Source organism: Poeciliopsis prolifica, unplaced genomic scaffold, assembly GCF_027474105.1.
Source record: "Poeciliopsis prolifica strain line A6 unplaced genomic scaffold, Auburn_PproV2 SCAFFOLD049, whole genome shotgun sequence".
Lineage (NCBI taxonomy): Eukaryota > Metazoa > Chordata > Actinopteri > Cyprinodontiformes > Poeciliidae > Poeciliopsis > Poeciliopsis prolifica.
Window position 1 is genome coordinate 1282501 of NW_026562424.1, and position 127500 is coordinate 1410000.

At 41.8% G+C, this 127500-nt stretch overlaps 8 protein-coding genes and 1 long non-coding RNA gene across 17 annotated transcripts in view; 5 read left to right on the forward strand and 4 right to left on the reverse strand.

Annotated features, from left to right (window-relative positions):
* LOC129377693 (katanin-interacting protein) overlaps nucleotides 1–13505 on the forward strand; it is a 21281-nt gene extending 7776 nt beyond the window's left edge. Inside the window, 21 exon segments of the mRNA XM_055057803.1 lie at nucleotides 518–624; nucleotides 692–770; nucleotides 847–1059; nucleotides 1765–1902; nucleotides 2835–3522; nucleotides 3843–4646; nucleotides 4757–4768; nucleotides 4771–4809; nucleotides 4812–4963; nucleotides 5043–5121; nucleotides 5443–5620; nucleotides 5686–5851; nucleotides 5968–6134; nucleotides 6212–6273; nucleotides 7739–7849; nucleotides 8180–8319; nucleotides 8527–8628; nucleotides 8801–8961; nucleotides 9914–9940; nucleotides 10085–10170; nucleotides 11103–13505. Coding sequence (XP_054913778.1) covers nucleotides 518–624; nucleotides 692–770; nucleotides 847–1059; nucleotides 1765–1902; nucleotides 2835–3522; nucleotides 3843–4646; nucleotides 4757–4768; nucleotides 4771–4809; nucleotides 4812–4963; nucleotides 5043–5121; nucleotides 5443–5620; nucleotides 5686–5851; nucleotides 5968–6134; nucleotides 6212–6273; nucleotides 7739–7849; nucleotides 8180–8319; nucleotides 8527–8628; nucleotides 8801–8961; nucleotides 9914–9940; nucleotides 10085–10170; nucleotides 11103–11161 — 3570 coding nt within the window. The 3' untranslated portion in view covers nucleotides 11162–13505.
* A 724-nt stretch (nucleotides 13506–14229) lies between these two features.
* LOC129377694 (cytochrome c oxidase subunit 6B1) lies at nucleotides 14230–15611 on the reverse strand. Its single transcript, XM_055057804.1, has 4 exons — nucleotides 15443–15611; nucleotides 14823–14928; nucleotides 14593–14693; nucleotides 14230–14414 (listed from the first exon to the last, which is right to left on the reverse strand). Exons 2-4 carry the CDS (start codon nucleotides 14926–14928, stop codon nucleotides 14361–14363), a joined length of 261 nt encoding a protein of 86 aa, XP_054913779.1. The 5' UTR covers nucleotides 15443–15611; the 3' UTR covers nucleotides 14230–14360.
* A 1466-nt stretch (nucleotides 15612–17077) lies between these two features.
* fam234a (family with sequence similarity 234 member A) lies at nucleotides 17078–24493 on the reverse strand. Its single transcript, XM_055057713.1, has 12 exons — nucleotides 24407–24493; nucleotides 23072–23364; nucleotides 22328–22438; nucleotides 22076–22258; nucleotides 21079–21203; nucleotides 20872–21004; nucleotides 19854–19986; nucleotides 19648–19788; nucleotides 19482–19569; nucleotides 19253–19405; nucleotides 19027–19129; nucleotides 17078–18556 (listed from the first exon to the last, which is right to left on the reverse strand). The coding sequence occupies exons 2-12, from the start codon at nucleotides 23328–23330 to the stop codon at nucleotides 18342–18344; spliced, it is 1644 nt and encodes a 547-aa protein (XP_054913688.1). The 5' UTR covers nucleotides 23331–23364; nucleotides 24407–24493; the 3' UTR covers nucleotides 17078–18341.
* Nucleotides 24494–24787: 294 nt separating this feature from the next.
* Nucleotides 24788–35027, forward strand: luc7l (LUC7-like (S. cerevisiae)). 5 transcript variants are annotated; one of them, XM_055057731.1, is made up of 11 exons: nucleotides 24896–24985; nucleotides 27354–27424; nucleotides 28602–28696; nucleotides 31283–31381; nucleotides 31466–31576; nucleotides 31951–32094; nucleotides 32184–32360; nucleotides 32985–33073; nucleotides 33605–33634; nucleotides 33729–33890; nucleotides 34211–35027. In XM_055057731.1, the coding sequence occupies exons 4-11, from the start codon at nucleotides 31286–31288 to the stop codon at nucleotides 34332–34334; spliced, it is 933 nt and encodes a 310-aa protein (XP_054913706.1). In that variant the 5' UTR covers nucleotides 24896–24985; nucleotides 27354–27424; nucleotides 28602–28696; nucleotides 31283–31285; the 3' UTR covers nucleotides 34335–35027. The 5 variants fall into 5 exon arrangements, with proteins under 5 accessions (XP_054913701.1, XP_054913703.1, XP_054913706.1 ...); XM_055057726.1 differs by lacking the exon at nucleotides 27354–27424 and having other exon boundaries at nucleotides 24788–24985; XM_055057730.1 differs by lacking the exons at nucleotides 24896–24985; nucleotides 27354–27424 and adding an exon at nucleotides 27432–28417.
* Nucleotides 35028–35088: 61 nt separating this feature from the next.
* Nucleotides 35089–56321, reverse strand: LOC129377631 (epidermal growth factor receptor kinase substrate 8-like protein 1). The gene is given in 20 exon segments (XM_055057717.1): nucleotides 35089–35315; nucleotides 36344–36476; nucleotides 36592–36757; nucleotides 37685–37835; nucleotides 39815–39940; nucleotides 40721–40823; nucleotides 40895–40947; nucleotides 41907–42051; nucleotides 42687–42835; nucleotides 48712–48786; nucleotides 48866–48954; nucleotides 49033–49162; nucleotides 49894–49946; nucleotides 50015–50127; nucleotides 53055–53134; nucleotides 53303–53452; nucleotides 54960–55118; nucleotides 55714–55751; nucleotides 56218–56239; nucleotides 56241–56321. Coding segments are annotated over 20 exon segments (2088 nt in total). The 5' UTR covers nucleotides 56307–56321; the 3' UTR covers nucleotides 35089–35228.
* Nucleotides 56322–57822: 1501 nt separating this feature from the next.
* LOC129377632 (sodium-dependent neutral amino acid transporter B(0)AT2-like) lies at nucleotides 57823–68672 on the forward strand. Of its 5 annotated transcripts, none has more exons than XM_055057720.1 (12): nucleotides 57823–57881; nucleotides 61020–61230; nucleotides 62826–62983; nucleotides 63888–64008; nucleotides 64146–64321; nucleotides 64994–65104; nucleotides 65175–65416; nucleotides 65777–65948; nucleotides 66017–66218; nucleotides 67435–67594; nucleotides 67674–67836; nucleotides 68173–68672. In XM_055057720.1, the coding sequence occupies exons 2-12, from the start codon at nucleotides 61020–61022 to the stop codon at nucleotides 68401–68403; spliced, it is 1947 nt and encodes a 648-aa protein (XP_054913695.1). In that variant the 5' UTR covers nucleotides 57823–57881; the 3' UTR covers nucleotides 68404–68672. The 5 variants fall into 5 exon arrangements, with proteins under 5 accessions (XP_054913695.1, XP_054913694.1, XP_054913698.1 ...); XM_055057719.1 differs by lacking the exon at nucleotides 57823–57881 and adding an exon at nucleotides 58559–58706; XM_055057721.1 differs by lacking the exon at nucleotides 57823–57881 and adding an exon at nucleotides 60896–60918.
* A 12718-nt stretch (nucleotides 68673–81390) lies between these two features.
* LOC129377639 (vesicular glutamate transporter 1-like) lies at nucleotides 81391–100160 on the forward strand. The gene is made up of 13 exons (XM_055057734.1): nucleotides 81391–81791; nucleotides 89275–89527; nucleotides 90048–90166; nucleotides 90241–90355; nucleotides 90848–90935; nucleotides 91474–91560; nucleotides 92615–92751; nucleotides 93575–93724; nucleotides 93983–94115; nucleotides 94792–94902; nucleotides 95717–95844; nucleotides 96936–97008; nucleotides 97543–100160. The coding sequence occupies exons 1-13, from the start codon at nucleotides 81730–81732 to the stop codon at nucleotides 97812–97814; spliced, it is 1728 nt and encodes a 575-aa protein (XP_054913709.1). The 5' UTR covers nucleotides 81391–81729; the 3' UTR covers nucleotides 97815–100160.
* A 14225-nt stretch (nucleotides 100161–114385) lies between these two features.
* On the reverse strand, nucleotides 114386–115326 carry LOC129377640 (uncharacterized). The gene is made up of 2 exons (XR_008607947.1): nucleotides 115135–115326; nucleotides 114386–114973 (listed from the first exon to the last, which is right to left on the reverse strand). It is a non-coding gene; the product is annotated as an uncharacterized LOC129377640 (long non-coding RNA).
* Nucleotides 115327–125305: 9979 nt separating this feature from the next.
* Nucleotides 125306–127500, forward strand: part of LOC129377637 (SH3 and multiple ankyrin repeat domains protein 1-like) — a 51111-nt gene continuing 48916 nt past the window's right edge. The window contains exon 1 of the mRNA XM_055057733.1: nucleotides 125306–125502. The gene's annotated coding sequence lies outside the window, so the exon portion shown is untranslated. The remainder of the gene's footprint in view (nucleotides 125503–127500) is intronic.

Genomic DNA, 127500 nt, shown 5'->3' on the forward strand with positions numbered 1-127500 from the left:
CTATGCTGTCGGCCATCTTTGTTTCTGTCTCTGGCTCGCGCAGGACGACCAGCAGCGCCCTCTGCTGGAGGCGGCAAGCAGACGTTTTTACCTAGTTTGTCGTTTGGAGCTAAATTTAGTTTTTTCATAAAATACAAAAAATATATAACATTCACAATTACAGCAGGGAAAAATAAAAAAATAAAATAAAACCTAACCAACAAGCAAGTATTTACTGTCAGCTAACAGTCTGAGATATGCAGCCAAAAAGTAGAAACACCAACGTTACACCAGAGTTATGGAAAAGGGATTTACCCCAAATTACTCAGGTAATTAATTGAGTAAATGTAACTGGTTAGTGTCCAGCTGTGAGGTGGAGCAGCTTCCTCCCATGCAGGAAGAGCCAGACGCCCTGCTAGCGCCTGGAGCTAGTTTAAGCTAATAAACTGTTAATCCATAATCAATCGTCCACCACGCAGTGATTTATCATCATGTTGCATAAGAAGTGGCGTCCTGCTGACCGTCTCCTCTCCTTCAGGTTGAGGGTCACCAGGAGGTCAACGGCGTGAAGCACCCAGGTAGTCATGGGAAGGATGAGAGCGGCGTCTCCGTGGCGATGCAGAGGATCACCCTGCTGGGCCCCAGGTCCGTCTCACGCCGCCGGCGTCCTGCGGGGCGCCGAGCCCAGCCTGACCTCTGTGATTCTGTGCAGGCAGCAGCAGAGGCTCCTAAAGGCCCTGGAGCAGCTGGAAGCAGAACCCGGCCAGAACCCAGCCCTGTCCAAGCAGCCGGTGAGTCGGCGGCACGCGCTGCCGGGCCGGAACCGATCCGCTCTGCCCGACGTGACCGGCTCTGTCGCCGTTTCAGAGAGAGCCGCCGCCGCCGGCAGACGTCACCCCGGCGCTGTACGTCACCATGGAGATCCTGTCCAACTGGGGCAACGCGCTGCAGGTCGGCCTGACGGAGCTGCAGTTCTTCTGCCACAGAAACAGGAAGCTGTTCGTGTCGCCGCACGACATCGACATCAGGAACGCCGACCACCCGGGTAACCTGGCGGCGCTGGTCAACGGGAAGGTCAAGGTGGGTTAGTTCTGGTTGCTAAAGTCTATAGAGCTGCGAGTCAAACCTTCACTTTTACTGCCAGGAAACACTCAGATGTTTGGGTTTGGACTGAAACAAAGAGGCAAAAAAATATCATTTCATGTTGTTTTTACCGCAGTTATTTATTATTATTGTGTAAAAAACCAAACAGAGAAAAGAGCAACTTCAGTTTCCTGTTTTATTAGACAAAACTATATTACATAATAATAACAATAATTGCTCCTCATAAATATAACCAATATTTAGATTACATTTAATATTAAACGTAATATCAATAGTAGTAATATTAAAATAAAATGATTATTGCATTTAACAATTATTTACATTAAACTTAAAAATAATTTGTGACATAATAAATATGATGCCATTAATAATTATTAAATGTGAAAATTATTTTTGATGACATTTAATAATAGCAATAATAAATACATCAATGATAATAAACTGTGTTATTATTTATTCTTATTATTAAAAATTAGAATTATTTTTATTGCATTTTTAAAAATTATGATAATTATTAATATCATAGGGTTAGGGTGCTATCCTATAGAGTAGGGTCAACTTATAGCGTGCTATCAGTTGTAACAATGTTACAATGGTCATATTTGAATGGATTGTTTTGTAAAAATCAGCAGATTTTTTTTTTCTTTTTCATGGTTTTTGTCTCCTGTTGCTGGTTGCCAGACCACCAGGGGGCGCCACATGTGGACGTGTCCCTTCCACCCACCCGTCCAGCTCTACTTCATCGTCAGGAACACCGAGCGCGCTCTGGACTTCGGCATCTCCTCCATTAAAATCTGGAACTACAACAGAAGCCTAACCGTACGAAAACATAAGTACTCCTCCGACCCATCAGAACTCCGACCCGGTTCACGGGTTTGCTGTCGAACTGCTGGCGGCCGAGCCGGTTTAGCTGCGTTGCGTCAGTTGAGCCCCACAGTGGCTGGCGGAGCTGCCGGTCAGTCTGGATGTGGGGCAGAGTGGGATTACCTCAGAGGATTAGCCTAGCGTTCGGTTCTGCTCCTCTGCTGTTCTTAGAACCGTTAAAATTCTGTTCATGGACCTTCTCAGATGCAGCCAGAACCGCCATGTGAGGTAAGACTGTTCAGACTGCATGGAGTTTCTGGAGCTGCAGTGCAGTTTGGGTTCAGCGGTTCTGGAGTCGCTCTGCCTGCTGCAGTTAGCAACAGTTAGCTGGGAAATACTGCAAATGTTCCTGCAGCCGCAAACCTGAAAGGATTTTATCAGCAAGAAGAAGCAGAGAATCATCAAGTCATTTCTAAACAAATCTGAAAAGTGTGGCGTGCATTTCTATTTAACCACAGGCTACCTGCTTTCCCAAAATTTTGGGACTTTTGGTCCCAAAATTTTAACTTCACTTTGATCCTCAGCTGCAGCTGCAGCTTCGCCCAACCGATCAATTGATTGTCAGAATAAATCAGAAAAGAAAAAAAGATCTTTTTGTTAGCGTTATTTATGTTACTTTATACAAATAATTAAGTTCCCTTTAAATAAGAAAATAAATATTTTATTGCATGAAATGCAACAAGTTTTCCTGAACTGAACATTTGATCTTTTAAGAATCGTCACTATTCCAAAAATCAAGTATCACGATTAATCGATGACCAAACCAGTTGCCCACTGTTTGATCAATCGATTAATTGTGAATAATGGATTAATCGTGAATAATGGATTAATCGTGAATAATGGATTAATCGTGGGCTGTTTCTCAGTAAGCGCTGTTTGTCTTGCAGGAGCTGGACGTCGGCGCGCGCCACATCCGGCTCTACCTGAACAGCTCCCTGGCGTTTGATGGCGAGCTGGAGAAAGGCTGCGGGAACCAAGCCTTCGACTACGGCTCCACCATCGACCTGAAGGCCTTCCTGTTGTCCGGCGGCGGCCCTGCGGGGCGCCCCCTGCAGGCCGGGGAGGGCGGCGGCACCGCACGGCGGCACCGCGAGGTTCTGCCTGACCCGACGGACGGGGCTACGTTAGACGCGCCGTTTCCGCCCGTCGCCGCTCGCCGTCCGTCTGCCCAGAGGAGCGTCTTGGACCGGTCCGCCTCCGCGGATCAGGCGGCGCCCATGCAGCTGACGGTCACCAAACAGCCGGCCGCCTGCCGGGTCGCGCCCCAGTGGCTGCAGCCGCCGAACCGGGCCGCTCCGGAGGGCTGCGAGGGCGGCAGGGAGCGGCCCCGCTGGTTGGTACCGCAGCTCTCCACGGAAAACAATCCCTCCTCCTCCTCCATGCTGCCGGAGCTGCCCTGTAACCCCGGCCGCGTGTGCAGAGGGGCAGACGGGCCGATGAACGGCGGGCAGCGCTCCCTGGACCAGACCTGCGACCTGCTGGAGGAGCTGCAGGCGGAGCGGCAGGCGGAGCGGCCCGTCAGCGGGCGGCGCAGCTCCTTCAGGCAGACGGAGGAGCAGCGCCACCTAGCGGCCGGTAGGAGGTCCTGCTTTCAGACTAACAGACATAAAAACACATTTACTAAACAGGAGCATTTAAAGGGACAGTGTGTGTAAAATCAACTTGTTTTTATTTTTCCATCACGTTTTCATGTTTTTCCTCATCAGAATCAAACTGCAGTTTCAACCATTCAGCTGTAAAAACAGAGACAGGTCCAGTTCCAAGCAGTTAAATTACAAACTTTTAGGCTCAGTTGATATTTTTAGCGTTTTATAACAACTGAAGGTAACGGTTACTGGGCTGAGCTTCAAAATGGCCGTCATGTGGCGGTCTGTGATGTTTTATCTGCTCCTCAGATGAACCCGTGTCTCTGGACGGCGCCGCCTGGCGGTCTGGTGCCGGTCCCGGCCGGTCTGGTGCCGGTACCGGCCGGTCCCGTTGCCACAGCCAGCAGGACGACTCCCTGATGGAGTCCTGGGATTCCCTCACCAAGTTCAACCAGTGCCAGCGCGGCCGCATCTCCAACATGGCCTTCGAAGGCGACGTCTTCGACGAGTTCCTCCAGCGCCGGGGTCGCGGCCCCCCCACGCTCCCCGTGACCCCCACCGCGACCCCCAGACCCTCCCTGTCCTCCGTCAGCGCGCCGCCGCAGAGCGACGGCCCTGACGACGGCCCTGACGACGACCCGGCCGCGGAGCGAGAGGACGACTTCGAGATCCCGGTTCTGCCTCAGGGCCGGCGGCTGGTTCTCAACATCCGGTCCACCTGGGGCGACCGCCATTACGTGGGCCTCAACGGCCTGGAGGTGTTCAGCGCCAGCGGCGAGCCGCTGCGCCCCGCCGCCATCAGCGCCGACCCGCCGGACATCAACGTGCTTCCGGCGTACGGCAAAGACCCGCGCGTGGCGGCCAACCTGGTGGACGGCGTGAACCGCACGCAGGACGACATGCACCTGTGGCTGGCGCCGTTCACGCCGGGCCGCCGCCACTCTGTCTTCCTGGACTTCGGCGCTCCGCACCAGATCGCCATGATCCGGGTCTGGAACTACAACAAGTCGCGCATCCACTCGTTCCGCGGCGCCAGGGAGGTGGAGATGCTTCTGGATGGCCGCTGCATCTTCAGGGGCGAGATCGCCAAGGCGTCGGGAACGCTGTCCGGAGGTACGACGGCGACACGCCGACAGCAAGAATCACCGACCATCAGGACTAACATGCTGTCAGGCTAACCGGGTCGGGACCGTCCCGTTTCCTCCCCTCTGCTGCCGTTTCAGACCTAGACCAGTTCGGGACACCATCCTCTTCACCACGGACGACGCCATCTTGGAGCCATGTCTCGGTACGACGAGACGTTTCTGGGCGAAGACGAGCGACCCGACGGGTCGGCGAGCGAGGAAGAGCTGCAGCGGCCGCGCACCGCCGACGGAGAGGGGGACGAGCGACCTTTCACCCAGGCCGGGTTCAGAGAGGAAGACCTTGCAGTGCGTATGACCTTCATCACCAAACAGAGCCGTTTCCTCTCCGTTCTGTTGTCATTGATGAGTTTGAATGTTTTATTAGCAGAAGCTGAAGCTCAGCGCTGCAGTGAACCAGCCGGAGGAAAACATGCAGAACGTTCCTGGGATCTTCTCTGGGAAATGTGAGTCTGATCGTTTCCTCATCTGGAGCCTTTCATCCTGGTCACACTGGTGATTCTTGGCACTTTTGGGTTTCTGTAGCCTAGCATGAATGTTTCAGCTTTTGCTAGAACAAGTAATGCATGAGCCCAGTGCTGAACTTTGACCTGCATGTCGAAGCTAACCCTCAGATGTGTTTCTGCTTCCTGCTGTGACGTTTCTGCTTCCTGCTGTGACGTTTCTGCTTCCTGTTGTGACATTTCTGCTTCCTGTTGTGACATTTCTGCTTCCTGTTGTGACATTTCTGCTTCCTGTTGTGACATTTCTACTTCCTGCTGCTCCAGGCCTCAGACTGGAGATGACGGCGACTTGGGGCGATTCCCACTACCTGGGCCTGACGGGGCTGGAGGTGGTGGGGAAGGACGGGGAGAGTTTACCTCTGGACCTCACCATGATGGCGGCGTCGCCGCGAGACCTCAACGACCTGCCGGAGTACCAACACGACTTGCGGACGCTTGATAAGTACGTCGACCATATTTGGGTCGGGTCCGTCGTGTCCAGGCGTCATCGTGTCCTCTCCCTGTCAGGCTCATCGATGGCCATAACATCACCACTGATGACCTCCACATGTGGCTGGTTCCTTTCTCCGCTGGAGAATCTCACACCCTGAGCGTCGCCTTCAGCAGGCAGCAAGCCGTCGCCGGGCTGCGCATCTGGAACTACAACAAGTCGTCTGAGGACTCCTACAGAGGGGTGAGAGGCGCTTTCTGCTGCACTGATGGACACCAGCGGTTCTGTTCGGACCGTCTGGACCAATCGGATCTCTGATGGATCTGCTAACCTGACGCGTCCGATTGTTTCTGATTCAGGCAAAAGTCCTTCATCTGTTCTTGGACGAGGTGGCCATCTCCCCGCCGGACGGGTTCCTGGTCCGGAAAGGACCGGGTAACTGCCACTTCGACTTCGCCCAGGAGATTCTGTTTGTGGATTACCTGCAGCCTCCGGCCGACACCTGCAGCCGCGACGACGCCCAGAGGCAGGCGGCGCGGCGCGGCGCTCGCAGAGCCAGGCAAACTCAACATTCACTCATTTCTGGTTTTTGTTCATTTTCAGAGGAAGTTCGAAGAGGCCGGAGCCCAGCATGGACTACGAAGCTCCCATCATGCCTTGTGGCTGTATCCTTCCTGAAAAACAGGATTTCACTCAGTTTGAAACACAAACTTCACTTTTTAACTTTAGCATCTGATGCTAACAGTTTGTGTTGTTAGCATCACAAAAGCAGCTAGCTCTGGGTTTATGTTCACTCTGAGTTTAAATGAAATAAAATCTCCCTAAAGAGGAAAACATAACGTGTAAGACAAAAAATTTGTCTTTAACAGCCACGTTGTTGCTTTTAATTTTATTAAAACTCATGAAAACAACAACAAAAACAAGATCGACCCGACAACCATTTTTAACTGGTCCCTTCTGGTTTCTACTGGAATCTGGCTATTTTTGCTCATTTCAATAAAAAATCGTGTTTTAGTTTAATGTTGAGCAGCTAAAAATGAAAAAATAAAATAGTCTGTGATATTAATGTGTTTAAAAATGCTTGTTGTTTCCTGTTTCCGGAGGATTGAAAATCTGCTGGGAAGGAAAACTGGTTTCTGGAGGGAAACCAGGCAGCGAGGCTCTCTGGACCGGGTTGATCGGACCCGCTGGGCTTTCACTGATCAATACTCAGTAAGTGGAATGAAACCACTGAGTGAATCCCAGCTGATCCAGAACCAGCAGAGCTTCAACCGGCCAGAAACATTCAACGATTTCTTTATTTATCGCTGATGTTTGGCTTTAAACGTCAGCGGAGCTGCAGCTGTTCGGACCGTCTGGACCAAATTTACAACATAAGAAAAACAACATTATGCAGGTATTAAAAATAGTTTACTCAGACTAAAACAAAACAGCTGAGTAGGAGAACTTAAAGAAACGGCAGTACAGTGGCTTGCAGGTGCAAAATGTGCTGCAGAGACAAATGCATAAAAAACCAAAAGATGCTGCAACCACAAAAAACTGAAGCGAAGACAAACAACAAAACAAACATGAAGAAAACATTCTGCAGACCCAGACTAATTGCATGTTGATTTAAAATAATGAGCTATGATTAATGTATATTAAAGGGCCGATTTATTAACATCGACTTTATAACAATTACATTTTTTTTACTTGTTTGTTTTTCTTTTCTTTTTACAAAGTTAAAATTTGTCTCTTTGAGAGGATGAACCTGCAAGTTATGCAGCATCAATAGATTCCTTGAAACAGACTCGAAACAGCATTATTGTTGAGATTAATTACTTTATTGTTCTGCTAAATTCAATGGGACAGAAAAACTGCTGCCAGAACCGCTGGATAAACCAGTTTGGGCTGAAACACTCGCCTCCTCTTAGCGCCAAGTATTTTAGAAATTGTCGTTTTTCCATGAAGGGAATTTATTTTAGAAATGTCAAATTGCACAATTATGTGGTGAACGCAGCCAGTGATGTTATTTTATCTTTAGTTTGGGAATTCCCGAAATATCTGAGCCGAACCACAGGAATCGACTGCGGTTCGGCCCGGTTCTGTGGTACCGCCACATGGTATTTTCTTTGACTCTCCGTCATCCAGTCATCTTCCAGCTGCAGCTGCTGACCACCTGGGGAGACCCGTACTACATCGGCCTGAACGGACTGGAGTTTTACAACCAGAACCACCAGAAGATCCACCTCACGGACAACAGTATCCTTTCCTGTGACGTCACGTCTGCAAACGTCTGTCTCCACCCACCATGAACGCGACCACTCGCGTTGGTTCTGGCTGTCAAGTTGCCAGCATCACGCCGTGCTCTTTAACGGCGTTATTTTCTCTTTGCTGTGGCGCCGCCCTCGTTCAGCTCGGTTCCTCTGCGGCTCTGGATGGAAACCAGTAACTCTCCAGCGTTGTGCGAAGGTCCGGATGTAAACGGGACGTTTTCCAGCCACAAATATGAATGGATTTGACCCTGATGTTTCTTCTGACAGACCAACTCATAGCGGTGTTGTTATGGTCCCTGACGTTGCGTTGCGCCAGACATCGCAGCTTTTCCCGACAGCGTCAACATCCTGGACAACGTGAGCGGCGACGTCCGCACTCCCGATAAACTGATCGACGGCGTTAACGACACGCAGGACGGCAGGCACATGTGGTTGGCCCCTGTTCTCCCAGGAACGGTGAGAACGGCAGGGGAAGCCACAAGTTTACATACACCTGTTATCCTCGCCGTCTGACCTTCAGTCAGACTCGTGGCTCGGTGGATATAAAGGCACATTCTGTTTTTATGACGGAAATCACTTTGAGCTGCCCTGTTATTGAAATGTGCTATAAAAACGGACCAGACTGCTTGTATGTAAACTTCTGGTCTGGTGTTTTCCCTGCAGGTGAACCGTGTTTACGTGATCTTTGACCAGCCGGTGACCGTGTCCATGATCAAGCTGTGGAACTACTCCAAGACGCCTCAGAGGGGCGTCAAGGAGTTTGGGGTCAGTAGCTCTACATTTGCTGCAGGGTGTTTAGTTTCCTGCTCACAGCTGTGTGTGTGTGTGTGTGTGTGTGTGTGTGTGTGTGTGTGTGTGTGTGTGTGTGTGTGTGTGTGTGTGTGTGTGTGTGTGTGTGTGTGTGTGTGTGTGTGTGTGTGTGTGTGTGTGTGTGTAGCTGCTGGTGGACGACCTCCTGGTGTATAACGGCGTCCTGGACTGTGTGAGCCAGGCCGCCAGAGGCATCCTGCCGACCTGTGACCCCGTGGTGCCGTACCACACCGTCCTGTTCAGCGACGACGCCGGCGTGGCGCAGCGCGAGAGGAGCACCGTCATCAGGTGGCTGATCCACAAGCTCAAATGTATACATACACCCCGCTAACACCAAGACCGGCAGCCGGTACCACCCAAAACTGCAGACCGGATAAATCGGGACTCTTTGAGACTAAATGGATTCTTTTTATAATTTGTACAACAGGAATTTTAGATTCTGAAATAAAGGAACTGGAGCTGCAACTAGGGATTATTTTATTAATGGACTATCCAGAGTTTTTTCTGACAGTCAGTTTTTCCAATGATGAAGCGATTGATTGGATCTTTTTTCATTAAACCATTTTTCACAATATTCTAAATGCACTCAAAGCCACAAATAAAAATGAAATTACTTTCGGAATAAGAAAATAATGAACAATAGTGAATGCTAGAACATTTGTAGCTAATTATCTACTAATTATTCATCAGTAAATAAATGGACAGGAAAAGTGTCTTAATAGGATAAATTTTACAGAATTTGAACCAGGTGCAGCTAAAACTGCCAAAGGTTTTTATTTTAATTGTTAGATCTTTATATTTTTTGTACAGTTTTGACTAATTGCTGCTCTGTGTGTCACAATCACATTATTCACAGACTGCTACAATAGATCAAATCTGCTTTCAACTGCTTTGTTAAACTTAACCAAAATTAAGTAATTCAGCTGGGATCTAAATCCTGTTGCTGAGAATAAATGTTTTTTGTTTTCTAATTGCAGAAAATAAAAATTGTCGGCCCTTTTCAAGATAAATTAACTGGATGCATTTCTTTGAAAAAGCCAGACTTAGAAATAACAATGGTTGATTAAAAAAGGCTATTTTATGCGTTATCAAAATAATTCATGTTTAGTTTAAGATTAGGAGAGCACAAGTCTTCCGCTTCACACCAGATAAGATGCTTTTCACAAATTGATAGGTGATGAAAAGCATTTGGTTAAACTCCAATAATTCGGTTATTTTTAATAACTCTTCTCTCCTTCAGCCCCCAAAGCAGCAGACAAGACCAACGGTAAGTATTAAAGCCCTGAAGGCTTTGTGTGAGCGCCCCCAGTGGTGACTCCCTGTACTGCAACTCCCCCAGTGGTGACTCCCAGTGTCTGCTGCTCCTCTCCACTGGTCCAGCTGAATAAATGTGTTCACTTGTGTGTTGCAGCAACCATGTGGAGGACCAGGATGTGAAGCTGACCAATGAGAACCAGATCGTTCATTACAACAAGAAGAAGCAGACAGCCGATCCTGGTGATTCACAAAAACTGATCAATTACTTGAACTTATGCTGGGCTATTTATTGAATTTTTGGTTTTGAAGATAGAATTTTTGGAAAATCAAGATTGTTTTCCACCATTGAACTCCTTTGGTTTTTATAACTCAGAACCAGGGCGGCCATCTTTTTGTAATTTGGATTTTGGTCAAATTAAAAAAAGGCTTAGGCTAAGATTTTATTATTTTATAATTATAAGAAAAAAGTCAGAATATTTGAAGTAATTATGTAGTAAGAAGAGAATAAAGTTCCACAATAATGAAGTCGTTAATGCAAAAATAAAGTGTATTATGTTACCAAAAAAAAATTGTAATATTATTAGAAAAAAGCAGTATCACAATAAAGTTGAAATAATACAAAAATAGTTAAATTAACACAAATAATAATCACACAGTAAAGTCATATTCAGAGGAAAAAGTTGTAAAAATATGAGAAACAAGTTAAAGGAGAATTAAGTTATAATACTATTATGTAATAGTCATAATATTAGTAGAATGAGAGAAATTTAATGAGAATTCCTCCCTGAAAACTAATTAAAAACTAAAAGAGGAACACTGAAGTTTTAGTAGCAGAATTTTAAATGATAAAAGTTTATTTAGCAGAATCACCAACTGATCTAGATCCTAATAACTCTGGAAGCTTTTTCTAATTAAAACAATGTTTTTTCTCATAAAGATGGAAAAACTGTCTTTATTCTGCTAATATTATGTCTATATCTTCATTTCTAAATAACAATTATTGTAGCCGGGCCCCAATACTCCATCATACAGTTAAAATAATCCACCTTTTGATCATATTATCTGTCATTAATAATTTCTTTTAAAATGACATGAAAAAAATCTGATTTTATTTCTGACATTTAGAAAACTCTACATTTTATCCTGATCTTCTTTGTTCTGCTTCCTTTTAGCTCTTCGGCCCAAAACCTGCATGACTGACGGCGTTAAACACGGGAAGCGGCGATTCTGACGACAGACGTGGAGTTTTGAGCCGAGGCGCCGTGGAGACCAGCCTCTCCTCCTCAGTCTGGTGAGCAACTGAACAATCTGCCACAGACTCAACAACCTGGACTCAGATTTCTGCTTTCTGGTTGGATTTCTCCTCCATGTTTGGCTGTGAAAACATGACCCTCCAGCAGGGGGCGCCTCACTCCGTTTACAGTGCCTATTGCTGAACCACCAGTCTGCTGCTGCTGCATATTTTAATGCAACTTTCGGCGTGTAAATAACTCCCAATGAGCCAAACCATTAGCTTACAGCATTATTAGCATGAAAATACCAGTTATGATGCTCGTTTAGAAAAACATTTTGATTTATAACCGTGGCTTGAATAATTAAAACCTACTAAATTTGCCACTAATTCATAGAAAAGCTGAAATTATGCAAAGTGTGTGTGTAAAGCGACTGATACATGAAATAAAATCTATATTTATTTCTCCGCTTAGCATCAGATCTTTGTTATAAGTGACCTTCCTAACAGTAGCTCTGTGTGGATTCAGTGCAGCTTCAGCGTTTTTCTGTTGGATTTTTCTTTAAATACGTAACTTGATATGCAAATACTATCGACTTACCTCAAATCAAAACATACAGCGTTCAAAACGTTACAAATATGGATTCATCACAGCTAAAAGCTGCACTTCTTCATGAAACCCACTGCAAAAACACAAAATGTTACCAAGTATTGTTCAGTTTCTAGGGCAAATATTTTAGTTCATTTGAATAAGATAAAACTAATTTACAAGTCATAAACTCAATTATTTTTATTGCATTCACTCATAACTACAAATATTTTACGTAACAACTTACAAAAATTATGAAGGAGCAAAGAGAAGCATAAACTGATCATTTCTGGCCCAATTCACATAAAATGAACTACAAAATAAACAAAAACTATACAACGAACATCCACTTATTCACACAAAACAGCTTCATCACAATCATTTCAGCTTTATTTTAAATGTAGATGTCATTGTTTTACCTGTCAAGCTTATTCTATGAATATTTAAAATAAATATTATTGAAAGTTACTTCTCAGTTATTTTTGGACTTATTTTACTGAGGCATTTGCACCAGACACTAGATGAATATACTTGGTAAGATGTTGTGTTTTTGCAGTGTATTCACCGGCCAGAATCTGCTGAAAACGGCTTCAATTTCCCTACTGGGCCAGAAGTTTACATACGGCATGCTCATCCTGGGCTGGCGTTTGGTTTCCAGACAAACAAGATTTACATTCACAGTTTGGAGTTTTAATTTTCTTTAAAACGCACATTTTCTCTGAAATGTTTTGTTGGCATCGGCAACCTTCTGGTTCAGTTATTGGTTGGATGTTTGAGCAGAGTCCTTAAATGTTGAGATAATTCAGGAACCAGAAACGGCCAAGGCTCAACTCTTCTGATTAAATCAGGGATGTCCAAAGTGTGGCCCGAGGGCCGTTCTTGGCCCTTCAAATGATTTTGTTCGGCCTGATGTCAAGTCAAAAACAGCCAATAAAATAAAAAACAATTGGAAATCTTTTTTTTTTTTTTATAAAAAAGTCCAAAGCATTTTTTATGTTTCGGAGCTTCAGTGCACTGTAAAAATACAAAACCTTGCCACATATTGTCTAGTTGTAAGTGAAATAATATTCAGTGGAGCTAGAACCTTTTTTTTAATCAGTACTAATGAATTATTTACTTAAAACAAGCTGATATATCTTTCTGAAAATTTACTTCTAAGTAAATACACTTGAAATAAGGAAACTAAGATGTTTTTGCAGTGCAATAAACAGATTTCATAAATATTTTGTTTTTTGAGGAGGAAAAATAAAACCAAAAGTCACACTGAACTTCTTTTTGCTTTTCTTGTTTTATTAATTTTGTGGCTATTTTAAATTTGCCAGTTTTGCCCCTGGGGCAAAAGGTTTGGACACCGTTGGGTTAACTGGAAGAATCAGAGGGAAATCAGTAAACTTTTCAGCCGTTCTGCGTTAAAGAGAAGTGTGTGTGTATTTGTGACTCTGTGGATTAAATTGAAATGTTTGCATCAGACTCTTGTGTTTAAAAATGGCCGCCAGTGCGAGCCGAACACATCAGCATGAAAACTGTTGATATTCATAAACATCCTGCTTCCTTCTGCGACTCGCTGTGCAGGAAATGCAGTTTGATGGTTTTAAATGTGCAGCATCAACATTAATCTTTCTCTGTATATTGATTGTGGGTTATGGTTGTATATTTGACTTTTAGTGTTTTAAAATATTTATTTTTCTAATCTTTATTATGTGTATTCAGTGTAGGTTTATTTAAATGAATAAAATGTTCAAATTGTTTTTTTGATGAGTTATGATTTATTTCTACATTACAGACATAAGTTTTACATACAAAGAACAGTTTTTCTCCTAACCAGGCTAAATGAACTAATTTTACTAAGTTTGTTAATTTTGAAAATGTATATAAAAATAAAAAAGCACATCCCAAAAATTATACCTAAAATCAATTCCTGGTACTTTTTAGTTTCATGCTGTAGTGGAAACTAAATCTATTTATTCCCTGAAAATGACTGAAACCTGAATTTATTCATTATATTTAGAAACATTTTGGTTCTAATTTTCAGCCAGTTAAGAACTATTTTCCTCATCAGTCCAGCTAAATAAAACTAATTTAGATCATTAATGTCATCTGACCTGAAATGTATGTCATCCTTTTTAAATAATACATTTTTAGCAAAAACATCCATGAAATGTCAATTAGTGAAAATAACACAAAGAGAAAAAAACAGATTCCAACCAGGTGACAAGCAACTTTTATCTAAAAACTATTTCTGGTATTTTAATTTACATTCAAAAGTATTTTATTGATCTCAAAAGGAAATTAAATCCCATTCTAGTATTTTGTTGTTAAAAAATCAATGGATTTATTCCCTGAAAAATGACTAAAATATGCATTTATTCAGATGCATGTGCAAAAAGATCATTTATTTTTCTTATTTTTAGTATTTTACTAAGAGCCGTTGTGCGTTGTTGCTGTGATCAGAGGGAAAGCACTCAGTAGACTCCATAAATATATCCTGAGACATTTTAATGCAGAATCTGCTGTACATTTAATGGTTTTGTAAGGAATGACCATTCAGTTTCAGTTTGCTGCTGAGCAGAGTGGTCGCAGTGGAAACATTCAGCTAACAGCGTTACATCCTCAGATCTTCCCTGGAAACGTCCCGTCTTCTCTCTGCCCGTCCCATTTCTCGACCTGAAGGGTCAAAGATCACAGGAAAACAATTAGAAGGATTTTCATCCACTCTGATGTTTACTGACATTTCCAGGTGAAATTCAGCAGATCTGACCAAATTCATGAAAATGCTCAAACAGTCTGTGTTCAGGAATGAAGTACTGTCTTTATTTTAAGTGAAAGTATTGAGTGTATTTACCCAGCCCATGGGGCACAGGGACTTGTAGACCCTCCTGTACCACTCACAGGGGGTGGTGTCTACTCCTTTAGCATTCAGAGCTTTCTGGCAGCGGTGATAGTCTGGAATCAGAGAAAATGAGGACAAATCCACATTTACACATTAAAAGTCACCCAGACAGAACCGGCCGACTTTAAAGCTGGACTTATTGCTTCATCAGGTTGTGCTGTGACCTTGAGGAGAATCCTTACCCAGGTAGTTGGACCAGCAGTTCCTCGTCTGGTTCTGGTTCGGGAATCGGGCATCAAAGGGAGCGGTTCGGTACTGCTCCAGTTTGGCCTTAATGTCCTCAGCCATCTTTAATAATAAAACAATCAATATCAATGAAAACTGCCTTATTGTTGTACCTTCATGTGGCCACCAGTAGTGACGTAGATACTTTACGTCGTCCTTTATGTGAACTGCATAAAGGAAAAAAGGCCCGGTTCTGTTCCTGAATGTTCGCACTGAAAGCCGGTTCTGTTCCTGAATGCTCGCACTGAAAGCCCGGTTCTGGTACCGCAGCGGATTATTTCCTCCTTCACGGAAAAAACACTAACAAACCGAAAGCTGCTGGTTCTTCGCCTCCGTGTATTGCGACTCGCTGCCGGAGGAATTTCCTCTCTGCTTCTTTTCCGCAGAAACAGGTTCGGCTTGTCGGTGTATTTTTTATTTTTATACAGTTGGCCTTCATTAAACCTCGTTTTAAACAGCCTGGAGAACAAACAATGTTCAACGCCGGCAGCTAAGGTGGTTCCCCGCCTGCAATCACCTCGGGCCGGTGTAAAAAGCCCGTTTAAACGCTGAGAGACGCCATGAAGGTGAAGATTACCTTTTTCGATGCGGCGAGAGCTCAGAGTCTTTACAGCGGGCGGCTCGGGGCGCGTGCTTCCTCACTGACGGGCAAAGAGCGCGAAGCGCGTGCGCTCCGGTTCGGAGAAACGTCTCCGTGCAGTCCTGTTCTGATGATATGGCGGACCGCTCAGGTCACATTGAAATGACAAACTGAGCGAGTCTGAAGTTCAGACTTCCTGTTCGCAGGTCTAGCTAAATGAACTAATTTTACTAAGTTTGTAAAAGGAAACCCGGAGAGCCTGAAGCCCTTATCAGGAGCAGGAGGAAGATTTTATTGTGTTTAAAGTAGTGTCTAATACAAAAACATTAAGTTGAAGAAAGCGAAAGAACGTTGTAATTACTGTTAATAATTAACAGAAATTGAGTTTTTAGGTAAAATCGTGTTTCGTTTTGGCATTCAGCCCACATATACTCATTATAATCAAAGGGGGAACAAACGGAGCTTCGCCTGATGACACGTCGTGCAGAAACTCCCGTGTTTTACTGGATGTTTTTGCGCGTAGGCAGGGCGCGGGCTGAGTCTAATTACTGGAGTCGTGTACACGCGCTCGCTGGGATGAGCAGATTGCCGGGATATTTTCCACACCGATGTCAGAATAAAGCAGAAAGTAAAAGTGGAGCAACGCCGCTGATACTGAACGCGTCACATCTGTTGGTTGTGTATTATTCTCACTATAGCGACGGAGCGCTTCCAAACAGCGCGCCGAGAGAGAGCGTCTACGTATGCACGTCAGTCTGTACGTGGTGACGCACTGTAAGCCGCGCAGGCGCTCTGTGTTCGGATCGAGAACCGGAGTTTTCTGTAGGACCTTCTATGGCTGCTGAGTCCTGTCTGGAAAGTTTCCATATTAAGATGTGAACCACAGAGCTGCTTCTATTTTTGATAATCGTTGAACTGACATTTTTAAATATTTCACATTACCCAAATATTTTTAGTTTAACAACTTTTGATGAAGTTAAGATGTTTCAACTGGCATGTCTCATTTCATAAAAATAAATCACAAAAACCAGATGCTCTGGGAGCAATTCAGAAATGTTCTGAAGTTTCATGTCTGAAGCTTATTGTACATACATAGGGGCATTATAGATAGAAAAATTGAAGACAATTCGAAATTTATCTCTTTTTTCTAATTTGAAAAATTTTGAAAAAAAAAATTGCTGGAAAATTTTTTTTTTACAAGAATCTTGGAAAGACTGAGATTAAAAATATATACATTTATATAATCATTATTGCAGACGGGTCAATAAAGAAAATATCTGAAACTGTTAAAAACTCAACAAAGGAAACATCCAATCATTTCTGAGCTGTCATGGAACCAATTATAATAAAAAAACAGCCACTTCCTGTCTTCTCTAGTTTCTGTTTCCTGTCAACGTTTTATCCCCTTAATTACAACCTGCTTGATATAAACACAGTGACAAAGCAATTCCACCAACAAGCAAATAGATATGTAATACATAAATATAAGGCATTTCTGTTAATTAATACATTAGTTTTTTATTTTTTGCTCTTTCAAACGTTTTTTTCCCCACAGAAAGTCCAGATTGCTCCTTTAGCTGATCTGGTTCTGGTGGTTCTGGTGTCTCTTCTCGTTAAAGAAACAAAAACACATTTCCACGTTCCAAACTAAAGTCTTTATTTTAAAAAGTAATTTATTTAATCCAAACATTTCATCAAATAAAATGTCAACTCCAAACGTTTTAATATATTAAAGCAAGAAAATCTACAACCAAGAGAGAGTTTCTGTTTTTGCTCGTTATGAGGAGGAAACAAGAAGCAGATCCAAAGAACCACAGAGTTATGTTCCATAAATGATTCATGCAGTTTCAGCTCCAGTCCTGCACATTTGAAAACTTCCAGCATCTTGGATTCAACACAAAACATTTATATCTAAACTGACAGCAAATCCACAACAGTAAGTATTTGTTAGTGTTGGTTTGGTTCTGTTCTGAACCAGAACCAGTCGCTCCATTTCCTGCTGTGTCGCAAAAATGTTTCCTTTAAGGCTTCAGCGGTTAAAACCAAAACACGACACAAAGATGCTTAAACGTGAAAACCGTCCAGCTTCGATCAGATCTGGTGCAGTAAATGCACCGTCCAGTTTCAGCAGGTTCCTGAACGCAGCAGCAGTTTTCAAGAGTTCTGATTGGACGCTGACAAACGGCCGCATCTGATTGGATGCTGATAAACGGCCACATCACCACAGAATGGACGGGAAAAAAAGGAACATCGAGAAAAACCCCTCAAACTTCTGGATTAATCTCAGAAATTTTCTAGAAAAAAAACTTGAAGATTTTAGCTGAAAAAGTGACATTTTCTAAAAAGCTAAAAAGTTTAATTTCAGACATTTATAAGTTTAAAAAGTGAAAAATGTTTCACTTTTGAAACTTAGAAATGTTCAGATTTGAGTTTTCTGCAGAAACATTTTGATTATTCAAATTCAGACATTTCCAACTTTCTTTCTAGAACATTTCTAAAGTTAATCTCAGAAATTTGTTCCTTTTTTCTGTCAAATGGAGACTTAAAGATGTAATGTAATGTTTTCCAGCATATTTTTAACGTTTCAAACTCAGAAATTTCCAAGTACTTTCTTCAAAATTTCTGGTCTAATAATTTTTTTTCAATCTCTAGTGGCTGTCATGCGTTGTCATAGTAACCTCATCTTCACCTGTCCAGGTGTCAGGAAGAATCTTTCCAGTTAAAGTAAAGCAGGAAGGACTTTCTTTGGCTTGTGAAAAAGTAAGAGCTTTGGTTTTGTAATGAGGAACAGTCGCAGCATGGCGGCCATGTTTGACCAGTTGGCGGCCATGTTTGACCAGTCGGCGGCCATGTTTGACCAGTTGGCGGCCATGTTTGACCAGTCGGCGGCCATGTTTCACCAGTCGCTGCTGAAGCGCAGTCGGTTGAATGCTTCCCGGACTTCGCCGTCGCTGGGCGTCTGCTGGCTGGTCCCGATGTGGCGGACGCTGCTTATTGGGACGTCCTGCTTCAGCTTCCTCTTGGTGAGAACCACGGCGCCGCCCGCCTCGCCCTCCTCCGGCCCTGTCAGCAGGAAGTAGGCGGCGTGGCGACCGCGCTCCATCAGAGTGGCTGGAAAAGACGGGAGAACGGTTCCAGAAAACGCTGCTCAACTTTCTCACTTTTTAACCCTCAGAGTATTTCAGTTGGATTTCAGGACCAACAGGAAGTTTGAAAGGACATGAGTCTCAGATTTCAAAATATTTTACAGCTACAATCTGAAAAGTGTTTGTATTTCTAGAAATTTTTCATCAGATATTTTTAGAGAATTATTGACTTTTAAAACTAAAAAAACATAAATCTCAAATTTCTGAGTTTCAAGTGAAACATTTTTGACTTGAAACTCAGAAATTTTCTGTATTTTTGTTAGAATTTTGTTCATTTTTTCTGTTAAATTCAGATTTAAAGACGTAACTTTAAGTAAAAAGAAATACAATTGATGTGATTTTCATGACCTCCATGTTGAATCCATCCCATAATGTGGTTGGGTTTCCTGGGCTTAGCCCCGCCCCCAGCATGATGCTGCCTCCGCCTGGTTTTACCTCTGAAGGCGACGATGCGCTCCACGCCGTGGCTGAGCTCCAGCAGGACGTTGGGGTAGAGCGGGTGCAGCATGTAGGAGCGCGGGGAACCGCCAGACGACTCCTGCACAGAGCAGAACCGGGCTGAGAGGAGGCTCCGGGCCGAGCGGCGGCTCCGGGCCGAGCGGCGGCTCCGGGCCGAGCAGTGGCTCCGGGCCGAGCAGTGGCCGACATCAGCAGAACCTACCGATGAGTTGGACCCGGACCGAATCAGGCCCCAGAACATAAAGACTGACACCGAGTTGGTGGTGTGGACGGCGTCGAGTCGGGCCGGGCCGGCGCCGGGCTGCAGCTGCTCCGCCCACAGCAGACTGCCGGTCCCTCCGTCCAAGATGCAGACCTGCAGGACAGACGGGCCTGGGGGTCCAAACGGGTCGACATGGGGGAGGAAGTTCTGATGATGAAGATGAACTCACCTTGGTGGAGTTTCTAACATCATCATCTTCAACTTCAACCACAAGATCAAGAACTTCGTCTCTGTTGAAGTGACCGAAGGACGGAAAGCTGGCGGAGGAAACAGAGAGAAGCATCAAGAGAGAGCAAGACAGACATAGATATATAGACATAGACGGGCCGTCGGACCCCCCGGTGGAGCTGGCGTTGAATCTCCATCGTCTCTTCAAGGAAAGTCCGTCCACTAGCGCCACCTCTCTTTGAGAAACAACCAGCAGGTCAGAGGAATCGTCCCAGTCTTTGGTCCTCAACAAACGTCTAGCCTCCGATCTGCAAATGGAGACATGAGACCCGAAAACCCTGATGCATGCTGGGTAACGCAGGCTGGCTCTTACAGGTAGATGGGCACGAGGCCCGTTGCGTCGCTGGCCGTTTTCTCCAAGTGTTTGTCCCGCTTCAGATCCTGACCCAGACCCGGTTTGGCTCTGGCTGCGATGTCCCAGAGAGGCATCCCGAACACGCCGGAGGCTGCGGGAACAAGCTCAGGTTAGCTTCACACCGCTAACTCTGCTGCTTCCAGCGACCAACAGCTGTACTACGATACGCTGCAGCAATGTCCAGCGAAAACGTCCAGGGGAAATGCAGCTCTTTGCTGCTTCTGGTTGAGAATTTGGGCCGACATCATCATCATCTGCATAGATACCAACTTTCCACCATTTTGTTCTGTTTCTGGATCCTGAACAGTCGGAAGTTTTGCTCTCTCCTTTTTCCTTTTGGAGAGCCACGAAGCGCAACCATGGCAACAAGATATTGTTTTTATAGCCGGAAGCAGCTGATTAGCATCTCAACTATGACCCTACACTCAGATATTTTCAGATTAATGTCAGAAATTTGAGTTAAAAAAAATTTAATAAAATTTCAAATGCCAAATTTTAGATTTTTAAAAATTTTTGGCATATCAAAGTAAATGAGGAGGATTAGCAAATGTAGCTAAAACGATTTGGTTCCATCCAGAACGTGTTAGCAGTTAGCATGTCGTCCTCAGACTAGAGAACAGGTCATACAGCAACAGTCTTCAGTCAGAGGCTTCTTAAGTTCACTGCATGACTGACTGCTGCTGGAGATAATCAACCACAATGACTCTGAATGATATGAAATATGACGACATTTAATTGATGTTTTTGATGAATAAAGTTTCTGAGTTTGAATTTCAAACTTTTAGAAAACTAGAGAATGAAACCCGCCTGTTGAGTCGATTTTAAAATAACTGATCACTTTTAAAATAGCCAAAAGGCAACACAGTAGTTTTTCAGAAATTTCCTCTAATGAAAATGTTTTCTTAGTTTCAGTCTTCGTTAGTTTTAGTCGCCACATTAACTCTGATCCGGGTCGGACGGGATTTGAGCTACCAACCTCTCTGCAGCAGCATGTAGTACGATCCTCCCATGGTGCGGTGCAGCAGGTGGCTCTGCGTGGCGCCGCCGTCGATGGTGACCTCCGACCCGATCCGATCCCCCTTCTGCCCAGAGAGCAGCACCAGCTGCGTCTGCGGGTTTGGACAGGAAGCGGTTAAATCCGACGGGTCGGATCAGAACCGCCGTGACGCAGCAGCTGGTCTACCTGTGTGCCGTTCAGCAGCAGCAGAACCACGTCGCCAACCTGGTCCCCGTCCAGATCCGGGACACTGAGGACGGGCAGGGAGACGGACAGAACCGAGGGCCGAGGCTGCTGCCAGGACACCACACCTGGAACCAGAACCGGGTCGTAACTAGTTACATTCACCAGAGTAACTTTCTAGGAAAACAAAAAAAACATTTTTTACTCCTTTTCACTTTTACTTGAATAATTTCATTATGAATTATTTCTTGTCTTACTTCAGTAAAATGAAAGACAAACATGTTTTAACCAGCAGAAACAGTTTCTGTTAAAACTTAATTCATTTTTAATAACAAAAAAAAAATCTGGAAACATTTTCTTTTGCCTGATTTTGTTATTTTTGATGTTTATATCCAGTATTGTCCTTTTCATTCTTAAGATAACAAAATTTCCACTTAACTTCATATTTTTCCATCTGATGATGAAATTTTTAAATGTTAAATAATGATAATTTGATCAGTTACTCAGTATGTTTTATTTCATATGTAATGGTTTTGTCTGAAGACAGTCAGGCTTCACTGTGTCGGTTAATATTAATATTTACAGAATAAAATCGTAATGTTACAAAAAGAAGGTAATAATTTTATGACAACTCAAATATAGAATAACAAAAATGAAAATGAGGATTGTTGTACTTTTACAGATCAGATAATATTTCATCTTTTAACTCATCAGCATCAAATTTTTATCAGGATTTTGAAATGAGATCAACAGATTCTGATTCCTCAGAGCTTCTCATTAAAACAGCTTAAAAATGGAAAACTATGTAGATTTTTCTTCAGTTTTAGCTTCATCACTGCTCTGACTGTGATGTTCTGATTTTCAGTCTGAATACTCCAGATAATGATTAATCGATTAATTTATGGTTATTGTCATAGTAATTTAAGCCTCACTCCTAATTTCAGAACATGATCTACAGATCAAGGACGGTAAAGTTTTCTTCTCTGGTAGCTTGGCTCACCGTTGTGTTTGTTGACGGCGGTCAGGTTGTCAGAATGGGACAGCAGGCAGTGCCAGGATGAACTGGTCCCAGTCTGCAGGCCGCACTGGGCCCAGTGCAGCTCGCCCCCCAGCGGCCGCTCCCACAGCGTCTCTCCTTTGGTCCCGTCCAGCGCCAGCAGGAACAGACACGGCGAAGTCAGGCCTGGAGACAGACTGAGAATCAAACTACCAACCTCAGCCGCAGGGAAACGGCGACCGAACGCGACTCCACCTGCGTCAGAACACGACTTGTTTGGAGAACTTTCTGGGCTTCTGATGACGATCAGGACGTCCATCACCTTGTCGCTGTTGGCGTGTTCAACAGCCAGGAAGTTGTAGGTCACTGTGAGAGGAGAGACGGCGCTTAGAGTCCAGAGCTCCAGCGATCAATCAGTTATTGAATCCTTCACTAATTTAGTAATCGATGAAAGGCTGTCTGCTGAAAGAACACATTCAGATCAGTAAAGGAGCCAAAGCTGCACAAAATACAAACATTTTGCTTTTAAGATAAAACAAAAATCAAACCAGAAAATAATGTCTGAACTTCTCAGTTTTAGCTAAAAAAATGATATTTTCTCCATTTATCATTCAGTTAATCCATGAAATAATCCCCATGTCAGCCATACGCTGTGCTGATGCGCAGCAGGCCTGAACTTCTGCTGCCAAACCTTCACTGCTGCGTTTCAGGAAGTAAAATGTTCATTTCCTGATGTAAGAAGGGAAATATATTTCTATATTCTAATGCATTTCTAATATTGTATGAAAAACATATAATATAAAGTAGAAAAAATAGAATGTGGCAATTTATAAATCTAATTAATTGTCTGTGTGATGAATTGTCATTATAATCAATTAATTGTTACATCAATTAACCATCAGAATAATCAATTAATGACTAATTAATCGTCTGACTAATCGATCATCAGATGAATTAATCATAACAGTCTAGAATAGCTGATTAGAATAATCTGCCTGCCTGCGTCGGAGAAGTCTCGGCTCCAGTTCAGGTGGTACTGCGGCCGCTCTGGGCAGGGGATGACGAAGGAGAAGGCGAAGACGACGGTGAGGCAGAGGAAGAGCGAGAGGAAGAACACCGCCGTCCTCCAGTGGCTCATCCTGGACAATCCCACCTTGCAGCTCTTCTGCTGCAGCTGCGCCGCGGCCGCGGCCGCCTCCGGCCCGTCTCCTGCCGATTTCAGAGGGGAGTCCTCGGTGTCCTGCTCTGCTGTCTCCATGGCAACGCCTTCACAGCATCGCCGGCCTGTTGAGCTGAAACAGGAAGTGGCGTGAGAACCAGGAGGAAACGCTCAAACTGAGCTTTTTGAAAACATGGTGGTGGCAGCATCATGTCAGGGGAAGATGGATGGATGTCAAGAAAACCTGTTTGAGATCGTTATGGGATGGGATAGGTCAAAGGTCAACAACCTTTAAAACCCTAACTTTCAGTTTAACTAAACTGTTATTTCTGAACAGCAACATGGCTGAGATTATTATGTTTTATACAAAAATAATGTACCCAGAAATAAGGAATATTCTTTTGTGAAAATATTATAAATATATTACATTAAAAACATTAAAAAGCTGAAGAAGAACTGCTAACGCTAGAATGATTTACTTGTTATAGATTTCTTAAACGAGCTGATGAAGAAGCTGGTTCTGGGGAATAATCAAGAAAATTATGATAATCATCTTCACAGGACTGTCTTCATGGAGTATCTTCAGTCAGAGGCTTCTAATGGGTCTCTGTAATACAGACCGCTACAGGAGTTACTTTCCAGCCCACAGCTATAAGCTAGAATGGCCTAGTTGAAGTCCAGACATAAATCCAAGTGAGAAGCTGTGTGGTGAGGATCACAGATGATTTTCCTCGTGTTTATCAGTTTGTTGTTTTAAAGAGACAGACTCCGGTTCTCTTTGCTGCATCATCCTCTGCGGTTCGGAGCCCATTCAGACGTGCCAGAACTGGTTCCAGAACCAGATGCGCCCAAAAACAAAACGCCCAGCAGAACCTGGCGTTCAGAACCAGAACAACCCGCCCAGTCGGTCCCGGTGCCTCGGCTCATTTCTGCCAGTTAAACCCGGGCAGCTTCAAACCCTCACAACAACAAAATCTAATCAGTTTCAATAAAATGATTTGGTTTTACTGGGCAGATAAGTTCATGAAATTAGATCAAAAACTGGTGAAGCTACTTTTCCAAAACAAGTTGTTCAGTAAATGCTAACAGCAGCAAGATCGATATCTTTGCTACAAACACGTATTATTTCAGTTAAAACAATAAAAAGCGGAATTAAAAGAAGAAGTTTTTCTTACGTTAACTTTCAACCGATCTTCGTCGGTCACTGATTCTGGTTCCGGTTCTGCTGCTGCCCAGATCTGCGCGAACTAATCAGAGATCAGCAGAACGTCAATGTTTTTTTCACCTTCACTTTGTCTGACAGGTGTTATTGATGGAAATATTTATACGTTTTACCAACAAAATTTGTATAAAACAATGATAACACCGATTTTCTACGACAATCTCATCTAAAATTAAATGTATCCTTTAAAAAAAAACCTGTCGGAGTGTGACGGTCTGCAACCTGACAGTCTAAATTCAGGGATTAAATTTACCGAGGAACTCGCGTTAGGGCGTTGTGATTGGTTGATCTAGATCTGTAGCGCCATTGAAGTTACTGCGTCATTTCCGTAATTTTAAACGGAAACTGGTCAGTTCGCGACGTAAAGAAAATCAGTTAGCGGTGATGGTTGGGGAAAAAAACGGTTCATCCTGGTAAACAAATAGAAGAGCTAGTTCAGTTGTTCGGTTGTCGACGGAGTCGCCGTAGACCATGTCCGCCCAGGCTCAGATGAGAGCGCTGCTCGACCAGCTGATGGGAACAGCGAGGGATGGTGAGTAGCTGTGGGAGCTAACGGAGCTAGCCAAGATGGAGGCTCTGCTGAGGCTGGCTTGTGTTGGCGAGTGGTGGACAGACCTGCTTGAATGGATGTACCACAGAGCGCTGCTTCTAAACACAAGAAAACTGCTTCCAGGCCTTCAAATGAGTTCTAAATGTAGCGCTTACTGTATCCATCCGCCGTATGTAGTTTAAATTGACATAAATACGTGCATTTTATCCTGCCTCGAATGTGGGCTAAGTTAGCTCCAGAGTTAGCTCCAGCTCGTCTGGTGTTTATTGTGGAGTTAGGAAAGCTGCCGGCGCCATACTGCCACGCGCTGGACCGAGTCCAACCAACACACCGGATTACGCTTATAACGGAATAACTAACTCCTAATTACGGCTCTTAATTTTTAATACTTAGTTCCATTTCTGCCCCACGTTGGCTTTAAGTGCTAATTTGATTTAGCTTCTGTGGACTTAAATTCGCTTTCAAAGTATCAGGCAAACATACGCATTTTAATCGATGCAGTAGTTCATTAAATTAATATTTATTATATATGATTAATAACAATGACTTCGCTAACATCAGATGATTACGTGTTTAAGGTGCCTTGCATCAGTATTGAAGTCATAAAATTTAAATATCTGGAAAGTGTGGCATGCATCTTTAATATGGTGCCTTTTAGATTATGTTTATTGGAACCTAATTCCCATAATTCAAATAATCATTCAATGGAAGTATAAACTACTGGGTCAAGTAGTTTTTTATGTAATGACTTGAATTTTCACAATATAGTGATTGATACTAAAAAATACCATTGACAGATATATTAGATATATAGTTTTTCAAGTTGGAAATTGCATATTTTAATTTTCAACAAATTCTAGCATCACAAAATGTTTCAGTTCTATATTTAAGCACTTTCTAGACCTCTTTTAGTGGTAATGTATTTATTATATTTCGTGTACCTTTTAAGGATTATTTTAATGTTGTGTGGATATGAATTAATGTGAGCTACAGACAGACTATCTCAATTTCCCTATGGGATTAATAAAGTTTTTCTATTCTATTTATATTGAAACCTTAAAACAGAAATAAGTTGGAATTCTTTAGAAATGACAAATTTGCATACAAATTCTTATTAGGTTATTATTATTTAATAATTATTTTAAACTAAAAGTCATGTAACATTCGTCTCATTTATCTGGCCTGGGAGCAAATATGGCTGCTGGGTTTGTAAAGACTGCAGAAAACTGTAGTGGCGCCATCATGCTGCGGGTCCAAACTCCGTACAAAACTGTGGAGCTTCAAAGTTCAGGAGAGCCACAAAGAAGTTTTTGTTTTTTTTTTTTTTGTTTTTTTTTTTACTTTTTAATTGTTTTTGTTCTATGTTGAATAAACTAAACATCCAATATTTAAATGAATTAAATAAAAGTTTCTGTTGAAGGAACTGAATGTTTAAATCACATGGATCATAGATGACGCATACATGGAGATGGTTGATCTGTACATGTGTCTGTTTCTTCAGCCCAGTTTAATAAATGTATCTGATTTTGCTGTGAATCGCTGAATGTTTGATCTTCATCTAAACTAAAGTCAAAGGAAATTTTGTGCTTAATTAATAGAGAAACTCTCTGGTTTGCACCTAAAAATGTTTTTTTTTTTTCCATGAAAAATTGAATTTGATGTTCAGATGGCCGACCTTGACCTGACTTGAACCTTGACTCTGGAGCTGCAGTCAGGGGCCGCACAAAGTCAACTTCAGGGCCACAGATGGCCCCGGGCCGCACTTTGTACATCCCTGCCTTAGATCAAATCAAAACTTGTCAATTACAAATGTGAAAAGACTCAATACTTTTGGAGGCACTGAAAGCATTTAATCATTTATCAGCCCTGTCACCATAACTAATGTTAAATGATCAATCGTCCAGAATTTATTGCGATAAACGATAATATTGTTGTTGTGAGATCTTTTTCCAGTAATGTAATAATACAAGATCACATTCTCAAACTTTAAATTGTGATGAACATTTAACTGGAAGACATTTTGAATATCTAAAAAAAACAAAACGATAAATGAAATGAATTCAGAAAAATTATCCTTCAAAATAAGAGACCAAATCACCAGACTAAAGACTTTTATTATCCAGTTTTTGGTAGAAAAATGATGCAAATAGAAATGATTGGGTTTGTCTGGCGGTTTTCAGGTTTATTTTGTCGCGTTGTTTTGTGGCCTCTGAAGCGCTGGCGGTTCCATCTGTTCAGTCAGAGCGGGTCTGTGTGGTGTGCGTGTGTGATCATATTCATTTCTGATTCTTCCCATACATGTGTTGCATACAAACTGAACAATTGTGGCCCCTTTATTTTATTCATTAAGGTTCAGTGTATCATTGCCAGCCTACATCAATCTGCAAGGGAGTTGCAGAAAAGCCTCATGTTCATCGAGCCGTGAGTCACACATGATTTTTAAAGCTGTTATGATCAATATCCAAACAATTTCTCTGCCTTCCGGAGTTTATTGTAGCTTTTTATTTAAATATTCGTATAATTCCTCAGTGGCACATCAGTTACCTTCAGCTAACACGTCTAGTTGCGTTGTTTCCATACGAGCCGACTGGCTGCAACGCCTTTCCACGGCAGATTAGAGATTAGCAATCCACTCGTTTACAATCTGACTTGTGTATGACTCCCAACTTCTTACTGCAGGTTTGGGCCAGAAATCTGTTCCCATTTAAACTTTTCAGCAGCGGGTTTAAAATTCTGCAGCTGAGGTGTTGAAGATGCAGAAGGGTACAGTATGTGGTGCAGATCGCAGTGTGTATAACCGCATTTCTTTCCCTTGGATTCTTTTTTTAAGTGTTTTATTGTTATGAAAGGCTTGGCTGGAGATTTTTATCAGTGATTTTTTTTTTTGTCTATTCATGTTTTTTTCTGTCCAGGAAAGTATTAAAACATAATTTATACTTTCAGTTAGAAGTAAATCTCATTTGACTGCTACCAGCTGGAGACGCACCGATCCACGTTTTCACTATCAGTGTCAATGTCTGAGGTTTAGCACCGATCCGATACAGAAAAACAGCTGGATGTACTTACACACACACACGCTGAATTACAAATGTATTTACGAACTCTGCTCTTAAACATGTAGAAACAAAACAACTTCAATTTGTTCTCTCAGTACAGTTTGAATTCAAACAGCCAAATCAGACAAAAACAAAATATTAAATATAAACCATCAACAAACTGTCAGAAAAGTTCATAAAGTTTATCAGATATTAATATCATGTAAAGTTGGTAGAAATAGCCTGAATAGATTGAGCCCATTGCCACTGATATTTTTTCGGATATTGGCACCGATACAGATATTGATACTGGGTCGGTGTGTCTCTGCGTCCAGCAGCATTGTGGGCCTTTAACAGGATTTATTGATTCTTTGGGAAGGTAAGAATCAGACATACAGCAGTAAGATCTACATGTTTAACGTCTATGTTTACTGTGATTAACATAGAGACAGATGTGAGTCCAGTTCTCTTAAAGGGAAGGTTTGTACCTGACAGCTGCAGAAAACGTTAGCGTACCCTGACTCTTCCTCCTCCTCTTCCTCACTCTTCCTCTCTTGTTTCAGGCGACGAGACGCGGCAGAGGGTCAAGTTCACCGACGAGCGAGTCTGCAAGAGTCACCTGCTCAACTGCTGCCCGCACGACATCCTGTCTGGAACGGTGGGTCCAAACACGCCCGTCACCGTGGTGGGTCCAAACACGCCCGTCACCGTGGTGGGTCCAAACACGCCCGTCACCTTGGTGGGTCCAAACACGCCCGTCACCGTGGTGGGTCCAAACACGCCCGTCACCATGGTGGGTCCAAACACGCCCGTCACCATGGTGGGTCCAAACACGCCCGTCACCATGGTGGGTCCAAACACGCCCGTCACCATGGTGGGTCCAAACACGCCCGTCACCATGGTGGGTCCAAACACGCCCGTCACCATGGTGGGTCCAAACACGCCCGTCACCATGGTGGGTCCAAACACGCCCGTCACCATGGTGGGTCCAAACACGCCCGTCACCTTGGTGGGTCCAAACACGCCCGTCACCATGGTGGGTCCAAACACGCCCGTCACCTTGGTGGGTCCAAACACGCCCTTCACCATGGTGGGTCCAAACACGCCCGTCACCATGGTGGGTCCAAACACGCCCGTCACAGTGGTGGGTCCAAACACGCCCGTCACCTTGGTGGGTCCAAACACGCCCGTCACCATGGTGGGTCCAAACACGCCCTTCACCTTGGTGGGTCCAAAACACGCCCGTCACCTTGGTGGGTCCAAACACGCCCTTCACCTTGGTGGGTCCAAACACGCCCGTCACCATGGTGGGTCCAAACACGCCCGTCACAGTGGTGGGTCCAAACACGCCCGTCACCATGGTGGGTCCAAACACGCCCGTCACAGTGGTGGGTCCAAACACGCCCGTCACCTTGGTGGGTCCAAACACGCCCTTCACCTTGGTGGGTCCAAACACGCCCGTCACCTTGGTGGGTCCAAACACGCCCGTCACCTTGGTGGGTCCAAACACGCCCGTCACCTTGGTGGGTCCAAACACGCCCGTCACCATGGTGGGTCCAAACACGCCCGTCACAGTGGTGGGTCCAAACACGCCCGTCACCTTGGTGGGTCCAAACACGCCCTTCACCATGGTGGGTCCAAACACGCCCTTCACCATGGTGGGTCCAAACACGCCCTTCACCTTGGTGGGTCCAAACACGCCCTTCACCATGGTGGGTCCAAACACGCCCGTCACCATGGTGGGTCCAAACACGCCCGTCACCTTGGTGGGTCCAAACACCCGTCACCTTGGTGGGTCCAAACACGCCCTTCACCATGGTGGGTCCAAACACGCCCGTCACCTTGGTGGGTCCAAACACGCCCGTCACCTTGGTGGGTCCAAACACGCCCGTCACAGTGGCAACCGTGACTGGGCGACAAACCGGCCCAGAAGTTATCGGCGTAAACGATAATGTTGTTGTTTTAAAGGCAGAATCATGATGTTCATCAGACTTTCAATTCTGATGAACATTTAACTCTGGAACTTCAAAATAAACAACAAATTAAATGAATTATGAAATCTCTGGACAAGTAGGAGGAGGTTGTTGCTACGCAACCAAAGAGTTGGTGAGTTAGTGAATCCGCTAACCTAGCTTAGCTAGCAGTGAGAGGTTGAGCAGCTAGCTACGATAAACACTTTTAAAGTTCAAGTGGTTAATCTGTTGCTGAGCTGGAAGAGTCGTCTGCCTTTCACACACTGTTAGCTAAGCGCTGTTAGCTAAACGCTGCTAGCTAAACGCTGCTAGCTAAACGCTGCTGGTCAGTCAGTGTATTTAACATTAGCCAAAATGCTCCTCCTTGTAAATCTGTGACATCAGCTCAGATTTGGGTAAACGTATTCTCCAAAGCAAACATAAACGATGCAAAAAGACAAAATAAAAAAACAATCCGGAGCATTCATGCTGTTGTGGAAAGTTAGTTCTGTTTGACGTGTTAATTTCAGTTTCAAGTGTTTGCACACTTTTAATTTGTTAATTTTGGCCCACATCTTCAGCTAAAAGTACCACTTAGCTTAGCATAAACACATGGATGGTGCATGAGCGTGTTGGTGCAACGTAAATAAATGATTCGGTACGCTGTACTTTGGTGGGAGCAATAAAAGGCTTTACAGAATATTTTGCAAAGTTTCAAAGGAGATGATTTGGCTTGAGGATATTTAGTCACCAGCTGTTTCCATTAATCATTTATCTCGTAATTAGACTTTTTGAAAATTAATTAGCTTAATGGAAACATGAGACTTTTGAGTTGGGTTTGTTTTGTCTGTATCAAAATTAGTCTATTTTACAAAACTGCAATGGAAATGCTTTTTGTTTTGCATCACACAAGTCATGTGACCATCAAAAAGATGTTACTACTGCCAGAAACCGTGAAGAAGACGACAGGAAGTAGTTTGAGGAGAGTGACACAGCATGTTTTTTAATGAACAAATGTATTCCCGTGACTTCAACTGCGTTTCTTATTTACTAGAAACACTGTAATTGCGAAATTGTTTTTTCGACATTAGTGGAAAATCAACGTTTGTAATGGAAACACAGAGACTGAGGAATCATTTCAGCCCTAATTTATGACATAAACTAGGGCTGAAATGGACAGAGAGGAAAATTACACTGAATATTTATTGAAATCTGCATCTTAAACCATTTTGTACATATTCAGATGCGTAACATGTTTGAGTTTGATTGTGTTGAATAATTTCTGTTTGCAGCGTATGGATCTGGGCGAATGCACAAAGATCCACGACCTGGCACTGAGAGCCGACTACGAAATCGCCTCCAAGGAGAGAGATCTGTTCTTCGAGCTTGATGTTAGTCACAACCTTCAGAAAATGATTATTGGTTATTGCTAATCAGCCTTAATGATCAGATCAATGTTTGTTTTCCCCCTGAAGGCTGTGGATCACCTGGAGACGTTCATCGCCGACTGCGACCGGCGGACAGAGTTAGCCAAGAAACGGCTGGCTGAGACGCAGGAGGAGATCAGTGCAGAAGTGGCTGCAAAGGTGGAGCTTCCCTCACCTGTGTCTGTGTGTGTGTGTGTGTGTGTGTGTGTGTGTGTGTGTGTGTGTGTGTGTGTGTGTGTGTGTGTGTGTGTGTGTGTGTGTGTTTGTGTGTGTGTGTGTGTGAAGATGTGTGTGTGTGTGTGTGTGTGTGTGTGTGTGTGTGTGTGTGAAGATGTGTGTGTGTGTGTGTGTGTGTGTGTGTGTGTGTGTGTGGTGTGAAGATGTGTGTGTGTGTGTGTGTGTGTGTGTGAAGATGTGTGTGTGTGTGTGTGTGTGTGTGTGTGTGTGTGTGTGTGTGTGTGTGTGTGTGTGAAGATGTGTGTGTGTGTGTGTTGGCTGTGCAGTTAAACCCATCATGCATTGCTGCGTTTCAGGCTGAGAAGGTCCATGAGCTGAACGAGGAGATCGGGAAGCTGCTGGCGAAGGCGGAGCAGCTCGGCGCCGAGGGCAACGTGGACGAAGCCCAGAAGGTTCTGCAGGAGGTGGAGAAGGTCCGCACCAGGAAAAAGGATGCCGAGGTGAGTCAGGCGAGCCGCCAGGAACAGGAAGCACTTCCTCTTGTTGAAGGTAACACCTTCAAGCAGGTTTTGTACTGCTGGTCTGGCAGGAGGAATACAGAAACTCCATGCCAGCCTCCAGCTTCCAGCAACAGAAGCTCCGCGTCTGTGAGGTTTGCTCCGCCTACCTGGGTCTCCATGACAACGACCGCCGCCTGGCTGACCATTTTGGTGGGAAGCTTCACCTGGGCTTCATCCAGATCAGAGAGAAACTGGACCAACTAAAGGTACATGCTGAGTATGCATAATTCACATTTTACATGTTTTCTAATTCGGTTTCTGCTGCTTCTAAACAAACAAACAAAAAAAGACCGTAAACAATTAAAATAACACCCAGATGGTTTTTGCAATAAATACATTTTCTTTTAGTGTCGGGAAAATTAACTTTCAAAAACTTTTGGATCGTATTGTCACAAATCAGCAGCCACTCCCGTTACCTAGCAACCCCAGCAAAGTTCCAGCATGTTTGGTCAGCTGGTTTCTCTGCCATATGCACTTCTGCTTTTCAATGACATATGTTGCATCATTGCTCATCTATTTTACAGCCATTTTCATGTGAGTGTAGTTGTTGAATTGGGTTCATGGCCAGTTGCAGCTTGTTTGGATTTAAAGCAACAAGACGCCCTAAAACGAGTCATTCTGAAAGAAAATCAAATTGTATCAGAATAGTTTTGTTCATAATTTGTACCGTAGACGATCCTGACCTGATAGTGGAAACATGATGGGACGCTTTTAATGTGTTTTAAGAAATTTTGACTAAACCTGGAGTGAATATGAAGAACTAAAGAACCAGATTGGAAATGTTGCTTCAAATAGATTTTCTTTCTCTTGAAATATTTTGTTTTTTACAGAAAACGGTGGTTGAGAAGCAGGAGAAAAGGAACCAGGAGCGTTTAAAGAGAAGAGAGGAGAGAGAAAAAGAGGAACGGATGCGGAGGAGGTAAGAATGGAAACGTTCAGCCTTCGATTGTCATGGTGCCGTGTCTTCAAGTTGCCATGTTTGTGTCTTCAAGTTGCCACTTTTTTGTCTTCAAGTTGCCATGTTTGTGTCTTCAAGTTGCCACGTTTGTGTCTTCAAGTTGCCACGTTTGTGTCTTCAAGTTGCCACGTTTGTGTCTTCAAGTTGCCATGTTTGTGTCTTCAAGTTGCCATGTTTGTGTCTTCAAGTTGCCATGTTTGTGTCTTCAAGTTGCCATGTTTGTGTCTTCAAGTTGCCATGTTTGTGTCTTCAAGTTGCCATGTTTGTGTCTTCAAGTTGCCATGTTTGTGTCTTCAAGTTGCCATGTTTGTGTCTTCAAGTTGCCTCGTTTGTGTCTTCAAGTTGCCATGTTTGTGTCTTCAAGTTGCCATGTTGTGTCTTCAAGTTGCCACGTTTGTGTCTTCAAGTTGCCATGTTTGTGTCTTCAAGTTGCCATGTTTGTGTCTTCAAGTTGCCTCGTTTGTGTCTTCAAGTTGCCATGTTTGTTTCCAGGACTCGGTCCCGCAGCAGAGAACATAGACGGTGAGCTTCACTGGATGTTGCTGAGTTTTCATGAAAAGCTTGAGGGTAAGTTCTGGGTTCCAGGCGCTTCGTTGTGTTAATCGTTTGTCTTCAGGTCTCGTTCGCGGGACCGCAGACGGAGACGCTCGCGCTCTACGTCCCGGGACCGGCGCCGCTCTCGCTCGCGCTCCAGGGACAGGAAGCGGCGGCACCGCAGCAGATCCCGCTCCCGCAGCCGAGGGCATCGGCACAGCCACGAGCAGAGCTCCAGACACAAGTAGGGCTGAGAGCGGCCATCTTTCTGTCCATCTTTCTGTCCGTCTGTCCATCTTTCTGTCCATCTGTCTGTCCATCTTTCTGTCTGTCTGTCCATCTTTCTGTCCGTCTTTCCATCTTTGTCTTCGTATTCTTTCCCCGTTTCTATATTTGTTTTGTCTTTGTTTTGTTTAGTTTCTGTCCTTTCTCTTCGTCTCTTTGTCCTTTTCTTTCTTTCTGTCTTTCTCAGAGGTGAATAACGACTGCAGATGTAAATGTTTGTTTCTGCTGTTGTGATTTACCTGCCGGCTTATCGACCATCTGATCGGCCGTCTCTCTCAGGTCGTCCAGGGACCGCGAGCGTTCGTCTCGAGACCGCTCCCGGGACCGAGACAAGCGGGACAGCATGAACGGCCGGTCGGACTCCCGCCGGGGGGAGGAGCGGGACGTCGGCGGGGATTTCTGAAGACCACACGGCGGCGCCTCGTTGCCTCCCGTCTCTCCACTCTGTCCGTTTTTATTAAACGTAGTCGTTGCCTTCCTGCGTCTCATCGTCTCCATATTTGGTCATGCTGTCACCTCCAGCTAAACCATGACTTGGGTTTCATCAGACCAGATGGCTGCAAACGTATTGAAATAGTCAAAAAATCAGAAAATGCAACTTATTTTACTTTTTTTTTTTTCTCGATGTCTTTTGATAAAGGTCTGTAAATATGTTAGTCTGGAAGACCCGCCCTGTTTTGTCCCTCGGAGGCTTCCTTCCTCCCTTCCTCCCTTCCTTCCTTCCTGCTGTCGTGGTCACATGCTTTTGCTTTTCTTGAATGTTTAAAACGTTTCTAATTCAGACCCAAACAGATTTTAAACTTGTCGTCTTGATGCATCTCCACTTTTAAAAAAACATAAAAAAAACTTTTTATTTTCCGATTCTGGAACTAAACAATTTAAAAGTAGTGAGTTCGACCCGGTTCTGTTCAGTTCTGGTGACGAGTTTCCTGTTAGTTTCACCTTTTCTCTTTAATTTAACAGCAACGATCCGACACTCATCGATCACTACGATCAATCTGTAGGGAACAGATTGATTGGATGCTTTGCTCCCCTGATTTGTTCAGTTTGGCTGAAAACTTTTCTTTAAAGTCACAATAAAATAAAAAAACATTTATTCTCGTCTCGTTTTTGTTTAATTTGAATTTTCAGCTAGAGAAGTGAAACCAAGACAAGAAGGAGCTTAAATATTTATTTTGCACAGCAGAGAAAACGTCTTCATCCTCAGAACCCACTGGATGCCTTCAATGAGCAGAATAAGCGTCACTTTAACCGCCAGAGTCGGATCAGAACCAGCCGAGCGTCTTCACGTTGCAGCTCACAGCGTGCTGCTCTCCAGCTTCAGATCCACTTTCTGCTTCTGCTTCTCCATGACGGCCTCCAGCTCCGTGGCCCGCTTGGCGTCCTGCACACAAAGCAACCAAGTTAAAGGCAGTTTGGACCCGGTTAGCAGAACCGGCATGACAGAAAACCTCCAGAACTAAAGGTTTAGATTTTCTTTAAAAACAGATTTTTCTTTTTCAAAACCAAAAATCTGTAAACTTGAAAATGGCGAAAAAAGTTTGAATTTGGAAACTTTCTTGATCCAGACAAGCAATAAGGCGCCTTTTGTAAAATTAGTCAAAAATTAACAGCAAAGTATTTGGTTAATTAACCTGAGAAAAAACATTTTTTAAAATGTGACTTTTTCAAAATATAAATGAAGATTAAAACTAAATGTTCATCTTTAAAGTAAATATTTTAATTAGCTTGCTAAACATTTGGCTTGAAATAACTTAAATTGTGGTCTAACATACAGATTGCTAACTAAGCTTTCAGTTAGCTACACGTTAGTTTGGAGCTAAAGGTTTAGCTTGCTAACTATTTAGCTTCAAGCAAACTGGAACTTGGGAATTTCTGAATTTCAAAAGTTTTAATTTTTATTATTTTGCAAGAAGTCTGTTTTTCTTGAAAATGTTTGACTTTCCAAGGTTTTCTAGAAAATTTCTAAGATTAATCTCAAAACATAATAATTATTTTTTTTATTTAATTTTTTTTTTTTTTTGAAGGAAATTACGTATTAAGCATGTGGGACCATCTAGTGCTGCTCTTTCCAAGATTTTTCTAAAATGGTCATATTTACAAGAACGTTGGTTTCATAAGAACCGAGGTTTTTATTAAAGTCCGACATGTTTGATGCTTTAATGCAGGGGTCCCCAAAGTGGGTCCTGGAGGGCCGGCATGCTGCATGTTGGTGGGACCAACAACCTTTTCAGAATGTTCATGTTCTTCTAAAGCCGTCACTTGATCCAGGTGCGTTAAACCTGGTCGAGAATAAAACCTGCAGCATGCCGGCCCTCCAGGACCCACTTTGGGGACCCTTCCTATAATGTTTTCTGAACAGTAAACCTTGTTTAATGAAGGGTAGGTGAGTTAATGATGAAGTGGTTTTACCTCCAGCAGGGCTTTCTGTACGGTGAGCTGGCTGTAGACTCGGACTCCTTCATCTGGCAGCACGGCGCGCAGCTCCTCCTTATTCAGCGAGAAAAGCTGCGCTCCAGTCAGGACGCTGAGGCAGTGGACCGTCCTGAGACACACACACACACACACACACACACACACACACACACACACACACACACACACACAGGTGAGACCTGCAGGTTGCCTCCGCAGCCTGGGAACCAGGAGGCGTCACTCACGGGTCGCTGAAGCCCTTCCCCCGCAGCCACTCGGCCACCTCCTCCGGGGGAGAGTGGTAGTCCAGCGGGACGGAGGTTTCTGCAGCCCGCTGGATGACCAGCGGTTTGTTCAGGCTGGCCTTCCCATTGGTCAGCCTCTGGAGCAGCTCGTCATTCACCAGCATCACTTCATAATGACAATAATAATAATCAATAAACCAGCCGAGATGCATCACTTCATATCAAAAGACAAGAAATTGCAGAAAACATCGACGGAGAATAAAAAGGAAAAAGTTTTTATGACAAGTGGGAAATAATTTAACAAATGGAAAATTTAACTTTTAAATATTGAAAACATCACATTAAAATAGAAAATCTAAGATGGCGTGTTTGGGCCGTGGGAGATAAAAACACAGGAAATTTACACCAAGATATCTCAGGAATGTTTTAGAAAAAAACAAATTTCTGTTTGAAAAGTTTAAAATTTGCTAGAGAAAGTTTTAGAGAACTGTCAGAAATACTTGGAAGAACACAAAACGTGAAAATTTCTGAGTTCAAAAAGTCAAAAATGTTCTAGGAAAAATTTGGAGATTTCTGATTTCCAATGGGCAAAAATTTTCCTGAAAAAATTCAGGAATCTTTCCAGAAAAAAAAACTCAAAATGTTTTGAGTTTTTAAATTTTTCTCACTTGAAAATGTTTGTGATTAATGTCAGTTTATCACCTTTGGGGCAGAAATGTTCTGTTTTCCGTTGTAGATTTTATATGTCACAATAAACATAGTTTTGTTTGTATTTCTGGTTTCTGAGGAGAAATATGTAAAGACCTTTTGTTCACACTTTGAACATTAACATCATCGTTAATCAGAACAACCAGAACAACCAGAACAACCAGAACAATCAGAACAACCAGAACAACCAGAACAACCAGAACAACCAGAACAACCAGAACAACCAGAACAATCAGAACAACCAGAACAATCAGAACAATCAGAACAACCAGAACAATCAGAACAACCAGAACAATCAGAACAACCAGAACAACCAGAACAATCAGAACAGGGAAACTTGGTGAACATTTCAAAAGCAGAGCAGAAGCAATAAAGAGATTCTCACCTTTGTCCGTCTCGTCTGCCACCGGGCCGTGCGGGATGTGGCCCGCCGGGCCGCGGGGTCGCTGCGGGGAGTGGGACGGGGTGAGCATCAGGGTCGGCGGGCTCGGCGGGACCGGACTGGCCGACTGCATGAGCGAAACCGATGGAGGAAACTGCAACGAAGGGACGGAGAATAATGCTGCAGCTCCCTGTGTCTCTCTGTCTCTGAGTGTCTCACGCTGGGCGGCCTGCTCCCTGTTGGACTCTCTTTGTGTCTCTGTGTCTCTATGTGTCTCTGAGTGTCTCACGCTGGGCGGCCTGCTCCCTGTTGGACTCTCGATGTGTCTCTGTGTCTCTATGTGTCTCTGTGTGTCTCACGCTGGGCGGCCTGCTCCCTGTTGGACTCTCGATGTGTCTCTGTGTCTCTGTATGTCTCACGCTGGGCGGCCTGCTCCCTGTTGGACTCTCGATGTGTCTCTGTGTCTCTGTATGTCTCACGCTGGGCGGCCTGCTCCCTGTTGGACTCTCGATGTGTCTCTGTGTCTCTGTATGTCTCACGCTGGGCGGCCTGCTCCCTGTTGGACTCTCGATGTGTCTCTGTGTGTCTCACGCTGGGCGGCCTGCTCCCTGTTGGACTCTCGATGTGTCTCTGTATGTCTCACGCTGGGCGGCCTGCTCCCTGTTGGACTCTCGATGTGTCTCTGTGTGTCTCTGTATGTCTCACGCTGGGCGGCCTGCTCCCTGTTGGACTCTCGATGTGTCTCTGTGTGTCTCTGTGTCTCTGTGTGTCTCTGTGTGTCTCTGTGTCTCTATGTGTCTCTGTGTGTCTCACGCTGGGCGGCCTGCTCCCTGTTGGACTCTCGATGTGTCTCTGTGTCTCTGTATGTCTCACGCTGGGCGGCCTGCTCCCTGTTGGACTCTCGATGTGTCTCTGTGTCTCTATGTGTCTCTGTGTGTCTCACGCTGGGCGGCCTGCTCCCTGTTGGACTCTCGATGTGTCTCTGTGTCTCTATGTGTCTCTGTGTGTCTCACGCTGGGCGGCCTGCTCCCTGTTGGACTCTCGATGTGTCTCTGTCTCTATGTGTCTCTGTGTGTCTCACGCTGGGCGGCCTGCTCCCTGTTGGACTCTCGATGTGTCTGTGTCTCTATGTGTCTCTGTGTGTCTCACGCTGGGCGGCCTGCTCCCTGTTGGACTCTCGATGTGTCTCTGTGTGTCTCTGTGTCTCTATGTGTCTCTGTGTGTCTCTATGTGTCTCTGTGTCTCTGTGTGTCTCACGCTGGGCGGCCTGCTCCCTGTTGGACTCTCGATGTGTCTCTGTGTCTCTGTGTGTCTCACGCTGGGCGGCCTGCTCCTGTTGGACTCTCGATGTGTCTCTGTGTCTCTATGTGTCTCTGTGTGTCTCTATGTGTCTCTGTGTCTCTGTGTGTCTCACGCTGGGCGGCCTGCTCCCTGTTGGACTCTCGATGTGTCTCTGTGTCTCTGTATGTCTCACGCTGGGCGGCCTGCTCCCTGTTGGACTCTCGATGTGTCTCTATGTGTCTCTGTGTGTCTCACGCTGGGCGGCCTGCTCCCTGTTGGACTCTCGATGTGTCTCTGTATGTCTCACGCTGGGCGGCCTGCTCCCTGTTGGACTCTCGATGTGTCTCTGTATGTCTCACGCTGGGCGGCCTCCCTGTTGGACTCTTGATGTGTCTCTGTGTGTCTCTGTGTCTCTGTATGTCTCTGTGTGTCTCTGTGTCTCTATGTGTCTCTGTGTGTCTCACGCTGGGCGGCCTGCTCCCTGTTGGACTCTCGATGTGTCTCTGTATGTCTCACGCTGGGCGGCCTGCTCCCTGTTGGACTCTCGATGTGTCTCTGTGTCTCTATGTGTCTCTGTGTGTCTCTGTGTCTCTCTGTGTCTCACGCTGGGCGGCCTGCTCCCTGTTGGACTCTCGATGTGTCTCTGTGTCTCTATGTGTCTCTGTGTGTCTCACGCTGGGCGGCCTGCTCCCTGTTGGACTCTCGATGTGTCTCTGTGTCTCTATGTGTCTCTGTATGTCTCACGCTGGGCGGCCTGCTCCCTGTTGGACTCTCGATGTGTCTCTGTGTGTCTCTGTGTCTCTATGTGTCTCTGTGTGTCTCTGTGTCTCTATGTGTCTCTGTGTGTCTCACGCTGGGCGGCCTGCTCCCTGTTGGACTCTCGATGTGCTCCAGCGGCTCCAGGACGGTGAAAGGCACGAAGCCCGACTGGCCGAACCGATTCCGACATTTCCACCAGCGCTTGGACGACTCGAGCACCTGATCAGGAAAAAGCGGTAAAACACGTCATCAAAATGAGAAGTGGACAAAACGGAAACCGGAAATAAGTAAATATAAACATTGTGAACAGAAGTTAGCCAGCGACGATGATAGATGCTAATAAGCTAGCTGGTTAGCTAGCAGTTATTTGGCTATTGTTTAAAATGTAAAAACGTATTTATAGTTTTCAGAGATGATTTTTTAGATTAATTTCAGAAATATTCTACAATATGACAGATGGTAAAGTTTTATTGCAGAGTTTCAATCTGCTAGCTACAGAACTAGAACTAGGCCTCTAGCTAGCTCTGGCATATATAGATCTATTTATAGATCTATATTAGATGTATAATCACATTAATCAAGCAATTGTATTAAAAGTTTTACATGTTATGAAGTTATTAGGCCTCCACTCCATATTGAAACTTATGTTTATGAATAAAAACTGCTTATTTCATGATTTGAATGATCTATGGAGGCACGTTGGTGCCCAAATATTGTCATTTTTTTTTAACATATCACTTTCAGTCCCATAATCAAAATTGAGCAACTGATATTTATTTTTATCTGTTTGTGTTTTTTCCAAAGGAATCAGCAGTGAAATATTTATCGTGTTGGTAAATATCAGTTATTGAGTTAAAAGACATAGCTTTGAATTTTAAAAAAAGAATACAAGAAATTAATTAATCAGAAATTAATGAGAAATCTGTCAATCCAATCAGCCTCCTGCTAACAGGTTGATTATTAATCTTTGGGTTTATTTTCTGTGTTTCTGTTGTTGACCTCCACTGTCTCGCCGTGCTGCACTGACAGCTCGCTGCTGTTCCTGGCTATGAAGTCGTAGCTGCACTTGTAGAGCCGCTCGGCGTCGGCTGGCGGTCCGTCCCTGAAAGCAGCACAGGCAGCCATTAGGTTCCTCTGCAGCCACAGAGCCGCATGCTGCTGGACAGGACTTACTCTTTGATTCTGATCTCTGGAGGAGCTGGATGCTGCACCTGCTGCTGCAGCTGCTGCAGGTAAACAGGAAATGATGTCAAGAGTTAAAACCATTCATCTCAGTCTGTTTCAATGGGTTTGAAATTACGAAACGGAAAGTCAAAGTAGAATAAAACATTGTTTTCTTCATTTTTTTGTCACAAATGAAAACGTGACAAAGCATTTTCTGCATTCATATTTAGCACCTCGTTTATTTTGATTCCTTAAATAAAATCTGGTTCTACTTCAGACGCCACGTTGTTAGTAAATAAAGTCCAACTGACTCTTACAGCAACATTCTGACCTCCAGATTATTTCTGTAGCATGAAATCTCTAACAACAGGAGCTTTTAGTTCAATATTTATCTTTAAGATAACCTGAAGCCCAAGAACAACAGGAAGCTAAATGTTTAGCTGCAAATTAAATATTGAGTTCGCTAACTACTAAATGCTTAGTTAAAATAATAAAATACAGAAATCAGCACTAAATATTTAGTATGATACCTGAATATTTATTTTGGAGTTCAATATTTATCTTCCTAAATGCTATTTAACAACCTACTTAATTTGCTAACTAAATACTTAAAAAAAAGCAACTACATAGTTAGCTTGGTGCTAAATATTTAGCATATTAACTGCTATTTCACAAACTATTTTGTTTACTAACTAACTATTTAATTTGCAGTTAAATGTTTAACTTTATAACTGCTATTTCATAAACTCTTGTATTCAGTTTGGTAACTCAATATTTACTTTAAAAAATAACATATTTAGTTTTTAGCTTGAGAATAAATTATTTTGCCACAATCATTTTATTACTCAAAACAAGAATATTGTAGTTTATCGCAGTAACTTCTGGGACGATTAGTTGTCCAGAAGCGTTGGTTCTGGACAAACGGGCCCGATCCGTTCAGGCGGTTTGACATTTGACCCCTCAGACGTCTCCTGACGTCGGTGAACCCAGATGAACCGAGCCAGGCTCAGGTATTCAGTACCTCCTGTTTGACTCGGTGGGCCTCCTGTTTGTGCTGTGACTCGACGGGATCCTCCCAAACCTGCCCGTCCGCCCGCACCGCTTCCGGCTTCCAGCCGCTTAGGAACACCGGGTTGTACGGAGCGACAGGTCCTCTGAGCTGAGCGCTGGGAGGGAACACTGCGTTACTGACTGCTGTCGTCACCTGAGCTCAGGTGTGTTCAGAACCCAAACACACACACGGAGCCCAAACACACACACATGGTTTCAGGAACCATGAACAGAAACAGCTGGAAAGCAGCAAGTTAAAAAAAACAACAATGCAACAATTTTACAGAAATAATTTGTGTTATTTAACCTGTAACAAAACATAACATTATCATATTTTATTTATTCACTTATAAATGTCACAGTTTGAAACTAAATATTTCATTAGCAAACAAAATATTTAACTGGCTGAAATATTAATATTTATTTAGCTGCAAGTTAGATAAATATTTAGTTTACAAATACAATATTTAGCTTCGACAGTAAAATCATAAATATTAACTAACTCGTTAGCTCCAAGCGAAACATTTAGATCTACACTAAATATGAAGTTTCCAAATCAAATATGTTTCTAGCTATATTATTCAAGTTTTAGGTAGCAAACTAAATATGCAGCTAAATATTTAAATTGGAGCTAAATATTTAGCTTTCTACCAAATATTTAGTTTCTGTCTTAGAGTTTGAATGAGCTTGTGTCAAATAAAAGGCTGGACTGGATTCATTGATCTTCTGCAGCTGATTCGTTGCTACTGACCGATGGAGGGTCCAGTTGGGACCCAGAGCCGTCCAGAGTGCCGCCTCGTCCTGGTTCAGCGTCTCCTGCAGCAGCGACACGGCCGAGCTGGTCATGGCCGGGCTGGACACCGACGCTCCGAACGTCGGACCGCCCGTCGTTTTCACCATCTGAGGACAAGAAACAGCCAGCAAGAACCAATCAGGACGAGATAAACTATTAATTAAACATCAGCCAATCAGAGGCAAACTCTGGATGAAACAGGAAGTAGAAAAACTCAACAAGTCCAGATTATTTCTGCTGCGTAAAACTGGATCGGTTCAGGAACTGGACCGAAACTCGGCTGCCTCCTCTGGGAACTGTAAACAGTAAAGCTGCTGGTTTGCTGATTTTTCCCAGTATTTGGAGATGAAACATGTTTCCAGGTGTTTTTCCACGTGCAGCTGAAGCCAGCTGCTGTTTTTCTCTGGTTCCTTGAAGAACGATCTGAAGGACTTTCGAGTCCTCTGGACTTGATAAACTCTAAACATGAACAGAACATTTTCCTTTTATCACATTTAGCTGTTTTATGTCGCATGTCTTTTAGTCCAGCTTCTTGTTCAAATAAACATTTAAATAATATATTGTTTTAATAATATTGTATTAATTAAATATTCATTTAAACAATCCTCTTCAGTAATATTACAGTTTTGAGAATTGAGGAGAAATTTTCCTATATTTTCTGATTTGATCTTTCAGATTTGATTTTTAAAACATTTTGTGTTTCTTTGGAAACAAGAAAAATATGGAAAATTTTGGAAAAATTAAGGATGATGACAACAGATTTTCTTTCTTTTCTTCCCTCCTTTCTCCATAGGTGTTCTCTCCAATGTCTCCCTGTCTTCCTGTGTTTCCTGTCTTCATGTGTTTCCTGTCTTCATGTGTTTCCTGTCTTCCTGTGTTTCCTGTCTTCATGTGTTTCCTGTCTTCATGTGTTTCCTGTCTTCCTGTGTTTCCTGTCTTCATGTGTTTCCTGTCTTCGTGTGTTTCCTGTCTTCCTGTGTTTCCTGTCTTCATGTGTTTCTGTCTTCATGTGTTTCCTGTCTTCATGTGTTTCCTGTCTTCCTGTGTTTCCTGTCTTCATGTGTTTCCTGTCTTCCTGTGTTTCCTGTCTTCATGTTTCCTGTCTTCCTGTGTTTCCTGTCTTCATGTGTTTCCTGTGTCTTCCTGTGTTTCCTGTCTTCATGTGTTTCCTGTCTTCATGTGTTTTCCTGTCTTTGTGTTTCCTGTCTTCATGTGTTTCCTGTCTTCCTGTGTTTCCTGTCTTCCTGTGTTTCCTGTCTTTCATGTGTTTCCTGTCTTCTTGTGTTTCCTGTCTTCATGTGTTTTCCTGTCTTCCTGTGTTTCCTGTCTTCATGTGTTTCCTGTCTTCCTGTGTTTTCCTGTCTTCCTGTGTTTCCTGTCTTCATGTGTTTTCCTGTCTTCATGTGTTTCCTGTCTTCATGTGTTTTCCTGTCTTCATGTGTTTCCTGTCTTCGTGTGTTTCCTGTCTTGTGTTTCCTGTCTTCGTGTGTTTCCTGTCTTCATGTGTTTTCCTGTCTTCATGTGTTTTTCTTCATGTGTTTCCTGTCTTCATGGGTTTCCTGTCTTCATGTGTTTCCTGTCTTCATGTGTTTCCTGTCTCTGTGTTTCCTGTCTGTGTTCGTCTTCATGTGTTTCCTGTCTTCCTGTGTTTCCTGTCTTCCTGTGTTTCCTGTCTTCATGTGTTTCCTGTCTTCCTGTGTTTCCTGTCTTCCTGTGTTTCCTGTCTTCATGTGTTTCCTGTCTTCCTGTGTCCTGTGTTTTCCTGTGTTTCCTGTCTTCCTGTGTTTCCTGTCTTCATGTGTTTCCTGTGTTTTCCTGTGTTTCCTGTCTTCATGTGTTTCCTGTCTTCATGTGTTTCCTGTGTTTCCTGTGTTTCCTGTCTTCATGTGTTTCCTGTCTTCATGTGTTTCCTGTCTTCCTGTGTTTCCTGTCTTCATGTTTTTTCCTGTCTTCATGTGTTTCCTGTCTTCATGTGTTTCCTGTCTTCCTGTGTTTCCTGTCTTCATGTGTTTTCCTGTCTTCATGTGTTTCCTGTCTTCCTGTGTTTCCTGTCTTCATGTGTTTCCTGTCTTCCTGTTTCCTGTCTTCATGTGTTTCCTGTCTTCCTGTGTTTCCTGTCTTCATGTGTTTCCTGTCTTCCTGTGTTTCCTGTCTTCATGTGTTTCCTGTCTTCCTGTTTCCTGTCTTCATGTGTTTCCTGTCTTCATGTGTTTCCTGTCTTCCTGTGTTTCCTGTCTTCATGTGTTTTCCTGTCTTCATGTGTTTCCTGTCTTCCTGTGTTTCCTGTCTTCATGTGTTTCCTGTCTTCCTGTGTTTCCTGTCTTCATGTGTTTCCTGTCTTCCTGTGTTTCCTGTCTTCATGTGTTTCCTGTCTTCCTGTGTTTCCTGTCTTCATGTGTTTCCTGTCTTCATGTGTTTCCTGTCTTCATGTGTTTCCTGTCTTCCTGTGTTTCCTGTCTTCCTGTGTTTCCTGTCTTCATGTGTTTCCTGTCTTCCTGTGTTTCCTGTCTTCCTGTGTTTCCTGTCCTGTGTTTCCTGTCTTCATGTGTTTCCTGTCTTCATGTGTTTCCTGTCTTCCTGTGTTTCCTGTCTTCATGTGTTTCCTGTCTTCATGTGTTTCCTGTCTTCATGTGTTTCCTGTCTTCCTGTGTTTCCTGTCTTCATGTGTTTCCTGTCTTCATGTGTTTCCTGTCTTCATGTGTTTCCTGTCTTCATGTGTTTCCTGTCTTCCTGTGTTTCCTGTCTTCCTGTGTTTCCTGTCTTCCTGTGTTTCCTGTCTTCATGTGTTTCCTGTCTTCATGTGTTTCCTGTCTTCCTGTGTTTCCTGTCTTCATGTGTTTCCTGTCTTCATGTGTTTCCTGTCTTCCTGTGTTTCCTGTCTTCCTGTGTTTCCTGTCTTCATGTGTTTCCTGTCTTCCTGTGTTTCCTGTCTTCATGTGTTTCCTGTGTTTTCCTGTGTTTCCTGTCTTCCTGTGTTTCCTGTCTTCATGTGTTTCCTGTCTTCCTGTGTTTCCTGTCTTCATGTGTTTCCTGTCTTCATGTGTTTCCTGTCTTCCTGTGTTTCCTGTCTTCATGTGTTTTCCTGTCTTCATGTGTTTCCTGTCTTCCTGTGTTTCCTGTCTTCATGTGTTTCCTGTCTTCCTGTGTTTCCTGTCTTCATGTGTTTCCTGTCTTCCTGTGTTTCCTGTCTTCATGTGTTTCCTGTCTTCCTGTGTTTCCTGTCTTCATGTGTTTCCTGTCTTCCTGTGTTTCCTGTCTTCCTGTGTTTCCTGTCTTCCTGTGTTTCCTGTCTTCATGTGTTTCCTGTCTTCGTGTGTTTCCTGTCTTCGTGTGTTTCCTGTCTTCGTGTGTTTCCTGTCTTCGTGTGTTTCCTGTCTTCCTGTGTTTCCTGTCTTCCTGTGTTTCCTGTCTTCATGTGTTTCCTGTCTTCCTGTGTTTCCTGTCTTCGTGTGTTTCCTGTCTTCATGTGTTTCCTGTCTTCATGTGTTTCCTGTCTTCATGTGTTCCTGTCTTCATGTGTTTCCTGTCTTCATGTGTTTCCTGTCTTCCTTCGTGTGTTTCCTGTCTTCCTGTGTTTCCTGTCTTCATGTGTTTCCTGTCTTCCTGTGTTTCCTGTCTTCATGTGTTTCCTGTGTTTTCCTGTGTTTCCTGTCTTCCTGTGTTTCCTGTCTTCATGTGTTTTCCTGTCTTCATGTGTTTCCTGTCTTCCTGTGTTTCCTGTCTTCATGTGTTTTCCTGTCTTCATGTGTTTCCTGTCTTCCTGTGTTTCCTGTCTTCATGTGTTTCCTGTCTTCCTGTGTTTCCTGTCTTCATGTGTTTCCTGTCTTCCTGTGTTTCCTGTCTTCATGTGTTTCCTGTCTTCCTGTGTTTTCCTGTCTTCATGTGTTTTCCTGTCTTCCTGTGTTTCCTGTCTTCATGTGTTTCCTGTCTTCCTGTGTTTCCTGTCTTCATGTGTTTCCTGTCTTCGTGTGTTTCCTGTCTTCATGTGTTTCCTGTCTTCCTGTGTTTTCCTGTCTTCATGTGTTTCCTGTCTTCCTGTGTTTCCTGTCTTCATGTGTTTCCTGTCTTCATGTGTTTCCTGTCTTCCTGTGTTTCCTGTCTTCATGTGTTTCCTGTCTTCATGTGTTTCCTGTCTTCCTGTGTTTCCTGTCTTCATGTGTTTCCTGTCTTCATGTGTTTCCTGTCTTCATGTGTTTCCTGTCTTCCTGTGTTTCCTGTCTTCCTGTGTTTCCTGTCTTCATGTGTTTCCTGTCTTCATGTGTTTCCTGTCTTCATGTGTTTCCTGTCTTCCTGTGTTTCCTGTCTTCATGTGTTTCCTGTCTTCCTGTGTTTCCTGTCTTCCTGTGTTTCCTGTCTTCGTGTGTTTCCTGTCTTCTTGTGTTTCCTGTCTTCGTGTGTTTCCTGTCTTCGTGTGTTTCCTGTCTTCGTGTGTTTCCTGTCTTCGTGTGTTTCCTGTCTTCCTGTGTTTCCTGTCTTCGTGTGTTTCCTGTCTTCCTGTGTTTCCTGTCTTCATGTGTTTCCTGTCTTCCTGTGTTTCCTGTCTTCATGTGTTTCCTGTTCATGTGTTTCCTGTCTTCCTGTGTTTTCCTGTCTTCATGTGTTTTCTGTCTTCATGTGTTTCCTGTCTTCATGTGTTTCCTGTCTTCCTGTGTTTCCTGTCTTCATGTGTTTCCTGTCTTCCTGTGTTTCCTGTCTTCATGTGTTTCCTGTTCCTGTGTTTCCTGTCTTCATGTGTTTCCTGTCTTCATGTGTTTCCTGTCTTCCTGTGTTTCCTGTCTTCATGTGTTTCCTGTCTTCATGTGTTTCCTGTCTTCATGTGTTTCCTGTCTTCCTGTGTTTCCTGTCTTCCTGTGTTTCCTGTCTTCATGTGTTTCCTGTCTTCATGTGTTTCCTGTCTTCATGTGTTTCCTGTCTTCCTGTGTTTCCTGTCTTCATGTGTTTCCTGTCTTCCTGTGTTTCCTGTCTTCATGTGTTTCCTGTCTTCGTGTGTTTCCTGTCTTCGTGTGTTTCCTGTCTTCGTGTGTTTCCTGTCGTGTGTTTCCTGTTCCTGTGTTTCCTGTCTTCGTGTGTTTCCTGTCTTCCTGTGTTTCCTGTCTTCATGTGTTTCCTGTCTTCCTGTGTTTCCTGTCTTCATGTGTTTCCTGTCTTCGTGTGTTTCCTGTCTTCGTGTGTTTCCTGTCTTCGTGTGTTTCCTGTCTTCCTGTGTTTCCTGTCTTCATGTGTTTCCTGTCTTCGTGTGTTTCCTGTCTTCCTGTGTTTCCTGTCTTCCTGTGTTTCCTGTCTTCATGTGTTTCCTGTCTTCCTGTGTTTCCTGTCTTCATGTGTTTCCTATCTTCATGTGTTTCCTGTCTTCCTGTGTTTCCTGTCTTCGTGTGTTTCCTGTCTTCATGTGTTTCCTGTCTTCCTGTGTTTCCTGTCTTCATGTGTTTCCTGTCTTCGTGTGTTTCCTGTCTTCGTGTGTTTCCTGTCTTCGTGTGTTTCCTGTCTTCGTGTGTTTCCTGTCTTCCTGTGTTTCCTGTCTTCGTGTGTTTCCTGTCTTCCTGTGTTTCCTGTCTTCATGTGTTTCCTGTCTTCCTGTGTTTCCTGTCTTCCTGTGTTTCCTGTCTTCCTGTGTTTTCCTGTCTTCCTGTGTTTCCTGTCTTCATGTGTTTCCTGTCTTCATGTGTTTCCTGTCTTCATGTGTTTCCTGTCTTCATGTGTTTCCTGTCTTCATGTGTTTCCTGTCTTCCTGTGTTTCCTGTCTTCCTGTGTTTCCTGTCTTCCTGTGTTTCCTGTCTTCGTGTGTTTCCTGTCTTCCTGTGTTTCCTGTCTTCCTGTGTTTTCCTGTCTTCCTGTGTTTCCTGTCTTCATGTGTTTCCTGTCTTCATGTGTTTTCCTGTCTTCATGTGTTTCCTGTCTTCATGTGTTTCCTGTCTTCCTGTGTTTCCTGTCTTCATGTGTTTCCTGTCTTCATGTGTTTCCTGTCTTCGTGTTCCAGACCTACCATATCCAGAGGTTTGAAGACGTGGTGCACCAGCTCCTCGGACGACGGACTGGCGATGGTGGATTTCAGCCGAGCCTGGAGGGAAAACCACAGCTAGTTGTTACATCTGGAGGCTCGGCAGCCGATGAACGGTGAGTCCAGTAGAAACACGAACCAGCAGGCAGAAACTGTATTTAAACTTCTGGAAGATGTCGATGAACTCGTCCTCAGACGGCGGCCGGGCTTTTTCCGTCAGCAGATCATCTGGAAGCCAGTGAACAAGCCAGTTATTCCCACTCTGAGGGGAAGCTTTTACTTTGAAAAGCATCAGACGGCGTTTACCTTCAGCGGTCTGCTTCTTGCTTTTCTTCTTCTTCTTCTTCCTCTGGGTCAGGAGGTTTGAGGCTTCGGCCGTCTGCTGCAGCTTCCCCATGAAGGACTCGATGTCGTCGAAGCAGTGGTTCAGGATGGTCTGAGGTACGGGAGGCACAACTGCATTTACTCTGTTTGGGAACAAACACTGCACTGCAAAAACACAAAGTCTCACCAAGTATAGTTGGTCTAGTTTACTGCAAATAAGACCAAACAAACTTACAGAACGGCTTGTTTTAGGTAAATAAGTCCTTAATATTTATGACAAACTAAAAGTCCCAAAAGAAGATTATTTCTCTCATTGGAAAGCTAAGCTAAAAATTTAGTTTGGATCTAAATATTCTTTCTTGCTAAAATATTTTGTTTTGAGTTCAATGTTTTGTTTGCAAACTAACTTTTAGCTCCCAAACTAAACATTTAGGTTACTAGCTAAATATTCACCATGTAAGCTAAATATTTAGTTCTGAACTGTGACATTTACACAGACTTTATAACACACGTTTTTCTTCATCTTTGACTGTTGGTGCAATTCATTTACAAATCTTTTGTATTTTACGTCAGTAATTCCTGAATATTGATAAAAAAGGTTTTGGCTCCACTGGCAGATTTATTAGACTTATAATATGGAAAAAATGTTTCGTTATACGTGGAACTAAAAGTTTTTAAAATATTGAGGAATTATTGACTTTAAACAAGCTCCTCTATCTTGTTGAAAAGTTACAATAAGTTATTTTTGTGTAATTATAAGTATGAAACCATATTTTGCTTGATAAACTAGTGAATCCTTGGTTTTGTGTTTTTGCAGTGTAGAGGTGAGGAAATGAAACGTACCACTTCTCTCTCGGCTCGCAGGAAGGAGATGTCCAGCCCGTTTGGTCCGTTTGCTGTGGAATCGGTTCAGTTATGATCCTTTTAATCGGGTTTAGATCCACTGCCGGCGTTTAGTTCTTACCTTTCAGTCCGGGGTAGGGCGGCGGGTTGACCGGCGGCGCGCTGGGCGCGTACGGGAACGGCGGGTTCGGGATGTCGAACGACTCGTACATCTTCCCTTTGCTCACAGGAATCCTGCCAGACGAGAGGCGACGTTTTAATCCTCGGCTTCAGGAGCCGTTTGTGGGCGGCTGCCCAGGGCAGCCTGTGCTGTGGGGCGGCCCGTTCTCCAGAATTTAATTTGGAAACTAAACATTTATCTTCCTAACTATGTAGTTTAGAACTAAATATTTAGTTTGCTAACAAAATATTTTGTTTGTTCCTTAGTAATATAATATTTAGTTTATATTCTAAATATTAGGTTGCTAACTGAATATTAATTTAGAGCTAACCCTTTAGCTTGCTAACAAAATATTCAGGTTTGCAAAATAAATATTTTGTTTCCAAATTAAATGTTTATTTTGTAAAACTAAATAGCTTGCTAACACAATGTTTAATTTGTAAACTAAACATTTATCTCACTAACTAAATATTAATTAGTGAGATAACTATCACTATAAGTGAGATGTTAGTCAATTTATTAAATGTATTTTTTACATTTTTACAGATATTCATGTTTGTTCATTTATATGTTTACAGTTACTTTCATATTGTTTCAAATAAAATAATGCATCCAATAAAATCTATGAAGGTTCATGATGATGTAAACGATGCGTCGGCCCCGGGCACCAACCGGAAGGACCGGCCCTGCTGGGCTCCATCCAGGGGTTAAAGGTCAAAGCTGCTGTTTGTTGTGTCAACGCCTTTCGGCAAGGGCTGAAGAGTCAAACATGAAGTCAAAAACATGCAACACAAATTACCATTTACGGTCGGGGCTGAAAATGGCCCCCAACCCCAAAGTGCGGGTCGGGGGCCATTTACGGCCCTCAGAATGATTCCTGGCGGCCCTTCATCACAGTTCAAGCAGCTGATGCTGATTTGAAACAATGTTGTGGTGAAATTTTCACTGATATCAAGTAAAGTAAAGTCATCATCCAGGTTTTCTGATTTATTTCAATGGTAAAAAGAAAAACACTGACCTCAGCGTTTTAGTTTAAGAAACTCATCAAATGAAGCCAGACTGAGCCATATTCTGTTACTGTTTTCAGGAGAAAATAAAAAACGTAGGACATGATTTATTTCTTTTTTGTTGTCTTTAAAAACCTGAAGGAAACTTTTTTGTTTTAAATTTAAGATCTACACATTTACAGAAATCCACATAATCTGTATTTAATGTTTAGTTTATTGTTTAACTCGCTGGTCAAAATAAAAAAGTTAAAAGTTGACCTTTTTGGCCTAAAAAGTTTGAGCTCCCTGATTTAAATGCAAACCATTTAACCTTGAAAGCAGAAGTACTGCTAAAAGATCAATAAAATAAAATAAAAAACGAAGCTTGAAATGAACTTTTAGACATTTAAATCTCACATTTTAAAAATCCTACTAATAATTCCCTGTTTTTCTGGATGAATTTGGTGGAAATGTGGGTTTCTGTTGTCTTACCGTGTCGGTTTTGCCCTTGGAACGTTGGTGAAAAAGAAAGCGGTGAGAGCAGGTGATCTGAACTGTTTGCAATGTCTCAGAGCCTCGCTCTCCCTGTCACACCTTCTGAAGTTATGCAGAACCGGTAAAACGGGTCCGTTTCTGTCTCAGCTGTTTACACTGTCCTGCTGCGTTTCTGCTGGCCGTTTCAGCCCAAAAGCAGACAGAACATCAGAACCGACCCGCATCCATCGCTGCCTCACTCTGACAAACAGCTGAACCTCAGCCTGGTCTGAGTCTGCTCCGTTACAAATACACTGAAACGAATCCAGACGCAAAATCTGTTTGCTGAAAAGTTGCTCAACTACTGAGAAGCTCATCAAATGATCGATATTGAATATTTAAAATGCATCATCAGACAAACTAAAATATAAAGTTAAGTGGAAATGTTGCTATGTTCAGGATGAAAATGACAATAATTCATATAAATAACAAACTGCAGGTGTGTCTGAGTCTGGTGAGTTTCTTTCTCATTCAGTGGGAAGAAAAATCCAGACATTTAACTCAAGAAAGAATAGAAAGTAGAGCGTAATAAAAATGCTCCGAAAAGTACATTTTGTTCCAAAAAACTAAATGTAACTAGTTATTACTCATCTTATTATTTGAGCTTGTTTTCGGTAATATTGATTTAAAATGTGGCTGAATATTTAATTTTAAATGAGACATTTTCACATATTATAATTGAAATAAACTGCCAGTGGGACTAATTGTTTTTTAGAAATAAATATAGTAAGGAATTATTGACTTATAAAAAACTGAAAAGTTGCTTTTAATTTATTTTTAACCAAAAATTAAAACAAATTGAAAGAAATTTATTTGGAAACTTTTTTATTTTGACTGATTTTGTATTTTTGTTTTATTCTTATTGTTTTATTATTGTTCTATATTTTATTTTGCTAAGTGATTATGTTATTTATATGAATTAGTTAGATTTGGTCTTTAAAATACCAACATTTCCACATAAGTTGATTTTTAATTTGTCTAATTTAAAAATAATGATGTAATTATTAAGCATAACATGATTGATGTTTTTATCATTTTATCAGAACTTGTATCAGAAAGTATTTGATACCAAATACAATTTTATTTTTTATCAACACCATTTGTGGTGTTGATGTTTATGCTACACTGAAAAAACAAACAGTTGATCCAACTTAAAACACTGATTTAATTTGTTACCAGTAATAATCAAATTAACTGTTAAATTGTCATGTTAAAGAAATAGAAATAAATTAAGTTTGACAAACTTATTTTTATGACACGTAACAAATTAACTTGTATTTTTAGCTCCACTCTCTTTTTTCAGTGTATAAACTAGATCAAATACTTGGTAAATGTTTGTATTTTTGCAGTTTTGCATTAATTTGAGAGTTTGTCTCCATGTTGACAGTAGAGGTGAAATTAAAACCTAGATTACATCTTCAGGAGTTTTTATGACATCCGATTAGATTTTTTCCAGGATTTTCCCTCCATATATTTCGTACCTTTCAGCGTCGGGAGCCATCTTGCTGCTGCTGGACACTTCGGAAACTGCAACTTTAATGTCTTCACAGATCAGCTCTGCCTGTGGGGACGACCAGCGTCAGCGAGGGAAGCCGAGCCGAGCCGAGCCGGGCCGAGCCGAGCCGGGCCGGGCCGGGCCGAGCCGAGCCGAGCCGGGCCGAGCCGAGCCGGGCCGAGTCGAGCCGAGCCGGGCCGGGCCGGGCCGAGCCGAGCCGAGCCGAGCTCCTACCTGCATCGGTTCGCAGTTGAAGAAGTGAATGTCGGGCTTCTTCTGGTCGGAGCGCTGGCAGATCAGCAGCAGCAGCGAGGGGAAGTGCTTCTCCGTGTCGATGGTGTCGCAGCGGTAGATATCTCGGAACGAGTAACGCTCCAGTTCGTCCTGCATGGAAACTCTTCAGTTTGAGTCCAGAAACTTCTGCATATGCAAGGCCTCCACACCACCAGGGGGCTCCCAAGAGCAACGACATACCATTGAATAAAGCAAACTAAATGCTATTAGTCAGGGGAAAACTATATATTTTTATATTTGATACACAAATAATAGATTCATCTCTTGCTGCTGTTTCCATTGGCCATAAAATTGAGCAAATTAAAATCACAAAAATAAACAGCTGTTGGTGAAATAGCCATGTTAACTTATTTACTGTAAATTTAATGTTAGTCTGTTATACATAGAGTAACAGGAATGATAAAGCATCAGTTGTTGACATCTTGCTATGGGACCCCAATGAAAATCATTTTGGGCCCCAGAAAGGCTTTGGCCGGCCCTGCTTGGAAAATTAGGAATCATTTTGAATGAAGCATTTCCAGCCATTTGGCTGATGAGTTCATGTAAAGTTGAAGAACTAGTATTAGTCCTTCTGCTTCCTCATTTTTTTCAAACTATAAAACTTTCTGTGAAACTAGCCCAGAGCATGACACCACCAACACTTTGCACAGTTAGTGAAGGGATTTAGGCCTGAAACATTCAAGCCTGAGTCAGATGGCGGAAACTGGGATGTAACTGGATGTTCCAGCAGGACGATGGTCCCTAACACATCTAAACTGGTTGAATGACAATAATAGAATTGCTAAAAGTCGGCTTTTCGCCACAACATTTAAACAAACTGATTAAAGATTCGGCTAAAGTCAGACAAGAACCAGCCGAGTTTACTAACTTTGACGAGGACTCTGGTTTTCCCTGAGCAGCAGAAAGAGCAGCTCTCACCTGCCAGAGAGGCTGCTGGAGTTTTAACCCCACATTTCATTCAGTTCAGCTTAAAACTTCATTTCTGTGGCGTTTGACATTTAAATGTCAGCTGCTGAATTTATGTCTGACACAGACCCAACTGATGATCTTGTTCCTCACATATGGAACACCAAAAGGGCCAAAAAAATTAGAAAACTTTCATGTGTCTTTAACACTGTTAAACCCCCTGGGTGGACCTAGCCCCGCTTTCGAGGCGTAGCTCCTCCCCCACTCAGCTCCTCCAGACTAGTCAGCAGTAGTTAGCAAACAGCTGCTGAGCTCATTATAGCAGCTGCTGCTCAGAGTGACTCCTGTAACCCTTAAAGGGTTAATAGTAGAGCCATGTTGGGAATGACTTCCTGGAGGTGTGGCTTCAGAAAGAGGAGGAGTTTTTAAAGAGACACAGGCCCAATTTCAAGGCATTAAATCAGGATGTTAAATTTCTTTAGAGTCATATTTGATATTTATGGTATTTTTATATAAACGGAAGGAAACTTACAAACAGAATTGTGCTATAAAATGTCTCCACGTGCCTGGAAAACACGACACTGCTCCTTTAGCGGAAACATCATCATCATTCTAAAACTGTTTTTTTGACGTCAGCAGAATATCGACAAAGATCTGCGCAGGTTTAAACGGAGACGCGGCTCCTGCTCACCTGGCTGCTGGCGTCTCGGAAACGGAGCGAGTTGCTGCCGATGTCCAGCAGCATCTTCTGGCTCCACAGTTTGTTGTTGTCGGCCAGGAAGGAGAGGCGGGCCTGCGCCTCCTCCACGCCCTGGACGTTCCCGTCCTGCAGCGAGAACGTCAACAGGTGCTGCAACAGTAAACAGAAAGTCAGGAAGTTTGTTTCACATCAATTCTTCCACCAGAGTTTGGTTACATTTACTCAGTTACATTAACTTGAGGAACTGTTTTTTGGAAAAAAATTCCTTTTAGAAATATTTTTACCTCATTGTACTTTTTACTTTTACTTGAGTAATTTTATTCTGCTCCTGCGTCAGTAAAATTTCTGGATTATGAATAAAAAACAAACGTTTGAACCATCAGACTCACACAAAGACCTGCGGTTTCTGTTACAGTTTCATGAGTTTTATTTTGAAAGGAACTGATTTGGAATTTTTTTTTTGCCTAATTTTGTTGTTTTTTGTTACTTATATGAATCATTGTCCTTTTCATCCTTAAAATACCAAAATTAACTTAACTTTATATTTTGGTCTGTTGGATGACGTAATTTTCAAACATTAAATGATCATTTGATCAGATAGTTTTTTACCAAATACTGATTTTCTGTTGGTTATTTCCTCGGCTGCTTTCTACTTTTACTTGAAGCAGATCTACTCTCACTGAGTTGGTTTTTGTGCCCATGGTTTTCTGTATGGAAGATCTCTCTCTACGCTGATGATACTCACGTTTACCAGATGTTTCACGACTCGCGTCATCTTTTTGCCTGGAGGAAACAGAAAATGGATCTCAGACCTTTGAACAGATTTGGAAGCTTTATCTGAACCCGACGTGAATCTGAACAGCCGGCTTCATTCAAATGAACTCCGATTGTTTTCCGCCTTCCAGCCGAGGCGTCTGGGCTGTGAGCCGCCAAACCAGTCCGGCCAGCGCAGCCTCACCCGAATCTCACCTGAACCTGCTGCGGTTCGCTCACACAGAGCAAACACTCTGATCCTCTAACACTTTCTGACTCCATCAGGAGAATCAAACTGGGCTCAGAGCTCAGAGATACTCTGGAAAAGTCACTAAATCCGGTTCAGTCAGTCAGTAAAGTTTGAGCTTCCAGGTCAGAAAGATAAGAATCAACCAAAGTTTGGCACTTTTTCCTTTATAATCTGTTCTTGTTAAATCGGTAATAATTAGACTGTCAGGTTTCTCTGAACACCTGAAGGAGTGATGACTGAACTCACCTGCAGCGGCTGCGTTTCCTGCGGCTGACGGGTTTCCTGTGAGCCGCAGTCCTCCGGTGCATCCGCGTCAACGCGAAGGTGTGTCCCATCCGCTCAAACAGCCTAATCCTGATCCTAACCTGATCCAAACCCTGATCTTAACCTGATCCTAACCTGATGCTAACCTGATCTTAACCTGATCCTAACCTGATGCTAACCTGATCCTAACCTCATCCAAACCTGATCCAAACCCTTATCCTAACCTGATCCAAACCTGATCCAAACCCTGATCCAAACCCTGATCCAAACCCTGATCCAAACCCTGATCTTAACCTGATCCTAACCTGATCCTAACCTGATCCTAACCTGATCCTAACCTGATCCTATCCTTGATCCTAACCTGATCCTAACCTGATCCTAACCTGATCCAAACCTGATCCAAACCTGATCCAAACCCTGATCCAAACCCGAACCCTGGAAGAAGAAAATATTTACTTTGTGTCGCTCAGCAGAGCCTGGAGCTCCATCCTAAGCAAACAACCTGGTTTTATTTAAAAATAAATGAACATTAGTCTGTTTAAATGTTAACAGATCAAAGAAAATCTATAAAATAACTGAACAGAAACCAAACATGGACCTAATCGAAGCGGTTTGGTTCTGAGTTGGAGCCGATTTTCAACCCAACAGTTAAAGTGAATATTTTCTATGTTTAAAGTGTTGAGACGGTTTCCAAGGTCAAGTTCACACATAGCTTCAACAAAAGCCAACAAGGAAAATAATAACAAGTGAGATGACGTAGCAACTGTTCACTAATTTGGAAAACTGTCTTAAAGCGACAGTGAGCCGTCACCATGGCAACAGAAAGTGACGCAGGAGCGTCCAGGTGTGACTTTACTGCAGTGAACTTTGCCTTTTAAATGCATTTATTAATATATGTGTGTTTTTATATACATTTATATTTACATATAAGATTTAAACCCTTTAAATCTTAACATGATTTCAAAAAAATGTTTAATTTGTTGAACAGTAAAATCAAATTTACCAACATTGTTAATAAAAAATATAAAGTGTGCAAAAATTCAAGCATGTTGAGTTTAAGATCAAATTAAATATTCTGACTAAATAGTTAGTTTTGTTTGGTGGTATCAGAGTAAAGGGGGCAGAACTCAAATGCACACCACACTTTTCAAGTTTTGAATGGTAAAATATTTTGACAAAATTAATCTTTTTTTATTCGGCTTTATAAATCTGCAGGAGTTTTTTTTTTATGTTGGTTTATCAGATAAAATATTTTGAACAGCTGTCATTTTACCGGCGCCCGGTGGAGGGCGCTGTGGGCTGAAGAAGGGAATCAGCTCCAGTCAAGAACTTCAGTTTTCATTCGGGTTGAATTTATTTTTTTTTCGTTCGAAACAAAACGTTAAATATGTGGAAGATTAATTTTATGTCATGATTTCCCATAAAAGTGCAGAACTTTGTGTGTCATAAAGATGAACCTCTGGAAAAGGTTCATTCAGAAAGTTTTTGTTGTTAAAATTATTATGATTCATTTTACAGTCTGCAACAGCCTCTGTTTTCCTCCAATGGGAAATGTTTGGGCGGAGTGACGTCACGGAAGGTTAAAGCGCTGACTTTAGTGTGAGGACATCTGGTTAACCTGGGAGAAGATTTACCTGCGATTACAGGTAATTAATGAGTGTTTATTGGGTTAATTAAGAGACTCTGCTGCGCCTCTTTAATTGGGAAATTACTCAGTTATTTTCTGTTTTATTGACCTACAGAGCAGCATACGTGGCATCCAGTGTGTGTGTGTGTGTGTGTGTGTGTGTGTGTGTGTGTGTGTGTGTGTGTGTGTGTGTGTGTGTGTGTGTGTTGTTATGCTGCCTCTGGTTTTTATTATTGTTTTAACGAAGTATGACAACCAAATAGGAGAAAAACACTAAAGGTACAGGAAACTGAGATGAGAGCGATGAACTATTGAAATGTTCTTTAAACACTCTTAATTGTTACATCCTCGCTGTTTTTCTTTCTTCTATGAACCGATGCATAAATCTTCCCGACTGAAAACACCGACACGTGTTGGAAAATTAAATCCTAATCTCTCAAAGTATTTACGGCTCAGTTTGGTATCGGCATCGGATGGGGCGTTCAAGTACCAGAAAACAGCGTGTGTAATTTATTTACGTCCGGTGACCGGTGGCGTTAGATTAACATAAACTGGATAAGTAGCTAAATTCTCTTTGGTTGTTATTGATCATATTCAGAGAGGAGATGAGAAGGAGGAAATCACATTCAGCAAACGTGTCAGGGTTGGGAATCAAACCCGGGACTTTGGAGTCGAGCAGTCTAGCTAAACCCCGGGGGTTTAGCTAGTCGCCATAGACATGAACATGCTCGCGACGCTCTCCATCCGTTCCGAGGGGACTGTGAACGCATCACAGTTCGTTGCATCAGGCGGAAGACGCGCAGGAGCGGGAGCCCACGTCCTGCTGCGTGGGAAGAACACGCAGGTAAACTTATGTCTCTTTAATACTTTTAGACTTAAACTGTAACATTTGAGGCGTCGTGTGCTTAGTGTTCGCTTCAGACTGTGGCGACAGACGTTGGCGACAGACGCTTGCGCGCGTGGCGGGTGAATTCGCAGCCGCACGTGCGCGCGAACGTGCGGCTGCACGTTTCTTTGATCAGGTAGTTTCTTTGATCTCTCTGCGTGTTCTCTACCTGTTTGCTAACCATGTTAGAAGAGAACATGCTAACTTTGTTAGTAGGGAACATGCTATCAGTGTCAGTGGAGAACATGATAACAGTGTTAGCAGAAACATCCTAACAGTGTTAGCAGAAAACATGCTAACAGTGTTAACGGAGAACATGCCAACAGTGTTAACGGAGAACATGCCAACAGTGTTAGCGGAGAACATGCCAACAGTGTTAGCGGAGAACATGCCAACAGTGTTAGCGGAGAACATGCTAACAGTGTTAGCGGAGAGCATGCTAACAGTGTTAGCGGATAACATGCCAACAGTGTTAGAGGATAATATGCTAACAGTGTTGGTAGAGAACATGCTAACAGTGTTACTAACAGTGTTAGCGGAGAACATGCTTACAGTGTTAGCAAAGAACAGGCTAACAGTGTTAACGGAGAACATGCCATCAGTGTTAGCGGAAAACATGCTAACAGTGTTTGCGGATAACATGCCAACAGTGTTAGCGGATAACATGCTAACAGTGTTAGCAGAGAATAAACTAACAGTGATAGCGGAGAACATGCTAATAATGTTAGAGGAGAACATGCTAACAGTGTTAACGGAGAACATGCCAACAGTGTTAACGGAGAACATGCCAACAGTGTTAGCGGAGAACATGCTAACAGTGTTAGCGGATAACATGCCAACAGTGTTAGAGGATAACATGCTAACAGTGTTAGCGGAGAACATGCTAACAGTGTTAGCGGGGAACATGCTAACAAGATTAGCTGAGAACATGCTAACAAGGTTAGCGGAGAACATGCTAACAGTTAGCTGAAACATGCTAACAAGGTTAGCGGAGAACATGCTAACAGTGTTAGCGGGGAAAATGCTAACAAGGTTAGCGGAGAACATGCTAACAGTGTTAGTATTCTCAGGTGGATTTTTGAGATGCTCCTGTTCGTGTGGGTTGTTATGGTGACCATGTTATCCAGTCATGTTACTGTTTTATTACTGTCTCACTGTGAGCTGAAGCACGAGGAATTTACATTTACGATGTAAATCCCCTAATCTGGGATTATCCTCAACCAGGTAAATAGACTTATCTTCACGCGCTGGCTGGTTGGGTGGAATGTGCCTTTACTTCCTGTCCTGTTTCTGTTCTTTCTCATTGTGTATTAGCGATGCAGGATTTATCGTTTCTGTAGGAGGAGGCTCTGTTGCCCATAAAAGTCAGAAAAAATGTTTTTTAAAAATGACTCTGGATGTTGAGTTTGGATTTTGCCTCCGACTTGCCTGCCCAGAATTCTGACTTCTGAAAACCCACTTTCATAGATACGTTAATAAAAAAAGTACATTTGTGCCTAACGACAGAGAATTCTTGAGTAATTGCAAAAATTTTCTAGATAAAATAAACTTTTGAGTTTGAAAAGTTGAAAATTTGTTTAAAATAACCCTCAGATTTTCAGGTTAAGTTCAGAATTCAAAAACAAAAACTAGGAAATTTCTCAGTCTGAAAAATAAACTAATAGAAAGAAACCTAAAATTTTTTCATTAATCTCAGAAATTTTGTAGAAATAAACCTGAGAATCTTTGCTTAACCCTTCCCCATCCCCAAATTTTCAGATCAATCTCAGAAAATCTTTTTGAAAAAAAAGAAAAGTAAAAATTTGTAAGTTTAAAAAGCTGAAAATTTGCCAGAAAAAAACTCAAACCATTTAGAAAAAACTTGGACACTTCTGAAAATCTTTAGGTGTTTTACTCCTTAGCACTATATAAATCTCCAACGGCCCTAATATGGCGTCGTATTGAAGTACCTAAGAGCATTCATGAGAGTCGGGTTTATTTCTGCAGGAAGCGCGCAGCAGTGCAAACATCACAGCGTTGTTTCAGCGCCAAGCAGCGATGATTAAAGGCTGTTTTTCTGGAGTTGCATTACAGAGCCATAGATTTAATATTGTTTCTCTGCGTCTGCTGGTTAACGTAACTCCTCCTCCCAGTGGCTGACGTTTCTGATCCATTTGGTAGCAGAGCTCTGGTGGGTTCTTCACCCGGTGCCGGTTAAATCTTCCTAAACCAGTCATGAGTCTCATGTGTTGAAGGTGTTTGCTGTGGGTTTATCAGCCGCTCTGTTCCCAGATGGAGAAGCAGCCTCTGCCAGCTGACGGCGATAAGACTGAAACGTCGGCGCCGGTCCCGGACGGCGGCGCCGGGCAGCCGGCCGCCTCCGAGCCTCCGTCCCGGGCCGGATGGAACAGCAAGCTGGAATATTTTTTAGCCCAGGTGGGATTCAGCGTCGGGCTGGGAAACGTCTGGAGGTTTCCGTACCTGTGCCACCAGAACGGAGGAGGTGAGCACATGTCACTGATCCGGGTCAGACCGAATGTTTATCTCAGATTTATTGGAGCTGAAACAAATTATGAAACAATGTTGCATCTAAAAGAAACTGCTGGTAGAAACATCTAAAACCAACTTCAGAACCAGATTTAACAGAGTTCACCTGTAAAACTGCTGTTACAAAGAAACTTCAGAACAAAACAGCTGCTGCACTGCAAAACCCAAACTCTTACCAAGAACTTTTGGTTTAGTTTCTTCTACAAATATATTAGTACACGTGAAATAAAACAAAACTAAACCTGAAGGTAACTTTTTATCAAATTTAGGGGCTTGTTTTAGGTGAATAATTCCTTAATATTGTTTTTAAAATGTACAATTTCCACTGGCAGATTATTTCACTGATGACATGAAAAATGCCTCGTTACTGAGATAATCCGTTAATCATGTAGTGGATGTTTCCTGCTGAGGCGTTCATGACGTTTTATTGTGAAACAGAACTCCGATTCGCTCTGAAGCTCTCAGACTTTCTCTGTTCTGGTCAACTTAAGGCAATTCCACACTTTGGAAACTTTGTCTCTTTCCTTCTCTTCCTTCTGTTTCTCTGCTAACTGCCGTTAGCATTCGTCAACTGCTGTTAGCATTCGTCAACAGTTACGTGGTGGAAGTAAGAGATTTTGCAACACAAATAATCATCTGGCCAAAACGCGGCACGCTAAAAAGTAGAACATAATTAAGCCTAAATAAATTTAGTCTAAATAGAAATAAGACAAAATTAGCTGAAAATGGATAAGACAATTATTAATGCAAGTTTTGAGATGATTCACACAACAAACAAAAACAATAACAGCCTTAAAACATCAGTTTGTTCAAAGTCATCGCAGGTTAAAACACAATAAGGTGTGACAACATGAGCGCATGTGTTCATAATTCAGCAGCATCTTCAGACAAACAGGATCTGATCAGAGGAAAGTCGTTTACATTTATTTTCAGATTTACAAATTTTCCTGAGCTTCAAAATTCAGTTGGGAATCTAGAACAAATCCCAGATATTGTAAAAAATGTATTTTGTTATGAAACGCTTGGAGACGGTTTTGGTCCAATTCCAGGACAGAAAACGTTGGTAACTTTTCCGTTAGACTCCAGTCAGATTCCTGTTCATAACCTCTGCAGCTCCATGCATTCATGACGGCATCGTCTGCACATATTTGGTACTGAGTCTTCTGGCTAATTCATTAATATTGGAACCAAACTGCAGCAGTCCCAGGATGGGTCCCTGTGGAACACCCATTTTACAGAAACATTGATCTCCTCCTGTGAACTTTAACATTCACAACTTCTCCTCTAATCAGGCTTTTATAAATGCAAAACAAACATATGGAGTCAAGAATTTAAAAAGACTTTAGCGTCTTATGTTAGCGGTTAGCATAGCTAGCATTGCTATCAGCCCTCTCCATTCTCTTAACTTTGATGTTTCCTTAAAAATGCCAACATTTCCAAACCTTGAAAGAGAGTTTCTCTGAATGTGGCCAGATTTGAATATCTTGGACCTGAAGAGGGAACTAGTTCCCTGTGTTTGTCTGAAGCCTCTGCTTTCGGCCGCCTCTGCAGGAGCCTTCCTGCTGCTCTACGTGCTGCTGATGCTGCTGGTGGGAATCCCGCTGTTCTTCCTGGAGCTGGCGGCCGGCCAGGATATCCGGCAGGGAAGCATCGGAGTCTGGAAGTACATCTCTCCCAGGCTGGCGGGAATCGGATACTCCAGCTGTGTGGTGGGGAAACCCGACGTCTGCAACGCAGCGAGAAACATGTGGATGAAAAGTTTATCATTCTGATGAAATACGAGCAGAAAAACACCATCTGATTTATGATTCATCTGGAAATCCATCCAGATGTTTAATTTTCTACCAGCGTTCAGATCTCAGAACAAAAACTGAAACGATTAATAGCAATTAATCGATCATTGAAATAATAACTAATTTAGTAATTAATCGTTAATTGGAGTATGTAGACTTAAAAACATAGTTTGCTTAAAGAACAAGATTGTGAAATCAGTAATGGAGCCAAAACTGTACAAAAATCTGTAAATATATATTGTTTTACATATTTCCTAAAAAAATACAAGATGTGATTTTTGCATCGAGAAGTTTTAATTGTTCTCTGGTTTTCAAACGTGGAGAAGGATTTTTATCTGCTGATGATCAATAATCCAGTAAAAGATGCTGCTGTTGACCTTCAGCCAAGAAAAAGAAAAAGTTAATTGGAGCAAAATAAATTATTTGCATATAAAATACATCATTTATCAGCTTTTCCCTTAAAACTTGAAATATTGTATTATTGAGTTTATGTGGTTAAACGTAAAATCTGTAAAGTATTTAATTGTTTTCATCTGATTAACTAAATAAATGTTAGAGATTCGAATCACGTTTTTAATTCAAACAGTTTTTCTGTTCAAGCAGATGAACAAAAAAAAAAACATTGATTTAAATAAATTTAAGGTTCTTTAATGAACCAAAATCCTTGAGGTTTCAGTTCAACAGGAAAAGGAACCAGAATCATGTTGGAGCTGCTTTCCTTAAATCTCTCCAGATAAAATGTCCAAACTGAAGCTGATTTTCAGCGGATTATTGTCGGGACGAGGAACTGGATTCTCTACCTATCTGTTTTTTTCTGCAGGTCTGTTTCTTCGTGGCGCTTTACTACAACGTCATCCTCGCCTGGAGCCTCTTCTACCTCGGGAACTCCTTCCAGTACCCGCTGCCTTGGCAGCAGTGCCCCGAGCTCGGAAACGTGACGGGTAAAAGCAGCCGGCGTGACGCTGCAGGCCCCCCGAGGGCTCCTGGGGGCCCGCAAACCCTGAGGGCCCCTGGGGGCCCGCAGTGCTCCATGGGCCCTCGGAGCCAGTTGTTTCCTGAACCTTGGTTTTGGTTCCAGAGAAGGAGTGCGAGGCGAGTTCCCCGACGTCGTTCTTCTGGTACCGCAGAGCGCTGAACATCACCGACTCCATCGACCAGCTGGGCTCCTTCAACCCCTACATCGTGGGCTGCCTGCTGGCCGCCTGGACCATCGTCTGCCTGGGGATGTTCAAGGGCATCAAGTCCTCCGTCAAGGTCATTGATCAGCTTTTACCTGGAAACTCGCTGAAATGATTCTGCTTCAGTTCCTGGAAACGTTTCAGTTTCTGCTCTGTGTTTGGAAATTTCTCACATTTCAATTTGGTATTTTCAAGGTTTGGAAAGTCTTGATTGTTTCATCAAGTTCTTAATATTCAAACTCCATGAAGTTGAATCTGACGGTTGGTTAAAAACTTGGAAAACTGCTTTGAGCTGAAACTAGACGTTAAAAACGTCTTTTCTCACTGCTGGAAGTTAAATCAGACTCAACTTGTTTTAACTCAGAAGCACCAAAATAATTTCTATTTTCTAAGTGCTAGAAAACGTAGTGGAAACATTTATCTAAAGACGTTTCTGTGAGGATCTGAGTATATTTTAAAATTATTATATAGTGAATTCAAACTGCCTTGTTTTACTTTATTTGTACCATTTAACGAGGATATTGGAGATATTTCAGAGAATTAAAACAAAAACCTAATCAATAATTATTGATGTCGTCTGATTGAAATGTTTTAGGCTTAAGTTTAAATGGGATGGCTAAAGGATCGTAACGGTAAACTGCTAAACCCAGTTAGCAGGAGCTAATGCTAACGGCCGTTCAAACATTTCAGCTGCTCGAATCGAAGGTTTTCCAATAATCGATCTGATTGATCGTCTGTTGGGTTCCAGGTCATGTACTTCTCCTCCATCTTCCCCTACGTGGTTCTGGTCTGCTTCCTGATCCGCGGCCTCATGCTGGACGGCGCCGCAGAGGGAATCGCTCACATGTTCTACCCCAAGGTAAGGTCCGACCCGGCCCGACCCCACGGTTCCCCGGGCCGACCTTTGACCTGTGGTCGTGCGCTTGCAGCTGTCGATCTGGGCGGACATCCAGGTGTGGCGGCAGGCGGCCACGCAGGTGTTCTTCGCTCTGGGCCTGGGCTTCGGCTCCATCATCGCCTACTCCTCCTACAACCCCAAGAACAACAACTGCCACCGCGACGCCTTCACCGTCTCCGCCATCAACTTCCTGACCTCGCTGCTCGCCACGCTGGTGGTGTTCGCCGTGCTCGGCTTCCGCGCCAAGAAAAGGGTCGTGACCTGCGTGGCCAGGTGGGGTCAGAGGGCAGAGGGAGGCTGGGCAGGTCGTCCATATCAGTTTCCTTTCCTCTCTTTTTATTTTTTCTGTCTTTGTCTTTTTGGATTTTCTTCTTTCTAAACTTTTTTTCTTCTGTTGATATCTTTGGGTTTTTAATTTTTACTTCCTTTGGTTTCCATGTTTTGTATTTTTCTTTGTATTAATTTCCTCCTTTTTTATTTCTCTCCATTTGATTTGCTGTTTCTGTTTTTTGTTTTCTGTTTTGTTCTTTGTAAATTTTTCTTTTCCCCCATTTACTAGAAATATTCTGCTTGGACTCTTTATTTAGTTTGTTTCATATTTTCTGGAAAAGTCGTGACGTTTTTCTCCTGCAGGAACCTGAAGCAGCTGCAGGGGCAGCATCATGCCGGCCAGCTGCCTCCGCTGACCTTTAACCTTTCCGACCCGGACTCTGTGGGCTGGCAGGCCTACAGCTCCTGGTTCAACCAACACAGAGAGACTCTGGCCAATTTAACCGACTGCAACCTGGAGAAGGAGATGCAGACGGTGAGGCGTGTTCTCAGGTTGACCTTTGACCTCCAGTCAGCGCTGACGGCGGTCACGTTTGGTTGCAGGGCGTAGAGGGGACGGGTCTGGCCTTCATCGCCTTCACGGAGGCCATGACGCTGCTGCCCGGCAGCCCCTTCTGGTCGACGCTGTTCTTCCTCATGCTGCTCAACCTCGGACTCAGCACCATGTTCGGAACCATGGAGGGAATCCTGGCGCCGCTCCGGGACCGCTTCGCCTCGCTGGCCCGGAACAAGACCAAGCTCACTGGTAACAGTTCACACTGACTGGGGAAACCAGTTCAGACTGGAGTAAACCAGTTCAGACTGGAGTAAACCAGTTCAGACTGGAGTAAACCAGTTCAGACTGGAGTAAACCAGTTCAGACTGGAGTAAACCAGTTCAGACTGGGGGAAACCAGTTCAGACTGGTGGAAAACCAGTTCAGACTGGGGAAACCAGTTCAGACTGGTGGAAAACCAGTTCAGACTGGGGAAACCAGTTCAGACTGGTGGAAAACCAGTTCAGACTGGAGTAAACCAGTTCAGACTGGAGTAAACCAGTTCAGACTGGAGTAAACCAGTTCAGACTGGGGGAAACCAGTTCAGACTGGAGTAAACCAGTTCAGACTGGGGGAAACCAGTTCAGACTGGTGGAAAACCAGTTCAGACTGGGGAAACCAGTTCAGACTGGTGGAAAACCAGTTCAGACTGGGGAAACCAGTTCAGACTGGTGGAAAACCAGTTCAGACTGGAGTAAACCAGTTCAGACTGGAGTAAACCAGTTCAGACTGGAGTAAACCAGTTCAGACTGGGGGAAACCAGTTCAGACTGGGGAAACCAGTTCAGACTGGTGGAAAACCAGTTCAGACTGGAGTAAACCAGTTCAGACTGGAGTAAACCAGTTCAGACTGGAGTAAACCAGTTCAGACTGGAGTAAACCAGTTCAGACTGGTGGAAAACCAGTTCAGACTGGGGAAACCAGTTCAGACTGGTGGAAAACCAGTTCAGACTGGGGAAACCAGTTCAGACTGGTGGAAAACCAGTTCAGACTGGTGGAAAACCAGTTCAGACTGGGGAAACCAGTTCAGACTGGTGGAAAACCAGTTCAGACTGGAGTAAACCAGTTCAGACTGGAGTAAACCAGTTCAGACTGGTGGAAAACCAGTTCAGACTGGAGTAAACCAGTTCAGACTGGAGTAAACCAGTTCAGACTGGTGGAAAACCAGTTCAGACTGGTGGAAAACCAGTTCAGACTGGAGTAAACCAGTTCAGACTGGAGTAAACCAGTTCAGACTGGAGTAAACCAGTTCAGACTGGAGTAAACCAGTTCAGACTGGGGAGAAACTAGTTCAGACTGGTGGAAAACCAGTTTAGCTTCATCCTTCTCCAGTTCTTCTCCAGGGTTTTAATGTTTGGTGTTTCTGTAGTTCTGAGTCATCGTGACCTTTTGACCTCTGTCCCCTCACTGTCGGCCATCTTGTTCCAGTGGCCAGCTGCGTGGTGGGCTTCCTGATCGGCCTGCTCTTCATGCAGCGCTGCGGGAACTACTTTGTGATGATGTTTGACGATTACTCCGCCACGCTGCCGCTCATCATCGTCGTCGTGTTCGAGACCTTCAGCGTGTCGTGGCTCTACGGCGCCGACAGGTGAGGCAGCACCGCCGTCCCCCTGCGCGCCGCCGTCCCCCTGCGCGCCGCCGTCCTGCTGACGCTGGTCTCCCTCCAGGTTCCTGGACGACATGGAGGCCATGTTGGGCTGGAGGCCGGCGGCGGCGTACAAGTACCTGTGGAAGTACGTGTGTCTGCTGGCCATGCTGGGGCTGCTGGGCGCCACCACCGTCCGCATGTTCATGGAGACGCCGACGTACATGAGCTGGAACCAGGAAACGGTACGCAGCGGGTCAGAACCGCCTTCAGAAAGGTTCTTTAAAAAACAACCAATAATCAGAAACCAGAACAAGTTTATTTCCTTCCTTCGTTTTCCAGGTTCTTCCTTCTGCTTCAGTTTATTCCTCCTTTATTTCTTTCCATTTGTGAAACAACAGTTGTTTCTGTAAGTTATAATCTGAGGGGCACAACGCACTTTTCAGATTGTTTTAGTAAACATAAACAGCTCTTCTTTCTGAAATGTTGGTTTGTTGTTGCAAAGGAGGAAACATGAAAGTTCATAAACTTATTTTAAACCAGCGTTTTGTCTCTGCTGTTGATGGATGTTTCGTTCCCAGGCATCGGAGGTCCGGCTGCCGTATCCCGGCTGGGCTCTGGCGGTTCTGGCTCTGCTCATCGTCTTCGCAATGATGCCCGTCCCGGTTGGGTTCGTCTACTCGGTTCTGCAGGACCGCAGGCGGCCGAGCAGCAGGGACACCGATACGGGCCTCTGCCGCATCGTTAACTCTGACGAAACGCCCATGACGGACATGACAGACCCGGACCGGACTGACCCGGACCGGACATGACAGACCCGGACCGGACTGACCCGGACCGGACATGACGGACCCGGACCACCTGAACAGCTTGGTACCGTCTGAGTATTACAGAAATGCAGGATTCGGGCCGGACTAAGAGATTATTTTAAATTATAATAATGAAATAATTTTGTTATCAAAAAGTCGTTCAGATTTCTGGTCGATTGTGACACAAAATATTTTCTTTTCCTTTTTTTGTCCTACATCAGTTTGATTGAGGCTGGACAATAAATCAATAACATAAATAGTGATAAACATGATCAGTTTCAACATCTGATTGAATATTCGTTTGCCGAGCAACGACCTGCTGGGACCCGAGGGCCAGTTTCTAGTTTCTTTGCCTCATAAAAAATGAAAACCTGAGACGCCGTCAGCTCGGCTCTGCTTCAGTTGTTACAATTAACAAAATCGGTGAATCACCGATACCAAGCGATTATATCGCGATTCGTTTCCTGCTGACGGCTCCACTGATGATGGTATAAATTCCCCAGATGCTCAACGTTCCTCGTTTTAACTCGGAGTTATCGTAACTTTACGATGTCGTACGGTTGCAGCTTTATTCCGTTATCGCATCATTCCAAAGTTTTCTCCATTCATTCCATTTTTCACGCGATATTGCAACTTTATTCTAGAAATATTTTTCTTTTCACATATCATTAAAACTTCTGGTAATACGACTATAATGTAGAATTACAACTTTATTATGACAACTTTTTTCTCGTGTTATGATGATTCTTGCGACATTGTAACTTTTGTCGGCTTTATTCTCATATTGTGATTTTTATTCTGATTGTATCACTTTTCCTGTCACTGCAGTTTTTCTGGTATTTCTGCAGTTTATTCTCGTAATATTACAACTTTATTTAGATAATATTGTGACTTTGTTCTCATAATAATTTTTTTATTCTTACCTTAATGCTGTCACAGAAATGACCAAAATTCTCCCCAATAACTTTAATTCACCATTTTTTTTTTTATATTTAAATTTTTATTTGGAAAGGCAGGGTAAAATTACATATACAATCTAGCTTCCATCACAATGGGGATATGCAAAAAAATAACATAAGCCAAACCAGGTTTTTTTTAATATAATAACATAACATGACATGGACTGAGTGGGTCCAGTCTGGGTTTACTCATGTTGAGTTGGGGGAGAGACACAATCAGGAGTACAAGTTTGCCATCCTGAGCCAGGATATTCTATGCAGCACCTCCTAACATGCATGTGATAGACATCTTTAGTCCACAGGAATTACAGATTTGACATAGTTAGTCCATTTTGACCAGATCCTGAAAAATGATTCCCTTCGACCTTGAACAGAAAAAGACAATTTCTCCAGAATGTAAATGTCCTGTACAATGTTGACCCAGTCTTCAACTGTAGGAGCTTCAGGCTTTAACCATTTTCTTGTGATTGTCTTTTTGCCTGCTGCCAGAAGCACTAACAGCAGTTTTTTATCTTCAGGAGTCCAGTTATCAAATGAAATGATTCCCAGGTATAGGGATTCACATTTATAAGGGATTTTTTCAGTAAAGATATTATTTAGGTGGGAAGATATTTGTTCCCAAAAAGCTTTGATCACCGGACAACCCCAGAAGATGTGGTGGTGATTTGCTTCATTGGTTCCACAGAGTCTCCAGCATGAGTCACCGCTTCCTCGATGTTTTTTCTGAACTGGAGTTACAAAATATCGAACGGAGTTTTTCCAACAGAAAAACCTCCATGTATTGGAGCTCGAGGTCGTCCAGTGTAATTTGTTAATCTGTTCCCAGACTTCCAATGAGATAGATAAATTTCCTTCTTTTATCCACTTGTTTCTTATGTAGTTTGTGTCACCTTGTTTAGACAATAGAATACCATTGTACAGTGTGGAAACAAGTTTCTTGCATGAACCTGACTTCAACAGGGAGAGAAACACTCTTAAAATTTCTGGTTTGGCTGTGTCCCAATTGACAGATATATTTTGATTGAAATAGGCCCTAACCTGTAGATATCTAAAGAAATCGTCCCTCTCCAACCCATTAGATCTCTGAAGTTCCTCAAAACTCTGAAACACCCCCTTCTGGGTAAATGTATAGTAAGTGGTTAATCCTTTTTGGATCCATCCTCTAAATCTCCCATCAATCTTATTTGGTTTAAAAGCCGAATCGAAGGCACACCATCTGAGTATTTTTATTTGGTTACCTAATTTACACATTTTAATTACCTTACTCCAAGAGTCCAGCATTGTGTGTAACATTGACCCATAAGGTATGTTCAGCCCCTCCTGTAAGTCCTTGTCCATCAATACTGATATTAGAGGGATTCCTTCTACTGTTGTTCCTTCCAAATCTTTCCACCTTGCATCATAAGATCTAGAGCATAAACAAAACACTGTTCTTAACTGAGCTGCAAGGTAATAAACCTGTAGATTGGGAAGACCCAGTCCCCCTTTCTCTTTCTTTAACTGCAGCGTACTATGTCTCACCCTTGCCTTTTTTCCCTGCCAAATATACTGAGATATTATTCTTTCCCACTCTAGGATAGGCAAACATTGAAATAGATATAGGAAGCGTGGGGAGAATGTTCATTCTGACCTACTCCTTTCTAGAGTATAGATTCGAGAAAGGGATCAGATACCATCTCTGTATGTCAGATTTCAGATTTGAATGAGGGGTCCGTAGTTGACTTCAAAAATTATGGAAATGTGACCCCTAAATATTTTATGGATTCCGCTTCCCAGTTCCAATTGTACAAGCTCTTAGTAGTGTTCTGTGGGTTATAGTTTATTGTTAAAACCTGAGTCTTGGCAATGTTTATCTTGTAGCCCGAGAGCGAACCATATTCCTCAATTGCGCCCATAAGTACAGGCAGAGTTTGAGCTGGGTTTGTTATGGTTAACAGTAAATCGTCTGCGAAAAGTGACAACTTTTGTTCCCCGGATGCCATGAGAACTCCAGCTATGTCCGTCCTCTGTCTTATCCACTGACTTAACGGTTCTATGAAAAGGGCAAAGAGGAGTGGGGAAACACAGCATCCCTGCCTCGTACCCCTTTCCAGAATGAAGCGGTCAGATAAGTCTCCATTAATTTTTATCCTGGCCGATGGTTTATTGTATAAAGCTGCAATTACTTTTATTATGGTCTGGTGGAACCCAAACTTGGACATAACTTTGTAAAGGAAGGACCATCTGACCGAGTCAAAGGCCTTCTCCGCATCCAGACTCGATACAATAGTCTCTATTTTTTGTTTAACTATGTGATTTAAAATATGCAGGGTTTTTCTGATGTTATCTTGTGTCTGTCTCTGTCTGATGAAGCCTGTTTGGTCCTTATGGATTATCATTGGCAAGATGTCTTCTAATCTCTGTGCAATTATGGCAGTAAATAATTTGTAATCAATATTTAGCACACTTATTGGCGGTAGTTTCCACATTCTAACTCTTCCTTTCCTTATTTAGGAATAAGTGAAATAATTGCATCTCTCCATGAGGGAGGGATTATTTTATTTTCCAGTACATTGTTGAAAACTCTTAGTAAGACAGGTACTAAATGGTCTTGCATGTCTCTGTACCATTCAGGTGCAAACCCATCCGTCCCTGGACATTTTCCACCTTTCAACTTTCTAATCACTGATCTTAATTCTGCTTCAGTTATTTCTGATATTAGTTGTTCATTTTGCTCGACTGTAATGTTGGGCAGAGAGAGTTGGGAGAGGAATCTCTATTTGCTGTTCATTATTCAGTTTGGGTTGAGAGTATAGAGTTTGGAAAAAATCTCCAAAGCATTTATGGATCTTTTCTGCGCTTGTTTCAACCCTATTTGTATAAATATTTTTTATTTTGTGGTTAGTTCTATCCGCTTGTTGTTTTCGTAATTTGAATGCTAGGAGCTTCAGAGATTTTGCCCCTGCTTCATAATATTTCTGTTTAGTGAAGAGAAGCTTCTTTTGTATTTCTTGCATGTTTAAATTGTTCAGTTCTTTTTTCACCGTTTCAATTTTAGATCTTGTTGCCCTCTTGAAGGTTTTGGAGTGTTCTTTCTGGAGTTCTTTTAGTTCCAGTTCCAATTGAACTTGTTTTTGTTGTCTAATTTTCTTTTCATTGGATGAAAAAGTTATTATTTTTCCCCGGACTACCGCCTTTAGGGCATCCCAAAGTATCGCCGGACCCACCTCGTTATTATCGTTCTCTTCCAAATATTGTTTGATTTCAGTTTTCATATTCTCCTTAAAGATTGTACTATTTAGTAAATTTGTATTCAGCCTCCAGAGCGTAGATCTGCTCTTTTCAGCCAGTTGAAGGGAGATATAGATTGGGCTGTGATCTGAAATGGGACTAGATCCGATTTCCCAACTTTTTAATCTATGCACATCTTTTTTAAACATGAAGAAATAATCTATTCGTGAGTATACATTGTGTGTAGAGGAATAATGTGTGTAGTCACGACTAGTTGGGTTCTTATCCCTCCATACATCCACTAATCCCAGTTCATCCAGCATATTTTTCATTCTTTTACTGATATGTTTTGAGTTTGTTTTCCCATTTGATGAGTCTAAATCTGGGTTTAACCTAGTGTTAAGGTCCCCAGCACAGATTACCACACCCTGACTCTTTGTTGCCGCTAATTCAAGTATTTTCTTATAAAAAGACCAGTCACTACCCGGTGGGGCGTAGACATTAAGAAGACTTATCAAGATGCCATCTATTATTTCTGTAATTAAAATATAACGACTCTCCCTGTCTTTATGTTCTGCAACATGTTCATAGCACAAAGAGCTTGATATTAAAATTGCAACCCCTCTTCGTTTTCCGGTGCCGTGGGAAGAAAAATAGACAGATTTAAACCCCATCTTGTTCAGTTTGGCATGTTCAGAATCATCTAGGAGAGTTTCCTGCAGCATCGCTATCTGAACCTTATCTTTCCGGAGTTTGGATAGGACTCTTCATCTCTTAATCAGATTATTTATACCATTTATATTGAAAGAAACTACCTTTAACTGAGTCTTCCCCATTTGTGTAGTTTTTTCCTCCAAGTCACTGACGACCCTGAAACTCCCCCACCACTCACTAAAACTAGTATAAACAAAAAATAAACAGGAGAACCAGAAACTAACATATTAACAGGAACCATGAAAAAACAGAACATGTTCAGCATCCAAGGCAGGGGTCTGTTAACAAGACCCCTGTCGGGCCTCTTGAAAGGGGCCCAGAAGGGAAAAACCTCCCATATTGTTAAGGAGGGCCCTTAGAGGTGGCAGCAGCCCAAATAAGAGTAAACCCCAAACCAACCTTTTTAAAATCCCATCATCCTTACAACAGTCCTTTGTACACTTATCTCCGAGAGGAAAATCCAAGGAGGGAAAATGATGGATCATTCAGTTCTCAGGTCGAGGGTGGAGATGTTCTTCTGAAGGCCTGGAGCCTCTCTTTGTAGTTTTCTCCTCTTGCAGAACCGGAGGAGCCTTTCTGTTTTCTCCCATCCGTTCTGCTCCAGGACAGCCGCTCGATCTGCTCCTTCAGAGAAGCTGGAGACCTGATGACTTTAACTCTGTAGCCCTTTTTAGCCAGGTCCTCGGTGGTTTCCTCTATGGTGTCGTAGGTTCTGGTTCCTTCTTTATGTTTCACTCGAAGCCTCGCCGGGAGGAGCGTCTGAAACGGAACCCCGTTCTCTTTCAGGACCCTCCGAACTCGGCGTACTCTCTGCGCTTTCTGAGGATGGCTGGTGGGTAATCATGATCCAGATTTATTTGTTTCTCACGCCACACAAATCCTTTTCGCTGCCAAGCCTTCCGTAGCAACAGCTCTTTATATTTGAAACTCAGAAATTTCACAACGATGGACCGTGGCGGCGCGCCCTCTGGCGGCTGCGGGCCCAGCGCCCGATGGGCCCGTTCAATCTGCATGTCTGGCCCGCTGTCTTCCAGACCGAGCCCCTCTTTAAGTAAAGTTTCCACAAAAGCAGCCACGGATTCACAGTCTTTTTCAGACCCTCTGGAACACCATAGATCCTGACGTTCTCCCTCCTGGAGCGGCTCTCTCGTCTACCTTATCTTCCAGATTCTTGTGTAGCTTTAGCAACTCGGCTACCACTTCCTCCGTGTTTTGGGTTCGCTCCTCCGTCTTCTCCAACCGCTCCTCTACTTCACTTATCCTTGCGTTCGCTTTTCGTATTTCCTCCTTAATAGTCGAGAGTTGTTCCTTGGTTTCCAGGCGGAACCCTCTCAGCTCTTCTAGTAAAATTTCCAGGCTAGCCATTCCGTCTTATTAGCTTCAGGCTATCATTCGTTAGCTATACCTGTTCGTGAAGTTTTTCGTCCTCTCTCTTGTAATTATATTGTCGTTTGGGCTTTGTTGTCGTCTTACCCCCTCTAATTGGCTTTCGCAAGGTAATATTACTCAGATGAATGGGAGTAAATCTATAATTTCTCCGGTTGTCTGGGGAGACTCTCTAATGAGCAGCCATCTTTACGGTGTTCCGGCCGGAAGTCCAATTCACCATTTTTAAATATTTAAAACCTTTTCCCCTATTTATTTTCACAAAGTTAAATTAAATCCATAAGTTTATGGATTTGTTGTTATGTTTTTTTAATGTTTTTTAAAAAGTTGATATTTAAGGAACTGAAATGCTGCCCAACCAGCCGGTCATGAACCATTCCTGCACATCCTTCTCGTTTCACAACTTTGTATTTTTACGAACTCTGACGTTCAGAAGTGAGGCGACTTGGCGGTGGATGACCTGTTGACCTTATGAACTCAGGCTGCTGTTTGATGTCAGGCTCTCAACCTGCTGTCCGTGTTTCGGTGTCCGTAGCTCATTACTGCCAAAACATTTCAATCTTCAGTTTGTGTTTTTCAGACCTGGATGTTTACGGCGCTGTAAATGTTTACAATGACTGTTACTCCAGAACAGTTTCCACTAAGCTTCGAGTTCCCTGGAGAAAATGAGAAATGTTTATTATTTTCACAATATATCGGCGTGAACATCAGTATCGTTATCGTAATCGATCCGATAAGTGAAACTGGAGCGTCAGATATTTATTTTTGTCCTGTTGCTGAGAAATGCGGCGCAGAACATTCGACTGAAATGGTGTCGGCTGTTCTGCTCCAGAAGAAAAGATATTGAAATATTCAGGGGTAATTAACGGTGATATGGATGTTAATCCTGCTCTTATAGCCGATAATCGATATTTATATCGGTATGTTTGACACTGTAAGACAGTGGCGTTGCGTGAATACGAAGGTTGCAGCTTAAAAGAAAAATGCAATTAATTTTGTTCAAATCTTTCTATGCAATTAAACAAAATGCACTCATTGAAGCCGATGTAGAAACCAATACATCAAGAAGCCCTTAAAGTATTTATATGTCCTACTGCTTTATGAGCCTCCATTCCCAAAACATTCGGCGTTTGGCTCAAACCTGCATTTGAGACTTAGTAGGTTTGAGTGGATCTCATCTACCTCCACTGAATCTAACATAACCGAACAACTGCCCGACAGATCCGCCAACGCTGCACCGCTTAGCAGAGGTTCAGCCCAACTTAACTGTTTCATTGACACAATTCTTGACTTTTCAGAAGAAAAACAAACCTGAATGTTAAGGTGAGACTTTCAAACATTTACTGGCCAGGAAACTGCAGTCGGTTCAGCCCTAATAATTATAAATCTCTGATAAATATCGGGTTTTGGTATTGGCTCAAATTAGTAAATCGGTGCTTTCCTGCTGCGATTTCTCCTGAGAGCTGCAAAGCGGATCTTTTCTCTTGACTCTGTTCTGTGCGGTCCAGACCGGCGGCCATAATGTGAACCGTTACAAAGTGTCGGGTCTGGATTTGGGTTCATCCTGGTGACAGTGGATGGGATTTAAAGGTGAAGTCGTTCTGCTGACTGAATCAGTCATGAGCCACGTCTGCAATGTAAATATGTAAAACGTAGAAACTGAAGCTAAATTAAATGAGCTTGTAGATATTTTTAGTTTCTGGTTTTATGTCTTTTTGTAATTTTTTATTCTGTTATTTTTCACTTCGGGTTTTGATTTTGACTGGTTTACATGAACTTGAACAGCTGGATTTTAAGTGCCTTCAGCATAAATAAGGCAAAACAAAATAATGTTTTCAAACTTTAGCTGGTAAACAAATGTACAAATAAATTTTCTCTGTATTTGTCATAATAAAACTTTTGCATCAATATCTTGTTTCTGTCAGATTCTATTTTCTGCCTGGTTTCAGTTTTCAAGCTGAATATTTATTTCTTTTTTTTACTGATTTAAACTCCAGAATAATTAAATGATCTGATAAAACATTTCTGCTCTCATGTTCTCCACCGTGACGTTTTCTGCTCCTTTATAAACTCTGAGGTCAAAGGTCAGGAAAGAAGCACTGATGGCAGGTTTTCAGTGCGGCGCCTGACTTTTGGGGTGAAATGTGAAGCTGACTGAACGTTGCTTTATGGGGAGAAAATGTTGAAGCTCGGCTCTGTTGACGTCAGGAAAGAAAAAGTTAATTTGTTTCAGCGTTTCGGGTCAAAGGTGAAACAATGTAGATTCATCTAGAGCTTCAGTTTTATTTGAATATTTATCCTCTACAGTTTTTAAACAGTTTAACGTCTTTGATTCAATACATGGAGAACAAGAAACCACAAATATACATTATGACCCATTTAGTCATCGGTTAATATTCAAATGTTTCCATCTAGTAAACGTTTCAATAGTCAAGAAAAAACACCTAAAAGGTAAAACATTTGAATATTATATATATGTATATAATTACTGATTTAAAAAATATGTATTTTTTAATATTTAATTATTAAATATTTTTCACTTGAAAAATAAAGCAAAGAAAATGACGCTGTACTCATCACTCGCCACAAGGGGGAGCTGCATCCTTCAGCATCTGAAACCTGGTTTTAGTTTTTATTTCTACAAACTAAAAGCTGAACTTACTGTTTTTCTATTAAACTGTTTTCTCTATTAGCTGCTGCAGTTTCAAGTTTAAACTCGTTTTAAAGCAGAAGTAAAACAAACATCGTCTTTATTCAAACTAAATTATGTCACTGTCACCTACTTAAAGAGAATAAACTTATTAAAATAAAGATTATTTTAATTAGAAAATGCAGCAGCCTCATGTTTCCTCTTTATTTTTTGTCTGAGGTTCAAAGTGCTGCAGATCAGCTTTAATAATCTCCGTCTCCATGACATGATGCTGCGGTTCTGCAGGATTCCCTGAAGAAACGACGACGCCTTCGGGGATTCGGGTCGTCTTGGATCCAGACTCACTTCAGCCTGAAAGGCAGAAACAACAACAGCCAGCGAGAGGAAAGCAGCGTCTCGGTTCCTAAAACTCAGGTAAAAACTCATTTTATTGACTTTTCTTTAGAGATCTGAATGCTTGTAAGGGGAAGAAAGTCCTGCTTCAGTTTTAGTCTTAGTGTTAAATAAAGATGAGAAACAGTTGAAACATTTTTATTAAGAGTTCATAGAAAACATTAAAGGGGCGGTATAACTTAAAATGACTTTATTTCGGTGTTTGCATCACGTTTTCATGTTTTTCCCTCATCAAACCTGCAGTTGCTTTAATGTTTGAGAAATCCTTTCATCTCCATGGCAACCATTCACCTGGATGGCTCCACCTAGCCCCGCCCCCGAGGCACAGCTCCTCCCCCACTCAGCTCCTTCAGACTAGCCAGCAGCAATTAGCAAACAGGAACTGCAATGCTGGTAAAAATGTTTAAGGGTTAGCGGAGGAGCCATGTTGGTTTGACTTCCTGGAGGCGGAGCTTCAGAAGCAGCAGGAGTTCTTAAAGAGACAGAGGCCCAATTTCAAGACTATAGATTACAAAATCAAATGTTAATTTAAGTTCTATTTGATATATGACACTTTTTGTGCCCCGTTCTGATCGGCTCACTGGGTCCGAAGGTGTGGAATCCAGCGGTTATTGAAAACAAAATGTTTTATTATTTAGCTCAACATTTCATATTTGATGTATATAGTATCTTTATAGCAACTGGAAGTAACACAATAGCTTTGGCCTGCAGTAAAGTGGCTGGAAACACGCGGTACCGGCCCTTTAAGGACTTTGTTGATGTGTTTCAGTAGCTGGTTGCCATGGGAGGCCTCGCCGCTCTCTGCCTGCTGCTGATGTTTCCGCCCAGCAGCTCTCAGGTCACCCTGCAGTCTGAGAGGAAGACGAGCCCGGCTCTTCCTCCTCCTCCTCTTCCTCACCTCCGGGACCTCCTGGATCAGGACGACGCGTCTCGTCTCGGCGCCAAGAGGACGTGTAAGTTCCCGGGTCTGAGGTTTGGCTTGAGACTCTGGATTTAATTAAAGCTTATAAATCAAATGTTTCCATGTTGCCAGTTTGTTGTGAGACAGAAATTCACTAAAAACAACCAATCAGAGCCAGGAGGAGGAGCTTAACGCTGCCAATCATCCTCCTGCACTCGCTGCTGAGAGCGCTAGTGGCAGAGAAGCAACTTAAAGGAAAATTGTTTATCCACCATCATTGATGACTATGCTAACTAGCCTTAGCATGTACCACAGGCTGGAGTGTAGCAGAGAGCTGGAGAGTGATTGACAGCACTAAGCCCCGCCTCCTGGCTCTTATTGGTTGTTTCTAGTTCGCAATTAAAAAAGAAAAGGAGCCAGTTTTTTATTTTATTTTATTTGTTTCATACCAAACGGTTCTGGCATCATGTTGAAAATGTTTTAATAAAAGTTTCGTTCTGCAGCTGTAACATTTTTCTGCTGGTTCTGATCCAGATGCTCATGTAGACAAAGACAACGCCAAGATTTTCCTTTTCATCGCCGCGTCTGTGGGGACAGTTGCTCTGATGGCGGCACTTTACTGCATCTACAACAACTTCTACACCAAACACCAATACCTGCACACACAGCTGCAGGACGACCCAGGTCTGCCCCTCACGCCGGATCAGAACCGGATCAGAACCGGATCAGTAGAAACACTGAAAGTTCCTCCGTTCAGAACCGAGTCATCCCGTCCAGGGTCGGCTTTAGGGAGATCTGGGGCCCGGGGCAGGAGGCTGGTTTGGGCCCCGGTCCACCAAGTTTAGGAAAAATTGACATTTTATTTTTTTCCTGTTTAAAATATGATGGAGCTTTACAGGACCAGGCTAAGAAAAAGATTAAATTATGGGACTAAAGTCGTAAAATGATGGAATAAATTTGTACGGTACGACTTTATTTGCACATTATTACGACTTTTATCGTCAGTTTTTTTTTTTTACTTTATTTTTGTACAATTTTATTCTCATATTATTAGAACTGTATTTTCACATAAAGTCTTAATAATTTAGAGTTTATTCTGGTAATATTCTGACCTCATTCTCAAATTATTACGACTTTTTTCTGTTATGTGACTTTTTAAAGTATTATTACCTTATTCTCATAATATTCGACTTTATTTCATCATTATTAAATATTATATTTTTTTATCATATTATTGCAAAGTTAGTTTCTCATTATTGTGACTATTATCGTAAACTTTTAGCAGTGATTTAAGTATTTTTAATCATTTTTAAGGTTTTTGTTGAATTTTCTGATCTCCCTCCTGCAGTGGGCACCGCAGACCCTCTGGACCCTCCCGGGTTTTTCTACGGCCCTGCTGCCGACTCGTCCTCCGTGTGTTTGCAGAAATCGGGCTACGGCTCGCTGGCGGACTCGCCGGCCATCATCTCCGTGGCGCCCGGCCTGTCGCCGCCTGCGGCCGCCATGCCGTTCCCACCGCTCTTCCTCTCCTCGCGTTCCCTGAGAACCATATCGGCTCAGGATCTGGAGAAGAGCTGCGTCTGAGGCGGCTGCGTCTGAGGCGGCTGCGTCTGAGCCAGGCCGCCGTACGGAGCTCCAATAGGGCTGTGATGTTTGTTCAAAGAAAATCAAACCGTTTTAAAAAAAGATCTGAAACTGTAAAACCTGAATCTGAAAAATAGTTTTGAACTTCCTATTTCAGTTTCAAATCTTTTTCAATTTTAATTTTCTTCTGTAGCTTTATTTTTTTTTTACTTTTAAAATTTGATCACTTCTGAAATTATTTTTCAGTGTCTCGTTTTTTGGTTTCAAGTTCGTTTGATTTTAATTTTTTACTTTTGAACAAACTTTCGAGCCCTGATTTAGCTCCATATTGCTTTCCAGTTCATTCTCTTGTCTGTCTCCACCTCCATTAACCACGACCCCTGTGACCTCTGACCCCTCACCACCAGCTCTAATGTGAGAGAAGTTTATGTAAATCACCAACTTCCTGCTCAGTAGGAAATAAAAGCCTCAGACGAAGCTTTGATTTCATTGTTTTCCGTCAGAATTGATTTTCTCAGGACCCGGAAATAAAACGAATAAATCAGAAACATGAAAACAGTTTGATGCTGTTTTCATTCTGGAGCCATTAAAGGTCATTTTCTCCCAAAATGTTTGAGATTTTTGGAGGAAATTTTCTCCTTTTTTTACACACAATAATTTCAATGTGTCGTCATAGTAACACATTCTGAGAATTAGATATTTTTAATTAAATGAAAGTGAAAAGTAGCTAAGAATAAAGAAGTATTTGGTACAAATGATCAATAATTTAATATTGAAAAATGACAAAGTATAAAGTTATAAAGTTGGTATTTTAAGGATCAAAATTAGAATAGTTCATATAAATCAATAAAATAAATCAGGCAAAATGAAATGTTTCCAAATCAGTTTCAATGAAAACCTAAAGAAACTTTAACAGAAACTCATATTGATAATTGATTAATTATCATTCAGTGATTAAAAAATCCAGATAATAAATCAGTTTTTACAAAGTTGCTCCAGTAACAGCAGAAATGATGAAGTTGCGGTAAACACGTTGCTTTTGCGTTTTCACGCAGTTTAAAGTTGATTCTTGGGCGCATGACGCGCAGCGCGTCCCGCGGTTCGGCCCGCTGCGTCCTGCGCGCCCCGGTCCGGTTCCGCCCCGGTCCGGGTCCACTCCCGCCCAGAATAGCCCGGTTCGGGAGGAAGTGACATGTTCTGCTCCTCCGCCGCTCTGGAGATTAGCGCAGCGGCGGTAATCTGTTCAGCACCGCGGAACAGGCGGCCATGAATCCTCCACCAAGTTCCCTGCAAGGGAACCGCCGCCGACCCAAACCACAGTGAAACCAGTTCGAGTGGTTCCGGAGGAAAAGTTGGGCTGGAAATGATTCTAAAATGTATTTCTGATTAGTAGAAAGCAGGGAATCCCGGGACAGCCGCCTCAGATTTGAGAACTGGAAGGAATCTGATGATCAGGTGAACAGAAGCGGAGTTTTGAAGGAAGCAGAGGAGAAGGTTCGGCTGTGCGCTCCGAACCGGACCGGACCGTGAGGATGGAGATCCGGCCGGACAGGTTCAAAGCTGCAGCAGCAAAAACTCTGGGGAAGATTTACGGGTAGGTCGATCCTCTGAATGCAGAAACTGATCAGAAAACGATCAGTTATCGATCCGCACAGGGCCGGCCCGATGTGGCGGCGGCCCTGGGCGCAGTGCTGCCTGAGGGCGCCCGGTTCTCCTGACAGGATTTACATTTCTGTTAAACGAGATAAAGAGGCAATTTAGAGCATGTGATTATTTTCATAAAGGGAACTATGAATATGAATTAACATTAATTTATTTCATCATGTAAATATGACAGATTCAGACAAAGTTTTATTTTGATTTTTAAAATATTTTTTATATTTGATTTTCATATTAGTTCTGAAAAGTTTAATTCAGAGATTTATTGATCCTTTTCTGTTCTGTATCGATGCATTTAAGTGTTTTATAACCTTTCAAAGAAAATCCAACTTGATTTGTTTCAAATAATCAAATTAAGCTTAAATATCTTAAATTTATTCATTGAAGTTTGACATGTTACAAATGATTTATTTTTTAGTTTTCTTTCTCCAGTTTGATGTTTCATAATTTTCCCACCTCAGATTTTAAATTATTACCTTTAATTTGTCACATTTGGTCAAACTTGTGCTCATCTGACTGAATTCAGTCTGGACTGCGTATGCCTCTGGCCGGCCCGTCTGACCCATCAGAGCAGCGGAGCAGATCAGGATGTCCTCAAGCCTGGATTATCTGACACATCTGCATTCACGCTCCAACTCCAGAACTTTCTGGTCCATTTCTGGTCCAAACTGAAGCTCCAACCTGCAGGTTGGAGTAAAATGATCCGCCGCCTCCTGCTGGGATCCAGGAACAGAATCTGGTTTCATCGCAGGCAGAAATGTCCTTTCAGCGAAAGATGATACTTCAGATCGATTTGTGGATCAATTTCTGCTGCTTTATTCTGCAGCAGCTTAAACACCGTCTGCAGGTTTATCACACAAATGAAATCTATTTGCGTTAAAACTCAGAGTGTTTAGGTTTGGATTAATACATAAACTGCAGGATTGTGCTGCAGATTAGCAGATTTAATGACAGATTATGACTAAACAGCAGCAGAAATCTGATGCTGGGTCATGAAGGCTGAAGCTCTGTGAAAACCTCAACACTGTAAAAAATGTTGCTTCCTGTGAAAATGAGTGACATTAAGTAAAAATATGTAAAATAAGTTTGAGTGATTGAAATCACAGCTGAATTACAACAATCATCTGTTAAATCGACAGAAATACGTTTTATTTTGTGCAAAAACATAAAGTCACAAAGTTAGTATTTAAAACGTTTTTCTGATATTTGAATTAAACTTTAACAGAATTATTTGTTAATGACAATTACAATATTTTTCTGTTTTATTTTTGTACCACTATTTGTAGCTTTAAGAAATAAATTAGATTATATTCACATACTGTGAAAACAACATAAACTTTCTGTTTGTTCAAATATTTATTTTATTTATTTTAGGGGCACAAGTGTTTCATTATTTATTTTTTAAAATAAATTTTAAATTTATGCACCAACTAGTTTTTTGCAGGAATTGACTGATTTGCGTTTCTGTTATTTAGTTTTTCTGTAAAATCTGATTCAAGGGTCACTGATGTTTGTGTATTGGAAAAGAGAGGAGTTGAGAGGAGAAAGAAAGATAAAAAAATAAAAATATGTGCCAAAATTAAGAATAACTAAAGAACACGTTTTGTAATTTTATTCATAGTTTTTTCCCATTTTCTGTTTCCTCCCCAAACATTCACATTCTGATCATTTCTGCTGTGATTCTACATCATGTATTGTAACTCAGAGGCTGTTTTTTACAGTGTGGGGGCAAAGGGGAAAGGTCCGGGGCATTTTCAGGAATCTGAGGGCCTGGAGGTTATGGATGGACTCGCCTTCCTCCCTCCTGGGATTTGATGCAGCGTCTCAACTCTTAAATCCTGTCCAGAAATAGCTTCTCCTCTCCAAGCTGTCGGCCCGTAAATCCCCAGGATGTCCACCTGGGCCGATCTCTGCCCCCCCGCGGCTCCCCCACCGCGGGACGCCCAGGTACCGGGATTAGCCCTGCAGCCGTCACTTCCGCCCGCCGCACGCAGCGCTGGGGAGGCTGCAGCTCAGCCGGTCCAGCTGGGGCCATCTGGATCCAGTTGGTTCCAGTTGGTTCCAGTTGGTCTGTTGTTGTCTTTCATTTGCTGTGATGATGCTGGAAGGAGGGAAATGGTTTCAAAGTCATTTGATCGATTAACTAACTTTTCTGTCTTTGAAGATATAATCTTAGGAAATTCTGGATTGTTTTCCATTTCCGTGTTTCAGAGAGAATCCAGCCGCCATTTTGTTTTCTAGCTATTTATTTAATTGCATTTATTTATCTTTCACATAAACACGTCAGGTTTTATCAGAGGCTAGTTTTCATCTGTAGTTTCCTACCGGGCTGATGGAGGAGATGGAAAAAATTCAAATGAACATGGATGACATCTGGAGCTTTAGGTTCAATTCCCAACCAGGAGTCTTTCTGCATGGCGGGTTCTCTGTACATGGCGGGTTCTCTCTGTTCATGGCGGGTTCTCTGTTCATGGTGGGTTCTCTGTACATGGCGGGTTCATGGCGGGTTCTCTCTGTTCATGGCGGGTTCTCTCTGTTCATGGCGGGTTCTCTGTACATGGCGGGTTCTCTGTACATGGCGGGTTCTCTGTACATGGCGGGTTCTCTGTTCATGGTGGGTTCTCTGTTCATGGCGGGTTCTCTGTACATGGTGGGTTCTCTGTTCATGGCGGGTTCTCTGTACATGGCGGGTTCTCTCTGTACATGGCGGGTTCTCTGTACATGGCGGGTTCTCTCTGTACATGGCGGGTTCTCTGTTCATGGCGGGTTCTCTGTTCATGGCGGGTTCTCTGTTCATGGCGGGTTCTCTGTACATGGCGGGTTCTCTCTGTACATGGCGGGTTCTCTGTACATGGCGGGTTCTCTGTACATGGTGGGTTCTCTGTTCACGGCGGGTTCTCTGTTCACGGCGGGTTCTCTGTACATGGCGGGTTCTCTCTGTTCACGGCGGGTTCTCTGTACATGGCGGGTTCTCTCTGTTCATGGTGGGTTCTCTCTGTTCACGGCGGGTTCTCTGTACATGGCGGGTTCTCTCTGTTCATGGTGGGTTCTCTCTGTTCACGGCGGGTTCTCTGTACATGGCGGGTTCTCTGTACATGGCGGGTTCTCTCTGTTCATGGTGGGTTCTCTCTGTTCACGGCGGGTTCTCTGTTCACGGCGGGTTCTCTGTTCATGGTGGGTTCTCTGTTCATGGCGGGTTCTCTGTACATGGCGGGTTCTCTGTACATGGCGGGTTCTCTGTTCATGGCGGGTTCTCTGTACATGGCGGGTTCTCTGTACATGGCGGGTTCTCTCTGTTCATGGCGGGTTCTCTGTACATGGTGGGTTCTCTCTGTTCATGGCGGGTTCTCTGTACATGGTGGGTTCTCTGTTCACGGCGGGTTCTCTGTTCACGGCGGGTTCTCTGTACATGGCGGGTTCTCTCTGTTCATGGTGGGTTCTCTCTGTTCACGGCGGGTTCTCTGTACATGGCGGGTTCTCTGTACATGGTGGGTTCTCTGTTCACGGCGGGTTCTCTGTTCACGGCGGGTTCTCTGTACATGGCGGGTTCTCTCTGTTCATGGTGGGTTCTCTCTGTTCACGGCGGGTTCTCTGTACATGGCGGGTTCTCTGTTCATGGCGGGTTCTCTGTACATGGCGGGTTCTCTGTACATGGCGGGTTCTCTGTACATGGCGGGTTCTCTCTGTACATGGCGGGTTCTCTGTTCATGGCGGGTTCTCTGTACATGGCGGGTTCTCTGTACATGGCGGGTTCTCTCTGTACATGGCGGGTTCTCTGTTCACGGCGGGTTCTCTGTTCACGGCGGGTTCTCTGTACATGGCGGGTTCTCTCTGTTCACGGCGGGTTCTCTGTACATGGCGGGTTCTCTCTGTTCATGGTGGGTTCTCTCTGTACATGGCGGGTTCTCTGTACATGGCGGGTTCTCTGTTCATGGCGGGTTCTCTGTACATGGCGGGTTCTCTCTGTACATGGCGGGTTCTCTGTACATGGCGGGTTCTCTGTTCATGGCGGGTTCTCTGTACATGGCGGGTTCTCTGTACATGGTGGGTTCTCTGTTCACGGCGGGTTCTCTGTTCACGGCGGGTTCTCTGTACATGGCGGGTTCTCTCTGTTCACGGCGGGTTCTCTGTACATGGCGGGTTCTCTCTGTTCATGGTGGGTTCTCTCTGTTCACGGCGGGTTCTCTGTACATGGCGGGTTCTCTGTTCATGGCGGGTTCTCTGTACATGGCGGGTTCTCTCTGTTCATGGCGGGTTCTCTGTACATGGCGGGTTCTCTGTACATGGCGGGTTCTCTCTGTACATGGCGGGTTCTCTGTTCATGGCGGGTTCTCTGTTCACGGCGGGTTCTCTCTGTACATGGCGGGTTCTCTGTACATGGCGGGTTCTCTGTACATGGCGGGTTCTCTCTGTTCATGGCGGGTTCTCTGTACATGGCGGGTTCTCTGTTCATGGCGGGTTCTCTGTTCATGGCGGGTTCTCTGTTCATGGCGGGTTCTCTATGCATGGCGGGTTCTCTGTACATGGCGGGTTCTCTGTTCATGGCGGGTTCTCTGTTCATGGCGGGTTCTCTGTACATGGCGGGTTCTCTGTACATGGCGGGTTCTCTGTTCACGGCGGGTTCTCTCTGTTCATGGCGGGTTCTCTGTACATGGCGGGTTCTCTCTGTACATGGCGGGTTCTCTCTGTTCATGGCGGGTTCTCTGTACATGGCGGGTTCTCTGTTCATGGCGGGTTCTCTGTACATGGCGGGTTCTCTGTTCACGGCGGGTTCTCTCTGTTCATGGCGGGTTCTCTCTGTACATGGCGGGTTCTCTGTTCATGGCGGGTTCTCTGTACATGGCGGGTTCTCTGTTCATGGCGGGTTCTCTCTGTTCATGGCGGGTCCTCTCTGGGTTCTCCGGCTTCCTCCTCTGTCTGTTTCCTCACCAGGGAGAAAGAAAATTAATGGATGACAACATAAATCATCTATGATTTATGACAGATTTTATTGTACAAATAAAATTATTGTAATTTAAAGTTAAAATGTATCAGAAAAAATCCAAATAAAAACGAATCTCAATTATAAGAAAAAATGTTAAAAACTTAATTTAAAACCCAAATCAATTACAATTGGAAATCAGATTTAAGCTGATATTTAATTTTTAAATACGAGTCCAACATGTAACAAATGGATAAAATGAGGCATAAAATTATGTTTTTCAGTCAGAAATTTGCATATTTATTAAGCATTATTAAAGTTCTGCACTTTATGCAAAACAACAGTTTGTTTATTGCAGTCGACCCAGGAAAGCTGAGAACTAGAGAAGTTACATTTCTTTATTTCTGAATATTATTACCTTGTTTTTATTTATTAAAACTACCAACGTCTGTTTGGTAGAGGCAGAACAATGTGAAATAACATGATAATAAGGTGAATATTTGTATTTTTGTGGAGGACACAGACCAGGAAGTGACTGTTGGAGAGAAAGAAACTCTTGGATTGTAAAGGCAAGTGAAGATGAGGAGGAGGCAGGAAGGAGGAAGAGGGACGCGCCCGGACAAAAATAGACCTAGTGGGCCAGAGATAGCCTGTTAATAATTTAACATGGAGAATCATCAATACTTCATCACCACTGAAAGTAACTCTGGCTTTTATTTCTCCGTTTTACGAGTTGATTGAAGAGATCTGACATTTCGTTTTTACAGCGTCTTCAGACAGAAAAACTAAAAGCAGCATCATGACCGACGCCTTCAGCCACTAGAACGTAAAACAAAATGCATGTCCTCAAAAATAATTTGCTAGGAATAAATAAAGAAATAATTCAATGGAGTTTATATATTTATTTGGCATCAAAATAAATCATGTGGATAACTTTGACTAAATGGAACAAAAGAGGATTAATGTAGTTGATAAAAGTAATTTATTTTTGAACACAAGAAGACAGAATCAAGAGAAATAACTGAGATACAAAGGGAACCCAGAAAATCTTAAAACTTTCAAGGGACAAAACTAAAAAAAAGTTACTTATTAATTTGTATATTTATGTATTGGGTTTTACATTTATGTCTTTATGATGCCTTTCCATGACCTGAACGTCTTTTTCTTGGCAGAGAGACATTTTTCACTTAGGGGCTGTGGGCCCCTCTGCTCCCCCTCTTGGGGCCGCCACTGTTGTCAATAGGACATAAAAATCTTTAAAAAAAAAACAACTAGAGATCAGGGGAAAAACTAAAACTAAATGAAAACCAGAGTCTGAAGAGTCCAGGCTAACCGAGGAGCGATTAAAGCTGATTTCAGGTCCTCAAATGAGGAAATGGGAGAACAAATGAATAAATACAGACTCTTATTCATTAATGACTTTTCTGCATTAGCAGTGTAACTGGAAGCACAAACATCAAGAGGCAAAACGAGATGAGAAGATAATCCACAGCTGTGGGCCTGTCATGTCTCATGTTTCTGTCTGCAATCATATAAAATGTTACTTTAGTTTGTTATTGAACAGTTAAACTTGAAAAAAGGTACAAAAACTTAGTTTCAACGTATCGATTTTGTCCCTGATGTTTGGACATCAGTCCAATAAAAACAAATTACAGATTATTACAGACTATCACTAATCCTGCATGTTTAATGTGGAACAACCAATTATCAGTTTTATAAGCTTTTCTCACACTGCCAGGCGGCTTTATGAAGAAAATCAGATTTTTGCTGTGATCTGGTGTTAAAATGAGTTGATCTGAAACATAAAAAAAGAAAGTGAAAACGTTTTCATGCCATAGTTTGTATGTTCATGCTTGGAGGTGATATGAAGAGGTTTCTGCTCAGTGTGTCATGTTTCATTTATGGCTCCTTGGATTCATATTTGATGTTTTGCAGACAGGAGGCAGAAAAAGGTCAGAGCTTCTCAGGAAACGTGACGAAGAGTCGAAACATGTTGGTGTAAACTCCAACACCTTCTCTGGCGCCAGGAGCCGCTTCTGTCAGGAGATAATAACTGTGTGCAAAACAAAAACCAAAATATATTAACACCTGCAGGAGAAGTAAGAAACAATTGCTGGTGTTTCCCTGGTGAGGCTCAGAAAATCCACTCAGCCTGACAGAAACACAAACCACCAGTTTTTAAACAGATAAACCATCAGATTCTACTTTCTGACTCCTGAGTCATTTCTGATTTCTACTCTTAGCTGAGCAAAAATAAATAGTGACTCGAGTGCAGTGTTTGGAAATTTGCTCACCTCTGAATTTAGTGGAAGTTCAGTTCAAGGTTAGCAACATTGCTAAAAATGAGCTCTGCTGTTAGCGCTTTAGCAGAATATTAAAATCTGAATTCTGCTGTTACTCATTGTTCTAATGGAGCCGTTTCTATAAGTTTCCTGCAGCTGAACTGTGGAGTTCTGCGTTTTGTTGCCGAATGACGGAAACGTCTCTGTTGCTGCAGGGCGCTGGAGAAGAAGCAGGAAAATGGCGAAACCATCGAGCTGTCGGCGGAGGGCCGGCCGGAGCTGGTGCAGGAGAAGGAGATGCCGGTGGTGGACTGCACCTGCTTCGGCCTGCCCCGCCGCTACATCATCGCCATTCTGTCCGGGATCGGCTTCTGCATCTCGTTCGGCATCAGGTGCAACCTGGGCGTGGCCATCGTCAGCATGGTCAACAGCCACACCGTCTTCAGGGACAACAAGGAGGTCATCGTGGTGAGTTACAGCATGCCGATTGTTAATAACAATATTGTTTTCTTCATTGGTCCAGTTCTCAGTTTTGATTCTTCAACGTTTCAATTCTATTCTGATTTTTAGAGTCAAACTATTTTTCTATTCAAACAATCTGGAGATTCTGTTTAATTCCAATTATGTGACTGAAAAGGTCAGAGGACAGTTTGGGAACTCCTGGGGGACAGTTTGGGAACTCCTGGGGGACAGTGAAGATAAATAATGTTCACAAAATTAAAGAACTCCACCAACTAAAGAGATGCAGTACTGCTGAACAGACAGCAGGTGTCACTGTTGCTCCACTTTAGATGTTTTGCTTTATTTCTGTTGCTAATTTCACCTGAGATTCAGAGCTGAAACTCATCTTCATCACATCTTCATCACATCTTCATCACATCTTCATCACATCGCATGAAGCTTTAAAGATTAAATATTAGTTCATGTGAGTGTGTTGCGTTTGTGTCCCCTCAGTAAATGTGAGTGTGTTGCGTTTGTGTCCCCTCAGAAAGCTCAGTTCACCTGGGATCCAGAGACGGTGGGGATGATCCACGGTTCCTTCTTCTGGGGTTACATCGTCACGCAGATCCCCGGAGGTTTCATCTGTCAGAAGTTTGCAGCAAACAGGTCAGCTCATCCTCCTGCTGTTCACATTTCTGGGTGTTTTCCCCCTGACCTTTGACCTCTGTGTGCCTGTGTAGGGTGTTTGGCTTCGCCATCGTCGCCACTTCCTGCCTGAACATGCTGATCCCCACGGCGGCGCGGATGCACTTCGGCTGCGTCATCATCGTGAGGATCTTTCAGGGCCTGGTGGAGGTACGGAGAAACATTCTGGTCCAGAAAGTGTTAAGAACTCTGTCACCTCACAACCTGAACATTTAATGATGTTTGTTGGAGTGAAAAGTAAAACCAAATGTGTTTGCTGTCAGAGTTTCTTAGACATAAAAATCTAAAAATGTGGTTTGTTAATTTGTCCCTCTTTACTCTGAAACCCTGAAATAAAATCTAGAACAGGAGCAAAAGAAAAACTATTACAGAAGAAATAACTATAACGTTTTCCATCATTATAGAACTGAAGGAAGATGATAAAGTCTGTAGTGAGTAACTTTTAAGATCCTGTTGTTCATATGATCAGCAGGTAAGTTTTCAGTTAGTTTTGTCGGATCTTTTCTTTGCGGTCGTTTCTGCCTGTTGATGTGAAACAGTTGAAGTCCATCAAACTGCGGTTGTCATGTGACAAACTGTGAACGTGCAGAAGACGTGTGAATACTTTGTGCTTTGGGTGTTTAACTCCCGCCTCTCTGGCAGGGCGTCTCCTACCCGGCCTGCCACGGCATCTGGGCCAAATGGGCCCCGCCGCTGGAACGGAGCCGCCTGGCCACGACGGCCTTCTGTGGTGCGTTCAGGGCCCGCCGTACATCACACTGCTGCTTCTTACTGTTCCCTCTGATGAAGCATTTTCACAATAATGTAACTTGGAATCCAACACAGCTGTTGATTAAAACTGCTGCATATGTGACATAAATGTTGCTGGATTATGACTCATCCCAGAAGTTATGGTGATAAACGATAATGTTGTTATCATTTTAACTCATTTTACAGTAACATGAGTGAGAAAGCATTCTCAAAGATCATTACACTTTACATTGTGAGGAACATTTAGCACAGAAACTGGAAGACCTATTAAACATCTAAAATAAATAAAACAACAGAAACCACAAATAAAATGAATTATGAAGTCACTGTAAACAAAACGATCTTTTAAAATAAGAGCCATTTGAGGCCAAAGCAGCAGACTGAAGACTTTTATCATCCAGTAGAAGGAGAAAAGCAATAAATCCTGCAAATAAAAATGATTGTTTCATTTATAAAGTGATGAACAGATTTATTGCTGATTCAGTTTGAGGCATTAATGCGTGTCTGTGGTTCTGCAGGCTCGTATGCGGGCGCAGTGATCGCCATGCCGCTGGCTGGAATCCTGGTCCAGTACTCAGGATGGTCCTCCGTCTTCTATGTCTACGGTAGGCGACCTTTGACCCCTGGCCCCTCTGAAAACACTGAAAAAAACCCCTGTTTGCAGGACAAACACTGCAAAATACCTAAATCATACAAAGTATTTTTGGTTTCAATGTTAGTACAAAGTAAGAAAACATAAAAGTAACTTTTGATCTTGTTTTCTGTAGATTTTTAATAAGTTCTGGTTCCACTGGCAGATTGTTTCGTTTATATGTAGAAGCTCATTAAATGCTTTTATACTGACATGTTTTCTGATTCCTGAACACAAACTGACCTGTGACTGTCTTGACCTGTTTTTGTATATATATATTTATTCAGGATGCATATCCAACAAAATCCACATCTAATGTACAACATTTTTTCTTATCTTTTTTCCCCCCTCTAAAAATAAAACCCCCCCTCTCTCCATGTAGCAACACATATAGCAGTATTACATTTGGCACTATTCATTTTTTGAAAGGCCACAGTTAAAAGAAAAGAATACAACAAAAATATTAGAAAGATCGAAACAAGACAGTAAAAATCAATACAGATCAGTCTCTCAGGTCCAATCTAGTTAGGATGTCCAGGAAGGGAGTCCATATCTGGTCAAACTTCGCCAATGTCCCACGTATCGAGTGGAGAATTTTTTCAGGAGTGCAGTATGACAACAGTTCGTTGATCCAATGCTTCTTGTTTGGAGGCTCCATAGTTTTCCAATTTTTAAGTATACATTTTTTTGCTGCGGATGACGTTAACAAAACAAAGTATTTCTTGCAAAAATTCAATTTCAAGGACCTAATATCTCCAAGTATCCAAATCCTGGGGTCAGGATCTAAAGGAAGCCCACAAACTGTTGATGTTATCAGTATTACATTATTCCAGTAGGTTTGCAAGTGTACACAATTCCAGAGCATATGAAGAAGATCGCCTACAGACGTCCTACACCTATTACATCTGTTAGTGATATTGGCATTCAGTTCATTCAACCTATATGGAGTATAATATGTACGATGTAAAATGTTAAATTGAATTTGCCTGTGTTTTGTTGATATTACTGTCTTGACCTTTTGACCTCAGGGAGCTTCGGGGTCATGTGGTACTGCTTCTGGATCCTGGTTTCGTACGAGAGTCCGGCGGCTCACCCCACCATCACGGAGGAGGAGCGGACGTACATCGAGGAGAGCATCGGCGAGTCGGCTCAGCACACGGTGACGGTCAGTGAGACGCCGCGCCGGCCGCCACTCTCAACATGGCCGCCGGTCACCAAGTGACTCAGAGTAAAACTTAGCAGCTGCAGACATTCACATTTTATCCTCTGCTTCATTCACTCACAATAAACATGAATATGAAACAGAAATCATGAATGAAAGGAGCAGAAAGAAACTGAACCTCTGCATATTGCTTTAATTTCATTCAGATAATAAAACATATTATGTTTCTCACATTGCAACTGGTTTTGTTTTGACATTTTTCTTGTATCAATGTGATTTTTCTCCCATCATTGTTACTTTTCTCATTTTATTAGAATTTTTTTCAATTTATTTTTCTTATTATTACAACCTTATTCTTGTAACATTGTGACTTTATTGTCCTCATTTCAACATTATTCTTGTATTATTTTGACTTTGTCCTCATTTCAACCTGCTGTTGTACGACTTTATTCTTGCAGCATTTTGTCGTTTCTCCTCATGTTCCAACTTTATTCCTGCAGTTTGTTTTATTTCTCAGCCTGGTTTTAGTTCTCTGTCATAGAAAACAAACAAATTTCAAATACAGAAAAATATGCAACAAAACATCAGTTAATTCCAGCCAAATCGCTTCATCATGAAGATTTTCTTCTTTCTTTTAAATGCAGGAACCGATTCAGACGGTTTCCTCTGAGTCATAAAAGCAGCAGCAGCTCTGAAGCTTCTGTTCGTTAAGTTTGCAGTCTGACTACAGTTCTGGTTTCAGTTGGTCGATCTTGTCCTGCTAATTATTGCATCTGATGTGAGAAATGTTGCAGATGTTAAACCGCTGAGCGTTCTGCTGTTGCAGAAGTTCAACACTCCGTGGAAATCGTTCTTCACCTCCATGCCGGTCTACGCCATCATAGTGGCCAATTTCTGCCGCAGCTGGACTTTCTACCTGCTGCTCATCAGCCAGCCCGCCTACTTTGAGGAAGTGTTTGGCTTCGAAATCAGCAAGGTGATTCAGATTCAGGAACCACAGCGTTTATTTTAGGAGGCAGAAAAAACACAAAGCACAGCAGGAAGTGAATAAAAACTTAAAGTTTTCTTTCCTGACAGTTTGAAGAAGCAAAAGTCAAAACCTGAACCTCCAGATAAAATGAGTGTTCAGTTGAAAATGTTTCTTAAAGCTGCAGCAGCCGCTGCAGCAGCCTCTGCCGCAGCCGCTGCCGCAGCCGTCGGTTCTACTGACTGTGCTTCCTGTCGATGCCTCCAGGTGGGAATAGTTTCTGCTCTGCCTCACCTGGTGATGACCATCATCGTTCCCATCGGAGGCCAAATCGCCGACTACCTACGCACCAATCAGATCATGACCACCACAAACGTCAGAAAGATCATGAACTGTGGAGGTCAGAAGCCGCAGCAGCAGCACACTGCAAAAACACAAACTCTAAACAAATAATTTTCCAGTTTTTACTGCAAATATCTTAGTTTTGTTTCACTTCAAGTGAACCAAGCAGCTTGTTCTTAATGAATCATTTCTTAATATTGATAAAAATGTTTGAGTTCCAGTGGCAGACATTTCACTTATCAGAAGGAAAAAATGTCTTGTTACAAGTTAAATAATTTTCATCCATATTAATAAATTATTAACTTTATCCCGCTGCTGTATTTTGCTGAACAAGATTCAGCAGCTACTGGAAACGAGATCAAAACTACTGGGTCTATTAGAAAGTCTGACCTGCATTCAGATCAGATCAAACAGAAAAAGCTTTTTCTGGATGAATGTTTGCAGGTTTGATCCTGCTGACTCAGCAGCAGTGTCTGTTTTATTGTTTGGTGGAGTTTTCAAAGCGCTCGGCCTCCAGTCAGCCTCATCACCGAGTTAAAGCTGTGTGAGCTGTGGTGTGAAAACATCGAGCCACATGAGCCAAACCATGACTAAGTGTTAGCAGCTCAGCTATTTCTGCTCAGAGACGTTCAGACCGGAGAAATGAGGAAGCAGAGTCATGAGAGAACGGCTTTCTGCATTCAGGGCTGAAATGTTTGTCTTTGTTGTGACCTCTGACCTGTGGTCTGTGCCAGGGTTCGGGATGGAGGCCACCCTCCTGCTGGTGGTCGGCTTCTCGCACACGAAGGGCGTCGCCATCACCTTCCTGGTTCTGGCGGTGGGATTCTCTGGGTTCGCCATTTCAGGTGAAACAGTTTTAATGTTCAGACAGAAACGACCAAAAACAGAAACATTTGGTAAAAACGTCAGAACTGAGCAACTGATCAAATTATCAATCATTTACTATTTAAAAAGTGCATCAACAGACGGATCAAAATGTCAAATTAAGTGGAAATTTTGGTATTTTAAGGACCAAAGTGGATAAAGGAACAGAAAATATTAAAATCAGGCCAAAGAAAATAAAATAAACAAAATGATCAATAAAAAACTGATGAAAGTTTAATAAAAACATGAGGAGTGTGTGTGTGTGTGTGTGTGTGTGTGTGAGTGTGTGTCTGTGTGGTGGGGTGTGTGTGTGTGTGTGTGTGTGTGTGTGTGTGTGTGTGTGTGTGTGTGTGTGTGTGTGTGGTTGTGTGTGAGTGTGTGTGTGAGTGTGTGTCTGTGTGGTTGTGTGTGTTTGTGTGTGTGTGTGTGTGTGTGTGTGTGTGTGTGTGTGGTTGTGTGTGTGTGTGGTTGTGTGTCTGTGTGGTTGTGTGTGTGTGTGTGGTTGTGTGTGAGTGTGTGTGTGAGTGTGTGTCTGTGTGGTTGTGTGTGTGTGTGTGGTTGTGTGTGTGTGGTTGTGTGTGTGTGTGGTTGTGTGTGTGTGTGTGTGTGTGTTTGTTTTTCATTCATTACCAAGAAAATTAAGAAATATTTTCAAGGACAAGTAAAAAGTACAGTGTAGTAAAAATACTTACTGAAAACGTTACTGAAGTAAATGGAAGTGGTTTCTGCCCAACAGTTTTAACGTAAATTTAATGAGATTTTTAGCGAAGTTCTGACGGTACTGACGGTCCTCAGGTTTTAACGTCAACCACCTGGACATCGCGCCGCGATACGCCAGCATCCTCATGGGGATCTCCAACGGCGTGGGCACGCTGTCCGGCATGGTGTGCCCGCTGATCGTGGGCGCCATGACCAAAAACAAGGTGGGAGCCGATACAGAGTCAGTCTCTTGTTTTCTTGGTTATTTGATTGACGGGTTCAAGAAACGGATCAAACGTTGTAACGGTGTTTATGATCGTGACGCCCCACAAGGAACCGTAAAGATTCTCTAAACATATTTGTGGAAACTGTCAGCATGTTGTAACAGATTATTATGACAGATAATCTGTGAAAAGTGAAACTGTTAGTGCTAAACAGAAACAACCAATCAGAGGCAGAAGGCAGGTCTTAGTGCTGTCAATCATTCCTCCATGTGGCACTACCTGTCCCTCCCTCTCTCTCAACGTCTTTCTCTCTACTGTGCAGCAGCTAGCACAGCCTGCTGTAAATACTAAGGTTGAGTTAGCTAACTAGCTAAGGATTGTTTAGCTAGTTATGGCTTGCTACTACCCTCAACTAGCTAACTTTAATTAGCCGTTTATTCAACGCCCACACCAGATAAATGGTTTTTCTGTAACTTCAATTTGTTTCTCCACCATTAGCACATTTAGCAGCGCATAGATGGGGTTGGTTAACAGCGCTAAGCCCCGCCTCCTGGCTCTGATTGGTTGTTTTTGGTGCATTTCTTCAATCAGAAATGGCAGCTCGGGGGAGAGGAGGAGATCGATGTTTTCACAGATTCTGTCAGTTTTGACAAAAGTAAAAAACATTTTTTCTAAAAGTTAGAAAGTGGAGCAACGTCTCATCCCTGCAGCCCTGCAGCCCTGCAGCCCTCTGCTCTGATCCACCGTAAGCCTGAAGCTGTGCATCGATTCTGGACAAAAAGCAGAGCATTTGTATATTTTATTATTGTGCTGCTGGAAAAGGAACGATTGAAATAAATTATTAAAATCCTAAAAAGGAGATAAATCCAGAACCACAGAGACTCTCTCTGCCTTTGTCTCTGCATTTGCTGAAGGAAAATATTACAACATTAATAAGAAGAAAGAAGAAGCTTCTAGTTTCAGAAGAAGCTTCTCCTGAATGACTTCTTGTTTATTTTATTTTTACAACAGTTTCTGAGAATCAGAAAGTTATTCTGCACAGTGGTGACTTTTCAGTTCTTTCTAACAGTTTTGATTGTTTTTGTATTTAGACGCGGGAGGAGTGGCAGGGCGTGTTTCTGATCGCCTCACTCGTTCATTATGGCGGCGTTATATTTATGGTGAGTCTCACTCGTCAAACATTTCTTGTTTGTCAACATTATCTTTTGGCAGCGTATGAGATTTAAGTGGGTGATTAGGACCTCTACATATATATATATATATATATATATATATATATATATATATATATATATATATATATATATATATATGTATAATCATTAGCTAATGATGATTAGCTGTGATTACGATAGCTTAGTTATTTGGGCTAAGCTAGTATGGTAGCTAAGCTAGTATGGTAGCTAAGCTAGTATGTGCAATGATGAGTAGCTAATGAGTATCTTTGTAATTCAGGACTTATGAATCATCAGGTTGTTACATTTTGTTGAACATGAAGATCTGTTTTTTGGAGCCCTGGGTTTGAAAAAGACCTAACGTCGCCTCTGATTGGCTGAATTGTGATTTTTAATGACTCATCACATCAACAAGCTTATTCATGCATGATTTTAATTTCTTGTTCCATTTAATGGAAACGGCGCGATCGTTAAGTTGTGTTTTTCAGCATTAGCAGGTGCAGACGTCTGAGTTTCTGTGCAGGTATTTTTGCGTCTGGGGAGAAGCAGCCGTGGGCCGAACCGGAGGAGCTGAGCGTGGAGAAGTGCGGCATCCTGGACGAGGACGAGCTCGCCAACGAGACGGAGGAGCTGTACCGCTCCAGCGGAGGAGCCGGCTACGGCGCCACCACCCAGGGCTCCGACCCCAACGGAGGCGGCGGCGGCTGGGTCTCCGACTGGGACAGAACCGAGGAGTACGTCCAGCCGGCCGGGACCAACAGCTACGCTTCCGGAGGCGAGTCAGAGTTCACATAGAAACACGAACAGCTCAGCAGCTGCGTGGAAACACTGGAGGCTTTTCAGGAAGCCCGACCTTTGAACTTTGAAGACATTTAAAGTGAGGATGGTAGATAAATGTGTGTCTGTGTGACTGCAGTTAGGAATCAGAAGCCTTTTGCAAACTGTCACTGGAATCAGGCTTGTTGTTGTTCAAGATGAGGCGTCCATCTTGAATAGCGGCAGGCCGGGTTGGTTTTTATTGGTTTGATGGTCATTTAAACTTGAGTTTTTATAGATTGGATGTTTTATCCACTGAAACATCACAGCCTCACAGACACATAACTGAATATAAATAATGCTTAATCCAGAGTTTGGTTAAGCCATGGAAAATGTAGCGATTCGTCACTTGTTACACAGAAACTCACATCACCATGAACACCAAGAGCTTCATTTACCTGACAGCCATTTTCAGTCTGGAAGGAACCAGGAAGAGTCCAGACTCCACGTGTTCAAAGGGACAAAATGGAAACTGGATGTAAAAACACATCAGAGGAAATGAAGCAACAGCGCCTTCATTGTGGTTTCTGCCGTTTCCTCCCTGTTTGAATTCAGAACATTTCATATTTTGTTCTCCATATGCAGAACAATGGAAATTCATCCATTTCATACCTGAAGCATTTCAAATCAAAACAACTGAAACCGACAAACTTTATGAGCAGTACTTCAGTCAGATTGCTATTGTTGTGCTAAGCTAGCTCTAGCCGATTAGCAGGTGAAAGGTTAACTTTAGCTAAAGTAACTGAACTCATTCTCCATATAAAAATAAGTCATTATTGCACAGCGCAGCTTCACCAACATGATTTTGCCGTTTTGGGCATCAAAGTAAAATATTTATTGATTCAGACCAACGATGGGAAACGTCCAGCAGACTGGCAACTAAAGATTTAGTTGCCAAAGTTCTTAGGCAACTAAGTCCTGAATATTACTGTAATATTCAGCATTTGTCTACTGTAAGGATGTGATTTTATGATCAAATATGTTTATTTGGTCATAAAATCACATTTCCGTTATAATTATAAATATAATATAATCACAATAATCTTTTTTATTTATGTTATTTAGAACCAAAATAAATGAAATTAAGAGTAAAATATAAAATATTCAGGTAATTGTGTAAACCTGCTACACATTATCTACACAAAAAATTAACACAATTATACCAAAGAAAAATGAGCCAATTAAAGCTAACAAAGCCTAAAATGACTTTACCTGACAGTTAAATTTGAATTATAAAGTTAAAAGCACTGTATGAAATAGTTGTTTTATTTACTTCATGACCAGTTTTTCAGTCAGTGTCTGAATGTTTAGCATAGCTAGCATTAGCTTGTACTAACTACTTAGGAGCTAACAAGCTAACGTTAGCAGAAGTGAAAAAAGTTGTTTTGTGATGTGATTATTACTGTGACATTATCATTATTACCCTGCAAAACCTTTTCTGTCATCCTGAATGTGAGGTCGGATCTGGTCGCTGTTGGTCTGTAGTTCAAAATGGCCGCCTGGTAGTTTATTCTGTAACTGGGTAAACTGGGTCATTTCTGACCTGGAGTTTGGATTAAAGACGTAACCCAGCAGGTTTCTGCGTGAACATTTCTCTTGGGTGAAAATTTGACTAAATCTAAAGTTTTTTTAGATTTAGATTTAGCAAAAGTTTTTGCAAAATATGGTTTTAATCTTTTATCCTTTAAGAAAAGCATTGTGCCAATACAACAAAATAATGATGTATTCTGTAGTATTGGTTTATGAGGAAGTGAACAGTTGCAGATCTGTGAGTAGTGATGTAGATGAAAATGACTTTGTAAAATGAACAGAAAATACAAAAGTCTTTGACCTTTTTTTCTATTGAAGGAAAATTGTTGTGCAAAAATAACATCATCTTCATAAATTAGTGTCTGACTTTGGGTTCTTCACAATTCTGTTTTCGTTCAAATCCATGATTTTAATTTCTGTTAAATGTGTTTTATATGTCATATGTTTATTTATGTTATTTATTGTTCAGCAGCTTCGTCTGGCGTCAGCACAGATCTAAACCCGATCCAGGAAAAGCACAAACAGCAGCAGCACATTAAGTCTTATCTCTCTGACGGACTCTGACATAAACGAGCCGATAAATCAATTAACTGGTGTATTGTACAAACGCACACAGTTTATTTTTAGTCGCATGTTCTCATATATTCATATTCTAAATAAAGGGTGGTTCCGTCATGCTGAGCGAAGTGAAGAGAAAAACGTTTTGATTTTTCAACTGATTCATTTGTGAAACTGAACTGTTTAAAAAAAATCCTGTGTATGTGGAAATGTTGTATAATAAAAGGTAGAAGTGTTGATTTTTGTGCAGTTATCGGATAATTTTGTTGTTTTTGCTCAACCTGGTTTTCTTTAAATGTCCATCGCCATGGTTACTGAATTAAAATGCAAGAAGAGGAAATCAAATAAAATGGGGAAGAAAAACTAACAAGAAGGAAAATGGATCTTGATGGTATGAAGACAGTTTTTTTTTTTTACTGACTTCAGCTTCAATGAGAAACTGGTTTCACTTCCCCATTCTTCAGGTTTTAATGCCCCCATGTGTGGCTGCACACTAGTGGTCAGCTGGCCTAAAGTCCCCTTAATTTGTCTTACTAATATTGTTGGGAAATCAAACATGGAGCACCAAAAAGCCTGACTAACATGCTAACGGGAGCTCATTATACTCTATCAGTCTAATGATTGGAATAGCAAGAAAACACAACAACACTTGAAATATTGCATAGTTTTGCTTAGATGTATCAAAAATTAAAATAACTGTTGAAATATGTAGAAACAACAGGATTAATTAGTGCTTTTCTGTTTTAAAAATAATCCTGTGTACAAAACATTAGTATTTTAAACCAACTTTCAACAATTAGTTGTGTCTCTACACAGTGAGGAATATTTTCCAAAAATAAAACAACCCAAGATTTCAAAGGACTGCATTCAGTTTTACTTTGATATTTTAGTTTTTTCTTATTGCCACAAAAGCACAGTCTGCTCTTAATGTAGTTTAAATTAAAATGCAGTTAGTGAATAAAATGGAGTGAACTTAAATGAAAGTATATTGAACTGAAAATACGAGAAAGTGATTTTTGAACTATTGAATTATTGATGCTATGGCTAACTAGCTGCTACCATGCTAGCCGGCTAGCATGCTATGGCTAACTAGTTGCTACCATGCTAGCCGGCTAGCATGCTATGGCTAACTAGCTGCTACCATGCTAGCCGGCTAGCATGCGATGGCTAACGAGCTGCTACTATGCTAGCCGGCTAGCTCACCAGCTTTTTGCCTCCGTCGTGTTGGGTAAGTACTGAAGAGCAACACAAACTGAAGTTGGAGGTTTTAAACAAAAGCGCCAATGTGACCCAGTTAAGACTTTAACAAATCTGTTACTGCGGAGGCAAAAACAGACAAGAAGGAGGAGAAAATGGACGTGGATTTTGGTACAAAAAGAAAATGGAGACACAAGATGACAGGAAATAGATTTAAAGAAACTGTAAAAGTAAGAAAGTGACAGTAACTATTTATTCACCATTTATTCCTCAAAATGCTATTGAGGTAAATTTCTAATTTGCAATTTTCTAATAGATTAATTTTGAAGTTATTTCATCATTTTTTAAAAATCAAAGTTCTTTGAATTTGTTTTCCTTAAAAGAAACTAAACTCTTCTGGTAATTTCTGCATCTTCCTGTTTTTCAGAAATTACATAAAAACTTCAGTTTACAACATGGAGTCTATGATAGTAACTGAGTCAGATACAAAACGATTTTAAAAGTGTACAATTTATTTAAAAATGTAATAATTTCCAAAAGGGTGAACGTCTCATTTGTATTGAAATATAAAAGCTCAATAATAAAAGCTCAAAATGACCAAAGTTTCAGCTGGTTGGACATTAAAACAATACATTAAATGGCTTTTTACCGTCATCATTTATTATCACTGAAGGAAAACACAGCCAGATGAAAAGTGATTTATTTCATTTTTATTTGAGCAGATTTGAATAAAAAACTGTAAAAATGTTTACAACTGCTTACAAAAATCTGATTTTTGCAACAAAAAAAAGAGAAATTGGTAAGATTAATACTGAAGCATGTAATATTACATTTTATGATAGAAAACTGTATGGTTTACTGATAAATGTGAATTTTCTTACTCTGAAGCTGTTATGTCTTGAAAATATAATGCAAACATTGTCAGAACTTAAAGTATCAGTTACATCAGCTTAATCTGTTTAAGCAAGATGAGCAAATAATATTTATTACTGCAATTCAAAGTACATGAAATATGAAAGTAAGCAATAAAACATGTTGTATGAAAATGACTGAATGAGAAGAAAAGTGGAAACTGCTTCCAGACGCGTTTAGTTGGTTGGTTGTTTATCTCCCAAAATGAATGTTGTAATTCTGTCTGTTCATAATTTAAGAATTTAAATGATTTAAATAATGAACATGAATAACAGATGTGAACTAAAAACATTTTCTCTCCATAATTCCACAATTTATATGAACTGAAATATGTTGAATGTTTTTTCTTGTTATTTTTACGTACATAATGTCACTGACTGCTTTAAAGAGGTGAGAAGTAACTCACATTTACTTTAATAACATTATAAAAACGTAGCTCTAGCAGTAGTTTTACCATGCTTTTATTTATGTAATATAATTTTTTTAAGTAACGTTACTCTCAATGGGTTAATAGTTCTGGCTACTCCATCCAGTAAATAAGTAACTCTAGTTACTTTACTGACTGAAGAAAAATAAAAAAGACCTCAGAAACACATAAATCTACAGTTTTTCTTTGGAGAAGTTAATTTTTATAGTATTTTCTACATGCTGTGTCATAGGTCAAATTAATATACAGTAAACAGTATTACTGTATGTATTACTGTCAGTAGAAATACTTTGTTCTCACATAATATGTACGTTACCTTCTATAAATATTGTTTTCATGAACTTTATGTTGTGAACAAAATAATTTTTCATAATCTTTAGAATTTGTAGATCCAGGATTTGTAGACAACTTTTTTTTTTCTTGTCTGATGATCAATTTAAACACATTAATCAGACGTGAGGAAACTGTTACTCGGTATTGAGTTGCCTTTACCAAACACTTAACAGTTTGGATGTATTTTTCTCTTCTACTTGAGAGAAAATGTATCAAAGTTTTGATTTTCTGACTTGAGGATCGTTTTTGGGCGGGTCTGTCCACCGTCTAGTGGAAGGAAACCCGTCATTCTTCTAAGAGCCTCTTTCTCATTTCTCCTCTTGTATCTCTTCCACTTTCTCCTGCTCCGGTTGTTTGGTTTTCAGGGTTTCATATTCATCCCTTTGGATTCCTGGTGTCTTCAGAGCCTCGTAACCTCCGTCTCCTCCACTTCCTGCGCCCGTCCCGCCCTCCGGTTGCTTGGTTTTCAGGGTTTCATATTCATCCTTTTGGATTCCTGGAGTCTTCAGAGCCTCATAACCTCCGTCTCCTCCCGACGCTACGTTTTCTCCCAGAGTGTGGTAAACTTCGGCTTTGCCTTCCCGTTGCGTCAGTGCTTCGTATTCGCCACCCGTCTTCTGTCTGCCCTCTGCTTCAGGTTGAAGCGTGTCGTATTCACTCTCTTTCACTTGCCTCTTGTTTATAGCCTCATATTTGGCATCCTCTCTCCTCATCGGGACTTCCTCGTAAATGTCCACTAAAATAATGAAAGAGAAATGTGACGGTGTGTGTTAGCAGAATGGTGAATGGCTTGTACTTCGACAGAGCTTCACCTGCCGCTTGCACCAGCAGCAGGTGAAGCGCTTTGCCCAAGGATATGACGACAGAGGTGACCAGAGCGGGAATCGAACCAGCAACCCACTGATCACGGTCTGATCTCCTACCACCATCACCACCATCATCAAAAAGTGGAAAACAAGAAGACTGGCACTAACCTTGTGCATTTCTCTTCTCATTCCACTTATAAAATGCCACGGCAAAAATGAGCAATCCCAATAGAATGATGAAAAACAAGATCCCAATCACCTGTCCAGAAATACTGCGATTATCTGAAAAAGAAACATGGAACATCAGCATATGAATAGCAACATGTAGGGTGTAGCAAGGTTTCATAAAGTTGGGATTTTCATGGTCAAACTCCTAAAGCCTCCTGAGATTGGACTGTCAACTTGGAAAGTTGCCGAGTTTAATTTGCAAGTGAAGTCATACTGCATTCAGATCAAAAGCGGTTTGAACATCAGGTGTGACACTGACACATTGCATTCACATGCAATACATGTGGAGCTTCGTCTATTTGATGCTCAACCGATGCTGGAACTGAACTTTTCCCAGTCAGAGACTCCGCTGTGCTATTCACCAGCCTGTGTGAACAGCATAGCAGTTGGATGTAATTGGTGTCCTGCCAGGAGACGCAGATCAGCAAGTTGTCAAACTGGGCTTTGTGTGCACACAGCGAGGCGGTGAAACTCACCTGAATTCAGACATAGCACAGAGGTGTACTTGCTTTCATTAAATAAAGCCAAGACACACTCTCAATTTGTCACCCAGTTTACTTTTTACAGTAAACTGCAAGATTTGCAGCTTGGAGGAAGCCTGCAGGAGGAAGCTGGTTCATAAGTAGATACTCACATGTCACAGTGTTACTGGGTAAAGTCCTCATGTTGCCCAAAACAGCTCTGCAGTGGTAAATACCGTCACTGTCTGGATGCTTGTTTTGACCGAGCATCGTCCAGGAGTCACCATTTTGCTTGTAGTACATGTATGACGTGATGAGCTCCTGTCTGTCACATGATGGACAGGAGCACCCCATGCTGTCAGACATCACCGCTCTGACGGGACAAACTGGAACAGGCAGAACGACTCCGTTACTGCTGGGCCAAAAGTTTTTCAAACCTCACAGCAAACCAAATTTACTGGCAAATATAGAAATTCGTCAGCTGATTGCAATACTTCAGTGAAACAAGAACAGCTTAGTTCAAATCCAAATTTGATGTTTTGGTGTCCAGAACTGAACTCCAACATCTGCACCACTACTGACCCGAAAACACAAACAATGTCAGCAGATCAGAACCAGACGAAGGAAGCTGATAAAAAGAAAGCCCAGCTAACAGCAACGGCCTTCAGTGGAGCATCGACTGCAGCTTCCGGAGAGAAGAACAGCCGCTGGTCTGATACCCTGATCCAGTAAAATTACTTAGCAGTGAACAGCAAACTAAAAAGACGACATCTGTCATATGTAGAACAATAACAATGACATTCAGAACGGGATGGCTGAGTTTACGTACCTTGAACAGGTAAATCCTGAACATCAGAATCGTATGCATGTGGGTCGACTGTCTGGTCCTTGTATCTGTAGGTGGCTTTACACTTATATCTCCCCACCTCAGATTGAGTAACTTCAGGGATATTATACGTATCTCCATGAACGCTCTTGGTGATGTCTTTCTCTTTGTAGAAAACAGATTTGATAACTTCCTTTGTTCCCCACACAAGACATCTCAGGGTCATTTTCTGTCCTTCTATTGCAGGGAACGGATACATTTCCAGAGTCACTTCATTGTCTGAAAGACAGTTAAACAGGATTAAATGAAAGGAGATTATTATAGACCAAAAATACTCCACCATTTAAAGTTTGTTTGGTAATTATTATTTTGCACTGGTAAACTTTAATATTCATAAACTATAAGACCACAGTGAACCCCAGTATTTGGATTGTCTAATGCCGCAAATAGCTAAAACTCTGTGAATACTGAAAAACAGTTATAACTGCCTATTTTATAGTTCAAAGGTCAAATATACCTTAATATGCATTGATATGTTCAGTGGAAACCGTTTCAGCACTATCACAGAAGTTAATATCTACGGTTTTCCTTAGACAGCCATACATGTCCAAGGAAATGTAGAACCTCCAAGAACTTCCTTGCCTACATTCCTGTGGTTTACCAAACGGCACCAGTACCGTGTCCAGTTGCACTGCACTGCAATATTTCAGCTTCCCAAGCAGCATTTTACTTTACGATATTTTAGATACGCTTTATGAAAACTGACTAGGGAAATTGCTGCAAATAATTTACAGTTACCTTCCACAGAAAAGCCCTTGAATAGGTGGGGGTCCACTGTAGTGTTTTACAGTTTATTTAGAGGTTGGTGGGCCAGGCTTTTCAAACTGACCAGACTAAATCAAGCTTTTTTTAAGCCATATATTAACTTGATTCGTCTCTTGTAAGGGCATGGAGTTGATATTAACCCTACCAGTGGTCCTGAGAACAACTTGGTTACTTCTGTCCTTTGTCCCGTTCTTTTCACACCAATAGATGGACTCGTTTACTATCAGTGGAGTAGTTTCAAAGGTAAATGATGTTGGATTTGCGTTGTTCAATTTCAGTCGAACTCTTCTGGTGTTCTTTTCCCGGTTGACTCTGCAGCTCCATCCCTCCAGTCCTTCATCGTTTGTAAGCTCCAGCAGAACTTTGGCGTTCCTGCGCATCACTGGCTGGCCTGTTTTGATGCCAAGTGATGCGATGGGAACGTATTCTGTGTTGGACATAAACACATTCAGCATAACAATCAGTGGACTATTGATTTGCCATCTTTGGGAGTTTGAGCTCCATATTTTCCATCTTTATTTTTACCAAGAACATTTAGGTTGAAGTCGTCACTTGTTTGGCCGTTGATTGTACATCTATAGATTCCTGAGTCGTTGGCGGCAGCAGCTGCTATCTTCAGGTTGTTACTTTGAATTTTGGGGTTGCCATTAAAATTCCAGGTTGTGTTCCCATTCTGATCACCATTACAGTGCAAGTAAAGCAAGTCTCCGGTGAAGATCTTTGTCAGGTTGGGAATCATGGACACTGAGAATGCAGAGGATTTAAAAATCAGAGCGTCATTATGACCATGAGGGAGCAACATGATCTGTCAGAAAACTGGATTACCTGTTGGTTTCTGCTCAGTTCGCGCCAGGAGAGTGATCACTGCTGCATTACAGATCAAAATTAACTTAGTTTGTTGTCAGTAATCAAACACATTTCTGATCAGTTTGGAAGTATTTCTTAAACTTGCGCTGAAATTTACTTGAAAAATGTTAGAGTAGAAATAGTTTCAGTGAAAAAAACCTTTTGCTAATTTTTTTTCATCTGCATGTTGTATTATAACAGAAAATGACTTCAGCTATAAAACAAAGTACATTTTGAACCCTTAATAAATAATACACCTAAATGCAATTATATAAACGTATAACAAATAAAAATTACCAATTAGTTTAAAGTGTCCCAACAAACTAGTATTTGTTTACATTTTTTCACATAAAGTTCTTCCTGATTATGTTTAAAGTCAGAAAAATAAAATCTGGTATTTAGATCTGCATTATTTATTTAAAACATAGAATCACAAAATGACTTAAATTTAGCTGCTCTACTTCTCTGCTTTTGTGTTTTTGATTTTTAAACTTATTTTAATGTAACTTTATTCGGAAGGCTAAATAAAGCTACCGGCACAAAAACACAAACTGGAATTAATTCATTTGAAAAGCAGATGAAAAAGTCTTTTGGGAAACTAAAGCTTCTAAATGAAAAGATATTCTGATGTTCAATAAATAGATATTTGAGGTTTTTGGTCAATTAATAGATATTTAATAAGGATGCACGGACCACAGGGCAGCAGTTTCTGTGATGTGGAGCGCTTAGCGTTCAGCCGATCGTGACGATCTGCTGGGTTGGTTTCATGTGAAATCGGCCTTATCCACCGATCTTAACCACCATCGCAAAGGTCTGAAAGTCGGCCACTCTCATCTTCTCATCTTTCAATTTTTGATTAAGGCCTGAAAAACACCCACTTCCCAGTAGATAAAATGAAAGTATTTGGGTACTTTCACTTTGCACCAGTAGGAAACTCGGCGCCTGCGACAGACTGGCGACCTGTCCAGGTGACCTGTCCAGGTGACCTGTCCAGGTGACCTGTCCAGGTGACCTGTCCAGGTGACCTGTCCAGGTGACCTGTCCAGGTGACCTGTCCAGGTGTCCTGTCCAGGTGACCTGTCCAGGTGACCTGTCCAGGTGACCTGTCCAGGTGACCTGTCCAGGTGACCTGTCCAGGTGACCCCGCCTCTCGCCCGGAACGCAGCTGGAGAGGCACCAGCACTTCCCGACCCCGTTAGGGAGGAGGGTGATCAGAAAATGGATGGATGGAAACTCAGCGCTTCATGCTTTAAGTTGGTATGTTTGTCCTCAACTGACACTAAACCTGTTTGTAAAAGCAAAATACTCCAAAGCATTTTGTTTTTGACAAGAGGCTCAGAACAAAATTGTGATCTATGCTGTTGTGCAAGTTTGTTTTTTTAATTTGAAAACTTAAAGGAACTGAATTTCTTCTTCTACACTGAACAAAAATAGAAACGTCCCATGTCAAGTATAAGAGTTTTATGACATCGTCCTCAGATGGACGAGTCGGATGTGGCGATCTGGTGCTGGAGCGATCAGACCAGGATGAGGAGGACGTCCAGTAGAGCCGGTGTGTTGGAAACCAGCTCTTAAAGGGCCGGTGGTCCGATGACGGACACCGAGCCGTGCAGCTGCTGGTCTGGTGGACGTCCCTGCATCCAACATGCCAACGGCTCCACATGACATCTGAGGCTTTATGTCTGGTGACATAATGTGGCATTTTGGGGCCTTTTGTTGTCCCGCTGTTGTTCATTTTGTCTGATCAGCCAGTGGAGCCACAATGCACTGAGTGAAACAACAACTCACTGAGTAACGCTCACTGACAGGAAGTTGGATTAATAATTATACGCAGATCAAGAGAAATATTACTTTTGTACAAGAAAATGGCAGCAAATGCTCATTTACAGTTGTTGCCTCCAAATGGCAACAACTTATGACATGGGGTCTTGATATTTTTGTTCAGTATAGTTTTAGTTTAGCTGTTTGGACAAAAATGCTGTACATTTTTTATTTATATTTGATAGAACTGCATGGAGTTCCGATAAAACCGGCCTTGTCCAATGTTTTCCAATGAAATCGGAACATCAGACAGATATTCTGACTGCAACAATTAAATGTCAATTATTTTTAAAAAGCTGCAAGTCGGGTTTTTTAAAGACTGGTTGACCAGAAAATGCAATAGTTGCACCGTGTGATTTATGCAATTTATCTCAGATAAATTAGTTCATTCAAGCATTCTTGGTTTTGCTGCACTAGAAAAACATCGAGAAAGTGAGAAACCTTCCTGTTTCTATATTTTTTGGTATAGAAACGTTTCAAGGGAAACAATGAATCAACAATAAAACTGAACTGACTTGAACTGAAACTGAAGACAGAAGCTTAAAAACTTTTGTTACTCATGAAGTAAAAATAACACCAGCCAAAGCAGTAAGAAGTGAATGTTTCAAGATCAACTGGTGTCGATCTGATAACAGCTTCCTGCCTTACCTGCCAGCAGCAGCAGTTCTCGTCCACCTGTCATCGTTCCAAACGAATCAGACGAGAAGTCAGTTCATCTGCTGGGCGCTGAGAAATGACCTCAGTGAAAACGGGGAGTCAAATATTCTCTCTTGTTGAGGAAGTTCAGTGGCGTTAAGAGGCTGGAGGGTTGGAGCAAACACAAAATGCTGCAATGAGGAAAGACTTTCTGAATAAAGTTCTTCCTGCTCACAATAATGATGATTATTATTAATACCAAATGAGATGTTTCAGATGTTAAAGCCTCAGATTCTTTAAATCCAAATTGTCTGAGAACTTATCACTGCTGAGAAAATATCAGCAATGAAACCTACAAAGAGAGACGGCGACGCCGTCACTCAACTCGGAAACACGCAGCACAAACAGCACAAACACGCAGCACAAACAGCACAAACAGCACAAACACGCAGCACAAACATTCACTGAAGTCCTTAAAACTTCAACAATCCTCCTGCCTTTTAGGTGACAGATTAGCAAACCCTGCTATGACTGTACACTAAAAAAAACTCTAATTTACAGTAAAATACCGGCTGCTGTGGTTGCTGGAATTTTACCCTGTAAATACGGAAACATTTTGAAAATCACAGCTTCCAGTATTTAACGGTAAATTAAGACGGGGGTTTTCACAGTATTGTGTCTGAACTTCACTCCACTGGGGCCTGCAGTGAACTTAACAACTTCTTCAGAGACATTTCAAACAATCAATCTGCACATCCAACCCAGAATCGATGCTCTGCCCAAACGTGACAAATGCAGAGAAAATGGCTGCAGTTCAACAACTAATGCATGAAAAATGGGAAGAAATTATAAATCAGTTGAGCTTCTTAAGAAAGTCCTGCCTGTCATTTCATCTGATCAGATCCGAATACTAAACTCATCATCAGCTGTTTTTACCCCAGGCTTTAAAAACAGCTGTTATTAAAATATAACAATCTGCACAGTCAGAACTACAGGCTGACCTCTGACCTCACATTCATCTCTCAAGTTATTGAAAAAGCTGCGTTTGTTTTAACACTTAGTTTCTGAATGACGGCATATTTCAGTCTGGTTTCCTTGGTTACAGCAATACTCAGCTGGCCTAGTCAAAGTCTTTGGTGGGTTCCATTTAAAGACAGACTGGATGAACCACAGCGCTGGTTCTGCTGGACATCAGTATTGATCATCACATATTTCTGAATATGTCATGGTTGGAGAGTTGGGTCAGACTCTCCAGTCCAGAACTCAACTGGTTCAGAACTCAACTGGTTCAGATCTCAACTGGTTCAGAACTCAACTGGTTCAGAACTCAACTGGTTCAGATCTCAACTGGTTCAGAACTCAACTGGTTCAGAACTCAACTGGTTCAGATCTCAACTGGTTCAGAACTCAACTGGTTCAGAACTCAACTGGTTCAGATCTCATAAAGATCTGGGATTTCTTTATTTCTATAGAAACATCACATGAGCTCAGATTATAACGATAAAATCATCCACCAAGCGACATAGACGACACACACCAGGTGACTCAGAATCCATCCAAGTACTGACCAGAACCAGAAACCAGGCCTGATGTCTGGGTGATGGACTCGGACCAGAACCTTCAGACACATAAAGACAGTTATAAATTTGGCCTTCTGTCACCTGGAGAACATTTCAGGTGACATCAGAATATCTGTCTGATGTCCCAGTGAGATCTGGAGGAGCTCAGTGGCTTTTCAATCAGTCGCCTCCATTTCATTTCTGTTTTTTAGTAAGACGAAGCTTTTTATACACCCAGCACTGAAAGGAGAACCGGGCCTAAAACGGATGCGTTCAGACCAACGGTTTAATGACCTGCAGATATTTAAAGAAAGGAAATAAAATATTCCAATAACTAACTGACCTTTTAAGGTGAAGCTACAATAAACCCCAACATGTAGAGCAAACTGTCTGTCCTGAGTTTCATCAGTAATTAACAGTCTGGATTCTCCGTGACCAATCACATCCGGGTCATGTTCTAAATACTGAAGTAATGGAGCATGTTGTAGAACTCACTTTATGATTTCTGTGACAGAACAACTATTTTAATCAAGTTCATGTTCAGTTTTGCTCCGTTTCCTCATGCTGGTTATTGATTAGTGATTATCTGGCAGGAAGGTTGAGAATGGATTGATCCTGTCAGAAAGAAGATTAGAGTCAGAATCTGCATTTGCAAACCAAAACTTCCTGCTGCTGTTTTTTGTCGTTTTTGAGAGACTTTGAATCTAATGAAGTGATTCCTGATGTTCAGGTAAACCTCATGACAGCGGAGATCAGAATCTCCTGCTGTGATGCTTTTCAACCTGCATAAATGACAAATATGCAAAATTAAACAGGAAGTTCAGTTTTACTGTAAAGTTAAACTTCTTCATTTAGGCATCGCATTAAAGGAAACGCTGTTGGTTTGCTGAGACGAAGCGATAAAGTCTCGTCCCTCCCTGACCTGCTGCTTCACAAGCTGCACTTTAAACTCTGGTTATTAATTTATTCATAATTTCTATTTCATAACTCACTGGTACTTTTTTGGAAGCAGAATGAAACTCAGATCTTTATCATATTCTTCATTTAATAAGGGAATAACCCATACTGTGATTTTATCAAATGTAAAAATTCAGATGACATCATGAACAAGAGATCAGATAGAAACTGATCAACAAGGTCCTCGTTGTTTCAGAAACTAACCGAGAAACATCCAGAGCTGAACCGTCCTGACCCGTCCTGACCCGTCCTGACCCGTACCGACCCACAGTACTGTAATATTTACTCTTATTTACTTCCTTTATTTAACCTCGAAACCCCGTTGAGATCTAGATCTCATTTTCAAGAGGGACCTGGCAGGAAGTCTGCATCACACAGCAACCTGGTTACAAAATAAAACACAAGTCATTGACATAATGTTACTGTCAGTTCTGGAGCTGCCCAACACCAAGTTACTGAAATAATTATAATGTATTCATAGCAAATGATTGATGATGCTGTTTTTGTTTTCTTTTATCGTTATTTCTTTCTCTTCTCCACAGTTTAGAACGTCTCCAGTCCTAACACCGTGTTTGTTTTTCATCGTTTCTATAGAGTTATAGTGTAAGTTCACGTTCTGTGAAACTCATGCCGCTGTCAGTCCCTGGAGCGCCGCAAGTTGAAGGCGTTTCAGGGCAAAGTGTTGCTTCACTGCCTCAGAAAAGGTTCCTGTTTTTTATGGTTCTTCTTTTCCTGCTTGGTTTTTGTTGACTCAACTCTCAGCTTATTCTCAGAACCGTATAAAGCATCGTGGCAGCGCCGGCTGCCTCGTCTCACACATCATGATTCAGCAAACAAAAGCAGAAAAGCAGAGATGTTCTTTATTTCCTGAACCAAATCAAGGAGACATGATGATCCTTCACCATCAGGCTGCAGACGCTGGGCCCCGTCTGGATGGGCCCCGTCTGGATGGGCCCCGTCTGGATGGGCCCCGTCTGGATGGGCCCCGTCTGGATGGGCCCCGTCTGGATGGGCCCAGACTGGATGGGCCCCGTCTGGATGGGCCCCGTCTGGATGGGCCCAGCGTGTTTGTATGATGTGAACTGCTTATAAAAAGAGTCTGAGTTCATACTTTGGTGATTCCTTCTACAAGTCGTCTGATAGGTGGATATGAACACAGATCTACAGTCGTAGAGTTTTCTAAGGAATATTCTCACATCGGCGTTTTATGAACAAAGCAGGAAAATGAAATAAAACGTTAAGCTTGTAGCTTCAGGTAAAATGATAAAAACAAAACATAATAAAAATATTATATTCAATTCAATTTATTTCTCTGTCGCCGTTTTACAAGAAGTATCATGTTCAGTTCAATCCAGATGTTATCAAACATTTAAGCTCAGTTTATTTTAAAAAGTTTTCTGCCTGAGGAGACTCGGCTTCGAGTCGGTGGTTCCTGAAACGATGTAGCGAGAAAAACCACTAACTAGAAAAACCACTAACTAAAGAATAGACGGTAAACTTTCGGCAGAGTTACAGCATAAGAACAAGCAGATATTAAAATCTGCGTACTAAAATAAGAAATGTGACGACTGCACTGGTTGGTTGTGCATAAAAACTGAAAGTCTAGCAGCTGCTGGGAGGAAGCATCTGTGATGACGCCCCTTTGTCCACTGTTTGTTATTGCGCAATAGCCAGCCCCGCCCTAAACCTCACAACTCCTTTGGGCTGACTACTGACCAGCTCTCTGTCTAACGGGTCCAGAAAGTTCCTAAAACCTGGGTATTACCCTGCAGAAGGTCTGAGAGGAACGATCTGTCTCAGCTGGTGTCGAGAGAGACTCGTCCAGCTCTAACTACACTGAAAAAAATAAGTCATTGGATGAACATAAAAAAATTATGGAAAGGATTTCCACCTGATTACTTTGCTTTATTTCAGCACCATGTACTTGTGTTACTCCTATTTAAAGCAAATGTGTTAGGTCAACCTAATTTATTAAGATTATTCCAATGTAAAGCAAATGTGTTGGCTCAACTTGTTACAATGGTGATTCAATGGGTGATTCTAAATCAAACATGTTGGCTCAACGTAATATATTGTGGTTATTCTTATATAAATAAAATGAGTTGGCAAAACATAATTCATTAAGGTTGTTCTAATTTAAACCAAATGTGTTGGCTTAACCAGAATTATGGTAATGCAATGGATGATTGTAAATCAAATGAGTTGGCTCTACTCCATTCATTAAGGTTATTCAAATTCAAATGAAATGTGTTGGCTCAACATATTTTTAAAGGTTCCTTTAACTCAGTTACTATAGCGTGACCCAGTGTAATGCAATACAGCCAGCCCAACTGATCTGCAATGTTTAGGACCAAATCATTGATGTAACTTCATTAAGATGAATGTAAATCTAGTTGAAACCACCTTATTTTACAGTGGTACCTTCACACTACCTGATTCAGTAGGTCCAACTCACTAAAAGCAAGTTAGCTCAACAAATATGCTTCATGCTAAAAGACAGCTAGTTAATCGTGTGAAAATCCTTTCCATTATTTCATGACGTTAATTCAAAGACATATTTTCAAGCGTTAATCAAGCATTTTAAGATAGCACTAGGTGAAAGTGTATTAAGAACACTCAACAATTAGAAAAGGTACAACACAATTGTATTTTCAGAATTATTATACATCGTTTTTTTACACAGCACAAAACACAGCCGAGTTGGACATTGAAATAAAAAACAACTACAAAAAGGTTACAGTTTCATTTCCCAGCCAATTCTTTACAACATAAAACATGTCAGTATAGTTGCTCAACTTAAGAGAACTGTAACAATATAAATCTTTTCTACTGCAGTCTTTAAACACTCATTTTCCATATGAAACTTTACTCAACTTAGCAGCGAGTTTCATATTGAGAACTTGTGCTTTCTTTGATAAGTTCTTTCCATCCAATTTCATTATTATTTTCTGTATTACTTCAAAGGTATGCTTGAGTTACTGAGCAAGTTGAGTGCTGAACGCACTAAACTTGAGGGTAGCTCAAGTTTAGTGCGTAGATTAGTCCCAGCAGCATCACTATTGCAGAAGATACACTGCCCAAGCTGTTCATAACTTCCACCTCCTCCAGGACAATCCCAACATCCAGATGTGCATCGGCAGCCTCTGCACCCTCTGCTCAAATGACGATTCCGAGGACAGTCTCGGCTTTGGCCATTTCTGCACATTCATCAACGTCCTAAGGGAGTTAGGGAAGGGTATTGGGGGGAGACAATTCACATGTAATTAAATAAATAAATTAGACTGACATTGATTGAGTCACTCATGGACCTTAGTTGGTGAAAGTATTTTAACAACTCTTAGGAGTTCTATTGTAAACACAAAGAGAATTTAACATACCATGTACTCCCTCACCAGCTTCTCTGGATCTTCATTTAGGTACACACAGACCTTTGAGGATGCACTCTCATCTGCCCTCAGCAGTGTCATCCTAAATATGCAGATCAAAAAACAATGAGAACAATCTCAAAACTCCAGCAGTATAGGTTCACACACTTCAAAACATAGCTGCATTCAAAGGAAGTCACAACAAAAGTGATCAGTGACTTGCAGTCTGTTTGAAAGATATTTAAAATTGTTAGTATCCCTTCATTATGCCATGACTAAAATTGAGTTTAACATCTCATTTAAACATCTAACTGAAGCTGTTGGATGTTTAAAAAAGACATGAATATATCACCAAAGAAATATGTGAAAAGTACAGAATGGTCAACACAGTCTATATCCTTCTACTTAAATGAATATGCAAAGCATTCCATGTCTTACAAGTACATGGACAGTCTATGTGTGGGCATGGATAACGTCGCATATGCCGGTGTTTAAGTGTAAAATGTTTTAACAGGTCATATCTACGAGACAGAGAGCGACTACACTCCTTACATTTCCACATCCCCACACAAATAAAGACAAATAAAACAGACTGGCCAAATAAATGTTTAGCTGAACCCTAGCTTTATAAGCTCTCTAACACTACATTCAGTCACTTTAGATCTGGCAAAACTTACTATTAGCCACTGAAATCTAGAACTTGATAGCCGATGAGCCCCTTGACCAGAACTTACGCAGGTGGATTCCAGACAGGTGATGTTCTGAAAGAGATCAGATATATTTTCAGCCATTAAAATATGCAATTCATACTGAACTGAGTTTTATCTTTTAGTACAAGTCCCTTGAATGCCTCATGAATATGACCACTGGACACTTGTATGCAAGCACATATGTGCAGAACAATGGTGAATTGAACATGGTAGAAAGCAATAGTAACAAAGGTCAAAATGAGCACATACAATGAACACAAAAAAACATCAACATTTCAAAATTAAACCAATGAACTTCAATATTGTTTCTGATCTACAATTATTTGGGGACAACAAAGAAGAGTCCAAAAAAACCCAACATCTTTACAGCAGAGGAATATGTATTTTAAAGAAAAAAAATAGAAAGCTCAAGTCTGTAATAATGGATAATCCATTGAGAGTTTTAGCCTGACAAAATATACTAGAAATCCATAACTAACAGGTATTTAAGGAACATTTAACAAAGCTCAGAAAGCAATGCTTTCTGCAGGTTTCACCGACTGAAATGTAGGACTTTTTATTACCATAATTAATTAAGAATCTCGATGATGATAGAAAGGTACCAAAGTGTGTGTGTGTATCTACATTTACCTTGAATCACGCGAGATAACTGGCTTGCACCTTGTTGGGTTTTTTCAAGGGCAGAGGGGAGATTCCTGGCGTGCATCTACTTAATTTGAAGAAGGTAAGAGTCAAACTATTTTCATCTAAATCCATATAAAAATATGTAACTTAAAATTTCTCTACCATTTGCACCATTTTCTACTTGTTCCATACTTGTGTCACATTATTTCATGTTCTGTAGATTAAGTCGGTTAGGTTAAGGCAGATAGCTTTTTGTCTACATTTATCGCCGCACCATGTTAGGTACATTCTGTGCGAAAAAAGTCTGCAGAGCCATATGTAGTGTAAGGGTCACAAAGCTGCTGCCAGAGACACAAATGGACCCCAGAAATGTCACAGTTTTGCTCCTCCTGAGCTCCCTGGAGGTTTAGTGGATTTTTAACACACGGATCTGGCATCAGTCTATTTCTAACTATTTTAATTCTATTTCAGTAATGTTACTATGGAGGTAAATGTAGATACACACACTTTGGTACCTTTCTATCATCATCGAGATTCTTAATTAATTATGGTAATAAAAAGTCCTACATTTCAGTCGGTGAAACCTGCAGAAAGCATTGCTTTCTGAGCTTTGTTAAATGTTCCTAAAATACCTGTTAGTTATGGATTTCTAGTATATTTTGTCAGGCTAAAACTCTCAATGGATTATCCATTATTACAGACTTGAGCTTTCTATTTTTTTTCTTTAAAATACATATTCCTCTGCTGTAAAAATGTTGGGGTTTTTTGGACTCTTCTTTGTTGTCCCCAAATAATTGTAGCTCAGAAACAATATTGAAGTTCATTGGTTTAATTTTGAAATGTTGATGTTTTTTGTGTTGATTGTATGTGCTCATTTTGACCTATGTTACTATTGCTTTCTACCATGTTCAATTCACCATTGTTCTGCACACATGTGCTTGCATACAAATGTCCAGTGGTTATATTCATGAGGCATTCAAGGGACTTGTACTAAAATACAACTCAGTTCAGTATGAATTGCATATTTTAATGGCTGAAAATATATCTGATCTCTTTCAGAACATCACCTGATCACCTGTCTGGAATCCACCTGCTTAAGTTCTGGTCAAGGGGTCATCGGCTATCAAGTTCTAGATTTCAGTGGCTAATAGTAAGTTTTGCCAGATCTAAAGTGACTGAATGTAGTGTTAGAGAGCTTATAAAGCTAGGGTTCAGCTAAACATTTATTTGGCCAGTCTGTTTTATTTGTCTTTATTTGTGTGGGGATGTGGAAATGTAAGGAGTGTAGTCGCTCTCTGTCTCGTAGATATGACCTGTTAAAACATTTTACACTTAAACACCGGCATATGCGACGTTATCCATGCCCACACATAGACTGTCCATGTACTTGTAAGACATGGAATGCTTTGCATATTCATTTAAGTAGAAGGATATAGACTGTGTTGACCATTCTGTACTTTTCACATATTTCTTTGGTGATATATTCATGTCTTTATTTAAACATCTAACAGCTTCAGTTAGATGTTTAAATAAAATGTTAAACTCCATTTTAGTCATGGCATAATGAAGGGATACTAACAATTTTAAATATCTTTCAAACAGACTGCAAGCCACTGATCACTTTTGTTGTGACTTCCTTTGAATGCAGCTATGTTTTCAAGTGTGTGAACCTATACTGCTGGAGTTTTGAGATTGTTCTCTGTTTTTTGATCTGCATATTTAGGAAGACACTGCTGAGGGCAGATGAGAGTGCATCCTCAAAGGTCTGTGTGTACCTAAATGAAGATCCAGAGAAGCTGGTGAGGGAGTACATGGTATGTTAAATTCTCTTTGTGTTTACAATAGAACTCCTAAGAGTTGTTAAAATACTTTCACCAACTAAGGTCCATGAGTGACTCAATCAATGTCAGTCTAATTTATTTATTTAATTACATGTGAATTGTCTCTCCCCCAATACCCTTCCCTAACTCCCTTAGGACGTCGATGAATGTGCAGAAATGGCCAAAGCCGAGACTGTCCTCGGAATCGTCATTTGAGCAGAGGGTGCAGAGGCTGCCGATGCACATCTGGATGTTGGGATTGTCCTGGAGGAGGTGGAAGTTATGAACAGCTTGGGCAGTGTATCTTCTGCAATAGTGATGCTGCTGGGACTAATCTACGCACTAAACTTGAGCTACCCTCAAGTTTAGTGCGTTCAGCACTCAACTTGCTCAGTAACTCAAGCATACCTTTGAAGTAATACAGAAAATAATAATGAAATTGGATGGAAAGAACTTATCAAAGAAAGCACAAGTTCTCAATATGAAACTCGCTGCTAAGTTGAGTAAAGTTTCATATGGAAAATCAGTGTTTAAAGACTGCAGTAGAAAAGATTTATATTGTTACAGTTCTCTAAGTTGAGCAACTATACTGACATGTTTTATGTTGTAAAGAATTGGCTGGGAAATGAAACTGTAACCTTTTTGTAGTTGTTTTTTTATTTCAATGTCCAACTCAGCTGTGTTTTGTGCTGTGTAAAAAAACGACGTATAATAATTCTGAAAATACAATTGTGTTGTACCTTTTCTAATTGTTGAGTGTTCTTAATACACTTTCACCTAGTGCTATCTTAAAATGCTTGATTAACGCTTGAAAATATGTCTTTGAATTAACGTCATGAAATAATGGAAAGGATTTCCACATGATTAATTAGCTGTCTTTTAGCATGAAGCATATTTGTTGAGCTAACTTACTTTTAGTGAGTTGGACCTACTGAATCAGGTAGTGTGAAGGTACCACTGTAAAATAAGGTGGTTTCAACTAGATTTACATTCATCTTAATGAAGTTACATCAATGATTTGGTCCTAAACATTGCAGATTAGTTGGGCGGGCTGTATTGCATTACACTGGGTCACACTATAGTAACTGAGTTAAAGGAACCTTTAAAAAATATGTTGAGCCAACACATTTCATTTGAATTTGAATAACCTTAATGAATGGAGTTGAGCCAACTCATTTGATTTACAATCATCCATTGCATTACCATAATTCTGGTTAAGCCAACATATTTGGTTTAAATTAGAACAACCTTAATGAATTATGTTTTGCCAACTCATTTTATTTATATAAGAATAACCACAATATATTACGTTGAGCCAACATGTTTGATTTAGAATCACCCATTGAATCACCATTGTAACAAGTTGAGCCAACACATTTGCTTTACATTGGAATAATCTTAATAAATTAGGTTGACCTAACACATTTGCTTTAAATAGGAGTAACACAAGTACATGGTGCTGAAATAAAGCAAAGTAATCAGGTGGAAATCCTTTCCATAATTTTTTTATGTTCATCCAATGACTTATTTTTTTCAGTGCAGCGATGTCCTCTCAGCCTGCTGGTTCTTCTCACTTGCTGTGGACAAAAGACCCAGACTGTCTTTGCCTTTGCCTATTTATGTTCTGTCCTCCTGCTGTTGTGTGCGGGGAGCGAATTACATGGTTTCTCAAGTATGTAACCACTTTATACTAGGCTCTCTGTCCTTCCATATTTGGTCGTCCATTGCTCCCTACGTTATAGTTTCCTGGCTGTTTTCCCAGAACATTCTAACCAGGTCTTTCTGCTTGTTATCAGAACATGCCCAGGCTTGTCTCCTGTCCCATAGACTGTCCCTATTCCTCCTTTATTCTGATTTCAGTTTTCTATGTTTTACACAGAATCATGACTTTATCACATAACTTCATCAACACAATCATGATTAATACATTCCTTCAATCATTACTTCTTTTCACTTTGATTCGGCGTGATTATACATTCAATTGTGATTTCTTGTTTTTAACTGATTTATAAACAATCAACTTCAGATTTTACTTACTTCATAATCATTATACTCTTACATAAAACATAACATAATACATATTTCATAATTATTGTTGAATACAAGATTACTTCAGTCTCATAGGCCCGTTTTGATCTGTTTTCTGCATGAACCCTGGACAGATCTCACCTCTTCATACCAGTTTTCCTGACACCACCCAGGATGCATCAGCCTGTTCCTGCAGCAGCGTCAGGCATGGAAACAACCAGAGGCCTTCTGTGTCCTGCCAGGGTCAGAGGTCACCCTGGGACAGAGCCGGAGGTTTAAGTTCCTTCGGGCTGATTCTGATTTTTTTGCTCCTGCCATTAAAAGACACTCTGTGGTTTCGGTGTCAGATAAAGGTTTAAGTTTGAATCTGTCCTGTCAGCAGCTTCTGCTTTTGGTGGAATAAAGAACTGTTCAAAGTGAGGAACCCCGGCAGAGACGACGGCGACACAGCAGGTTGTTCAGCTTGTTTCTATGAATCTGAGTAAACAGAGAGGAAGCAACCAAACACTTTAGTGCTGAGAAATGAGACCATGGCTTGTTTTAAAGGAAAACTTGCTTTATATTGATAAATAGCTATAGTTTGTTTTTTACTTATACGAAAAATATTTTGTGATAAATGAAATAATCAGCCAATGGAGCTATAACTTTTCCATCAATATTAAGAAATTACTGACAAGTTATTTGTAAGTTAATTCTGTCTTCTTTCAGATAGATAAATTTCATTTATTGTCATTAAACAGGATTCAACAAAATTTCCATTGCAACTCCCGTGCAAAAAGTCAAATATATACAATAAATAAAATAAACACACAATAATAACAATATATACATCTAAAATGAACTAAAAGGCCTCCAACCACACTAAAGAAGAAGCAGCAGGTCCAATTGTGGCAACGTGCAGAACAATGTGGGGGTAAAATATTGGGTTTGTGTTTTTGCAGTGTGCTGACTTGGTATCGATATTTTGGACCGATTTGGTGGTTCTTGCAGGTCTGAGTGTTTCCTGAACCACTGAATCAAAGTTTAATATCAATAATCTCACTGGAACATAAAGTAAGTGAATAAAACTTTATCCCGGCAGCTTCTTTCTCAAAGGCATGACAATTAAAGAAAACATGATTTAAACTAAATAAAGACCCTGCAGATTCTCTCTGCCTTCATGACCCACTTTCCTCTCTTTGTTCAGCACCGTGTGTTAACAAGGCGAGGCAGGAGGCGGCTTTATTTCCCCTGGTGGAGGGACAGTGGGCAGGAACCCAGAGCGGGAATCCAGAGCGGGAACCCAGAGCGGGAACCCAGAGCGGGAACCGAGCGATGCAACCCTTAAAGAGCTGCAGCTACAAGAGCTGCTATCCTGGCGCCCTGAAGAGGCTGATGTGCTGGATTCCTGTGCGTCTGCTGCGTGCATTAATGTGTTTAATTCAGCCTTTCACCTCCTCTTCTCTCTGAATGGGCCTTAAAAGCAAGGATGAGAGCATAAACGCTGCTCACCGCTGCACTTCTTACATAAACCGCGTTGAGGTCACATGGATTCATTACTTCACTGAACGTTTAAGAACATAAATGGTTTGTTGAATATCTCACTGTTTAACTTTCAGCTTTGAGGTTTAAATGCTGACTTTTGAAGGCAGAGCGATGCTGGTGATGTGTTTCACCCAGAGGGTCACAGATGGTGCTGCAGCGAGACGTTGAGCTGCCACAAACAAACAGGCTTTACCGGGATTCACAGCGACTGCCAAGGATTTCAGCTGCAGAACAAACTGCCAGCCCAGAAATCTCTGCTCAATTCTTCACTTCTGATTGTCTTTCAAGGGGCAGTTTTATGTGATTTCCAGGCATTTTATAGCACAATCAAGTAACTATGGTACCTTCAGTTTTTATAAAAATGCTACATATATCAAATATGACTTTAAAAAAATTAACTTCCTGATTTAACGCCTTGAAATTGGGGTCTCTGCCTCTTTAAGAGCTGCTGCTCTTTCTGAAGCTCTGCCTACAGGAAGTCATCCCAACATGGCTCCTCTATTTACCCTTTAATGTTTTTACCAGCGTTACTCTGAGCAGCAGCTCCTATAAGAAGCTCTGCAGCTGTTTGCTAATTGCTGCTGGCTAGTCTGAAGGAGCTGAGTGGGGCTGGGGGTCTGCGCCTCCGGGGCCTTTTCAAAATCACGACATTTTCAAAAGTCAAAAATTTGGGAATTTTCAAACTTGGAAACATTCGATTTATTTTCTAAAACATTTCAGAACTTTTCAAAAATGTTCTGACAGTCATGACAAAATGTGAGTTTTTTGGCAGAGATGTACTCCTATTTTTTCTATTTATGGCCCAAATATGCTGTTGTACATTTATGACGTTGATGTGTGTCAGAATAAAAATGAGTTTCTCATTTCCCACTTGCAGTACAAAAACCAATCGGGTTTCAGTTCTGGGACCAGCAGCTCCTCTAGGTTCTCCAGGTGGGTTGAAAGCATCACGAATCTGTTTAGAATAATTGAGATTTTAACACGTTGAAAGGTAAATACTTCAATACATTTTAATGTTGAACCACTTTTAGATTTTATTTCTAAGAAGTTCTGAAAAATATGTCGTTTTTCATCCATTTTAAAATTCTGTGTGTTGGTTTATGAGGCGCCAAGCTTACTAATATTTAACCAATCAAGTTAAATGATCAGATAATCAGTTCAGGGGCAGCAAAGCCTGCAGCACTGCAGCAGGTTCAAACACAACACTTTATTTCTAAACTGTTGGGCCCAATACTCACATCTACAGTCTCATTTTTCCTGATCTATGAACTTGTTTTACTTATGGATCTTTTAATGGAATTAATTATTTCATAGTATTGAACGATATTCCCATGACATAGAACAATAGGCCTCCTATTTACATTTTGCAGTAAAAACCTTCAGTTTATTCCTGCAGACTCACTGCAGATGCAGCTGCTCTGCTGCTGACAATCTACATCCTTCAAAACAAGAAATCTGAAAATTAAACACAGTAAGAGCGTAAACTGAAAAGTTTAAGGTACAAAGTGTCATAAAAACATCCAGGTGGCCTGGCTGACCAAATTTAACCAAACTAAACCACTTTATTGCTGTAACATAACCTTCAGACGCATTTAAAACAAAACATTTTGATTAGTCATTAGAAACAAGCTTATAAAAACTCATTAATAAGCTTTAAAATTATTACATGTGTGAATGAAATACTGTTTTCTGGCAACGCGTGTTTTCTTTGTTGAAAAGTTAAAAGAATAAAAGTTTTCTGTTTTCTTCCTTGTAGATTCTAAATAAATTTATAGCAAAGAAAAAGTCAAAAAAGAGCAGAAATTTCCATCACTGCGTATTAATACAGTAAATTCACTGTAAGTTGTTTATCAACCACCAATAAAACCAAGAAGAAGAGGAAGGATCCCATTAGCAGGGCCTTTTGCAGTTACTCTAATATTGTTCATAATTAAAAACACACACAATAGAATTGTGTTTGTATCTTTCATAAACATAAACTTCATTTTCCAAAACCATTTTTAATTAGTTTCATAGAGAGTTGACATGGAGAACATATAACATGGATTTGAGTCTCATTCCTGCATGTTTCATGAAATAAACGTGTTTCCGCCTCGTCGCTCTGCTGATGGCGGGCGGCCATTTTGAAACCGGAAGTCAGCTGCCAATAACTGGCGGTAGACGGAGTGGTTTCCAGTTCCCCAGTGGAAACTTCTGATGGTTTTCTGTGGATTTATCTGACTGGACAATCTGATTTTTTTAGTAAAGATGTCACTATCTCAAACAGGAAACGGAAATCCAACGGCTTCCGGGCTGCGTCACCGCCTCCAGCGGTAAGAACGTCCATCTTCTCTCCATCAGTTACAGAAAAATATTCATCATTTCCGGTTTTATGGAACTGAGTTCAGTAGGAAACCTTTCTAGTGTGACGTGGATCTTTTTGATGACGCATTCAGCTCCACAGGAGGTCAGAGCAGCTGTTCAGTTTTTCTTTAACCGCATTGGATTAAAATAAAGACGGTAAGAGGTTCAAATGAAGCTGCATGGTGACGTTTGTGACGTCAGTTCACAGCAGTTAAACCACGTTAGCCTGTTAGCTGCTGAGCTATTAGCACCAGCTAGTGCTAGCTGTGTTTAGCTAGTGTGAGAAATGATGTTTGTCCTTTATTAATTTTATCATGAAGTGTCTTTACTCTCACTGGATTCTCCATCCATTGTGAGAAACTTTAACCAGAAACTCACAGACACACTTGCAGGTTTTGTTAAATTTAATAAGTTTTAATTTGAAAATAATTGATTTGCTAGATTTTTTCTTTTGCATTGTTATATCTTTTTATTATTTATGTAAATTATTTTTATTTTAAAATACCAACACTTCCACATAACTTTATCCTTTGATTTGTCTGAATTTCAAATATTAAATATTTAATGTTTTGATCCATTAATTCGTACTTGAATCTCCTTTTTACCAAATATTTTTATGTATAAGTAGTGCCACCATCTTCTGGCGAGACTTTTATGCAATATTCATGTTTTTAGATGAACTACGGTCTCAGAATCGCTCCATTAGGAAAACACTGGAGGCAGAAGTAGAAAATAAATGCATGGATCATTCTGCTTGACCTAAATATTTCTCATTTTGTAAACCAGGTCACAGGTTATTCTCTCCTGCTCACAGTTGGTTAGAAATGACTAATTATTAGCCAGTTTTTGGGTTAATGACCTGGTTTTATGTTGACCCATTACCCAGCACTGCCTGACTCTGGTTAGCAAAGTAAACCTGCAACTATAAAATCAAATATTTTTATTTTACAAATACCTCAAAGCTTCTTAAAGACCACAAAGTCATCAAATCTGAACAGGAAGGGAATAAATGAGCAAGAAACATTTGACAGGATGAATTTAACAGATTAATGGAGGGACTCACATAATGAGAGAGAGAGGGAAAGAGAGAGAGAGAGGGAAAGAGAGAGCGAGGGAAAGAGAGAGAGGGTTCGGTGGAGCAGAGAGGAGTTGAAAGAGTGTGTGTGAAGGAAACGCTGTGCAGCTCAGGATGCTCCCGAGAAGATGAGAAAATGTGATCTAAACCACTTTTTCCTCCTCGTCTCTCAGATCCTGCTCTGGTTTTCCCGTCTTTTTGTGTTTCATCAAGACGAAGGTTGAGGACCGGGAAGGAGCTGCGACCCAACCAAAAGGTATTGTCTCTTTTTCTGCTCATTTACGACCTTTAATCAGCTGGAGTTCACAGCGAATGCAAAAGATTCAGGATGAAAACAGGAGAAAGTTATTCTGGAAACGGAGATAACAGGAGCTGCTCATGTCGTCCCATTGGGTCACATGGCTTCACATGGCTTCACATGTTTAATGGAGGTGTGGAGGAAGAGCAAAGTGGGGCATGGTGGGATGATCACACTGAAAACTCTGCATTATTACCAGGTTTCACTCCAGAACCTCCCCACCAAACACCAGTCGGTTCTACTGGACCCACTGGGCGGTGTCGCTGGATCAATCCCACAGAATTGAGACATTATTCTTCTGGATTTGACTTTACAGCCGTAATGAAATCCCTGGTGACGAGTCAGGAGTTTGCATCATGTTCATTATGAATCATAACTGAGTTTTCATTCAACACAAAGTCATTTATGACCCACTAGTGGAAAAAGGAAAGGAACGTGGAAGCAGGATAGACGCTCACTGAGCTTCTCCTCTGAAAAGCACAAAAGTTTCTTTTATTTTACATAAAATCTGTAATAGAACATTAGCTGAAGCTGTGGAGATTCCTGTTCTGGAAAATGTTATAAAAATTATACAAATACATTTTAAAAAATTATGAAGTCGAATTTTATTCATAGACTCACTTGTTCTTATTTATTCTCTGGGTTTTTCATTCATGTTTTGATGTAAGATGACTTTGTGCCTTTGTTTGATATGATTCATTGGGGCTCCAGGGGCGCAGCCAAAGGTTTTCAGGGGTGGCCATGGCCCATCCCACCTCCTCCTCTTGGGGGCGCCGCAGTTAAAACGTGAAGTAGAAAACTCTCCACTGATTGTAAAATCACAAAAACATTATCACATTAAGTTAAAAAAATTATTCTATGTTTGAGCAATAAATCTAACACAGCAACATCCGCTAACAGTGATGGACTAAAAGCTGATTTTCTCAGCTCAAAATAAAATAAAGCTATAAATATCTTTGGTGTTGAGCTAATATGTCTATTTGTTCAATTATTTAGCAGCAAAAAAAAAGGTTTCGGAATTGAAAATATTGCTTACTTTGTCAATTTTTGATTAAAATGTGATTAATTTCAGGTCCTGCAATTAACTCGATTAACTGCAGGAGTCCAGTCACTATTATACATGCATACATATATAAATAGATAGATAAAAATGACAAAAAATAGAACTCAATAGTGACCAAATGTCTGAAATCAATATTTGTTTATTTTCAAGTGAATTCAAAAAAACGTACTTCTGACAGTTTGAGCTGTTAGCCAAAAAGTCTTATTGATGTTTGGGAGCTTAATTGTACTTATTTGTTGCTGCCAAAAATATCTTCTCAATCCAAACAGAATTTTATTCTGGTAAAAAAAAAAAAGTATAATTGAGAGGAAAAAGTGTTGGAACTGGGAGGTGAGACGAGCCAAATGGGAACTCATCAACACCTCGTGCCTGCTTGCAGCTTGCAGCACGTCAGCTGCTGGAAAAGGTGGAAATTTCTCACGTCTGCAGAAACAAACCGCACGTTCACACCGGCCTGGCCGGTCCCAGGCCCGGCAGAACCAACCCGGTTACGCCACCTCTCTGCTCCGTTTCATCATGTGATGCAGAATTGACTGAACTTCTCGGGAGCAAAAGCAAAATGAGCAATACTTTAACGGCACAGCCTCTGCTGGAGAATTGGACCGTGGGGAATTAATTTGGGAAAAGCAGCAAACAAAGTGGGCAATTTGGAGCCGAGTGAGCAGAGAAAGATTAATGACTTCCTCACAACACAGAACAATTGATCACAACGGAGCAAACAGAACCAGGAGAAGACGGGAGGTTCAGTTTACCAATTTCAGTTCAGTCCACTTTGACCAACTCCGGTCCGCTTTGACCTACTCTGGTCTGCTTTGACCAACTCCGGTCCGCTTTGACCAACTCCGGTCCGCTTTGACCAACTCCGGTCCGCTTTGACCAACTCCGGTCCGCTT

What these genes read in the sequence shown, in the direction of transcription:
- fam234a (XM_055057713.1), bottom strand. Translation starts at nt 23,330, where the DNA reads ATGGAGACAGCAGAGCAGGACACCGAGGACTCCCCTCTGAAATCGGCA. An exon ending in CCGAGACTTCTCCGACGCAG is followed by an intron (nt 22,439 to 23,071) that starts GCAGGCAGATTA and finishes CTCCTCTCACAG; the next exon opens with TGACCTACAACTTCCTGGCT. An exon ending in CGCCGTCAACAAACACAACG is followed by an intron (nt 21,204 to 22,075) that starts GTGAGCCAAGCT and finishes TTCTGGTTCCAG; the next exon opens with GTGTGGTGTCCTGGCAGCAG.
- LOC129377694 (XM_055057804.1), bottom strand. Translation starts at nt 14,928, where the DNA reads ATGGCTGAGGACATTAAGGCCAAACTGGAGCAGTACCGAACCGCTCCC. An exon ending in CTGCTGGTCCAACTACCTGG is followed by an intron (nt 14,694 to 14,822) that starts GTAAGGATTCTC and finishes CTCTGATTCCAG; the next exon opens with ACTATCACCGCTGCCAGAAA. An exon ending in CCCTGTGCCCCATGGGCTGG is followed by an intron (nt 14,415 to 14,592) that starts GTAAATACACTC and finishes TTGACCCTTCAG; the next exon opens with GTCGAGAAATGGGACGGGCA.
- LOC129377639 (XM_055057734.1), top strand. Translation starts at nt 81,730, where the DNA reads ATGGAGATCCGGCCGGACAGGTTCAAAGCTGCAGCAGCAAAAACTCTG. An exon ending in TCTTTCAGGGCCTGGTGGAG is followed by an intron (nt 90,356 to 90,847) that starts GTACGGAGAAAC and finishes CCTCTCTGGCAG; the next exon opens with GGCGTCTCCTACCCGGCCTG. An exon ending in CGGCTCAGCACACGGTGACG is followed by an intron (nt 92,752 to 93,574) that starts GTCAGTGAGACG and finishes CTGCTGTTGCAG; the next exon opens with AAGTTCAACACTCCGTGGAA.
- luc7l (XM_055057726.1), top strand. Translation starts at nt 24,925, where the DNA reads ATGTCCGCCCAGGCTCAGATGAGAGCGCTGCTCGACCAGCTGATGGGA. An exon ending in CCAGGAAAAAGGATGCCGAG is followed by an intron (nt 32,095 to 32,183) that starts GTGAGTCAGGCG and finishes CTGGTCTGGCAG; the next exon opens with GAGGAATACAGAAACTCCAT. An exon ending in GAGCAGAGCTCCAGACACAA is followed by an intron (nt 33,891 to 34,210) that starts GTAGGGCTGAGA and finishes CGTCTCTCTCAG; the next exon opens with GTCGTCCAGGGACCGCGAGC.
- LOC129377632 (XM_055057719.1), top strand. Translation starts at nt 58,581, where the DNA reads ATGAACATGCTCGCGACGCTCTCCATCCGTTCCGAGGGGACTGTGAAC. An exon ending in GTGCCACCAGAACGGAGGAG is followed by an intron (nt 61,231 to 62,825) that starts GTGAGCACATGT and finishes CCGCCTCTGCAG; the next exon opens with GAGCCTTCCTGCTGCTCTAC. An exon ending in CGAGCTCGGAAACGTGACGG is followed by an intron (nt 64,009 to 64,145) that starts GTAAAAGCAGCC and finishes TTTTGGTTCCAG; the next exon opens with AGAAGGAGTGCGAGGCGAGT.